We start from the raw sequence: 144,179 nt of genomic DNA on the forward strand, positions 1-144,179 counted from the left end.
ATCAGAACTACTCATGCCATGGGCCTTACAAGAGAAGCATTTCATACAACCTTATTCCATGGGCAGGATACAGGAGAAGAAGCAAAACAAATACATTTAATCCCATTTCAAACATTTGAAGGTGTGACACCTTTAAACCAAAGCCAACCACCATTGACCAATCAAACGATACCAAGTTACAATAAACTGATCACCATTCACAGGATGTCTCAGCATCTAAAGGCTTGTGTGGGTCATGAGACCTAATGCAGATAAGGCAGAATTCCTAAAGACAATAAAATCCCTTTGCATAGAGTAGTTTGGAGTACCACAGAGATCATACAGTACAAGTTTCAGATAGATATCAAACATGAATGTGATAGCATCACCAACACACATTCCAATAGCCAGTCCTCTGGATACTGTAGAGCAGGGGTGTCAAACTCATTCCACGGAGGGCCTAGTGTCTGCAGGTTTTTGATTTTTCCTTTCAATAAAGCCCTAGACAACCAGGTGTGGGGAGTTCCCAACTAATTAGTGATGTTAATTCATCAATCAAGAACAAGGGAGGGGCGAAAAGCCGCAGACACTCGGCCCCCCGTGGAATGAGTTTGACACCTGTGCTGTAGAGAGAGAGATACATTTTGGCCCCTTGACGGGGAAGGGCTGACTGGTACTTGTCTTCTGTGTTTTGTTGAGCCATGAGGTCAGGGCTCTGTGCAGGCAGGCCTGTCAAGTTCTTCCGCAACAATCTCGAAAAAATCATTTCTGTATGGACCTCGCTTTGTGCCTGGGGGCATTGTCATGCTGAAACAGGAAGGGCCTTCCCCAAACGGTTGCCACAAAGTTGGAAGGACAGAATCATCTAGAATTCCTTTCCCTGAAACTAAGGGGCCTAGTCCGAACGATTAAAAACAGCCCCGTACCGCTATTCTTCCTCCACCAAACTTTACAGTTGGCACTATGCATTGGGGCAGGTAACATTCACCTGGCATCCGCCAAACCCAGATTAGTCTGTAGGAACGCCAGATTGTGAAGCGTGATTCATCATTCCAGAGAATGTGTTTCCACTGCTCCAGACACCAAGCTTTACACCACTCCAGTCGACGCTTGGCATGCACATGGTGATCTTAGGCTTGAAAAATCTCAAGCCTAAGATCACCTGACAAAGAGTTATTGTGCTGACGTTGCTTCCAGAGCCAGTTTGGAATTCAGTAGTGACTGTTGCAACCGAGGACAGACGATTTTTACGCGATACGTGCTTCAGCCCTCGGCGGTCCTGTTCTGTGAGCTTGTGTGGCCTACTACTTTACAGCTGTTGCTCCTAGATGTTTCCACTTCACAATAATAGCACTTACAGTTGACTGGGGCAGCTTAAGCAGGGCAGAAATTTCACGAAATGACTTGGCATCCAATGACGGTGCCATGTTGAAAGTCACTGAGCTCTTCAGTAAGACCAGTCTACTGCCAATGTTTGTCTTTGGAGATTGTTTGTCTAAGGTGATTGCATGGCTGTCACGTATACTCCTTCTCCGGCCTCTAGGTCATCAGGCTGCTGATTATCCCGCACACCTGTCACCATTACTCGCACACCTGCGCCTCATGACACTCACCTGGACTCCATCACCTCCTTGATTATCTTCCCTATATCTGTCACTCCCCTTGGTTCTTTCCTCAGGTGTTATTGACTCTGTTTCATGTCGGTGCGTTGTTTGTGTTTCGTGTTTATTTATTAAAACACTTACTCCCTGTACTTGCTTCCCGACTCTCAGCGCAATTGTTACAATGGCTGTGTTTTCGATTTTATACATCTGTCAGCAACGGGTGTGGTTGAAATAGCCAAATCAACCAATTTGAAGAGGTGTCCACATACTTTTGTGTATATAATGTATAATGTTTAAGAGTCGAGAGATGGTGGACTTAACTCCCAGATCAATTATGATTCAATTATGACAAAAAATACACTTTCCTCTAAGGATAGACAAGCTTATCTGGAACATAAATTCATGTTTGAACAGTTGTCGACTGAAGAAGGAAGTTAAACACATGATAATTGATTTTCATTTTTAGTTATTTTTCCACTTATGACTCCCCGTATTTTTCGTGGCAGTCATCATAGGGATAGTCCTAAACTAACTGTTAAGTGGGTGAAAACACTTCAGTGAGTGTGTGCCACACAATCTCTTTCCGTATTTGGTTTGGCAGTGTGCAAAAACATCAGTCAATTGGGACATTTTACATATGGTGATACAAGATGTATTTTAGAGTGCTTCGAAAGCCATTTTCATTATCCAAGTCACCCCAGCCCTTAGATCTTAATTTCTGAGCCTACTGCATTATTATAGGCTTTTGATTTCTTCTATTTGGTCTGAAAATACATTGCAAAATGTCACCCTGTTACTGTCTCTTGCTATGCACATTCATACCACATCAGCTCTAGATGCTTGAGGACTGCTCCTACAATAGATAGCTACAGACTTAAGACTTCCACGCTTGTGGCAAACTGTTCAACTTTTAAGGCCATCACTTCTGATTGAGACAGAATGCTGTAGCTCCCTCAGTCTAATTGACGTATTGGTGAGTAATGACTTACAGTGGAGAGTTTTGCAGACAGGTCCCTGAAGGGAATATCAAGGAAAACAAATCAATATCGATAGCAACTGCCCAAATTAGAGGAGAAGACTAGTGGCTCCCTGCTTAACAGTCTGGAGGCATTAGCCTCTGTGAGTTGGTAGGTAGCAGTGGGATTTTTAATAAAACGGAATAAGCAGTGCCTGCAAACCTTGTCGAGTAAAGTTATTAATTGGGTATGAACAATGCCAAACTGCCATGTGTAGTGTTGTGGGGCACTGGCAATTTAAACAGGGCCCAGCCATTTCCCCTGGCAGAAATCCCTGTCCACACTGTTTTAATGCTCTACAGTACAGTATTTATTCAGTCTATTGTCAGTCTGAACATACTGACTCTGGTTAACACCCATTGCTGGTACAAATATTTGCTGGTACATCAAATGGAACAGTCAGATGGTACTGCACATCGATTCTGTGAATTAGTACTATGAATAGCCAAACCCGGAGCTTAACATCTCGTTTGAGAGCTCAGTATTATGGTGAGTGCAGTCTGGATTGCAGCAATTAGAAGGCTTATTTCAGCTGCTCATTATGTAAGGCCAGGATGTTTCTGATAGCCTTGTTAACTGTTGTCAGAGTCCATCTTTGATCCACCTCATATCCCATCCTATTCAATTGGAACACTGTTTGAATTCTGAAGTCTCTCCCATCTTCAGCATTTCAAAGTGTGTGCACTGCACTGCAAGTCCATCCCTAGAGGGAACGTGGTCTTCTACAAAAAAGCCATTCCGGTTGTTAGTCATTTGGGATTCTCAGTTGAATTCACACACAGGACTTGGTGTTTTGCAGACAGACATGCTGGCTGTGTTAGTGTGTTGGTGTTGGCTGTGTTTTGTTTCCTCCCTGGCTGGCTGCAACACAAGGCAGGCAGGGTGCCTCCCCACAGTTGACCCATTAATCTTCCTGAGGGTGGTAATGATCGCTGTCTAGCTCCCCTCACAGCCTCGCTCTCACACTCAATACTTCCTGTTTGATGTTCAAATAATTAGAGGGGGACTCATCCTAAAGTTCATGAGTCTTGTTAGAGTCATCATATTGAGGGAATGGGGACCAATGCAGATCAGGTCTTTTGAAAGCTGCCGTCTTATACAATCAGTCCTACAATAAGGCCTCAAACCTCAGACAATTTTACTTTGTTGAGGTGAAGAGACTGAGAACCACCAAACCAAGTTATAACTTTGAGTGGGGTTGAGATGTTGCGCGCTGCAGTCGAGGTTTACAATTAAGATCTGGCCAGAATTAATGCTTATGTGCTTGAGGGTTTATTGTTTCTGTAACTGCTCAAAAGGTCACTGCTCAAAAAGCTGGGCTAACAATGGTGAGACATCCTACCAAGTTTTTACTGCGAGGCAGAGGGCACTCAATTCCGCTGAATACTTGAACATACAACTTGCTTCCCAGCTAACAACAAACGTTGCCACAACGTTCCCCTAACACTCAGAAAACTGGACACATGAATGTTCTTGTAACATTGCCATGAAACGTGTCTAGAACATTAACCTCTTACATTCTGAGAACATGGCAACCACATTCTGTATATGTTCGGTGTGGCATTGATTGAATATTCTCCTAACCCTCAGAAAACTGGACAATGTCCCAAGAAACATGTTTCGAACATAAATGTAAGGATATTCTGGTTATGTGGTCACCACGATCTGGTTAAGTTCTGTTCGACTTTAAGGGAATGTTCTAACTCTAATGCCAAAACATGCTAAATAGGTTCTCATACATAGAATGAAAAACTGGACACTCAAACATCAGGGGAACATTACAGGTATCGTTACAAAAACATTCTCTTTCACTAGAATTATTAGCTGGGACTTTTTCTACACTCAGCCAACCTTAATATATTTGACAAAATTTACAAAGACCAAATACCAAAAGACTAGGTTTTACGTCACCATTAATATTAGTCTACATTGTCACAACTACATCTTGCTCTGAGCAATAGTGCAGATACCATTATGTTTTTAAATGTGGAGGCAGAGAGCAGTGGAGCCCAGGAGAGGTAATTGAGGCTAAATCTCAACACCCTAATAAACACGAGGCCTTATTAAGCCCCGTCTTCAGACAAGAAAACAATTTCACACGTTTCCTTTGGGTTACTCAACAATATTATGGCTCAGGACAACGGTTTGCACACGAAAGTATTCTAAAAACTGCTCAAGTACTATTTCCGTTCATCAAAATGGCTTAGCCATGTGTACTATTTGTCATTGCTTCCATAAGAAGATGGGTTTTTTGTATTACTAAAGATGTGTTTCTGTTTTCTAGAGGTATTTTCCCTGTAACAGCCATGGAGAGAACAGCGTCAGAGGTAGGCTGCTACAAAAGCATGGTTTTGTTTGGAACATTATCACCAGTGCAATTTTGTAAGTAATTATGGTACATGATCAGTTCCCTTTTAGACTAAGAGGTAGACAGGACCCCACAACGCCATATTGATTTTGCATGGGACTTATTTGCTGGCTGAATTAATGTGCAGCGTTGCCTTCCTGACTTATGACCTTTTTGTTTTATCTTTTTAATTGCCCGTCAAGGGAGGGATGACAGTTATAGACACAAGGAAAATTGAAATCTATTATTCCCTGGTCTCACACAAATTGTTCATAAGGTCTGAGCTGCAGAATGGTTCACTGTAAATCTTTATTATAACAGTACTACGGGCAACTCACAGAGTTAGCCACAGAGTTTTATTAGTGCAGAGTAACAGTGCATTGTGTAACCCTGACTGTTAATACTACCATATTCTGTATTACTTAACTTTAGAGAGAGTTTTGAATGGACGGATGGAGGCATCTAATGATGATCATATTTGCAAAAGTTCTACAGCTGCACCTTCGAGAGCATCCTGACCAATTGCATCACCGCCTGGTATGGCAACTGCTCGGCATCTGACCGTAAGGCGCTACAGAGTGTAGTGCGTACGGACCAGTACATCACTGGGGCCAAGCTTCCTGCAATCCAGGACCTGTATAATAGGCGGTGTCAGAGGAAAGACCAAAAAATTGCCAGAGACTCCAGTCACCCAAGTCATAGACTGTTTTCTTTGCTACCACACGGCAAGCGGTACCAGAGCGCGGTGTCTAGCACCAAAAAGCTCCTTAACAGCTTCTACACCCAAGCCATAAGACTGCTGAACAATTCATCAAATGGCCATCGGACTATTACATTGACCCCCCCCCATTTGTTTTGTACACTGCTGCTACTCGCTGTTTATTATGCTGAACAATTAATCAAATGGCCATCGGGCTATTACATTGACCCCCCCCCCCCCCCATTTGTTTTGTACACTGCTGCTACTCGCTGTTTATTATCTATGCATAGTCACTTCACCTCTACCTACATGTACAAATTACCTCAACTATCCTGTATCCCCGTACACTGACTCGGTACCGGTACCCCCTGTATATAGCCTCGTTAATGTTATTGTGTTACTTTTTATTATTTTACATTTTTTACTTTAGTTTATTTGGTAAATATTTTCTTAACTCTTCTTGAACTGCACTGTTGGTTAAGGGCTTGTAAGTAAGCATTTCACGGTAAGGTCTACACTTGTTATATTCGGCGCATGTGACAAATACATTTTGATTTGATTTGATCACAATACCTTGTGTTGATTACCAGGGGCGTCATGCACCCATTATTTTAGAGGGGGCACGAAGTAGGTGAGGATGGAGGGGTGGTCAAATCAAGGTTTTCTGGCCGCGTACACAGTTTTGCAGATGTAATCGCAGGTGCAAGCGAAATGCTTATGTTTCTAGCTCCAACATTGCAGCAATATCTAGCAATACATTAACAATACACACATAATCCAAAAGTAAAACCAGAAAAAAATAACAAGATATGAAGACATATCAGAACAAGAAATATCAGAAAGAACAATATCAGAGTCCGGAATATAAATAAATATATACAGTGCCAGTCAAAAGTTTGGACACACCTACTCATTGTGGGGTTTTTCTTAGTTTTTACTATTTTCTACATTGTAGAATAATAGTGAAGACATCAAACTATGATTGTCTCAAACTTTTCAAGGACTGTTTTTTCTCTTTGCTTATTTGAGTTGTTCTTGCCATAATATGGACTTGGTCTTTTACCAAATAGGGCTATCTTCTGTATACCACCCCTACCTTGTCAGAACACAACTGATTGTCTCAAACACATTAAGAAGGAAAGAAATTCCACAAATGAACTTTCAACAAGGCACGCAAAGGGTGGCTACTTTGAAGAATCTCAAATATAAAATATATTGTGATTTGTTTAACACTTTTTTGGTTACTACATGATTCCGTATGTGTTATTTCATAGTTTGAACACACCTACCCGCAATGAGTAGGTGTGTCCAAACTTTTGACTGGTACTGTATATATGTGTGAATGTTGTGTATAGACAGAATTGACAGTATATGAATAGAAAAGGTGTGTACAGCAGTAGTTATATAGGATGAGCCTTGACTAGAATACAGTATATACATATAAAGTGACCAGTCTGTCACTTTAAATTATTAATATGACACGTGTTCAATGACTCTATGTACAAAGGGCAGCCGTCTCTAAGGTACAGGGTATACTGGGTGGTATACTGGGTGGTATACTGGGTGGTATACTGGGTCGTAGCCCGACTGTCACCTTTATTCAGATTTACTGAATCCCCCCAATGACTTTCTCTTGGAGCTCTTGAAATTGGTACTTACAATTAACTATTTCAGGTATGACAAATTCTAACTCGAAACCAAAGGCACAGCAATGGGCACAGCAGTAGCCCCGAAATACGCAAACCTTGTCGTTGGAGAATGGGAGGCAGTTTATGTTCAAAATAAAGACAATAACCCTTTTCTTCCTTACGTTAAGTTTTGGAAGCGTGACATTGATGACATAATTTTATTTTGGAGTTCATATAGAGACAATCTTGATGACTTTGTCTGTTATCTGAACAACACAACGACTTTCTGTCAATTTACTGTTTGTTCTAAATGTTCCATTGCCATACTGTCTGGCAACGTTTTTATCCCTTGCTTGCTACAGTAGTTAGCCAACTATGGCTAACTTACAGTCACTTCAAACTGTCAGAAGGTGGGTGTAGCTGGTGCATGAAGTCAGGCGCAGGAGAGCAGAATGAGTGAGCAATGTACTTTACTCAAAATAAAGGCACAAGGTAAACATACACTTGACCAACAATAAACGGTAATCAATTACGCACGGGTGTAACTAACACCAGTCGAAAACCAGCCATAATGTACCGAATGAACATTGAAACAGTCACTCACAAAAACATGGGGGAAACAGAGGGTTAAATACATGAACATGTAATTGGGGAATGAAACCAGGTGTGTAGAAAACAAAGACAAAACAAATGGAAAATGAAAGGTGGATCGGCGATGGCTAGAAGACCGGTGATGTCGACCGCCCGAACGCCGCCCGAACAAGGAGAGGGGCCGACTTCGGCGGAAGTCGTGACACAAACAGTGCAGCCAGAATAATAACAAAGGTTCGGCATTTGAATTTGTTTAAGCTGTTTTCTAGTGACATTTATTTGGATACATCATAACAATGAGCTAATGATGCGCAATTTCTCTCATCAGAACACTGTTGTTCAGCGGAGCTAGCCAACAACACAGCTAACACAATAACTTCAAATTGAAGCTGGAAAGATCGCAAACCAGCTGCACTTCGTTTAGTTTTACCTTTTTTCTATTGATATTTATTTGTATATATCCATAGAAATTATGATTCATGATTTTGACTGGCTGAGAAAAGCTGCCTGCGTGTCTGTCTGTCTCGTCTCAACTCCCGACATGTTCATTACTATGCGACAGCTGGAGATCGAATTTGAATATTGAAAGTGTCGGAGAGACAGACAGACAGCAAGGTTTATGCAAATCTCCTCTGTTGAAAACAAAAAATTTGTCAAAAAGGAATGTGAGATAATGTCTAGATGTTTTTTATAGTGGAGATCAAGTTTATAAATTGCCTGGCTGGACTGATGAGACAGTGGATTGCACAGTCAGATGGAACAGAGTAAATAGTCATTTTAACCACAAGGTGGTAAATTAATAAATAGGCACTGGCTGGAAGGCGGTTTTAACCAATCAGCATTCAGGATTAGACACACCCGTTGTATAAAGTGGTAATAAAAACATTAGTGAACCAACAATTATTACAATATACATACAAATACATATACAAATACACAGTTCAACAGAATAAACTTGATAAATAGCCTTTAGGTATCATGACATACGAAATTTGAGAAATGTTTGGTGCATTTAGTTACTTCCTATTGCACAGTAACGCCTACAAAAATAGATGTTTGGGGGTATAAAAAAATGACATCTGGATAGAAAGATTGTAATTGAATGTAGGAAAATATACATATACTGTACATAAGCATTCAAAATACAGCGCAGCATATCATCTAGGAAAAAGCTCTGAATGAGAAAGAATACTTTAGACCTAGAGGATGGTTTTTAACCTAGAAATCCAGAACATCTCTCATTGTGAGAGCATTTTAGGGAGGTTACCGCCTCTAATAGATGGGATCTGTTCCAGGCTCACAAAGCGCAAAGAAGACGCTGGGCTGTGTTTGACTTCTAAATAGTGTTTTGCCATAGCATATTCAATATTGCCAATGCGGATCGCTATTTTATGTTCAGATACTTTTATTTTTAAACATATTTTTGTTTGGCCCACATAGGCTTTACCACACGGTCACATAAGCATATACACAACATTGCAGAGTTACAATTGATGAAATGACTCTGGTAGAGCTTTAGGCCTGTAGGATGGTGTGTAAAGTATTTACAGTTTACCGTGTTGTTACATTGAGCACTTCTTCCACACCTAGACGTCCCTTGTAACCAGTATGAATGGTCAGACTTTTGGAAAGAATGAACCAGTGTGTCCCTGATCGTGCGTGCCTGTCTGTATGAGAAAAGAGGGGGATTATCCGCCAGAGACTGGAGAATTTGTTTGTAGAAAAGGCCAGTGTTTTAAGATTGCACTTTTAATATTGTTCAAGCAATGATTGATGTCTGTTACCAAAGCACAGCCTTGGCGTGCTGTCCTTTTAGGGCTTCTGAGTTAGAAGTGACGGTCTGGGCATGTCCCGAGCCCAGACGTGGGCACACTATATAATTGGACCAGAATATCCTCTAGGTAGCAAACCTATGTGTTATGTCTTTTGCCTGAGCATCAAACTCTTTGAGTGTAGAGCAGCTCCGGTGTAAAAACTGTCCAGTAGGTATGTTGGTTTTGTAATGTTGCGGATGATTACTGTTGAAGTGGAGGACAGTAATCCTCTCTGTTGGTTTCCAATAGATGTTAGTTTGTATTTTGTAAGCATCATCCCTGAATATTTTCAGATCCAGCAAGTACGGCAATGGAAAATTTAGAACGAATGACTGGGTCGCGTCCATAGATACAGAACAAAAATACCTAATGACTGGTGTGCGTCTGTGGCAACCGAACCGATAGAACGAATGGTCAGCCGGCTTGGGCAGCAACTCTAGATTTGTGTTCAGGACTATATCCTGTGGAAGGATGAAATAGTATGAATAAATTCATCAAAATAAAGTTTTTATTGAAAATATGCAAATCATTATTTGAATATGCTGGTCAACCGTTGTATAGAAGTGATAATGCCCTCGAAGCCAGTGTTTGGAGGATATATTGGCATGGTTTCCCGGCCCTCAACTTCGTCTCGGGCCTAACAACACCTGTGTAAATATATCCTCTGCTCTGAGGACGTGGCTTGGAATGCTGTCTGGTTGTCTGCTTGAATGTCTCACGTCAGCCATGGAGATTGTGAGCACACAATCCTTGTGAGTGGCGAGGGGCCACATCGGTGGCTCTGTGTTGTTTTCCTCGAAGCAGGGGAAGAAGGTGTTTAGCTTGTCCAGGAGTGAGGCGTCGGTTTCTGCAATGGGGCTGGCTTTCCTTTTATAATCCGTGATTGTCTGGAGTCAGCTGCCACATGCGTCTTGTGTCTGAGCCGTTGAATTGCGACTCCACTTTGTCTCTGCCCTGTCATTTTGCCTCTTTGATTGCCTTACGGTCATAGCTGGTCTGTTTAACTTCTTATGGCTGTTGGGCAGTATTGAGTAGCTTGGATGAATAAGGTGCCCAGAGTAAACTGCCTGCTACTCAGGCCCAGAAGCTAAAATATGCATATTATTAGTAGATTTGGATAGAAAACACTCTGAAGTTTCTAAAACCGTTTGAATGATGTCTGTGAGTATAACATAACTCATATGGGAGGCAAAATCGTGAGAAAAAATCCAACTAGGAAGTGGGAAATCTGAGGTTTGTAGGTTTTCAAGACTTTGCCTATCCAAGATACAGTGTAAAACTTGGTCCGATTGCACTTCCTACGGCTTCCACTAGATGTCAACAGTCTTTAGAACCTTGTTTCAGGCTTCTACTGCGAAGGGGAGAGAATAAGAGCTGTTTGAGTCAGGTGTCTGGCAGAATTCCATGAGCTCCGTCAAGCGTGTGCCCGTGAGAGTTAGCTGCGTTGCTTTTCCTTTCTAAAGACAAAGGAAATGTCTGGTTGGAATATTATTGATAAGATTTATGTTAAAAACATCCTAAAGATTGATTCTATACATCGCTTGACATGTTTCTACAAACTGTAATATAACTTTTTTGACTTTTTGTCTGGACTAAGTGTTTGCGCGTCTTGAAATTGGATTTGTGAACTAAACGCACGAACAAAAAGGAGGTATTTGGACATAAATTATGGACTTTATCGAACAAAACAAACATTTATTGTGGAACTGGGATTACTGGGAGTGCATTGCGATGAAGATCATCAAAGGTAAGTGAATATTTATAATGCTATTTCTAACTTCTGTTGACTCCACAACATGGTGGGTATCTGTATGGCTTGTTTTGGTGCCTGAGCGCTGTACTCAGATTATTGCATGGTGTGCTTTTTCCGTAAAGCTTTTTGAAATCTGACACAGCGGTTGCATTAAGGAGAAGTTTATCTTTTATTCCCTGTATAACACTTGTATTTTCATCAACATTTATGATGAGTATTTCTGTAAATTGATGTGGCTCTCTGCAAAATCACCGGATATTTTGGAGGCAAAACATTACTGAACATAATGCGTCAATGTAAACTGAGATTTTTGGATATAAATATGAACTTTATCGAACAAAACATACATGTATTGTGTAACATGAAGTCCTATGAGTGTCATCTGATGAAGATCATCAAAGGTTAGTGATTAATTTGATCTCTATTTCCGCTTTTTGTGACTCCTCTCTTTGGCTGGAAAAATGGCTTTGTTTTTCAGTGACTAGGTGCTGACCTAATATAATCGCATGGTATGCTTTCGTCGTAAAGCCTTTTTGAAATCGGACACTGTGGTGGGATTAACAACAAGTTTATCTTTAAAAGGGTGTATAATACTTGTATGTTTGAGGAATTTTAATTATGAGATTTCTGTTGTTTGAATTTGGCGCCCTGCACTTTCAGAAGTTTTAAACACATCTATATTCCCAGTCACCTTGCAGTGGTTAAATGCGGTGGTTCATGTTTTAAGTTTTGTGCAAAAGCTGACATCTATCCATGGTTTTTGATTTGTATAAGTTCTAATCATCACAGTAGGAACAAAATCCTCTATGCACTTCCTGATGAATCCATCTCACCGAATCAGTGTATACGTACGTATACACTATTCTCAGAGGCAACCCGGAAAATGTCCCAGTCCATGTGATAAAAACAGTCTTGCAGCATAGATTCCGATCGGTCAGATCAACATTGAACATTCCTTACCACGAATGCTTCCTGCTTAAGTTTCTGTCTATAGGCATTGAGGAGCAGGATGGAGGCGTGGTCTGAAGGGAGGGCGGGGGAGGGCCTTGTAGCTATCCTGGAAAGGAAAGTAACAATGGTTAAGCATGTTCTCTCCGCGTGCAGCACAGGGGACGTGTTGATAGAATTTCGGGAGCGTTTTCCTCAGATTTCCTACATTAAAGTTCCCAGCTACAATGAATGGGTATGCGTCAGGAAATGCGGTTTCCAGTGGAGTTCTTTGAGAGCCGTCGCAATGTAGGCTTGGGGGGAATATACACGGCAGTGACAATACCCAAAGAAAATTCTCTCTGGAGGTAATACGGTCGCCATTTGATGGTGAGGTATTCCAGATTGGGAGAAGAAAACAACTTGAGTTCCTGTTCGTTACCACAATCACACCATGAGTTGTTAATCATGAGACATACTTCTCCACCTCTTTTTTCCCCCAGAGAGTTCTTTCTTCATGTCCGCGTTCTTTCCACTGGCTTTATGGACGGGGACAATATATCCGGAGAGAACCATGATTCCGTAAAACAGAGTATGTTACAGTCTCTTGAGTCTCTCTGAAAGGAGATCCTTGCCCTGAGCTCGTCTACTTTGTTGTCCAGGGACTGAATGTTAGCGAGTAATATACTTGGAAGCGGTGGATGGTTTGTTCGCTGTCTGAGCCTGAATTGGACCCCACTTCTCGGGCGTCAACGTTTTGGTGTGGCACCCGGGATAAAAATACTGCAAAGTTGACTAGGAGCTAGAAACAAGACCACCGTGTCTGTCGGCGCCATTTTGTTGGCCCCGAGGGGGCTGTGGAATTTGAAATGTTTTCAAATCCCTGAAACATATTTTTCTGCAATCTAGAGTCATAATCATTATGCCTGATTCTATGTCTATATATATATAGACTATATATATGTATATTTTTCTGCATAGGGTATCTAAGCATACCTCTTTACCTGTTCAATTGTACTTTTAATGAATGATGCACATTCATTCTTTAAGAACTTTTACGACGCCACTGTTGATTATTGTATATTGGAAGGGGGAGGTGTTTATAGGTATCATTATAGCTCATTGGAAAATTATAATAATGTCACGTTCTGACCTTAGTTACTTTTTTATGTCTTTATTTTCGTTTGGTCGGGGCGTGAGTTGGGGTGGGCATTCTATGTTCTATATTCTATGTTTTGTTCTATGTGTTGTATTTCTGTGTTTGGCCTGGTATGGTTCCCAATCAGAGGCAGCTGTCAATCGAACCATACTTAGGTAGCCTGTTCCCACCTGTGTTTGTGGGTCGTTGTTTCCTGTTTTGTGTTTGTTTCACCATTCAGGACTGTTTCGGTTGTCTTTGTCATTCTTGTATTTTTTCGTGTTCTGTTATATTAAAGTAACATGGACACTTACCACGCTGCATTTTGGTCTGATCCTTCATATTCCTCATCAGAAGAAGAAGAAAATCGTTACAAATAATCAATAGTTTCAATCCCATAAAACATGGATTTGGGTGATCTGCAGTATTTGAATACGCTAAAACTAGCCTCCAAAACACATAACTATCTTCTACACTGTTGCACATTGATTAATGAGGCCTGAAAGATATGGACAAACAGCTGTCCCTGATGACAAATAGTCAAAGATCAGCCCTCACATCACAAATAGGGGCAAGACATCAGAGAAGCTGACAGCTCCAGTACTATCTGTCATCCCTCCCACAACAGCAATCAATTAGATGCCCAGACAGGACCTGGGAAAATGCTGCTTTTTTCGCTTTGTGGAACAAATACGTATATTATGTCAATGGAGAAATGGGCCATTCAGATGGTAAGTACAATAATGGGTACAGTGATTGTGCCAAATTCACACACTGATTTTTTATGTCTGACATATAATAAGGGCTATTACTTGCAGACAATAGGCTATGAACCTGTTGATATCATGGAATCTGTATGTGTTGAGTCAACATCCAATGTGTCATGCCCTGACCATAGAGAGGCTTTTATTCTCTATTTTGGTTAGGCCAGGGTGTGACTAGGGTGGGCATTCTAGTTTCTTTATTTCTATGTTTTGTATTTCTATGTTTTGGCCGGGTATGGTTCTCAATCAGGGACAGCTGTCTATCGTTGTCTCTGATTGGGAATCATACTTAGGCAGCCTTTTTTCCTTTGGTGTTTGTGGGTAGTTATCTTTGTTAGTGGCACCATAGCCCTGTTAAGCGGCACGGTTGTTTCTTTGTTTCTTGTTTTGTTTGCGACATTTACAATAATAAACTAAAATGTACGCTCACCAGGCTGCACCTTGGTCTGCTTTCCGACGACGGCCGTGACACAATGATGTATGATGCTGTCCTAATATGGACAACGTACAACACAGATTTGCTTCCTGATTAAAGCAGAGGGACTGGAATGGGAATGATAACTTATCTTTAAATAGACTACACTCTTAGAAAAAAGGGATCCTCATCTGTCCCAATAGAATAACCTTTTTTAGTTTCAGGTAGAACCCCTTTTGGTTCCAGGTAGAACTCTTTTGGGTTCCATATAGAAACCTCTGGGGAAAGGGTTCTACATGGAACCAAAAGGGTTCTTCAAAGGGTTATCCTATGTGGACAGCTGAAGAACTCTTTTAGATTCTAGATAGGAGTGTACTTGAAGGTGACTGGGGGCAAAATAGGGTTTCATTTACAAGTGTCATACAGAGTGTTTATGTTCCATTAACTGTCTAACTGTTGAGCTCAAAGTGAAAGGGATTTCGGGCTAGATAGTTGATATGCCTGCCTTAGTATGCACATGGAGTGCTCCAGAGAGAATTGCGACTGCCAAATGGCTTGAATAAGGCCCAGTATGTGGGGATTACTAATGATTTGCAAATGAAAATACTATTTAAGGTGGGTTTACATGTCATCCTTCTGTGGATTCATTCTTGTATCCCTTTGCTTTTAGCTTTCGCTCATGTTGTTTTTGATTACATTTTTGTCCCCTGCCTCATAGATGAAAGGTTTACTCAAAATCATAGTTTGCATTTCATATTCATCTAATTCATGCCTAGCTCTCCACAAGAGCACAGCTATTGATTTCAACTGTGAAATTGAGTGAATGCTGCTGTCAGTTTTGGTTCTGATTAAAAGTGAATGTCACCCACTGCTAGCTATACCTTTGCTACTCATTCAATGAGTCAATAAAAATATATTATACCTAAAACTGTGTTCTTTGCTCTGGCTCCTGTATCTCTACAGCTAACAGCTAGAAGTGCCTAGGTAGACTATAGCAACAATGATAAAAGCAAATGCATAAAATGACGACAATGTGATGTGTGTCAATATATAAAAGAAATTTGAAAAACACATCTAAGAAGTGGAAATATTACTCCCTACACGTAAAATAATCAGTACACCGAGACACATTCTAGGGCTTTTCTACAGACGTGATAGTCATGCCTTCAGAACGTACCACCTCTCACCTGTGTGAAAATATGAAGTTAGCATTTTGCCTTGACAATCATTAGAAAGGTTAGATGTAAAGTTGAGCTAAGGTATGTCTAAATCCCCAGTGGATCAGTGGATGACTCTATTCACTTAATTGCAAGCCAACACACATATATAAGCTACTTTGAATTATTTCAACCCCATACAGTATGAAGGCCATACCCCTCATTTGAATATTATTTACGTTCAACCTTTGAGATCCAATTATCAGAGTGGAAGTATATAATTTTCACATTGACCCTATACTTAGTCTGCTGTGGGATATTCTTTAAATGAAGCTTCTTTACCCGGCTGATGGAATAGTAATGATTTGTGTTCTTCGATAAGGACTTTCTGTCGCCAACTTTCCTGCATAATGCTGCTATTGTAATAAGACTTTCACAATGGATAATCCTTTGCTAAATGTAAACTTTAAATTTTCCACAAAGAGCCTAAACATAGCCTTTTGTCATGAGAGGATATTTCCGTTTTAAATGTGTTTGATACAAGCCCACCATTTTATGCCAGAACGCTCATAGGGAATCTCATTAGAGAAGTGAGGAATGAGAAATTGTGCCAATCCATTCACCCTCAATAAATGCCATGGGATCTCAAAAGGGACTAGACAGCACCCTTTGCAGGACATTGTTGTGGAACATTGATTTTCCAAGTACCGAACAGGCCCCGTCGTACTTAGCGTTCAAAGAAAAGTATATGCACGGCTGTACAGTACAGCTGCTGGCCATGTTGTGATTGCAGCTCCTCACAACAGTGGATCTGTGATATTCCCCAGATAGTGGCAGGCTTGTTTCAAGGCAATTACTGTGGAAGAAAAGCTTTCTGTACACACCACATCTGCCCACCAACAGTGAACGAAGCCTTATCTCATCAATCCCTTTCTCTCTACACCAAATTCTACATAAATGTAGCCCTGGTCTTAAAGTATGACACACAGTTGTTGACAGTAGTTGATGTAGTTCCTGTCTCTGTTTTTCAATGAAAAATATAACACATTTTCTATTTTTTGTTGTTGACTGCAACATTTCTGGATTCTGACATAAAAGTGCATGAAAACAAAACACAACAAAACAATGCAATTATTTGTTGTTGTTTTGTTGTGTTTGATTTTCCTGCACTTTTATGTCGATGATGTTGTTACATGTATCAAGGAGGGCTGTTAGTGAGGCAGATAGTCTAATGCCTCCTGACAATTTATCCAACTACTCTTCATTTGCCTTAGTGTTGAGCATATGTCAGCTGTCCAATTAGGCCTGTGGCTAAGAATCCTTGCAAGGGCCTCTTTTCATTTGTTCCAATGTATATGGATGTTAAGAACATCTTAATAAATCCACAATGTACCATTGCACCATAATCTGACAACAAAAACGGGGGGAGTCAAAGGCTATATAAAAGTTCACAAAGTGCAGAGTTATGTGTTTACAGTGACAGAGCGGAATGGTAGAATGGTATATTGAGGGAAAGGATAGGAGTATTGTAGTCAGCAACATATTCTTAAGCAATAAGGCCCGAGGGGGTGTGGTATATTTAAGCAATAAGGCCAGAGGGGGTGTGGTTTATGGCCAATATACCACGGCTAAGGGCTGTTCATAAGCACGACGCAAAGCGGAGTGCTAGGACACAGCCCTTAGCCGTGGTATATTGGTCATATATCACAAACCCCTGAGATGCCTTATCGCTATTATAAACTGGTTACCAACGTAATTAGAGCAGTAAAAATACATGTTTTGTCAATATACCATGTCTAAAGGTTGTATCCAGGCAATCCGCGCTACGTTGTACCTAAGAAAAGCCCTTAGCAGTGGTATATTTGTCATATATCACACCCCTGTGCCTTATTGCTTAATTATATACCGGATAGTTTAGGCACAATGGCTATTATAAACTGGGTGATTTGAGCCTTGAATGCTGATTGGCTCACAGCTGTGGTGACCATATACCACGGATATGACAAAACATTGATTTTTACTGCTCTAATTAGGTCAGTAACCAGTTTATAATAGCAATAAGACACCTTGTATATGGCCATATATCACGGCTTAGGGCTGTATCCAGGCACTCCAAGTTGCTTCGTACTAAAACAGCCCTTAGCCGTGGTATATTGGCCATATAACACAAAACCCCAAGGTGCCTTAGTGCTATTATAGTATAAACTGGTTACCAACATAAATAGAATAGTAAACAAGTACTTTTACATCATACCTGTGGTATAATGTCTGCTATACACACGGGTAAAATGCTGTTTCAGCCAATCAGCATCCGAGGCCCAAACTATTCGGTATATAATTAAGCAATAAGGCACGGGTGGTATATCTAACTTGTTCAGTCAACCCTACCAAATCTGCATAATTCACAAACTTTTTCAAACGCAGTGGCGACTGTATGTTTACAGATGATAGGAATATAAACAAAATTGTGATAATATGGGTTTACTTCAAGGCAACTTACCACATGACACATATAATGTGTATTATTATAAACTGTTCGGTCCCTGAATGCTGATTGGCTGAAAGCCGTGGTATATCAGACCGTATACCATGGATATGACACAAAATTACTTGTTTACTGTTCTAATTACATTGTTAACCAGTTTATAATTGCATCAAGGCACCTTGGGGGTTAGTGATACAGTTGAAGTCAGAAGTTTACATACACCTTAGCAAAATAAATTTAAACTCAGTTTTTCCACAATTTCTGACATGTAATCCTAGTAAAATTCCCTTTCTTAGGTTAGTTAGGATCACCACTTTATTTTAAGAATGTGAAATGTCAATAATAGTAGAGAGAATTATTTATTTCAGCCTTTATTTCTTTCATCACATTCCCAGTGGGTCAGAAGTTTACCTACACTCAATTAGTATTTGGTAGCATTGCCTTGAAATTGTTTAACTTCGGTCAAACGTTTCGGGTAGCCTTCCACAAGCTTTCAACAATAAGTTTGGAGAATTTTGGCCCATTCCTCCTGACAGAGCTGGTGTAACTGAGTCAGGTTTGTAGGCCTTCTTGCTCGCCCACGCTTTTTCAGTTCTGCCCACACATTTTCTATAGGATTGAGGTCAGGGCTTTGCGATGGCCACTCAAACCTTGACTTTGTGTTCCTTAAGCCATTTTTACACAACTTTGGAAGTATGCTTGGGGTCAATGTCCATTTGGAAAACCCATTTGTAACCAAGCTTTAACTTCCTGACTGATGTCTTGAGATGTTGCTTCAATATATCCACATAATTTTCCTCCCTCATGATGCCATCTATTTTGTGAAGTGCACCAGTCCCTCCTGCAGAAAAGCACCCCACAACATTTTTTTATTTATTTTTTATTTCACCTTTATTTAACCAGGTAGGCTAGTTGAGAACAAGTTCTCATTTGCAACTGCGACCTGGCCAAGATAAAGCATAGCAGTGTAAACAGACAACAACACAGAGTTACACATGGAGTAAACAATAAACAAGTCAATAACATGGTAGAAAAAATAGAATCTATATACAATGTGTGCAAAAGGCATGAGGTAGGCAATAAATCGAATAATTACAATTTAGCAGATTAACACTGGAGTGATAAATCATCAGATGATCATGTGCAAGAAGAGATACTGGTGTGCAAAAGAGCAGAAAAGTAAATAAATAAAAGCAGTATGGGGGTGAGGTAGGTAAATTGGGTGGGTAGTTTACAGATGGACTATGTACAGCTGCAGCGATCGGTTAGCTGCTCGGATAGCAGATTTTTAAACATGATGCTGCCACCCCTGTGCTTCATGGTTGGGATGGTTTTCTTCGGCTTGCAAGCCTCCCCCTTTTTCCTCCAAACATAACGATGGTAATTATGGCCAAACAGTTCTATTTTTGTTTCATCAGACCAGAGGACATTTCTCCAAAAAGTACGATCTTTATCCCCATGTGCAGTTGCAAACCGTAGTCTGGCTTTTTTATGGCAGTTTTGGAGCAGTGGCTTCTTCCTTGCTGAGTGGCCTTTCAGGTTATGTCGACAAATTACTCATTTGACTGTGGATATAGATACCTTTGTACCTGTTTTCCCCAGCATATTCACAAGGTCCTTTGCTGATGTTCTGGGATTGGTTTGCACTTTTCGCACCAAAGCACGTTCATCTCTAGGAGACAGAACACATCTCCTTCCAGAGCGGTATGACGGCTGCGTGGTCCCGTGGTGTTTATACTTGCGTACTATTGTTTGTACAGATGAACGTGGTACCTTCAGGCATTTGAAAATTGCCCCCAAGGATGAACCAGACTTGTGGAGGTCTACAATTTTTTTCTGAGGTCTTGGCTGATTTATTTGGATTTTCCCATAATGTCAAGCAAAGAGCGACGGAGTTTGAAGGTAGGCCTTGAAATACATCAACAGGTACACCTCCAATTGACTCAAATGATGTCAATTAGCCTATCAGAAGCTTCTAAAGCCATGACATAATTTTCTGGAATTTTCCAAGCTCTTTAAAGGCCCAGTTAACTTGGTGTATGTACAATTCTGACCCACTGGAATTGTGATACAGTGAATTATAAGTTAAATAATCTGTCTGTAAACATTTGTTGGAAAAATTACTTGTGTCATACACAAAGTAGAAATTTGTGGAGTGGTTGAAAAACGAGTTTTAATGATTCCTACCTAATTGTATGTAAACTTCCGACTTCAACTGTATATGGCCAGTATAACACAGCTAAGGGCTTTCTTAGGCACGACATAACGCGGACTGTCTGGATGCAACCCTTAGCCATGGTATATTGACCATATATCACTAACCCCCAAGGTGCCTTGATGCAATTATAAACTAGTTAACAACGAATTAGAACAGTAAACAAGCAATTTTGTGGTCATATCCGTGGTATAAGGTCTGATATACCACGGCTTTCAGCCAATCAGCATTCAGGGATTGAACAGTTTATAATAATATACATGATACAGTATGTCTCATGTGGTAAGTTGCCTTGAAGTAAACCCATATTATTACAATATTGTTTATATTCCTATCTGTAAACATAACAGTCGCCGTTGCGTTTGAAAAAGTTAGTGAATTATGCAGATATGGTAGGGTTGACTGAACAAGTTAGATTAGCTACTGGGGAAAACTCTTGAAATGCCGCAAGCCGAAGGAGGTCATTGAAGAATTTGCAAACCCTGGGGTAAGACTGATGATCCTCTGTCCTGAGTGCAGCCACTGTGAAGTAGTCTGACAGTGCATTAATATCTACATGGGTCGAATCTGTTCTCACAAGTGCCCAGGAGCACAGTGGTAGGTGATGATGGGGTAGAGCAGCTGGCCCAAACATTCAGTGGTAGAGGTTAGCTATGACAAATATTTAATAGCCAAGAAGTAATGATTGCTCCATCAACACTTTGAAGCACTTAGCGTGTTATTCCCCAGACAGAGCAGATTTGCCCTAAGAGCCACATCCCTTGTTTTTTGAACTCTGAATGACCCCAAAATGACTGGCCACCAGAAGTGAGTTGTGTCTGTCTCTAAGGTAACTGACTAAAATAGCAAACACAAAATAATATAAATGAGCAGTGGGGAAAAACTGTTATTATGTAGGTGTTGGAACTGGTTGCCAAGTATAAACAGACATCTATTTGATTCCTGTATGTTGTCTCCCTAAAGATGGGAAACTCTTGTTCCTTTTAACCACAGACAATATGTGAGTATCTACCTTCTTATTCAGGGAAAGAAAGGAAGCATGACATTCTACAATACAGTATCCTACGAAGATGTGAGGGAAATCACAAAGAGCTGTTTCATCCTTTGTATTCATCACATTTTCTTGCACAGTGTATACTAGGTGAAATTAGAGTGCTTTATGTCAGTAAACCTTCACAGGTAAAAAATAATCTGCTGCAGTAGATGGCCACAGAGAAACACTGGTATTTTACAAGGCAAACCCTGCACTCTGATAAGGAGGTGCATCAGGCTTAAATTTGTCTACACTACTGGTCAAAGGTTTTAGAACACCTACTCATTCAAGGGCTTTTCTTCATTTTGACTATTTTCTACAATGTAGAATAATAGTGAAGACATCGAAACTATGAAATAACACATATGGATTCATGTAGTAACCAAAAAAGTGTTAAACAAATACAAATAATTGTATATTTGAGATTCTTCAAATAGCCACCCTTTGGCTTGATGACAGCTTTGCACACTCTTGGCATTCTCTCAACCAGCTTCACCTGGAATGCTTTTCCAACAGTCTTGAAGGAGTTCCCACATATGCTGAGCACTTGTTAGCTGCTTTTCCTAAACCCTGTGGTCCGACTCATCCCAAACCATCTCAATTTGGTTGAGGTCAGGGGATTGTGGAGGCCAGGTCATCTGATGCAACACTCCATCACTCTCCTTCTTGGTAAAATAGCCCTTACACAGCCTGGAGGTGTGTTGGGTCATTGTCCTGTTGAAAAACAAATGATAGTCCCACTAAGCCAAAACCAGATGGGAAGGCGTACCGCTACAGAATGCTGTGGTAGCAATTCTGTTTAAGTATACCTTGAATTCTAAATAAATCTCAGACAGTGTCACCAGCAAAGCACCCCCACACCATAACACCGTCTCCTCCATGCTTTACAGTGGGAAATACACATGCAGAGATGATCCGTTCACCCACACCGCGTCTCACAAAGACACGGCAGTTGGAACCAAAAATCTCCAATTTGGACTCCAGACAAAAGGACAAACTTACACCGGTCTAATATCCATTGCTTGTGTTTCTTGGCCCAAACAAGTCTCTTCTTATTATTAATGTCCTTTATTAATGGTTTCTTTGTGGAAATTTGACCGTGAAGGCCTGATTCACACAGTCTCCTCTGAACAGTTGATGTTGAGATGTGTCTGTTACTTGAACTTTGTGAAGCATTCATTTTCGGCTGCAATTTCTGAGGCTGGTAACTCTAATGAACTTATCCTCTGCAGCAGAGGTAACTCTGGGTCATTCCTGTGGCAGCCCTCATGAGAGCCAGTTTCATCATAGCGCTTGATGGTTTTTGCGACTGCACTTGAAGAAACTTTCAAAGTTCTTGAATTGTTCCGTATTGACTGACCTTCATGTCTTAAAGTAATGATGGACTGTCGTTTCTCTTTGCTAATTTGAGCTGTTCTCACCATAATATGGACTTACTCTTTTACCAAACAGGGCTATCTTCTGTATACCCCCCTACCTAGTCACAACACAACTGATTGGCTCAAACGCATTAAGAAGGAAAGAAATTCCACAAATTAACTTTTAAGATGGCACACCTGTTAATTGAAATAAATTCCAGGTGACTACCTCATGAAGCTGGTTGAGAAAATGCCAAGAGTGTGCAAAGCTGTCATCCAGGCAAAGGGTGGCTATTTGAAGAATCTCAAATTTTGATTTGTTTAACACTTTTTTGGTTACTACATGGTTCCGTGTTATTTCATAGTTTTGATGTCCTCACCACTATTCTACAAGGTAGAAAATAGTAGAAATAAAGAAAAAGCCTTGAATGAGTAGGGGTTCTAAAACATTTGACTGGTAGTGTAGATGTGACAGGTCACACATATAAGGAAACAAATTAGTCATTTGGGAGAACCATCTCTTTCAACTACTCTGTCCGGTGACAAATAAAACTACATTAGTTATGTGACAATTAACATACTGTAGGCAAATGTTCTATTCATGTCCCTCCGATCCTCCATATCATTCCTACCCCACAGCAGTTCTATTGCCAGACTCTGATGTCGCATTTCCATATAAAAATTAAGGGGAGAACTGAGAGGAAGAGCAACAGTACTTATCGCTATGGAGAGGCAGCTTTATGGTAACATTTATTTGCACAGAGGGAGCTGTGTCACTTAAGAGGATACACCCGTCTCAAAGATGAGAGTTTTAAGCAGTGAAGTGCACAGTATTCTCATTTCCTGAGTGACTCAAACTGCTCTCTTTGTTGACAAGCTCTCTCCATTTTGCTTCTTATTATATGCTGATGGTGTGAGCAGATTTCAGTAGCTAATAGAAATGAGAGAATAGAGAATCAGGGTTGACGTAAAGTAGGCACTGTAGACTAAAGAGGGAAATTTAGAGATGTCCCTCAACTGTACATAAGATCCTGGAGATGGCCTAGGCAGTCATTAGTCTTTATTGTGTGTTGCAATTTCAGCATGGATTGCAATCAACTCAAACCCCAGAGTCTCTTCCTCTTTGCTTGAATCTTTTTCACACCACAAAAAGTGTATTTACTATGTAAATAGCAACAAAATGTATTCAAATTTGGTTTGATATGTTAATTCATGCTTTCGTTCCATACAGAACCATAGATATCTCAGTTGGATATCTACCCCAAGTCACAGTGAATTGCATTCATCATTGCACAAATACAGTATATTATTCAATAGGAAGCCATTTCTGATCTGCAGGATGCTTCAAAGATAGCTAGCTGCCATACAAACCAAAGATCTGTCTGTTCTAAGATGGCAATGTCATCCTCCATTTCCCCTTGCATAAGGAAGAAAATATTGTGACCAACAATGAAGATGGGACATTGCTAGCATTGATGAATGCATAAGTAGTCATGATAGCCATATTATGTATGATTTCCTGGTCCCAAACGGTAGTACTCAAACTAATTCAATTTTGACTACTGGTCTCACGGAAATTCATATTGTTCTGTATGTAAATCTGTGACACTCCATTTGTAGGATATGTTTTGTTACATACATTATGAACGGAATAGCAGTTATACAATATCATACATATTAGAGAACGTATAGTATCATGCGTCTTACCCGGTCATACAAAAGCATAACGAATTGGATGATGTAACGTATCATATGTCTTGAAGGATTTAACAACGAAGGAGAATTACGGAGAGAATTTACTTTGGTGGTTAGGTGAACTAACGACAAAGGTTAGGATAATTTACGTGGAAAGTTAAGGGAACTAAAACGACAAAGATTAGGGGAATTGACTTAGCTGATTAGGTGAATTGGGTTAAGTTTAGATTAAGGGTTAAATAAAATGTTACACTTGTCCCTGACGAGACTCTAACACACAACCTTTGGATTGTTAGATGGTCGCGGATTACGCCCACCCATCCTCCCCGACCAATCTCCCTACTTTTGTTTTTTTCTGAAGTAACTACACCATTAGTAACTATCATACATCTTGGAGGTTCTCAGAAATACACATAGTATGTTTCGTATGGCTCTGAGGCCAGGCTGGTATAGCCAACATACATTCAGAGTGAATTAATAGTTATCTTGATCATCCTCAAAAGGGTATAATTTCTTCCAATCACTACACTGTCTGCGTTGCAATCAGTGACAGCTTCTGGACACTCAGTCGGTGTGTCGGATTGTTGGACGGATTTGAAGAGTAGATTTTGGCATGTGCATCAGAGAGGCTTCAGCCCAGGAAGGAAAGAACAAGAGCCTCAGAAATCACAAATGAACTCCCGTAGGGTCCAAATCAAGTCTATGATTGCAGTGTTTGATATATTATCACTTACACACCACAACAATAAAAGGTCTGTAGTAGCTGTTCCAGGAGGGTGCTCAACAACCCTTTGGTTTAAGCCAAAAATACAATTATGATTATAACAGAGAATGAGAACATTTGCCTTCGGTTTTTATATTTTGACAATGTTTCTGTTTAAGGCATCAAGCACCATCTCAGACTCCTAATTGCAGGGGTATTGATTTATAGTCGATAGAGAGGTTGTCTTGATAGTGGAGAGATTCTGCATTGAGGAAGTGTTTTCAACCTGCCTGCTAGACAGTAGATTGGATAGTTTCCTTGTTATGTTTACCCACGTGTCAGCCATTGCGTTTTTTCTTCCTGGGGACAGTCCTTTACATTCATAGCACTTTAACTGTGAACACTTGCATTTACTGTAATCGCTATCGTTGTAAGTGGGTAAGATATTATACAATCATTTAATTTCCTTATTTCCTAAAGAGAAGTGTCACGTTCCTGACCTGTTTTCTGTTGTTTTTGTATGTGTGTGATGGTCAGGGCGTGAGTTTTGGGTGGGCAGTCTATGTTTTCTGTTTCTATGTTGGTTTTGGGTTGCCTGGTATGGCTCTTAATTAGAGGCAGGTGTTTTGCGTTTTCCTCTAATTGAGAGTCATATTTAGGTAGGGTGTTCTCACTGTTTGTTTGTGGGTGATTGTCTCCTGTGTCGTCCATGTCTGTACCATACGGGACTGTTTGGCTGTTCGTTCGTTTGATGTAGTCTGTTTCCTGTCCGTGAGTTCTACGTATAGTTGTGTAAGTTCATGTTCAGGTTTCGTCTACGTCGTTTTCTTATTTTGTTAGTTTTATAAGTGTTTTGTTTTGTTTTGCCGTCGTATTCAATAAAGAGATGGCTTATTTTCCTACTGCTGCGTATTGGTCCACTGATCCTTCTCTCCTCTCCTCATCCGAGGAGGAGGACAACAGCCCTTACAGAATCACCCACCAAACTAGGACCAAGCGGCAAGGGAAAGCTCAACAGAGCAACCAGGACTCCTGGACTTGGGAGGAGATCCTGGACGGTAAAGGACCCTGGGCTCAGCCAGGGGAATATCGCCGTCCCAAGGCGGAGTTGGAAGCAGCGAAGGCAGAGAGGCGCTGGTATGAGGAGGCAGCGCGGCGACGCGGTTGGGAACCTGTGAGTCAGACCCAAAAATTTCTTGGGGGGGGAGGCACACGAGGAGTGTGGCAAAGCCGGGTAGGATACCTGAGCCAACTCCCCGTGCTTACCGTGGAGTGAGAGGGCGTCGTACTGGGCAGACACCGTGTTATGCGGTAAAGCGCATGGTGTTCCCAGTACGCGTGCTTAGCCCAGTACGGGCTATTCCACCTTGCCGCACTGGGAGGGCTAAGTTGGGCATCGAGCCGGATGTCATGAAGCCGGCCCAACGCATCTGGCCACCAGTGCGTCTCCTCGGGCCGGCATACATGACACCAGCCTTACGATTGGTGTCCCCGGTTCGTCAGTATAGCCCAGTGCGGGCTATTCCACCTCGCCGCACTGGCAGGGCTACGGGCACCATTCAACCTGGTAAGGTTGGGCAGGCTCGGTGCTCAAGAGCACGTGTCCTCCTTCACGGTCCGGTATACCCGGTGCCACCTCCATGTACCAGTCCTCCGGTGGCAGCCCCCCGTACCAGGCTGTCTCTCCGGGTTCTCTCTCCAGCTGTTTCCTCCTCTCCAGCGCAGCCAGTGCCTATACCACGCACCAGGCTGTCTCTCCGTCTCCTCCCTACAGAGCTGCCCGTCGGGCCAGAGCCGTCCAGCCAGGACCAGCCAGAGCCGTCCAGCCAGGACCAGCCAGAGCCGTCCTGCCATGACCAGCCAGAGCCGTCCTGCCATGACCAGCCAGAGCCGTCCTGCCATGACCAGTCAGAGCCGTCCTGCCATGACCAGCCAGAGCCGTCCTGCCATGACCAGCCAGAGCCGTCCTGCCATGACCAGCCAGAGCCGTCCTGCCGGGACCTGCCAGAGCCGTCCAGCCGGGACCTGCCAGAGCCGTCCAGCCGGGACCTGCCAGAGCCGTCCAGCCGGGACCTGCCAGAGCCGTCCAGCCGGGACCTGCCAGAGCCGTCCAGCCGGGACCTGCCAGAGCCGTCCAGCCGGGACCTGCCAGAGCCGTCCAGCCGGGACCTGCCAGAGCCGTCCAGCCGGGACCTGCCAGAGTCCCTCAGCCGGGACCTGCCAGAGTCCCTCAGCCGGGACCTGCCAGAGTCCCTCAGCCGGGACCTGCCAGAGTCCCTCAGCCGGGACCTGCCAGAGTCCCTCAGCCGGGACCTGCCAGAGTCCCTCAGCCGGGACCTGCCAGAGTCCCTCAGCCGGGATCTGCCAGAGTCTCTCAGCCGGGACCTGCCGCCCCTTATCCCGGTGCCGCCCCTTATCCCGGTGCCGCCCCTTGTCCCGGTGCCGCCCCTTGTCCCGGTGCTGCCCCTTATCCCGGTGCTGGCCTTTCATTTAGGGGGTTTTAGTTGGAGGGTGGTCATTGGGAGGGGAATACAGAAGCGGGGAGTGACTATGGTGGTGTGGGGACAGCGTCCGGAGCCTGAGCCACCACCGTGGTCAGATGCCCACCCAGACCCTCCCCTGGACTTTGTGCTGGTGCGCCCGGCGTTCGCACCTTGAGGGGGGGGTTCTGTCACGTTCCTGACCTGTTTTCTGTTGTTTTTGTATGTGTGTGATGGTCAGGGCGTGAGTTTTGGGTGGGCAGTCTATGTTTTCTGTTTCTATGTTGGTTTTGGGTTGCCTGGTATGGCTCTTAATTAGAGGCAGGTGTTTTGCGTTTTCCTCTAATTGAGAGTCATATTTAGGTAGGGTGTTCTCACTGTTTGTTTGTGGGTGATTGTCTCCTGTGTCGTCCATGTCTGTACCATACGGGACTGTTTGGCTGTTCGTTCGTTTGATGTAGTCTGTTTCCTGTCCGTGAGTTCTACGTATAGTTGTGTAAGTTCATGTTCAGGTTTCGTCTACGTCGTTTTCTTATTTTGTTAGTTTTGTAAGTGTTTTGTTTTGTTTTGCCGTCGTATTCAATAAAGAGATGGCTTATTTTCCTACTGCTGCGTATTGGTCCACTGATCCTTCTCTCCTCTCCTCGTCCGAGGAGGAGGAGGACAACAGCCCTTACAAGAAGTGTGATGCTCAGTGTTTTGTTTTTGTGTAGTAGCCTACAGTACATGATCTGTGCATATCTGCGGGCAATGTTGTTAAAACATGTGTACTGACCTGAGTTATCCCTAATATACTGTACTATTTAATATATTTTTTTTAAATGAAAAGCATTTAATCTATCGTAAGTATTTGCAGGGGAGCTCTCACCTCTGCATTGAGTTGTAAGCAAATAATAAAGCTACAAGGGGGACATAATTTAAGCCTATAAGCTGTTTATCTTCCACAAGAATGGAGCCATTGATTTCTTCCCCCAGCTTCCTCTGATCTATGATCAGAAGAGTCTTTGTTTGGTGAAAAAAAAAAAATTAGGATCGAGATGTGGAGAGGAGACAGGCGTGCTCATTATCACCAGAAGCAAAAGTTCCTGGAACAGAAAGTCATGTGACTTGTGTGGGTACTCTTCTTATTTTCTCCTGTCTGCGGTGTGAAGGCTCTTTGATTTGCTCACTCTTTTATATCTTAATGAGCAATACGGTTTAATCCTGCTCTAACATATGGTGCGCTCAGCGATTCCCCTTCTTTCTACCTGCCACTTGGGTTTACTGGCGGTCCCTGTGACCTGCCTTTGCACAGCGCTCATTTGACGGTTGGCTCACTCGCTCTCTCTGCTTGTCATTGGGGCTTCACTCTGGTTGCAGTGTCTTGTATTAATGAGCAGGGCCTGGCTCCTTTTGCAACAGCCATCAACATCCATCTTCTTTAACTAGAGTGGAGGGATTCATCCCAACAAGATCGAGACACTCATACATCACAGGCCAAGACGCCTGTGAAGACGCCTTATTACCTTTGGTAATAATAACCTAATAGACTCGTGGATAGATACCTTTGCATAAGGCAGCAAATGCATCGAGATTGACTAATTTACTTTAGGTTGTGTTTTTTGCATCATAGAAAGTGGAAGGGATTTTCAGATTCATTTAGACCAGATCTTGACTGAAGCACTTCCAATCAAATTAGCTATAAGCAAATCTATGAAGTGCAAACATCAAATCACACAGTGGAATATGCTATTTTCGAAAAGCTTTTTAAGTGAGGCAGTATAGCTAGCTATACTGTATGTAATCTTCTGAATATCATCACATCCTTCATCTGTTAGCTTTTCTTCTTCTCTTAAGAGTTTTATATGGACACGACCTAGTAATTCTACCATCCATTTGAGCTTTGAGCTTTGCCAGTGGAGATCTCATTTGGAAGTGCACCGGAGATCCTGTGTACTCTGTACTTGATCACCCACATCCTATTAAATAATAGCTACATCTCTGAAGAGTGGAGAGGAACTTTTGGTGTTTTCTCTCTTTTTCCACTTTTCATAACTTTTCCTCTCTGAGCCTTAGTCACGCTCTGTCTACAGCTGATTAATGCTCTCTCCACCATGTCCAGGGGAAACTCGTTGGCTTCCATCTCTTAACTTTGGTGGGGGATGACGGAGAGGCTGGCTGGGAGAAAATAACCATATCTTCCCTAGTGGGGAAGGATTTGACGAGACAAAACGTTTGTTTTAGCCCATTGCAGCCTTAATACAACTTATATATTCCAATTAGTTTTTTCCCATTAAAATAACCTTGTGAATTCAAATGAATGATGATCAGACCGGCCTATGATGTACAGCCATTGTGCAGCCTGGTTGGCATATCCCCACTTTGAGACTCACAATTCAAAAGAAGTGACTCAGCTCTGCACCACCAGCTCTTTACTATTTGACAATGGATAATGTGAGGGTTGTAAGTGCTTAAGAGATTTTAAAACAAGTTTGACAGTGTACAGTAGTGCACACACAGTGCTTCTCCTCACACAACTAGCTGTCGACATGTAATAGTAGTTCATTAATAAGACGTTTAGTGCTTAGAGACATAGGCCACATAATTTAAATTACCTTTTGAAATTTTTGCCAGTAAAACCTCATTCCTTTCCCTGGATATGGTATGGTGGAAGAAAGGCATGTGCTGACTAATTATTTCATGTGTGAAGTTTCACTTTATTAATGATTAATTTAGCATAAGGTTAAAAGCAGTAAACACAATTAATAGAAATCTGAATTGGCCATATAGGAACATCTTAGACCAAACTATTTATTTAGACTTCCTTGTTAAATGCTGCAATATCTGTACATATACTACTACTAGCAAGTAAATTACTGCAAAAAAAGACTGAGCTTACTGAATTAATTTGGGCGAACCCTAAGGCTGGGTGTGTGCTCTCTCCCTGACAGTGCACTTTCAAATCTGATATTCCTTTAAAAAACTGGAGCCTGGCTAGATTAAAGGCAGTGTGAATCTGATGCTTGGATGCTTTCAAAGAGGGCCTGGTTTATCTTATTTTCCATAAAGCCCTAAAGCAATGGTTCCATACTTATCAGTTATTTCCAGCATAATCTCTGATGACACTACCCATCCTATTATTTCTGCTGTCAAAAGTACCATACCTTCCTGGAGATATGAGTCTCTAGTTTTAGATAAATTGGATGAAGATTGATATTGACAGGGAATTTACAGAGGAGTAAAAGGTAGTCTATTAACTGTATCACACTGAGGAAATATGTTAACTACTCGTAAGTGTTATTTTTCAAATTCATTCAAAGCCTCCAACAACAAAATGCTTATCAAGTCAACATAATTAGCCCTTGACTGAGCAATCAAATAACACCTTGATGTTAGACTCAGATTGCTGATACAAATTGCCTCTAATAACATTGGCTAATCGCAACCATTAGGAGCAGGTCGAAGCACCGGAATGATACATTCCAATAATTACCTTCTTATGAAAACATTTACAGTGCCTTCAGAAAGTATTCATACCCCTTGACTTATTCCACATTTTGTTGTGTTACAGCCTGAATTCAAAATTGATTACATTAATTCTTTTTGTAACCCATCTATACACAATACTCCATAATGACATAGTGAAAACATATTTTGCACATTTATTGAAAATTAAATACATAAATATCTCATTTACACATGTATTCACACCTGAGACAATATTTTGTAGAAGCACCTTTGGCAGGAATTACAGCGGTGACTCTTTGTAGGTATGTCTCTAAAAGCGTCCCACGCCTGGATTGTGCAACATTTGCCTTTTGTTCTTTAAAAAATTCTTCAAGCTCTGTCAAATTGGTTGTTGATCATTGCTAGACAAACATTTTCAGGTCTTGCCATAGATTTTCAAGTAGATTTAAGTCAAAACTGTAACTCGGCCTCGCATGAACATTCACTGTAGGTTTTTCACTGTAATAGCTACTGTAAATTGGACAGTGCAGTTAGATTAACAAGAATTTAAGCTGTCTGCCAATATCAGATATGTCTACGTCCTGGGAAATGTTCTTGTTACTTACAACCTCATGCTAATCACATTAGCCTACGTTAGCTCAACAGTCCCATGGAAGGGACACCGATCCCGAAGAAGTAATAAACAAATTAGGCACATTTGGGCAGTCTTGATACAAAATTTTGAATAGAAATGCAATGGTTTATTGGATCAGTCTAAAACTTTGCACATACACTGATGCCATCTAGTGGCCAAAAAGTAAATTGCACTTTGGCTGGAATAATACATTATAGCCTTTCTCTTGCATTTCAAAGATGATGGTACAAAAAAATACAAAAGAATGGTTGTTTTTTTCTTTGTATTATCTTTTACCAGATCTATTGTGTTATATTCTACTACATTGCTTTCACATTTCCATAAACTTCAAAGTTTTTTCTTTGAAATGGTACCAAGAATATGCATATCCTTGCTTCAGGGCCTGAGCTACAGGCAGTTAGATTTGGGTGTCAATTTAGTTTGAAAATTGAAAAAAAGGGGTTAATCCTTAAGAGGTTTTAAGCACATTTTTACTTCTGACTTTATTTAGGCTTGCCACAACAAAGGAGTTGAATACTTATTGACTCAAGACAGTTCAGCTTTTCATTTTAAATGTATAAAAATTCCTAAAAACATAATTCCACTTTGACATGATGGATTATTGTGTGTAGGCCACTGCCAAAAAGTCTTAATTTAATCCATTTTAAATTCAGGCTGTAACACAACAAAATGGGAAACAAGTCAAGAGGTGTGAATACTTTCTGAAAGTACTATACGCAGGGTAATATAAATATTATTCTAAGTTGAATCTGAATATTTTTCATGAGTCTGATAAGCCATATAGGCTAATACATTTATTAATACATTTAAACATAGTCTAATCTAGAAGTCTTTGCAGCCCACATACAACCTATTTTAAATTGCATTATCTATCATTATTCCTTTTTTTAAACCAGAGGAGCCGAGACAATTTTTTTAAACATTTTCAATGAGCATACGGAGTTGAATTTGAACAGAGTAGACATTACTTTATTGTTTTAATTAACAAAAATTTGCAAATGTACATGTGTTTTTAGTTTTACCTAAGAAACTGTTGTCTAGTGTACACCGAGTTTCATTTCAACACTTATAAGAGGCCTCTCACTCCATCACAATAGTAACAGGAGATGGCAGGTGTGTAGTACAGATAAATTATTCAAGGATTTTAGCTTTCCTTTTGTGTATAGTATTATCTGTATAGCTGCTGAAGCGTGCAAGGGCTAGCATTTCAGTTTTAATTTCTGAAATAGAGAACATGATATCACATGCCGAAGTCAGTGTGATATATACAATGCATTTGGAAAGTATTCAGACCCCTTGTCTGTCTTCACATTTTCTTACATTACAGCCTTATTCTAAAATTGATTAAATTGTTTTTCCCCCCTCATCAATCTACACACAATAACCCATAATGACAACGCAAAAACAGGTTTAGAAAGTTTTGCAAATGTATTAAAGTAAAAAACTGAAATATCACATTTAGATAAGTATTTCGAACCTTTACTCAGTACTTTGTTGAAGCACCTTTGGCAGTGATTACAGCCTTGAGTCTTCTTGGGTATGATGCTACAAGCTTGGCACACCTGTATTTGGGGAGTTTCTCCCATTCTTCTCTGCAGATCCTCTCAAGCTCTGTCAGGTTGGATGGGGAGCATTGCTGAACAGTTATTTTGAGGTCTCTCCAGAGATGTTTGATCGAGTTCACGTCCAAGCTCTGGATGGGCCACTCAAGGACATTCAGAGACTTGTCCCAAAGCCACTCCTCCGTTGTCTTGGCTGTGTGCTTAGGGTCATTGTCCAGTTTGAAGGTGAGCCTTCGCCCCAGTGTGATGTTCTGAGAGCTCGGGAGTAGGTTTTCATCAAGGATCTCCCTGTACTTTACTCCGTTCATCTTTGCCTCGATTCTGACTAGTCTCCCAGTCCATGCCGCTGAAAAACATCCCCACGGCATGAGGCTGCCACCACCATGCTTCATCTTAGGGATAGTGCCAGGTTTCCTCCAGACGTGACACTTGGCATTCAGGCCAAAGAGTTCAACATTGTTTTCATCAGACCAGAGAATCTTGCTTCTCATGGTCTGAGAGTTTTAGGGTGCCTTTTGGAAAAATCCAAGCTGGCTGTCATGTGCCTTTTACTGAGGAGTGGCTTTTGTCTGGCCACTACCATAAAGGCCTGATTGGTGGAGTGCTGCAGAGATGGTTGTCCTTATGGAAGGTTCTCTGATTTCCACAGAGGAACTCTAGAGCTCTGTCAGAGTGACCGTCTGGGCTCCCGAGTGGTGCAGCGGTCCAAGGCACTGCATCTCAGTGCAAGAGGGGTCACTGCAGTCCCTGGTTTGAATTCAGGCTGCATCACATCCGGCCGTGACTGGGAGTCCCATAGGGCGGTGCACAATTGGCCCAGCATCGTCCGGGTTTGGCCGGGGTAGGCCGTCATTGTAAATAATAATTTGTTCTTAACTGACTTGCCTAGTTAAATAAAGGTTAAATAAAAAAATCTGGTTCTTGGTCACCTCCCTGACCAAGGCCCTTCTCCCCCGATTGCTCAGTTTGGCCCGGCGGCTAGCTCTGGGAAGAGTCTTGGTGGTTCCAAACTTATTCCATTTAAGAATGATGGAGGCCACTGTGTTCTTGGGGACCTTTAATGCGGCAGACATTTTTTGGTACCCTTCCCCAGATCTGTGCCTTTACACAATCTTGTCTCGGAGCTCTACGGACAATTCCTTCGACCTCATGGCTTGGTTTTTGCTCTGACATGCACTGTCAACTGTGGGACCTTAAATATACCCTGTCCAATCATTGGAATTTACCACAAGTGGACTCCAATCCAGTTGTAGGAACATCTCAAGGATGTTTGGATCAATGGAAACAGCATGCACCTAAGCTCAATTTCGAGTCTCATAGCAAAATGTCTGAATACTTATTTTTTTATTATAAAAAGCTGTTTGGTGGTGTATTGTCTATAGATTGCTGAGGAGAAACATTTATTCAATAAATTTTTGAATAAGACTGTAACATAACAAAATGTGTAAAAAGTCAAGGGGTCTGAATACTTTCCGGAGGCACTGTAGACAGGTGTGTGCCTTTCCAAATCATGTCCAATCAATTGGATTTACAACAGGTGGACTCCAATCAAGTTGTAGAAACATCTCAAGGATGATCAATGGAATCAGGATGTACAATTTCAAGTCTCATAGCAAAGGGACTGAATACTTGGGTAAAAAAATGTCTACGAACTTTGTCGTTATGTGGTATTGTGTGTAGATTGATGATATTTTACATTTATTTAATCCATTTTAGAATAAGGCTGTAACGTAACAAAATGTGAATAAAGTCAAGGGGTCTGAATATTTTCAGAATGCTCCGTAATCTGTTAACACTTGAGATTCTCTGGAGACAGTTACATCATGTCTGAGAGAAAATGAAATAGCTTTTTTCAAATGGTATCACAATTGCTAACAATCTCCCGACTCCTTATCTATTGGATGCTTTCCAGTCAGTTTCAGATGCTGAAATCTTATCTGAGATATGAAGATACATTTTCATAACAAGTACCTGTGTTATTTCCCATCATTCCTCACACATTTCAAATAGAATTGCTGTTTCAACCTACAAACAAATCGAATAGATATATGTATCAGGTGACCCTTACATTTTGTGAAATTATAGTGATTTTTCAAGAAAAGCAATAACTGTGTTCCCTGCTTGTTTGTGATGTGCTGAATATTACCTCTTCACTTTTGCTGAAATATTGGCATAACCTCAAAAGGTAAATTAAAATATCACTTTCTAAGCCAAATACACTTAAAGGGAAAGTTCACCCAAATTAGAAATTACACATTGGTTTCCTTTCCCTGTAAGCAGTCTATGGACAAAGTATAACAGCAATGCATGCTTTAGATTTTGCTTTGCAGATTGGCATTTATTGTCATGAATCTTGCCCTGGAGGCAGCTCTGCAGAGTGGTCACTAGCTGGCACAGCGACAAAGTCATAAAATCAGATTTTAAACCTTACCCTAACCTTAACTACACTGCTAACCCTAATGCCTAACCTTATATTTTGTTTTCATGAATTTTTATGATATAGGCAATTTTGACTTAGCAGCTTGCCCATATAGCGGAAAATTGCTCAGTTCTTTCTTCAGGGCAAGATTCATGACAATAAATGCCAACCTGCTTTTGCTTTGAAAGTTTTGGAAGCGTATTGGTTTCCTTACCCAGTCCACGGTCCTGTGTAGATTGTCAGACAAGCGTGATTGACTCTAAGAGCATTGCTTATAGAAGCGACACAGTATGTGCAGTCAGTATGAGGTTTCAGGTTTTTAAGTTCAGTGTTCCACAGTTGGCACTTTTAAGGTTAAGATATCTGACAACCATTGGGGACAAGACAAATTGATGTTTGTTTTTCAAAGGAAAGGCAGTCCTAGAGCTCGATTCAATCCATGCAGCTGAAGATAAGCGCTGTAGTGCGATTGAAATGTAAAGGTAATTTCCTATTGAGACGACATGTAGCATTTATCGTGAATGCAGTCTCCGTGAACGCAGGAACATTCAATTAAATGTATATCGCGCTTCAGCGTAGGTCTTCAGCGCTACGTATTGAATCGAGCCCTCAGCATTTTGTGAACGTAATAAATATCTTCAACTCCCAAGATAAATGCATGCGGTCACTTCTTCATAAGCACTTGCTTGGATATGTTCAGCAGAGAATTGGAAATACTGCCAATACTCCGATGGAAAACGTGTTGTATTACAGGGTAGCCTGCATTTGAATATTTAGCTATGCATGAAGAATGGTACAAGTTGCTGAAATTCCTGAACTACAGAATATTATGAACATTTCATAGTTTGGTAGAACCACTAAACTATCCTAAAAACATGATAATGATGTGTGTGATACAAATAAGCACGTTTTCACATACATTCAGGATTCCAAACATTCAGGATTCATATCTTGATTCCGATTTCAAAAACAAGAAAAGAACATCATGAGGATACTGATGGGTGCACCCTTCTCTTTATTTCACAGTACTTTGTCTGAAAGCAGGTAACATAGTATTAAGAAATGAAATAGAAACACTTTATTGTGCTCTTGTTTGTTTCCACCGGTTTCCCAACAATTCTAACTTTTATGAGCCACAGAAGTGCTACAATATGCAGTATAAAAACATGTAGCTTACTTGCTAATTTATCTATAAATCTGACAGCTCTTGGAATCTATTGAAATGCATTTAGAAAAATTACATCAAATAAGGACTTGTTAACAATATCAACACTGAAAGAAAAAGAAATAAAATGACAGTCCCAGAAGTTTAAGGCGGTTAAAATAAGAACTCAGACAGCCAAGTTACCTCTTGTATCCACTCAAATATAGTGTATAGATAATATACAAATCCAGCGGCAGAAGTTTAGTTCAGGCATTCATGGGATATTTTTTAATAGTTAACCATGGCATGTTGATAAACCTCTGATTGGTGACGTCTAATTTACAAAAGTGTCATAACAGCCACACAATATAGGAAAATATCCCTTCAACAAGAGCCTTCAGTGAAACCAACAACTTTACTGTTTTTTCCTTTGTTGGCTGAGAATTGCAGACAAATATAAAATATGGTAAGTTATGGGAAATATATTAATTGATAAACCAAGTAGAGACAAAGGAAACTGGAGATGTAAATAGCAAATAAAAAGAATCTCTGAAATAAAATTAAAAAGCTGCCATATACAGATTTCATCATCTATATTGTACATTCATCCATCGGGCTATAGGACAGATATTCCAGTAAAGAATGTGAACTGCATTCTTAACATTCTGCCTAAAAAACAGGTGGGAAACTAAAGGTGCCTTCTGTGGAAAATATTGGTTATATAAAGGTGAATGGTCAATTACACTTTCAACAAAAGTAACTCTTAAAATGTTTTGGCTCTTTGAAACACAGTAGAACAAATTCAAATTAAATGCATATGGAACCTGATTTACTATGTTCACACATATCTAAGACCAGTGTTTCCCAACCCCCAACTGTACATACTTTTGTTGTAGCCCCGGACAACCACACCTGATTCTACTTATCAACTAATCATCAAGCCCTTGACAAGTTGAATCAGGGGTTTTTGAGCTGGGCTACAACTAAAATGTGTGCTGTTGGGGGTACTTGAGGACGGGAGTTGGGAAACACTTTCTTAGACCATGCAGAAAGAAAATGTAAACACTTCAGCCTTTTCTACTTTGGTTCTAAAGATATGACTAATGGCTCACAATGCCGATGCCTAAGACAGATCATCAGCATCAGAATAATACAATGAACTGTCTTATGTGGAATATTACATTTAGAAAATTCCAGCCTTTTAATATTGTGCAGTTTGTTTAGTGGCCTCTAAAATGTATTATGTGATAGTGCTGTAAATAGGGGAAGGGAAAGTGAAGTGGTCTGGGTAATATAATACCAATTATCTGACCAGTGTAACGTTTATCAGTTAGGACACGGAAATCATTAGAAAACAAATAAAGTAGCTGTCTTTGAAATCCATGGGCTAAATCTGAATCAAACATAATTTAAAAAATCTTATTAACAGCAAACATTGCAGATATAGAAACTGTATCAATACATAGTTCCATTGTAGAATTAAATATATGTGGGGAGAAAAAATGTTATTTTTCGTATGATTGTTCAGTAGTTCTTCAAGAAAAATATTGAGGTTTCAGTAGACGTGTTTTTCAATATTTGTTACAGTAATTTTCTCAAAGTACACAACAGCAAATCCACTGTCACAGGACTTGGCCATGCGATACCCAAATACCTATAATCCATTGCAACATATAATATGTATATTCTTAATTTGCAATATGTTTTCTTCTTGAAACGTTAGATTACAGTTTATTCCCATAAATTCCATACATAATGTGACAAATTTAAGATGGTCATTTCCAAGATGGTCATTTCCAAGGTTCTTTTCCTATTTTACTCACAGTCAAAATATGTTGCTATATATACGTTTAAGTAGTTGATCGCAATATGGACGTATCCATCCAATCAATAGTGAGTTTCACATATAAGGTTTCTGTGTCATTTCTGAAAGTTGTGGTCCAGTAGAAAATACTTGGAGAGATTAAGATTTCTGTTGAGCAGATACACCTTTCCAGTAGTCTAAAATGTCATGCAGGTCCTCATCCTTGGCAAACTGCACTTTTTTACGTAGCGCATGCCCTGCAGCCATGTACTCGTCCTCGTCTTTGTGCCGTTTGCCACGGAGTTTGAAGCGCTCCCAGATAGTGTGATGTGGTTTGCAGTAGTACTCAGGACTGGAGGAGTAGCTGAGGTTATGGTACTGAGGTGAGAGCGGAGAGTACGCCATGTCTCTGGGGCGGGGCCGAGTTAGGGGCTCCAGGATGGAGGGCTTGTGGCTTCCGGGCCCTTCCAGCTCCTCGATCTGCAGCTGGTGGCTGTCGGGATAGGAGTGCCGGTGATCATTGTACTGCCTGATCTTCTCCGCCTCTGCCCTAAGGATGGCAGCGGCTGGCGTTACAGTGAGGATGGTCTCACCCGTTGGCGAGGTCTTCTCTATGTACTTGGACTCTGAGCGGTAAGGCCTTGGGCTCCGCATTGGACCTCCAGTGGCAGTGCTGGGCCGCTTTGGCGGGACATCCGAGGTGTGGTGCCTCTGTAACGAGTGGTGGTAGCTGTCCTTATACACCGGGGACAGGAAGCCAGACTTGCTCTGCGGCTGCTCTGATATTAGGACCAGCTGGGGTTCCTGGGTAGACACAGCTCCTGATTTCACCCCTTGAAAAGATGTCGATTCTGATTTCAGAGCATCGATACAGTTGTTAATGATCTGATTGACCTTATCCACCTCTTTAGCAATGGTTGAAATCTCAGCCACTGACCCTTGGCTGTTCCCAGGCATGGACATCCCAGGCATGGACATCTCGCACTCTCTGCGTTCATGGTGGTCCCCGGTTCCTCGCACCTCTATGTAACTTCCCTTGGCCATTTTAGGCGTGTCATCTCTTATCTCCTGCAGTTTGTACTGCTCCATTTCACTACCAGATGGTAGGTATGGCATGCGGGACATACTCTCCCCAGCCATCATTTGCTTCTGTGACATCCTTGAAATGGTTCCCCCTTCGAGCTCTTGTCCATATTTTAGTTCAATTATACTTTTCTTTAGGCTGCCTGCCTTTTTGTGCTTCTCACCTTGCTGACGTTTTTTACGCAAGCAATAGTAGACCACCCCTAGGACAATCACCATACTAAAGAGACAACCTAGGATGGTCATAATGTAGTGGGTAGCTGTTGCATGGTTTTGTGATGTCTCTTTCCCATTCCAGGGTCCTGTGGAGACTGCCAGACAAGTATGATTGAATCTAAGATTATTCTTTATAGAAGCGACACAGTACGTGTATTCAGTATGGGGTTTCAGGTTTTTAAGTTCAATGTCCTCATTCTGAATTTTCAGGTTTTGAATGTCGGTGAAAAAACTGTTATTGTAGAGAACCAGGCTGTACATCTTCTTGAAGGGATGGGGGATCTGAACAGTAATGGTGGCGCTTGTTTTAGAGACTTGCTTGAGCTTCATACTGGGTTTTACATCCACATTAATCACCGTTGGGTTGATACTCATACTCTCATCTGGCTCAGTTCCGGAGGGACAGTCCTCCAGCCCACAGGGAGTGTAGTCTGGTGGGAGTGTGGTGGTCTCAGGAGGCACAGGTATGTACGGCGTCACATAGTCGTCTGTACACACAGTGGAGAGCATATGGAGGGCATTCCGAAAAGTCGGGTTGTTAGGGTTCTGGCTGAGCAGACTGTAGCCAGAGACACCTGATGGGGAGTCACAGACCATCCGTTCATTTGTCCTGTTGGGGAATGCAGAGAGCCACTTCACAAAGCCAAGTAGTTCACAGGAACAGTTGAAAGGGTTGGTGTACAGCTCACAGGTAGTCAGTTTAGTCAGGCTGGTAAACGTGGTCCCATCTAGCTGCTGGATACGGTTCATGGAGAGGTCGATGTTTTCCAGGCTATAGCACTCCAAAAAGGCATTGGGTGTCACAGTCTCAATCAGGTTGGCCTGGAGGTAGAGGTACTGCAGCTTGCCCAAACCCCTGAGGATGCCCTCAGTAAGGTTACGGAGTTTGTTGAAGCCTAACTGAAGGACCTGTAAGTTGAACTGGGCAGAAAAGGCCCCGTCATCTATGTAGTTGATCTCATTCTTGGTCAGGTTTAGGTAGGTCAGGTTGGCGAAGCGGCTGAGGGCAGAGAAATGGACACTTTTGATCTTGTTTTCATTGAGCCGAAGGTCCACGATGGTGCTGTTGATATGCGTGGGGATGGCCTCGTATGGAGGCTGGTTTTGGCTGCAGATGGCCAGCCACACAAAACCCTTCTCGCCTTCGATGAGCCAGCAGTCCCCATTGACTCTGCCTATATGGGTCAAATATACTATGGCCACAGACCAGAAAAAGGCACTCATTACCATAGCTCCACCGCAGGCCATTGGTGCTCCTCTTGATGTCACGGGCAGGGCCCAAAAGCTCTGAGACGGGAACACCACTGTGGCTTCTAAAGATGCTGAACTGAACTCTTTGTAATCTAGCTGGACTTTCAAGTGTTCTCCTTAGCGAAGACAATCAATATATTGGTCTTCTGTCCAGGGAAGGATAATTCGGTCTCAATGTTCCAGCCATTTACAAAAAGATGTTGGGCATGTGCATTTAGACCAGCATCCATCCAATGACTTTAACCTGGAGTGAAGTTTTAGAGATGGTTCGCTGAGATTCAGTATTTCACCACCTCAGATTGTCTTGTGCTTATTTCCCCAGGGATAACATCGTTGATCGGTCTCATCCTATTGTTTCTCCCTCTGTCTTTCTTGCTGGGTCGCATTCATGGGCTCAGAGGAACTCCCTGTGAAGAAAAAAAGAAGCAGGCACACGTCAGGGGAATCAATAACTGCTTGAATGTGATGTTTGCAATTGAATATAACCACATTTGCACCACTACGTTTAAAAAAGTATATCTTTTTTGGGCCAGAAATATTCAGAATGCATACCATGCTGCACAAGTAGAATGATATTTCTCCTCTATAGACCATTTGTAGCAGTCAAATAACATGTTACCCAATCTGTATTTTATATTCTACATTCTAATCATCTGTCATGTATACTGCACAAATGGATACAAATAATCAAGACACATTTTTGTTTTACACGTTAAGTAAAAATAGTAAATGTCATTTTAAAAGCAAATTAGGATAAATGTGTATGCTTCCTCTTTCATTGCCATCCAATTATTTTGTACTCAATTTCAGAGGTGCTTTGCGTTCCCTGTGGCATATTGCTATTAAAGGAAACCTTTGGCCAATTACCACTTGACAGGTTGGGGAAAGCAGGGTCCCTATTTTCACACCATTAACCTGGGGACTGTCAAACACAACTGAGTCCAACTAATGTTTAGATGCAGCGTTCAATTAATGAATTACTTTGCACCATACTAAAATGTCTTCTCAAGAACCGTATAGATGTTTTCATTTGACAACAGAAATAGAACTTAATGGCTTTCAGTGCAATGGATGTGTCTCTTAAACATCTTACGGTAACTACTGAGGATACAAACCGTGAACCAAAAATAGCAAACTGTTCATTGTCAATTTAACCCTGTCAGATAGCTCCCCCGGGAAATTGCAGTGTTCCATTTGGTCTGGTTACATAATTGGACCCAATCAATTTTATCAACAGCCCAAGGTTTGCGAAAAAAGATGATAGCTGCAGGAGAAACCTTGGAGCTGGGTGTGTAGCCTATAGATCCTGGTTTTATGGAAAGGTATTAATGAATTATTAGTCATAAACAGCAGGTGACCTCAGCATGGGAGGTGCTGAGAGGAATGAAAGTTAAATGTTGAAGAATATGAGTCATTCTCATAATAGTCTTAGGTAATAAGTTGCACCACAGTCAACCAGCACAGCCGTGGTCATAATCAGCAGCAGTGGCCAGCGAGGAACACTGAGACACTTCGTCTTAATGGAACAATAGTGTTTGGACAATGAATTGCATACACTAGTTCCATTCAAAGAACTACCTTTTAACTTTGATATTCCCACCATACTAAATCATGATGCTTTTTCCATTTCTTAACAGATTTCATTGTGCTGAAAATAAATAAAAATATGGCGTAGGCTACTGCACGTGCCAATTACGATATTGATTTATATGTTATGACTGCATGCCAAACATAAAAGTGTTTGTTCTCCTTTTTGATAATAAGAACTGAGGCTACAAAATGCCTATGGAGGAATGAAAATGATTTACTGCATGCCAGACATTTCTAAGTGAGAGGGGAAACATTTAATCTGCATTCACTAATGTGTAGTCAATACATCTTGCTGACCCAAGGGCTACAGTATACTTCATTGTCAGTGGCACCTAGTATTGCTTTTTTATCCAAACCTGAGCCACTTAACTAGCTTTCAAATCAGATTGGACTCAGTCAGTTATTCATTTTTCATTGTTAAAATTCAATATGATGGCAAACATAGCCACAGAAGGAATGCTCACCGCCAAGGCAGGGGTCTCGGCTCAGAGCGATGAATTACATGTTCTCTTCTCCGGTCCTCTTAAAGCAGCCCAGACATCTCAGAGGGAGATATTTGTTTAGACCTCACAGAGATGTGTAGGCTACTGTACAGAACAACATCCGGTACCTCGTCTGCCATGCTTACTGCTCTCACACTTGAACATTTCTAAGAACAATGAGAGTCAAGAAGACAACCAACCTCTAACCTGCAAAGACAGAGAGGGATTTGTATATATTCATAATTTAACAAAGCCAATGAGAGATGTTTCAATTATGACAATCATGTTTATGAGGATAAGTAATTTCTTTTTCATATTATACATATTATTCATATTAAGACCTGGGAGGATTCCTGCTGTAGATAACGCTTTAAAAAAAAATGAAAACAAATCAAATTTTAATCCAATCTAATCCAATATATTAGAAATGCAAGTCACTGTTCGAGAAATGGTACTTGTGGACTTCCCTTAAGTAACATCACATATTCAACTCTTCTAGATCCGGTGACTGTGTTATTACAGCCATTAATTCATTGCGAATGGTGTGGGAGTGACTGACCATGAAAGTGGGCTGGAAACTCAAGTGATGGATAGGTTAATCATAGAGGACAGCAGTTGAATACTTTAAACCCAGAGGTATGTGGTGTGCGCCCTCATCACTAGCCTCGCTTAGCCCTCTGATGCATCTGCTGACACAGGCCAGTGGATGCGTTGCCTCGTGGGAGGCCACAGAGGGTGAGAAGAAAGGTGTCCCTAGGTGGTAGAGGACATAGGCCTTTACATAAAGGGGACAATCATGTTGCTACAACAGGATAATTGTGACAGTTTATTGCAGAGGGAATACACCTCAAATTGGAACCGTGGACCTAAGGTCATTCCAGCAGTCTGTTGACCTTTTGTGTAGTCTGCCCACAGCGCTCCAATTAGGCCTAAACAAATGTTGTGTTGCCATCTACCATTGCTATCATAAATGAGGAAGTGAGTATATGTTTTCAGGAAGTCAAAATAACTAACAGCCATACCATGATCTCTAGGGCACAATACTGAGCTGTTCATATTCAAAAACAAAACTGTCCACATTCCACAACTAAAGGACAATATGAATACAATTTCCATTGTTTAGTATTCTCTTACCGCACAGTGTACATGATGCTGGCTTGATTCTAATGGGAATCACTGATAATAGAGGAAGTATGTCCATTGTTCAACATAAACCTATTCAGGACTACACTGGTCAGCGTGTTTGCACATAAGTGCTGATTGGGACAGAAACAGGGTTGTTGAGGCTAAGATTCATCACTACGTATTACTGACACAGTCATCAGTCAGTGGAAATGTTCCAGTGTTTTCATTTTCTAAATATGCTCTACCTTGAAAAGAACATTTGTTATATCCGTGCAATGATTAATTATACTCTTAGCACCTTTCATTCAAATCCCTGCTGTAACTGAGTCAAGCTACTTCTACAAATAATATGCATTTTCCATTTCAATTGAGGTGTTTAAGCCTAACTAAAACAGAAGAGTGGAGCCATTCGTAGCGCTGTCTTGTATGGGGGGGAAAGCATACTGTGGCTGTGGATGAGTTCTGACAGTAGATATGCACCATTGGATCGGAGGGAGCAGTGCTGAAGTAACCTACTGAGGGACTGTTTGTTTTGCTTGGATTTGTATGAGCCCTGAGGGAGAGATTACACATACATCTAAAGCCCAGCTTTGTCTACTCGTGCCTGTGTTATGTGTGAATCGTTAACCCGATACATTTGAATACTAAATCAGGAAGCACAGTAGCAAACTGGGTTGTCTCCCCTTCTCACATTTCTGCAAACTCACCATTCCCATACACAGTCTGTCCCCACACATACCAAAGATTTTGTGGGGGACTTCGAAGCAGTGTTACAGTAATTTACTTAGTTTCCATTGAGCTTGGGGATGTCTTGAGCCAGTAATATGCTGTGAGCTGCTCAACATAAAATGTTAGGTGGATGTTTGGGTTTGACAGGTTTCTATAAGGCTTGTGCCGTGCCGGCCCCCTCACATCACTGAGTTCTACTGCTGTATGACATGGTCACCAGAGGAGGCTGGTAGGAGGAGCTATAGGAGGATGGTCTCGTTGTAAAGACTGGAATGGAATAAATCAAAGTTTATCTGTCGCATGCGCCGAATACAACAGGTGTAGACCTTACAGTGAAATGCTTACTTACAGGCCCTAACCAACAGTGCGATTTTTAAGTAAAAAATATGTATTAGGTGAATAATAGATAAGTAAAGAAATAAAAACAACAGTAAAAAGACATTGAAAAATAACAGTAGCGAGGCTATCTATATACAGTAGTGGAACTGTATCAACACATTAAACGTGGAAACCGTTCCATTGATTCAATTCCAGGCATTACAATGAGCCCGTCCTCCTGTACCTCCTCCCACCAGGCACCACTGATGGCCACACTTATGTGGAGCACTCTTTTAATGTCTGTCCGTTGAAACTGGAGGATTTTGTTCGCACTGAAGAGGACTGTGCCCTGCCCGTTGGCTGAAAAATGCATGTGGCCCAGATTTTAATCAAAAACACATTAAGACGGCCTTTTTTGAGTACATGGATGGCATCTGACATTTAGTTTAGTATACCTATTTCCCACTACATCATGGGCATGGTAAAGTGGGTGGAGTTACTCTGTCACCTGCTAACCTAGATAGAGAACAAGGAAGTACATTGTGCACCTCCATGCACTGTGTGGAACGCTCTGCAAGGAAATGCCAAAGGCTACCACTACAAAACCACCTACCACAAAAGTGCATTTACCAAGGGGCATTCAAATGTAATCACTTTTTAAACCCTCTGAAAGAAAGAAGGTTCCTGTTTGGAAACCCAAACCAAATGTTCCATGAAATTAATATGAAGTATGGCTCTGGGAAATATCTGGCGAGGCAAAACTTTTAAAGAGAAAATTGTCCCTATCATTGTCCCCTCATTCTCTAACCTTTATCGTAAATACCGGCTGGCAGTGTCTGAGAGCCGTCCTCAGCTCTCTCTTAGCATGGTGTTGTTGAAGGACCCCTTTAGGTGTTAAATGGAAGTTGAAGTTAAACCTGAAAAGACTTTCTCTCATTAATAATGCATAGAGGGGTTTGTTTGTCCGCTGTGACTCACTCCAGTGGGCTCCGCATCAATTCCACCACCGCTACTGTGGTCCACAGCATAAATTACAACCCTGCTAGTTCGCCTTGTTACAGTAACCCGCTGTTGCATATGCATGTTAGTGATTTAGGTAACTACCTTTTGCATAAACAAACCTCTCATCATACATTCAGGTTTAGTGTCTCCGAGTGCTTTAATGCCACCCTGGTGCCTATATGCTTATCCAACAGTGCTAACTGGCAAGACATGACAGAATCTCCCATAAGCCTCGTGGATGAAACAGCTTGGAGATGGTGGGAAAAGAACAACAAACGTTGGAAACCATGTGTATGCATTAGTTTCACCTAAATAAAATCAAATGTTATTATTTGTCACATACACGTGTTCAGCAGATGTTATTGCTGGTGTAGCGAAATGCTTGTAAAACGTGTCACATACTGCAAATGAGCTTAAGGCAGTTAGGGCAGCATGGCATGTACGTCCTCCGAAGAGCCTATAGGTCTATTTGCAGCCCTGGACTCTTTCTCCATTGGCAGCAATCCCCATTGGCAGCAATCTCTATGGTCCAATGGTAGTGTAGCCCTGAGGGCAGTAGGCCAGAACACCAAGGGCATCAGAGCCAAGCTCCTCTCCCAGTGGACCCCCAGGCAGCCCAGGCAGCCATTCCCCAGTCTTCTTGTTTCCATTGGGGCCCTGCTGCATACAGGGTAATGATGTATTTTCTTGTCATCCCCTGTGAACAACTAATGACGCCCTGATTCAATGGTCGTACATTCGGTTGTTGTAAATTCCCACTGTTTTGCTTGCTCAGGGCACTTTCATACACTTACATAGCTACACTTTTTGCATTGAATATTTTATTGGTGGATTTTATTTGAGAGAGCTACTGTATTCTCCATAAGCAGTCAGCGTTGAGGAAAGATACTTCTTTCGAATGATGTTCAATTGAGAGTGTAGATGCTATTTGATCTTCGTTGTAAGTAGTTGCCTTCAAAGTGCCAACAATTAACATATTGGGGCAATACATAGACCCAATGTTTACCATTTGACAACTGACATAACACAGCGTAACTGTGAGGCCAACTAGTATTACTGTTTCATAGGAGGGGGCAGACGAGGGTGCTTCGGGAGCTGAGAGCTCATGTTACCTTGAAGGGAGTCTTTCAATGCACTGAATTCAAGTCTGTGATTGCGAGACAGGCTTCTGCTCTCATATGCGGAGCCTCTGGGGTGCTCTCCTCCGCAGCGGAGAGCCAGGGCTTCAAGGCAAAGACATGACAGAATCTCCCATAAGCCTCGTGGATGAAACAGATACAGTAACTAGTGCAACTGTCGCCCAATGAGGTACACTGAATGTAAAGTTGTCATACTGTATCCTATCTAACGGCTCTCAGACACCTAATACCTTTTTTTGCACTATTGGTTAGATCCTGTAAGTAAGCATTTCACTGTAAGGTCTACACCTGTTGTATTCGGCGCACGTGACAAATAAACTTTGATTTGTTTTGATTTGATATCTCACTCTCTCTCTCTCACTGACTCTCACTGTCTCTCTGTCTCTCACTGTCTCTGTCTCTCACTGTCTCTCTGTCTCTCACTGTCTCTCTCTCTGTATCTCTCTCTCTCTCTCTCTCGGTCTCTGTCTCTCCCTCTCTCTCGGAGGAAAACACACATTTGCAAATTGTATTAGACAGCCTGTATTGGTCAGAAGGACACAGCGAGACTGGATTCTCAGATTAATCTGGTCATATCTGTCCTGCTATATATAGTCATGTTATCTCCCTCATGTCTGTGTCCAAGGCCCCAACCCCCCCCCCCCCCCCCCCCCCCCCCCGTCTCTGCGGTTCGTCTTTAAATCTTGCTCCATCTTTCTCTGTTGGACGGTGAAGGTGCCTCAGTCCCCTGATCCCTCCCAATGACTGCCCTTTATTTGATGTCATTGAAAATGCATGTGCTTCTTGCTGGGAAAGAATGATAAAGGTAAAGATGGGCGACCAGAAGTGGAGAATCAATTGAGCTGAAATGGAACTGCTTCTCTTGGGAAAGGAAAACATTGTGCTTACTGAGGTACTGAATTGCTTTGGAGAGGAAGGGAGGAGGTGGATTCATGCTTCAGCTATATCCAAAGATATTAAAGCCATGCATTAATTACTAAAAGGAATATTGCCTAGAATTGAATGGAATGTTCTCTATAGCCCCCAATCCTGTTTGTTTGGAAATGTGCTTGCTTCCTTTGTGGCATCAATGGCATACTTTGTGGACATGCCAGGCTTCTTCAGAAAAGGGGCCTCGTACAGGAGCACAGACAGCTGCAAGGCACTGCACACTAATGAGTTCATATCTAACTTTACTTCCCTGATAAGTGAGGGGTATTGTGCCGCAGCTCTGTGCATTGAATTGTTTTTCAGACAAAGCCCTTTTCTTTCCCCATGACAGTTGGAATCGCCTCATATAAATTCAGCCAGGAAAAGCTTTCACAATGGTATTTATCTCAATGCAGGCGAATGTATGTCACCGCAGTGATCAGAAACGTGACGAAAACTAACAAAGGAAAGACGTAATGATAAAGTACTGTATGTGGAGATGCACACAATTTCCACAGTTTGTGCTCTCAACGTGCTCTTCAGACATTCTACAGACATCATGACCTTCTACAGCAGAGGCAGAAAAGGAGGTGTAGCAAGAACTATACCAGTTTTCTTAATGTTTTGCTAGATTGCTTTTCAGTGTTGTCACATACGGTATATCCTGTGGTGGTGTTGAGGGATGGTGGTTGTGGTGGAATGACACGCTTGCACTATGTATGGACAGTGCACTACAAACCAGCTAACAACTTCAGCACGATGGACAGCAGCAAGGGAAAAAAGGTCAACCAATGCATAAAGTTGTAGGATCTAAATTTGAGTCAGTTTTCTACAGCAGGAACATAATCCTGCAGTAACAGGAAATGTGGATTATTATGTGGATTATAATTCATCTATATTTTTGTAGGGGTTGATACATTTTTCGTAAGGGAAAATCAAGTCTGAAATTACAATCCTCAGAAGCCTTTTTAAACCTCAAATACACTACAAGTTTGACATTTTCTGAACGTTCTCCTGCAACTGGGTGATCAAATTAAGATCTTGCATCTTTATGAAGTGCTGGTAGAAGGAAGTAAGGCTGTGTTTACACAGGCAGCCCAATGCTGATCTTTTGCCCAATTGTTGGCAAAGAGCTGACCTGATTGGTCAAAAGACCAATTAGTGGAACAAGATCAGAATTGCGCTTCCTGTATAAACGCAGCATTACACAACTCTTCCCCACAGGGGGAATCCTAAAGAGCAACAGTTATCCTTTCGCCAGGATGAACTCTAATATATGTAAATGTTGACCATTTGTGCGGAATCTATTTCAAATGCATATCTGCTGGGAGAGCACTTTTTAAGTTGCTGAAAGGCATTCTGAAAAACAGCTCCACTTGCCCACCCAAATGAGGGTGAAACTGTGCTCACCCTTTTGCATGCCTGTTTCCATCTCCCCCAGCTAATTACTCTAAATAGCCAATTAGCCACATATATTAGCATTTCATACATCCACCTCCGTCATAAATCTAGCTTAAGTGTAGTGTATTTGGTCATTTTGAAGGTAGAAAATTGCTTAAATAGTGAATGATTGGGCTAATTAAGAGCTTGAGGGCCAAGGGTTGAGGCCAACTATGCAAGTCCAGATCTCCAGAATTAGAATTTGACACAAATGTTCTATTCTACAACAGGCTATTTGGTATTCCTGACGGTGTGATGCTTTGTAAAACTTTAAATGACTTACTGCTCTGGCATCTCTTGTAAATTCCCAATACCACACTCAATTGTTCTTCAGTGGATCGAGTCCTTCAACAGGCTGATGACCTAGTACGATTCTCACCTTTCCAGGGAGCAAGAAATCTCATTACAAAGCACAAACTCCATTCTGGATGGCCCTTTAAAAAAAGATGATAAGCCATGGAGAATGGCTTAGAATTACAGTGTGCACTGATGGAAACAGTAGCCTTAATGGATAGAGCTTTTAGAGCTAAAGTCATATCCAAGGTGGAGTTATGGGGAACTGTGGTATGAAAGCACTTCGGACAGTTTGCTCAGTTGGTACAATGAGCAAAAAAAGAAAATATAATCGTCTGAAACTGTAGATCTAATATACAAAACCTTCCTTTAACAACATTCATTGATTTGCAACATAAACAAACTAAAAGGTTAGGGATTTGTCCCAACAATAATTGTGCATTATGCCACAGACTTGTATTGAGTAAACTTGTAGACAATTCAATTATACTAAGGCCTATTACAAACCGACAAACCAATTGAGGTATTGTCAGAATTGTCTTAACCAACAACAGTAGAACAAATCCAATGAGAAAACAATTAGGTTGTAGACAGCCTGTATTTGTCATAAAAACAGGGAGAGCATAACCAACACTTACAGTTTAATTTAATTCCGTTCATGTAAGAGTAAGATACAACTTGGGATAATACCTGCAGGTTTTATTGCAATTTTCCAGACCATCAACTCAGCACTCACTTCTCTGGCCTTTGAGCCCACCAGCTGCCGGTGGGCAGGAGGATGTATGCCGACACCTCTCCTGCTGCTGACTCAAGACATGGCAGACTAAAGTGGGATCTACTGTACAGTCTTACATGGATAGTTCACCCAAATTACGAAATTACATATTGGTTTCCTTACGCTGTAAGCAGTCTTTGGACAAGGTTTGGCAGCAACCCATGCTTTGGTTTAGTTTCCCTGGCACTCTTTCCAACGTTTTAGCATTTGTGGCACAAATCCCATTCAAGTCACGGTACTGATATTAGCATTTTTCACACATTGTATTCAAATAATCACTGTGACTTTGTTAAGCTTCACAATCAATTTCGATACTTTCGGGGGATTTGGACATGATGCGCGAATAATGCTAATATCGGTACCATGACTTGAATGGGATTTGTGCTAAAAATGCTAAAAGGTTAGCATTTAGAAAAGGTACCAGGGAAATATAACCAAAGCATGGATTACTGTCATACCTTGTCCATAGACTGCTTACAGGGTAAGAAAACCAATGTGTCATTTTGTATTTTAAGTGAACTATCCCTTTAAGTGTGACTCTAGACGGAGCACATATTGTAAAGCCTGAGTGTTTGTATTGCCTGCTGCACCGTCCTGCTGCTGTTGTCAGTACATGTTGTGTCATACTGTATATGTGAGGTAAAATCAGTGCCTAAAGTTCAAGTATGCTAACTATGCACGTACAGGAACAACGGCACTAATTTCCTCTTTTTGTCAATTACTTTGCTCTGCCAACGCAGCTTTCTACCCCACCAATTAACCTTCTGAAACCGAGTGGAGTTCCTCAATCAAATTATGCTGTGGGAGAGAACCAGGGTTCTGAGTGACAGCGAACCCTGCCTCAGCACTCTCATTAAGAGGATATGAGCAGAATGATTCACTGTCTCCTCCTTTTTCTCCACTCAAGTTCATCAAATTACACATTAACATTTTTATCTGCCCAGGAACCTGTGAGGTTACATGGCGTGTTTAGGGACAGAACACTGACGCTGTGTGATATCCAGCTAGGCCAAAAACAAATGTCAGCGTGGCCAAAAACAGATTGGTGGGAGACAGAGAACACCTGGGGGCCTGAGCTTAAAGGTCATGAACAGTCAAAATCATGTTTTTCTTGAAATTGGATGATATTTGAAGGAAACCAGATCAAAATATGATGACCGAAGTAGGAAAAATGACAGTTGCTTTTACATTGACAAAGTTTGATCATAAAGTTACTGGTCCCCTCCCACATGTCAAACACTTTGATTCATTATTAAGGGGACAAGGTGACATCACCTTAACTCTCATTTTAATACACCAATGGTAACTTGATATTCTCTTACCTAATTGAAATAAGTACTTGTACTTGCTTGTAACCAACATCGGTGTGTTTGCAGAGGGGCGTGGTTTATAGAGCTTGACTAGGGTGTCAGCAAATATAATTAAGAGTTTACCCTATTCATCTATGGCAAAGATACTTATATGTTTCACCTGTCATATGTATCTGGTGTTAGCTAGTTACTGACTAAATAGGTCTTCAGCAAACATGGAACAAAAAGGTGGGGGTTATCGTTCAAAACTCAGACACAGTTGTCAAGTCAACACATCTGTCAGTGTTGCTGTGAACGGCATCAAAAGAAACATTCCAAATGGGAGATGTATAAATAAAGATACATATCATTTATGCAATTTCAATGTTGTTTGAGTTGCTTTGTGTATCACCAAATTAGCTTGAGGAGATTGTAGTGCAACACTGCTCACTGCATCCACGTTGTTTGACATAGATGTTTCAAAGAGCTGTCAGTCAAGGTGAGCTCATGAATATAAGCTCTCCGCCCACTCAGCCCGTCTTCTCAAACTTCCTGGTAGTTAGCCATAAGTACTTTTCAGAACTTTTCAGAATGACTGTTCGGGACCTTTAACCTAGCGAAGAGATTCTCTCTGTTGAAATCCCAACAGCACCTGGAACCACTACAGCAGAGTACACTGTATGTCTGTGACACTGTGACTCACCTGCCCAAGGACCAAGTACCTACATCAACATAACATTGCAGAATGTGGGGAGAAGCTATTTCACAGCCAACACGTGCGGCTTATTTCAGAGATGTATTTGTTGTTTCCTTGAATCATTCCTCTGCCAAAATCTTACGCACACAGTCTGTACTCCCTGTGCCAAGCATTTTACATGATCAGCACTCGGTGGAGTTACTGTATATAATGTACATATTAAGTTGTGGTATTTTAGCTATTGATTAATACATGGAATGTTGGGAGATAAGGAAGGTACTTCGGCAATCTATGGTCGATGATTTGTAGACGTTAAAAAAACAGTACATAATGCTCAAGGCAAAAGCACTGTTGGTTTGGGAAAAAATACAAACTTTTTTTTTATATGAATACACCAGCAAATTGCTTTTCTTTATCTTTTTAAATACTAATCACAATTCCCTGACAGAATATTTCATGCAGAATGTCTTTTGATAATGGCTTTGTGTGGTTGTTTACATTTTATATGTCCGCCAATAATGGAACTGCAGTCTAGACTCTTAGGCTAATTGTTGCAAGTCACTATTCAGCTTTAAAAGCTCCAGAGAACCAGAGAACTGCATTACACATATCAACCCCCAATGCTCTCCCAGACTCTGGTGACAAGGAACTATGCCAATAATAGACATGGCACATCTGATTCACTCTGACCTTGGCAGCCCTCAGAGGTCACCGTCCCTCTCCATTACATCACCCATAAAGAAACCCTAGCCTGCCTGATAATAGTGCTATGGCAGCTGTGTCATAAACACATATGGTCCTGCAGCCGCCACCATGATGTGCAATGCATCTTTATTAAAGTTGGCTTGGGAGTTAAGACGTGGAACATAGAAGCGTTAGCATAAGACTACAGGTAGTGAGCCTTTATGTGCATTTCTTTGTTTTATTTTAGTTTCATACAGTATTCTGCAGTGCTCGTATTTTCTACTTTGTGTCTATTTCAACTTCTCTTCAATAATTATCTGAGCTTTTCCTTTCAGCTTGTAGTATGACTCCTCAGTACTTGGCGATGCAGACATCTGATTCAGTAGAGTTGAAGATGGAAATACCTGTAGTGCTTACTGAATATACTGTATTCTCTGACTTAGCGACAGATATGGAAATACAATCTACTTAGTCATTCTGCTAGGGTACTGTAGTCATTTCAGTACGAGAAGCATGTTCAGAATAATCTATGTTTGTGACTGTACATGATAGGCTACACCTCCTTGTCACTATGGAGATACTGTACAATATCTCTACCTCCATTCCCAAACATAGAAGATATGAGTAGCAGATGATAGCAGTCAGCAACGAAATGAAGGAAAGCTTCAGGATTGGATGAGATAGTAAGGAATGGAATCAATCATTGAGAGGCACAGTGGCAGCAAGGACATTGGGCTTGTCAGACGATTCCACTGTCCACATTTGATCTATACAGAAAGCCTCCGACTCTTGGCTGGAGAAAGCGATGGAAATAGGAAGGTTGGAGGCAAAATGGAAATATTGAAAGCTGTCTAGTGAGATGGCTATGTTTGGGAATAAAATTGTTTTCGTCTTTTGAAATGAAAGAATTTGACATGACATATATTCCAGAGAGGACAATACGGAAGGGAAAAAATGTTTTAGTTAAGGTTAAGCTATACTGAACTGACGGGTAGGATGTCTGGCATACAGTATCACAAAAAATGAATAGTAAAGTTATACTCTGAGAGGGGAGGTAGGCAAGAACATGCTGGTGGTAAGGATAATATCTCAGTTAAGGTGGGAGTGATGCAACAGTTTGAAAAGCATTTAAATGCTGACTGCTGGTAGAATTGATCTGGCACAAAATGTTCTGATAAAACTTGTCAGCATTTGCATTTTTATTGCTATTGTCCATTTGAATGTTCTCTCAAAAACTCACCGATAATGGGATGAGCATTTTGCGAGGCTGTGTATGAGCAGATGCTACCTCACCTAAAAGGCAGAACAGACATCAAATGCGATGCTACATTCCCTGTGAAATGAAAGAATCAAGTGCTTAAGTTACAGCCCTCCCAAGTAATGTCACAGCTATCCCGGCACCCTTCTGCTTCGATATACAGCAGTTCCCTTTCCTGGCAGCATGTCTTCTTCCACAGCAGCAGCCTGGCTGTGGAAGCTGCACCCTCCATCCGCCCACCCACAGTGATCCACAGGTTCCCTCACAAACAAGGATGGTGGAGTCACCAATACCCAACCAACCAACAGCAAGTGTTCCACTGGCAGGTGTCATATCCTAGTATATTCCCAGTGGCTGGTGCCTTCATGGCCTGACAGCTTCACAGCTACTCACACTAACAATTATACATACAGTAGTGCCATGTATTACTATTTCTGAAATGTTCATGCACTTACTGGAGTTACTTCACATCACGATATGAAGCTAGGAGGGCTACTTTTGTGGAATAGAGTAAAATGGAATATTTTGAGTTATGTAAAGCAAAAAGAATTTGTCTCCATGATACTGAACTTTATCTAAACCAACTTCACAAAAGATTCAATCAAACGCTTGTTCTGTAATTTTGAGACTCACTCTTTAATAATTGCCTCAACAACATTAATAATAAAGTGTATTCGGGAGCTGCGTCCATTGTAAAATATGAATACTGTAGGAAGTGTACAAAGGGTACATGTGCTATAATGATCCCTCGATTCATAATGTTCTGAATTTAATTTGCTATCGAGTATCTTTGTTGAGTTCCCTTTAACCGAGTTATAATACGTTTCACTGCAGAGGCATGTTGCACAATGAGGTCCCATAGCTGTTTTGTTCACGCAGTGACACATTCAAGGTCTTTGCCTGTTACATAAATAGTTGAGAGACAAGAAGGTGCAGATACAGAAAGAGACAGCCGAATAGAAAAGACAGGTTATTTCATTGAATACTCCCTCCACACTCGCTGGAATAATCACAGAATGTTAGGATTGATGGCTCCATGGCGGGGGCCACTTTAAAAAAAAATCCACATGTATGTCGACACACTCCTGGATGGTCTGACAGCAGTTTATTTTGTCGGCTGACGTGATGATCCGATTAGAATTGATAGTCATGACATGTATCTGTAGTGCATGTCTGATGAAGTATAAACCAGCTTACAGTGCAGAATGAGTTGTAGGGAGGCTCCAGCGGGGAGAATGCTGGCTTATAGTCAGCAACTATAATCTAATCTATTCTGAAGGAGAGGCTCAGGTATAGATGTAAAGATCAAGACTAGATTGGATGCCATTCTCTAATTACTTTTGACACAATTACCCGTATAGAGCAATATGGGAGTCCTCTCTAAGGTCCTCTTAACTCAGTCAGAGTGCTCTCCTCTGAACTTTGTCCCAGACCCAATCCTTTGAGCAGACTGGGCACTCGCCCAAATTAATTAAGGTTTCAATTAGTCACGCCTAATGGAGCCTCATCCAATACGGATTGGATGGGATACAGAGACTGGTGCCTTTAGGCTACTTTGAAAAGAAGTCATCCTCACCCATTCAAGATGCAGGTTTGATACCTGCAGGGAAATGAGAAGCCTGAACTGTAGCTTTCTTCCATTGATCATCAGTATTATTCCAAATAAGAGTCTCCCTTGGGGGTAAGCATCTGCTATACAGCACAGTGTGTGGTGGGATTTAGGCTGAATTGAATTTAGACATGGAATGACTGTACTCATCCGTTCATATTACATTGATGAGCTAACTACAGTATGTAAAGATTGGAAAGTAGAAATGTAGTCTTTCATACCAGTGAGAACTCTGAAAAGGCATATTACAGTGAAGTGTTTGCCAAAATAGTAAGCTATTGTTGGAGCCAAGGGTTGACTAAGCCCTGGTGTGAGGAAAAACGGAGTAGGATAACCAGTATTCAAACAAAGTTAAAAAGGATTCTTCTGCCAGTAGATGGCACTTTTCCCACTTCACACGGTCTACTATCTCACCTCCCACAATCCGGTTATCACTGAGATCACTGCAAACATCTCAAAAGCATTACTACGGCAGCCTAGACATGTAAAATGAAGCCTGTAAAAGGGAGACAGTCTATGATATGTTCTTTCTTCAAGTACTGTACATTCAGCACAAACAGTTTCCATTTTTTTTTTAAAGCCTGTCAAGCAATTTCAAGGAAATTCTCAACACAAGATGACATTACATTAGAAAACACCAACACGCATCTCTCCGTCTGGCCAATAGCCTGTTCTCAGGCAGTTAAGGAGAATAATGTTCTCCTTCAGAGAACCGTGCATTCTGAGTCATGTTCAGTGTTGCCATACATTATTTACAGAACAGACTTATTTAACAGTGGTTTATGTTTGAGACAATAGTAACAAGTCACCAGCAGCAGCTATGACCAATAGGGTCTCACAAAATAGTATTAATGGTTTTAAGTACAGGTATGCCCAATTGTTCCTTCAATGTATTTTCAGAGGTGAGTGGCCTCAGGTCTAAGCTTTCAGTTGTGAGCTGTAAAAGATCAACCAAAGCCTGTACCGTTCCTTTCCTCGCCTGAGTATGCTACAAAGTGAAGTGAAGGCAATTCTTCAATCTCATGTACTATGCGAGTAAATAAAACATTCCTTGTGCAATCCGTCACTCATTATGTGAATCCGAGCATCAGATATTCATACGTTAAATGGATTTCCAATTGTCACAATATTACAAAGCCCCACCCCCAACCAACCGTTCAATCTCTATCTTGGAGCTTGACATGGCTTGAAGGTCACCTGAGGTGTCTAGCTGGCTTCAACGTGAATGTGATGTGATGGAACAGAGAAGCACAAATGAAGTTTCACGCAGGGAAACATAGTCACAGCTTACTGTCAGCAGTGAGGAGAGAATCGTCAGGGGTGTCTGTAAGAAATGGGTGACAGCTGTCTCTCAACACGGCATCCATCTCCCTGTTTTAACTTACATTTATTTTGCCTCTCTCAATGCTAATTCGCTGCGGAGCAGGCTCTCTATTAGCAGGCTACTTTGCGCCGCGACACTAACCACGCTCATTATTTGTCACGTTCCTGACCTGTTTTCCTTTGTTTTGTATTCATTTTAGTTGGTCAGGGCGTGAGTTGGGTGGGTTTGTCTATGTTTGTATTTCTATGTGGGGTTTTGTGTTCGGCCTGGTATGATTCTCAATTAGAGACAGGTGTGCATTGTTTGTCTCTAATTGAGAGTCATACAAAGGCAGCCAGGGTTTCACTGGTGTTTTGTGGGTGTTTGTTTCCTGTGTTAGTGTTTGGGCCACACTGGACGGTTTCGGTTTTGTCACGTTGGTTGTTTCTGTATTTTGTATTGTTTTGTTCACTTTCATTAAAAGAATGAACACTAACCACTCTGCGTTTTGGTCCACACCTTCTGTCAGCGAGGACAGCCGTAACAGAAACACCCACCACAACAGGACCAAGCGGATTGGAGCCGGAGGAAAGGAACTAAAGCAATGGAGAGAAGAGGAATGGAGTTGGGAACAAATATTCAATGGAGAAGGACCCTGGGCTAAGGTTGGTGTGAATCGCCGCTCTCGGGAGGAGAAGGAGGCAGCCACAGCCCAGGAGCGCTGGTATGAGGAGGCAGCACGTATGAGAGGCTGGAAGCCCGAGAGGCTCACCCAAAAATTTCTTGGGGGTGGGCTAAAGGGGAGTGTGGCGAAGCCAGGTAGGATACCTGAGCCAACTCCCCGGGCTTGCCGTGGAGTGAGAGGGCGTCGTACTGGTCAGACACCGTGTTATGCGGTAAAGCGCACGGTGTCCCCAGTACGCGTGCTTAACCCAGTGCGGGCTATTCCACCTTGCCGCACTGGGAGGGCTAGGTTGGGCATCGAGCCGGATGCCATGAAGCCGGCCCAACGTATCTGGCCTCCAGTACGTCTCCTCGGGCCGGCGTACATGGCACCAGCCTTACAGGTGGTGTCCCCGGTTCGCCTGCATAGCCCAGTGCGGGCTATTCCACCTCGCCGCACTGGCAGGGCTACGGGGTCCATTCAACCTGGTAAGGTTGGGGAGGCTCGGTGCTCAAGAGCACGTGTCCTCCTTCACGGTCCGGTATATCCGGCGCCACCTTCCCACCCCAGCTCAGTACCACCAGTGCCTACACCACGCACCAGGCTTCCAGTGCATCTCCAGAGCCCTGTTCCTCTTCCACGTACTCTCCCTATGGTGCGTGTCTCCAGCCCGGTGCCTCCAGTTCCGGCACCACGCACCAAGCCTCCTGTGCGTCTCCAGAGCCCTGGACGCACTGTTCCTTCTCCCCGCACTCGCCCTGAGGTGCGTGCCCTCAGCCCGGTACCTCCAGTTCCGGTACCACGCACCAGGCCTAGAGTGCGCCACGAGAGTCCAGTGTGCCCTGTTCCTGTTCCCCGCACTCGCCCTGAGGTGCGTGCCCTCAGCCCGGTACCTCCAGTTCCGGTACCACGCACCAGGCCTATAGTGCGTCTCAGCCGGCCAGAGTCTGCCGTCTGCCCAGCGGTGCCTGAACGGCCCGTCTGCCCAGCTCCGTCTGAGCCATCTGTCTGCCCAGCGCCGTCTGAGCCATCTGTCTGCCCAGCGCCGTCTGAGCCATCTGTCTGCCCAGCGCCGTCTGAGCCATCTGTCTGCCCAGCGCCGTCTGAGCCATCTGTCTGCCCAGCGCCGTCTGAGCCATCTGTCTGCCCAGCGCCGTCTGAGCCATCTGTCTGCCCAGCGCCATCTGAGTCAGCCGTCTGCCACGAGCCATTAGAGCCGCCCGTCTGTCCCGAGCCAGTAGAGCCGTCCGTCAGTCAGGAGCCGCTAGAGCCGTCCGCCAGTCAGGAGCTGCCAGAGACGCCCGCCAGTCAGGAGCTGCCAGAGACGCCCGCCAGTCAGGAGCTGCCAGAGACGCCCGCCAGTCAGGAGCTGCCAGAGACGCCCGCCAGTCAGGAGCTGCCAGAGACGCCCGCCAGTCAGGAGCTGCCAGAGACGCCCGCCAGTCAGGAGCTGCCAGAGACGCCCGCCAGTCAGGAGCTGCCAGAGACGCCCGCCAGTCAGGAGCTGCCAGAGACGCCCACCAGTCAGGAGCTGCCCGCCAGTCAGGAGCTGCCCTACAGTCAGGAGCTGCCCTACAGTCCAGAGCTGCCACTCAGCCCGGACCTGCCGGAGTCCCTCAGCCAGGACCTGCCGGAGTCCCTCAGCCAGGACCTGCCGCCCCTTATCCCGGTGCTGCCCCTTGTCCCGGTGCTGCCCCTTGTCCCGGTGCTGCCCCTTGTCCCGGTGCTGCCCCTTGTCCCGGTGCTGCCCCTTGTCCCGGTGCTGCCCCTTGTCCCGGTGCTGCCCCTTGTCCCGGTGCTGCCCCTTCATTTAGGTGGGGTTAGTGGGAGGGTGGTCATTGGGAGGGGGATAAAGAAGCGGGGATTGATTATGGTGGGGTGGGGACCTCGTCCACCGCCAGAGCCGCCACCGTGGACAGACGCCCACCCAGACCCTCCCCTAGACTTTGTGCTGGTGCGCCCGGAGTTCGCACCTTAAGGGGGGGGTTCTGTCACGTTCCTGACCTGTTTTCCTTTGTTTTGTATTCATTTTAGTTGGTCAGGGCGTGAGTTGGGTGGGTTTGTCTATGTTTGTATTTCTATGTGGGGTTTTGTGTTCGGCCTGGTATGATTCTCAATTAGAGACAGGTGTGCATTGTTTGTCTCTAATTGAGAGTCATACAAAGGCAGCCAGGGTTTCACTGGTGTTTTGTGGGTGTTTGTTTCCTGTGTTAGTGTTTGGGCCACACAGGACTGTTTGAGGTTAGTCACGTTTGTTGTTTTGTATTTTGTAGTGTTTTCTTGTGTTTTTACATTAAACATGTACAATTACCAATCCGCATCTTGGTCCGATCCATGCTCCTCCTCGTCTGAGGAGGAGAACAACATTGACTGCCTTAACATTATTAATCATGAAGTGCAAACAAATCATTTACCATTTTCAATATGGACAATCCCCTCATGAGGAATACAGCATGCTTCATCCATCTTGTGGCAAGGTCACAGTAAAATAGTAAGCAACGATATCCCACTTTGGTTTTATGATGTCACACTGCATTTAAGACATTACCATGGTGATATGGCGCTAACGTAATCATTAATAGTGCCTGCGGAGCACATAAGCAGGTCTGATCACTGCTCTTGGGGCTGAATGAAATAGGATGACTGAGAAATAAACAGGCATTCTATTTCGTTCCGCCCTTGAGAGCACTGATCATTTCTACCTTCGCATTACTGGAACGCAGGGACGGAAAAATCACCACAGGAACAAGGCCTATATATGTTTCAGTTTGCAAAGTCACAACAGCAGCTTGCATGAGAGTATGCCTTTGCAGAATGGGAAAGAAAGGGTTAAATCCCCTCTCTGCTGAGTTTGAGAAGCATCAATGGCTGACTCTATGATGCTGTTTTATGATCACTTTATGTGTCCACCTAAAGGCTCCCTCTAGAACTCCATCTTTCATAGGCTAATCATAGATGGTATTCAAATGACTCTTCAATTCAATTAATTACTGGTCCAGGTGGACTAGAACCGGGCACTTAAAGCTAGAATCCTTAATTGAAGCAATAACAAAGCGACACCCCGCCTGTGTTTTGGTAAAAAGCTGAGGGAGGACCTGGAGAAATGTAACCACTCTCAAATTCATAGACAGAGATGTGGATGCAAGGACTGACCATCCATGATATCAACATTATAGTTTTAACAATTTTCTAAAGGCTATACAGTGTTGGTTTACATTTACTTTGTTTACGAACATTGGGGTAAAACAAGCTTGTATTCTGGGTTCTGATGGGGTATGACTGTTGAACTAAGCTCATGAGGCATTTACAGTATAAGTTATATTCTTCAAGAATCAATGGGTATACACTGAGTATACCAAACATTAGGAACACCTTCCTAATATAGAGTTCCACCGCCCTTTTGCCCTAAGAACAGCCTCAATTCGTCGGGGCATGGACTCTACGAGGTGTCGAAAGCTTTTCACAGGAATGCTGGCCCATGTTGACTTTAATGCTTCCCACAGTTGTGCCAAGTTAGCTGGATGTCCTTTGGGTGGTGGACCATTCAAATCAGAACAAATTATATTTGTCACATGCGCCGAATACAACAGGTGTAGACTTTGAATGTAAATGTTTACTTACAAACCCTTAACCAACAATGCAGTTTTAAGAAAAATAAGTAAGTAAAAAAATAAAGAAAAACATTTTAATCAAAAATAATTAAAGGGCAGCAGTAAAATAAGCAAGGCTATATACAGGGGGTATCGGTACAGAGTCAATGTGCGGCGGCACAGGTTAGTCGAGGTCATTGAGGTAATATGTACATGTAGGTAGAATTAAAGTGACTATGCATAGATAATTAACAGAGAGTGGCAGCAGCGTAAAAGAGGGGGTGGGGGGGGCTTCCTCTGATACCGCCTGGTATAGAGGTCCTGGATGGCAGGAAGCTTGGCTCAAGTGATGTACTGGGCCGTACGCACTATCCTCTGTAGTGCCTTGTGGTCGGAGGCCGAGCAGTTGCCATACCAGGCAGTAATGCAACCAGTCAGGATGCTGTCGATGGTGCAGCTGTACAACTTCAGGATCTGAGAACCCATGATAAATCTTTTTCGTTTCCTGAGGGGGAATAGGCTTTGTCGTGCCCTCTTCACGACTGTCTTGGTGTGTTTGTACCATTCTAGTTTGTTGTTGATGTGGACACCAAGGAACTTGAAGCTCTCAACCTGCTCCACTACAGCCCCGTCGATGAGAATGGGGGCGTGCTCGGTCCTCCTTTTCCTGTAGTCCACAATCATCTCCTTTGTCTTGATCCCAATGAGGGAGAGGTTGTTATCCTGGCACCACACGTCCAGGTCTCTGACCTTCTCCCTATAGGCTGTCTCATCGTTGTCGTTGATCAGACCTACCACTGTTGTCGGCAAACTTAATGATGGTGTTGGAGTCGTGCCTGGCCATGCAGTCATGGGTGAACAGGGAGTAAACGAGGGGACATTGATACATGATACATGATACACACAGGAAACTGTTGAGTGTGAAAAACCCAGCAGTGTTGCAGTTATTGACACAAATCGGTGAGCCTGGCACCTTTCTACCATACCCCATTCAAAGGCACTTAAATCTTTTGTCTTGCCCATTCACCTTCAATGGCACACATACACAATCCATGTCTCAATTGTCTAAAGGCTTAAAAATCCTTCTTTAACCTGTCTCACCCCCTTCATCTCCACTGATTGAAGTGGATTTAACAAGTGACATCAATAAGGGATCATAGCTTTCACGTGGATTCACCTGGTCAGTTTATGTCATGGAAAGAGCAGGTGTCCTTAATGTTTTGTATACTCATTAGGACTGGAGCCGGCTAGACCACCATCTCCTAGTGGCTAGTAATGGGTAGTGTATGGTGTTGTAGGTCCATTGCTGCTTTACATTCAACCTCAGCTGTTACGTTCAAGGATATTTGACGTCTGTTTCTTGTAGACTAAATATAGAACATGGAAAATCAATTGTGTTGATTGAGCACCACTGGGCCCTGGCCTTTTCACAGGTGTTTGTGGATGTTTTCATTTGAATTCTCATAACTGTGTTTTTATATGAATCGCAACGCATCACATTTAGCAGGCTGCAGGGAAATAACATTGGCAGAATGCATCATCAAGCCTGTTTGTTGATTAAAATGTTGTTCTCTCAATCCAGGCTCTGTCAGGTGGATAGGATTGCACTGGGGAAATGTTACATATGTTTGCTTCATTGAAAGTGATAAAAGTACCTCAAATAAATCACAAGGTCACTCCTATGCCTCCAACCCTTAACCTGTCTCAACACTGAATACATTGCCCCCACAGTATCAATTTAGTATTGATACCTGTATCAGTTATGTATGAATCTTACAAAAAAAATAGGTGCCATTTGTCTTTCTCTGGGTGCCAACATATATACAGTACCAGTCAAAAGTTTGGACACACCTACTTATTCAAGGGGTTTTCTTTATTTTGACAATTTTCTACATTGTAGAATAATAGTGAAGTCATCAAAACCATGAAGTAACATATATGGACATATGTAGTAACCCAAAATATATTTTATATTTGAGATTCTTCAAAGTAGCCACCCTTTGCCTTGATGAGAGCTTTGCACACTCTTGGTATTCTCTCAACCAGCTTCAAGAGGTAGTCACCTGGAATGCATTTCAATTAACAGGTGTGCCTTGTTAATTTGTGTAATTTATTTCCTTCTTAATGTGTTTGAGCCAATCAGTTGTGTTGTGACTAGGTAGGAGGGGTATACAGAAGATATCCCTATTTGGTAAAAGACCAAGTCAATAGTATTGCAAGAACAGGTCAAATAAGCAAAGAGAAATTACAGTCTATCATTACTCTAAGACATGAAGGTCAGTCAATACGGTACATTTCAATAACTTTGAAAGTTTCTTCAAGTGCAGTCGCTAAAAACCATGACAGCCAATGAAACTGTCTCTTATAAGGACCGCCACAGGAATGGAAGACCCAGAGTTACCTCCACTGCAGAGGATAAGTTTTTTAGAGTTACCAGCCTCAGAAATTGCAGCCCAAATAAATGCATCACAGAGTTCAAGTACAGACACATCTCAACCTCAACTGTTCAGAGGAGACTGGGTGAATCAGGCCTTCATGATTGAATTGCTGAAAAGATATATTTATGTATTTATTAAAGGACACCAATACGAAGAAGAGACTTGCTTGGGCCAAGAAACACAAGCAATGGACATTAGACGTTGGAAAGTCCAAATTGGAGATTTTTGGTTCCAACCGCCGTGTCTGTGAGATGCAGAGTAGGTGAACGGATGATCTCTGCATGTGTGTTTCCCACTGTGAAGCATGGAGGAGGAGGTGGGATGGTGTGGGGATGCTTTGTTGGTGACACTGTCAGTGATTCATTTAGAATTCAAGGGACACTTAACCAGCATGGCCACCACAGCATTCTGCAGCAATATGCCATCCCATATGGTTTGCGCTTCGTGGGATTATCATGTGTTTTTCAACAGGAAAATGACCCAAAACACATCTCCAGGCTGTGTAAGGGCTATTTGACCAAATAGAATGAGGGAGTGCTGCATCAGATGACCTGGCCTCCCCAATCACCTGACCTCAACCCAATTGAGATGGTTTATTATGAGTTGGACCGCAGATTAAAGAAAAAGCAGCCAACAAGTGCTCAGCATTTGTGGGAACTCCTTCAAGACTGTTGGAAAAGCATACCTCATGAAGCTGCTGGAGAGAATGCCAAGAGTGTGCAAAGCTGTCACCAAGGCAAAGGGTGGCTCCTTTGAAGAATCTCAAATAAAATAAAAATATATGTATTTGTTTTTACTTTTTTGGTTACTACATGATTCCATATGTGTTATTTCATAGTTGTGATGTCTTCACTATTATTCTACATTGTAGAAAAATCTAAAAATAAAGAAAAACCCTTGAATGAGTAGGTTTGTCAAAACCTTTGACTGGTACTGTATATATTGTTTTAAATCTACTCAGAAGACTGGTATCTGATAGTTCCGACCTGGTCTCAGAGCATTTCGTATTATTCTGTATGTAAATCCAATTCTCTCCATTTAGTATGATATGTTATGCTTTGTATGGCATGTGTTCCTTTTTTTTAAAGCTTTAATATTGAGTATAGATTGTTGCTTCCATCAATGTAATTGTCTGCATCATTTCCAATCCCCCATATATATTTTGGGGTAAATATATATATCTATATACATACATACACATACCTACATATACTGTATATATATATATATATATATATATATATATATATATATATATATATATATATATATATATATATATATATATAAACATCCATACATATACATATATATACATATATACACATAGATGTATACATATATACACATACACACTTTGTTTTAGAATATACCTTCCTTTATTATTCCCCACAAACCCTACCACTCCTCCCCCAATTAAAGTAAACTAATGAACAATAACACTTAGGCTTCTACTGCCGGCTTAAACATACTATACACATTTCACAGACACAATCTATTTTACAATAGTTATATTTTGTTTGTTTTTAGTCCTGGCCTTCCTCTATTTCTGATGTTCATGCAGTTTGATTTCTATTTGCCATATATTTGTAACTGTGCTATTTCACAAAAGTTCTGATCCTTTATTCATTTTACAGACCCAGTATGTTTTACATTTGTTATCTTGTTGTTATTAGTCCCACTGTTCAGCTCCATTCAACCCCTCCCATCTATCTCTTAACACCATCCATATTGGATTCTATTTGCCATATATTTTTCAACTGTGCTGTGGTGCATCACAAAAGTACTGAACCTTTCTATTCTCATAGTTTCTACAGATTGTAAATTAAAGATACATTTTTTTTGCTAAAATAATTATTCAATTATTGATCGATTGACTATGACTTTTCAAATTAGTTTTAGGTAAATGTTGCAATTCTTCAGCCATTCCTGGACCTGTGACCAAAAAACGAGCTACATACAGTATGGACAGTACCAAATTAAATGATCTAATGACTCTGCCTCCTCGCAGCAAAATCAGCAGAGCTGGGAAGATTGTATCCCTCATATATGGCATGTATTAGTTTGTGGATGTCCATCCCCGATTTTGTATGATATGTTATGAATTCCAATTCGTATTAAATGTTACGAATTTTCTTAACTTACAATACGTTACGAATTTGCTAAATGTACTATATGTTACGAATTTGCAAAACTTATGGCGTGTTACAAATTCTACAAATTCTAGCTAGGCTAGGGGTTAGTGGTAAGGGTTATGGTTAGGGTTAAGATTAGGAGTTAGGTAAAAGGGTTAAGGTTAGGGGAAGGGTTAGCTAACATGCTAAGAAGTTGCAAAGTACCTACAAAGTAGGTTGTTCATGATGAGATTCAAACTCTCAACCTCTGGGTTGCTAGACATTTGTGTTATACACCCACTTATCCACCTCGGCCAGCCTTAAGTAACCAACCGTCTGCTCTAACCATACCAAACGTAACATATCATACTCATTTGAGTGTCCCAGATTTACATTTACTATGTTACGTCTAGTCTATGAGACCAGGCTGATAGTTCTTGTTCCCCTCACCATTAGAGGTTAACATAGAGATAAGCTTTCACAAACTAAACCTTATCAGAGGTGTGATTGGCGTTTCTTCATATTCTCACCATCCAGTGTGCAGTGGCACTACGGTGCTAAATGTCAGTCAGTAGAGATGAGAAGCAGTTTAAAGCTGATGCTGCACAGACCTACTCTACTCTTTTTAAATGAGTCATACAGATAAAATGATTGTGCAGGGGAGTTAATGGCCATGGGAGGGAAAAGCACCAGGGATCCCCTTGATGATTGAAATTGTGATATTTGGCATATGCATATGTGCAGATTTTTGCTGCAGAACAGCATTCATGACACAGTAGGAAACATATTTACAACAAAAAGTATGTTGTTGTGTGAGACATACTGCATGTGACTTGAAAAATAACAGCCCTACAGCGACGGATCTCATCATTTCAATTCTCGCTTGAGGTATTTTGCAATAAGTTCACCTATACAGTAGCCTTCACAGAGTATGATATTCTTATAATACGTTTTTTTTTGTTTTCAGATAAATGCAATTTTGAGGAAGAATGACCTTACTGCACAGTATATGTGTGAGGGATAGTATATTAGCAGCACAAACATATGAGACAAACAATAAATAGGAAGCCTCTGTGACTCAAGGCCATAGGTGAAGGGAGCATGAAGGTTAGCAGTGGAAATCTATTCCGAGTCTATGTCAGTCAACGTTCTCTGATGTCATGAGCATGTCTTCCAGGGGGGGTTCTCTGTCCTCTAGTCTCACTACTAGTGGAATATTTACTGTCCCCATTGGGGCTGTACAGAATAAAGAAAAACAAATAAAACCTCCCCTGTCTCTATAACTTAGAGGGTAAAGGTTTTAAACACTGCCATACTGGTTTCTTACTACTCTCCATTTTGTGTCATATTGCACATAATGCCACAGTGAATCTTGATCTCAATCTCCTCTACAGTACCATGGGAACAATAGGCGATGTTCCATAGTTTTACCACAGCATTCTTTCTGGACAGGCTCTGTCCCTTGTGACACGTGTCAAAGAAAGCAGCTTGGCACAGAGGGCCCTCACCTCTTTTCAACTGTTTAACATCCAGACGTCCGAAACTTCCTCCAAAGCAAAGTGTCAATCACAGGTTCAAAGTGGTCATTAAAAACCATACTCACAGTCTTTGTATTGTCTCCTCAATTCCAAGGCTCAGTTAGAGGGGCTAAATAGAATGAGTGCATGGACTTGAAGTTGACCCTTTGGATCATCCTCAGATGAGAAGTGAACATGTTGCTTTTTGCTCAAGTAGGGCTCCCGAGGGCAGTACATCACCACTGTCTATACTGGAGAGATTAAATCAACGCCAGTCAATTGATCTAGCTATCCAGGCGTTCACATTGATGTGTTCAACTGTGATAACATTTTGAAGTCCTTCCAAATGTGCCACCCTCGCTCGTGATTGACAAAGACACATCAAAAGCCAATTTGGCTCACATTGAAATCTAGTTGCCATGGACACTGACATTGTTTGAAATCAAAAGGAAACAGTGTCAATATTAGCTCCAGTTTTAAATTATAATAAAAAATTGTAACAGGTAAAAATCATTAAAACATGAAAGACTAATAGATTTAAGAGTTCTAATCCTGCTCCGGATGTGCAGAATGAATATCATATTTTAGTGACCCTTGCATTGGTGAGCATATTATAACTATTGATGGTTTGACCTTATGGACTCAGGAAAGATTGCTCTTCATAGTATCTACAATTCAGTCTATACACAATTGTGTACGTTCTTAGATGCCTTCTTCGAAGATTGACAGAGAGCAGCATACCACCATGTGTTTGTCACCGTGATCTATTTCACCTGTCTTTGTGCTTGTCTCCACCCCCCTCCAGGTGTCGCCTATCTTCCTCGTTATCCACAGTGTATTTATACCTGTGTTCTCTGTTTGTCTGTTGCCAGTTCGTCTTCTCTTGTCAGGTCTTACCAGTGTGGTTTCCTGTCTAGCTGCTTTCTCAAGGTCTGTTTCCCTGGTTCTGACAATTCTGCCTGTCGTGACCCTGAGCCTGCCTGCTGTTCTGGACCTTATCTGCCCTGGATTACGGACCTTGACCTGTCTTTTGCATGCCCCCTGTTTGGGTCAGTAAACATCTGTGACTCTAGCTGTCTGGGTCTTATCCTGAGTTCTGATAGTGTTGTATTGTGTTAAAAAACGACAGATTTGAGCCTTTACCTTAGCAGCAGACAACATGGCTATCTGTGGTTCTACCAACAGATTCCATCCCTTTAGGGTTTAACAATGAGAGTTTGAGGCTTTCTAGCAGTAAACCTTGGTTAAATTCCTGTTGCCATGCTGTTTATTCTCCACTGCCCTTGGATTCTCCACAATGTGAAAAACATGACAATTGAGGTACTGTCTACAAGTTCTAAGAGAATATGTTCATAGTAGTGGTATGTATTTTAGTGAAATTCCACCAAATAATTTCAAGATTGACACGTTTGAATCACTTTACCATTCAGTCTCTAGAGCTGGTACTCAAGCATAGGGAGGTTTGTGTTTTTTATATTGGGCACATGGGCGGGTAGTGTGTTTCTTCCTTGGTTTACATTCACTCTTTTGCAGGTTTTACTAAATATTTTCTGCCATCCTAGACACATTTCCTCATCTGCTTGGTACTTCCCTTATGCACTACGCTTTCCGTACACTAACTATATGACAGGTTAATATTTAAGTCATAATGCCCTCAGACAGTGTTAGGAGGATATATTGGCACGGGTGTTAGGCCTGAGACGAAGTGGAGGGCCGGCAAACTGTGCCAATATATCCTCAAAACACCGGTTTTGAGTGCATTATCACTTTTATACAACTGGTTACCAACATATTCAAATAATATTTCCATTAAAATAAATGTTTTAATGAATTGAATCATTCTATTTAATCCTTCCACCAGATAGTCCCGACAAAAATCTAGGGTTGCTACCCAAGCCGGCTGGTCGTTCGTTCTATTGGTTTGGTTGCCAGAGACGTGACCCTGTCATTCAGTCTTTTTGTTCTGTATCTATGGACGCGGTCCAGTCGTTCTTTCTAAATGTTACATTGCCATACTGGCTGGCAACGTTCTTATCCCTTGCTTGCTAGCTAGCCAACTATAGCTAATTTACAGTCATGTCAAACAGTGCAGCCAGAATAACAACAGTAGCTGCATTTGCATTTGTTTAAGCTGTTTTCTTGTGACATTTATTTGGATATATCCATAACAATGAGCTAATGAGGCACGATTTTGCCTGGCATAGAAAATGTGCTCTCTCATCAGGACACTGTTGTTCAGAGGAGCTAGCCAACAACACAGCTAACAATTTCACTTCAAACTGAAGCTGGAAAGACAGCAAACTACCTGCACTTCGTTTTGTTTTACCTTCAATTGACATTTCTTTGTATATATCAATAAAAATTATGCCAGCTGATTCATGATTTAGAATGGCTGAGAATCGCTGTCTGCCTGTCTGTCTCGTCCCGACTCCCGACCCCTACACCTTCTTTACTATGGGAGAGCTGGAGATCGAAATGTAATATGGAAATAACGTTGCAAATGTTGGAGACACAGCAAGGTTTATACAAATCTCCGCTAAATGTTAGGCTCAAAGAAATGTAAGAACATGTCTAGATGCTTTTTATAGTGGAAAACAAGTTTATAAATTGCCTGGTTGGGCTGATGAGACACTGGATAGCACAGTAAGATGGAACAGAGTAAATAGTCATTTTAACGTCATAGATTTAGCTGGTGGAATAGACACCGGCTGGAATGCTTTTCTAACCAATCAGCATTCAGGATTAGACCCATCCGTTGTATAAAGTCTACCAGACTAACTGTCTATCCTGTACTCTATCCACCATTCATAGTGACAATAGTGGTAGGTGGATCGTTTGTCCAGATCTGCATTAGGCTAACTAGCAATCATACCACACATAAAAGCATTCAAAGCTTCATAAATGTTCCATATGAATCCACAAGAACAAATAGGTATAGCTGATAGGCAGCGGAGAAACCAGGTGCATAATTGTGCATGAAAGGACAGTGAAGACATGAGACATGCAGCTCAAAAAGCTTTCCTATTGATCTTGTTTAGGGACATTTCTAGTATCCTACCTATAGTAGTCTACAACACCACAATACAATGAATAATTGCATTATTATACTCTAGGCTGCAGGGAAAATGTAATTTGAATAACGGAAAAGCCCTGTAATTTGAATGTTTCATTCAATTTGTATTTTTTAATTTTTAATTTAACCTTTATTTAACAAGGCAAGTCAGTTAAGAACAAATTCTTATTTACAATGACGGCCTACCCTGGCCAAACCCGGACGACGCTGGGCCAGTTCTGCGCCGCCCTATGGGATCGGTGGATCAGTTGTGGGTCTTCTCTCTACAGTTTATAAGGTCTAGAAAGGAACAGTAGCCAGTCTGGGTGTATTTTTACTTCTGTTTTATTTTCTATTTTACTAAGCTGGGCTGTCTGTTGCAGATCATCATTCTCCCAAGTCCTATAATAGTGTGACCACATGCTCCTGGCAGTCCCAGTTATTCAGGAAAGCTTAACACATGCTCTGCGTCCTCTCCAACCCGAGCCTAAATATTTGTAATTTAACTATTAAAATGTATTACTTTTTATATGTGGCAGAAACACAACCAGTCACAATGTTTGAATCGGATTAGGCTACTTCAAACGTCTCTTGTAGGCATGCTCACGTTCATCCAAAATATTCAGCATCCTCAAAATGAGCACACAAGAATCGAGGCCTTTCCCAGTCATGAAGGATGAAGCTAGGCCTCTCTTGGTTCTCATTAGCAAAGACTGAACTCAAATTAGGGGTAATATGTCAGACTCTTTTATACTACTTTGCCCAACATGTTATACCCCAGAGGTTGCAAATAAACCCTTTTTAAGGTGAAATAACTTGTATCATTATTATAGGGCTGCAAAACCCAAACTGAGCATTTCTCACTTGAAATTACTGCTGACATTGAACATAGTTTAGGTTAAGGATATTCAATTCATTTCAGACTCTCCTATACCACATTTCCAAATATCTTATACCCCATAGGTTGTGAATAAACCCTTTTTAAGCTGATACAACTTGCTTCATTATTATAGGGCTGTGAAACCCACCCGAATTGCTTCATTTATTTATGGAGAGCAATTTCCATTTTATAACAGGTAGTGTCCATTTATTTACAGTAGCGTGTTGATTTATTATTGCTTTCTTCAGTGGAAATACAGAATATGTATAAAAATGCCAAATATACCAAAAACTAAATCAGGTAGAGATTTAGGGCTATTTAACCATGTTAATCATTACTGAAACATTCAAACTACAAACACTTAACCAGCTAAAGATAATGAACACATGACAACTAGATACAAATATTTTATTAAAAATTATGAATACAAAAGTCAAGAGTTGGCTACAACATAAGTTTTAAAAAAAGGGAGGGTGTGTATATGTGTGTTGGTGTGTAAGTGTATAATGGTGTGTATTATATAATTATATAATTTCCCAACATAAAATTGTATCCATATTCCCCAGTCAAATATTTTCATCGATACCACAAAAAAAAAGAAATCTGTATTTTTCTGCTATCTGGCAACCCTCATAAAATTCGACATACAGCGCAATCGGAAGGTATTCAGACCCCTTGACTTTTTCCACATTTTATTACGTTACAGCCTTATTCTAAAATGAAATAAATAGTTATTTTGCCTAATCAATCTACACACAATACCTCACAATCACAAAGCAAAAACAGGTTTTTAGAAATTTTTGCAAATGTATTAAATAAAAAACAGATATCACATTTACATAAATATTCAGACCCTTTACTCAGTACTTTGTTGAAGCACCTTTGGCAGTGTTTACAGCCTCGAGTCTTCTTAGGTATGACGCTACAAGCTTGGCACACCTGTATTTGACGAGTTTATCCCATTCTTCTCTGCAGGTCCTCTCAAGCTGTGTCAGGTTGGATGGGAAGCGTTGCTGCACAGCTATTTTCAAGTCTCTCCAGAGATGTTCGATCGGGTTCAAGTCCGGGCTCTGGCTGGGCCACTCAAGGACATTCAGAGACTTGTCCCGAAGCCACTCCTGCGCTGTCTTGGCTGTGTGCTTAGGGTCGTTGTCCTGTTGGAAGGTGAGGTCAGGTTTTCATCAAGGATCTCTCTGTACTTTGTTCAGTTAATCTTTGCCTCGATCAAAGTCTCTCAGTACCTGCCGCTGAAAATGCTACCACCACCATGCGTCACCGTAGGGATGGTGCCAGGTTTCTTCCAGATGTGACACTTGACATTTAGGCCAAAGAGTTCAATCCTGGTTTCATCAGACCAGAGAATCTTGTTTTTCATGGTCTGAGAGTCTTTAGGTGCCTTTTTGGCAAAGTACAAGCAGGCTGTCATCTGCCTTTTACTGAGGATTGGCTTCCGTCTGGAAGGTTCTCTCATCTCCACAGAGGAACTCTAGAGCTCTCTCAGAGTGACCATCAGGTTCTTAGTCACCTCCCTGACCAAGGCCCTTCTCCCCTGGTGCTCAGTTTGGCTGGGCGGCCAGCTCCAGGAAGAGTCTTGGTGGTGATGGAGGCCACTGTATTCTTGGGGATCTTCAATGCTGCAGAAATGTTTTGGTACCCTTCCCCAGATCTGTGCCTTTACACAATCCTGTCTCAGAGCTCTATGGACAATTCCTTCCTTCCTATTTCTGTTTTAGATTTTTATACATTTGTAAACATTTCTAAAAACTTGTTTTCGCTTTGTCATTATGGGGTATTGTGTGCAGATTTCTGAGTATTTTTTTATTTTTATCCATTTTGAATAAGGCTGTAACGTACCGAAATGTGGAAAAAGTCAAGGGATCTGAATACTTTCCGAAGGCACTGTATATATATATATAAATAAAAGTGGGAAACAAAAAAAGGTAGTGTAGAACACCATTGCCCATCGTGCATTGCTCTAATGACTTTCAAAACATTGTTCCGAAGTTTGCCTCCCCAAAATGTATTTTCCTCTGAATGAAGTCACATATAAATGTGTGTCTTTTCACACGAATTAAGACACAAAAATGCACGGAATCTGCTGGAATACTTTTTGTACATATTGCACAAGTTGAATGTGAGATTGTGTTGGTGGGGAATGGGGAAAATATTGTTTTATGCAAATGTTTGAACATTTGAATGAAAATCTTTTGCCAATTGGATGGAAACCTAGCTATAAACACCATAAAGACTCTGGCAAGTGCTCTAATCCAGTGTCACTTTGATTATGCCTGCACATCACGGTTCAACAGCAGCCCCAAACGTCTAAAGAATAAGCTACAGACCAGCCAAAACAAGCTTGTAAGAATTGTGCTTGAACTACCCTCTCATACTCATCTGGAGGTCAATCATTTAAGCAGCTAGGATGGCTATCTGTGGAAAAACAATTGTAGTATTAATTCAACTTGGTCTGGTCCACAGAATTATCCCAGATTCAGCCCCCAGGTACCTATCCAACTATTTGTTATTGGTTAGAGCTGTCCACCAGAAAAATACCAGAGCCACAGACTGTAATATTAACTTTTTTAAATATAACAGTCTACCTGGTAAGAACAGTTAAGCAATAAGACACGAGGGGGTGTGGTATATGGCCAATATACCACATTAAGAGCTGTTCTTAGCACCCAAAGTCAGTATGCTTTGTTAATTGGCTGTGTGGCGCATTGGCACAGAATTCTGTTAATGGAAAATGTGTTGCATATATTTTATATAACTATAAATATGGCATCAAAATGTAGAAAATCTGATTTCTCCCTAGCTTATCATGGTCTGCAGCCAGCTCTGGTCGTAGTGTAGGCCTAGTGAAACAAGTAGGGAGAGCAAGCTCGTACGTGGTGGTCTGGGAACCCTCAACCTTCTGGCCCGTAGCCCTGCGTGGCATCGACTATGTCACAAAAACATGCCAGTATGGCAAAGTTGATGTTTATCCACATTTATAAACACAGGGTTGCTACAGTTGCTGTTACTTGTGATCATAAACATCATTTATTATCAATTCTATGAGGGTGGGCGGTGTGCATTTGTATTTTTACAGTTTTTATGACCCCCACCCAGTGAATTTAGAACTGACCCTTCGAATTGATTTTCTTTTGTTGGAGAATGCCATGTCCTGTGAGGGCTTGTCTTGTCTCATGTAGTTATCCATGCGTATTGTGACCGGGAGATTAGAGATAGATTCCCCGGGATCCTCTTAGGGACACACATTACAGGGCAGCGTATCACCTGGAGGGAGTCATGCTAAGGTTGAATCCATGCCAGTCACTGGACTTACCTCTGCTATCTGGGTTAATGTCTCCGATAAGTAAAAGCATCTCTGGGATCCTCCAGCAGCATCAGTCCAGTCCTCATGGATCCTTCTTCTGGTCCTCTGGGGAAACACACAGATAATCGAAGGTTAAATCAAACAGCTCCTTTTTGCTCTACGCACAGGAAAACATATGGCAGAGTGCAATGTGTGAAGGAATCTCTCAATAACTTTTGAGTGGTTTTAAAACATTTCTGTCCAAACAAAGATAGAAATCCATGTAGAAATCAATATTTTAGTATCTATCCAGATCACACTGCTGTTTTGGTTCAGGACAGGGTCGTTGGTTTTCGTAGTGCTCATAAAGGAGTGGTTCCTAACTCCGGTCCTCCAGTACCCCCAACAGTATACATTTCTGTCATCAAGGATTGATTAGGGGAATTCATCTTAGGTGGGTGACCCGTATTACCTATAATGACCTATCATTGCTGGGGCTCTCTGCAATAGCAATTCATGAGCACGTCCAATAGCACAACCCTTTTTTTAAAGGACTGATTTGATTCACTCTATAAACCTCAATTAACAGGAACAAGCTAATGAAATCCTGTATACCATATTCTGGCCATGCAATTTCCTGTGATCAGCAAACTGCTCGTACTAATTAAACAAAACTCAATTTGCTTTCCTCCCTCTAAATGGCTTCCCGTATAAACCCAATGACTATTTTCCATACTCACTGCCCAAGGGGAACATGGGTGCTCTCTCTGTTCATATTACGGAAAGGCAAGACAATGATGAGAAACGGATGCTTTGTACCCAGTATATGTCATTTGTTAGCTAAATAGAATATGATGTATAGCCCTGCTGTTGTCTTTACTCATGTTGGTATGATCTTGTTTATGAAGTCTCTATGCAACACTGCACTAATGAAAAGTTCCTATATAGAGACACCTACATACATATTAACTCAAGCTTCAGATGAGTGCGCTATCAGTATTCATATTAGTACTCTTGTCGAAATGAAATGATTCTCTAGTCCCCTCTCCTGTGATACACTGTTTGCGTGACATGCAGTATCTTGGGAAAAACACAGACAGAAATGCAATGTTGAACAGTAGCTAATGGAAATCTGAAACACTGCTAGAATTTCAATAAATCCGAGGACGATAGATAACACCATTCAATTAGTTGGTAAGGATGCAATTTGCATTCTGTTGAAAGAGGTGATAGTTTGAGTGCCCCGAGGCAGCTGCCATATAGTGCAGGCAGGCCTCTGAAAAAAAACAAAAAAAAACGGCGGAAACAAGAACCAAAAGAAGAGTTTGGGGAGTCTTGGGCGCTATTCTTTTAATTACTCATCATAATGACTCCATTTAGCTGTTCAATGACCCATTTTATGGCATTGAACAGGCCTGGGAAGCCCTGTGTCTTTGGCAGGATTGATCCTGCAGCTGCCCCAGTTAGTTGCCCCAGCTAGCCTACACTGCAGAACTGAAAACCCTTCCCTCGACTCAGACCCCTGGGGGAATACAAGGGTCTCTCCAATATTGACATAAAAAACATCACGTCTACATTGGTTTTCACTGTTATTAAACACAACCGTAACTCAATACATTATTTTCCAGAGAAAAAATGTAAACAGAGAAAAAAATATAAACGGACGAGAAGTGCAAAACCCCAGGGGGACTTCAAATGTAAGTAAATGTTGTTTCCTGCACATATTTGTAAAAAATCAATGTAGTAACTAAATGAAGGAAACAAAATGACAAGTAAACAGGAATCACATCACATCTCCTATTAGAGCAGAATCATCCCCTCCCCCCCATGTTATCTCAGTGGCTGATGCTCTTCTCTACTCAGACAGTACATGTCGTTTTGACAGGATTCTGACCTATTTGTGATGTAAGTGTTTCTGAGGTGGGGTGGGGGGTGGGGGTGGGGAGCAGGCCGCAGGGGGGAGCAGGAGCCCAGGAGGAGGTGCAGGCCCCATATGGCCTTGGAGAGAGACAGAGCAGGAGTTTATGGCACATCACCGGCACACTGACCCTGAGCACTGGAAGGCTGGGCATCAACTCAGTCCGATCTGACTGACTGACTCTGCTCAGCTGCTGACAAGTGCAGAGGGGCACACAGGGGTATGTGGACCAAAATAGCCCTGCTGTGGTCCACTTCAGTTTGAAGCAATTGCTCACAAATCACTGGCATGCATTTTCCTCCAAGATAGCGTTCCATAAAAGAAGCTATGTTGCACTGGAAATGCATTCCCGTTGTGTCTGAAATAATATACTCATGTTTTCATTATTGAGGACACCCTGGATACCCTGTATCAATTTGTGATAATGATAGCAATATTACAAGACATTGCTACACGCGATTAGTGAAGTTCTTAGGTATTACTGTCTCAAGTTAATGATGTTCCCCATGAGTATGGGGTTGAATTTCCTAGACCATTAATAAATTATTGCTATGAAGATAGAATGTTCTACGTGCAGTGTCTGCCAAGATACACCGATTGGATTATAATCTGTTCAATGTCAAATATCACACAAATTATAAAGGGAAGCACAGAAAGTAACGGTAATGTCATGGCATTGGTTATCCATGGTACTGGAATTAAGTTAAAGCCGGGATTCAAGCCACACAGATTACATGCATCACATCGATTTTACATCTTGGATGGAATGTCAACAATATGGATTCCCAGTACATTGTTTTGTCTGGCTCGGTTGTTCTTGTACTAGATTCACTGTGGAAGATGTGTAGTAGAACGATGTTGCCAGTTAGTTGTGAGATAACCATCTGTCCATTCCACTCTCTCGGTCTGTCGACAAGTAAATACAATTAATTTTGTACTAAAGAAGAACATGACAAGGCTGAACAATAGAAAATTAAACTGGGGCTGTTAATGTGGGAATCCAACATTTCCCAATTACACATTTTGTTGTGTATTCCCCTCTATTTTTAATACTTCAAAGCAGTGCGGCACAAAATAGTGATGGTAATTACATTGTTAACTTAGTGTTGCATTGCAACCCTTCTCTGAGGGACCTCAATGTGCTTGGTTAAAGCTGAGACTTTAACGAATGTACAAAGAAAACAACAGAGACGGGATGAGAGATTCCAGAATGGAATGGATGGACTCATCTGAAAACAAAAAGAGCACTGGACGTCCCCAAGAATTCAATCAGTAATAAAAGAACCCCTGGCCAATTAATTTAAAGATCATTTTGAACAGAAAGAAAATATGGGTTAGTTTGTGTATCTTTGCTCTGAAAATATCCTATATTTAATCATGTGTGATCTGCAGAAAATACAAATACAAAAATGAGATTAAAACTCAAATAATCTTCCAGGTATGAAAAAATGCCATCGGCTCACAAAAGCTTTGTAGAAGAAGAAAGTGAATTGCTAAGTGCAGTGGCTTTTTTGTACAAGAGCATAATTCCAATGGAATATTCCCAAAAGGTGGAGTTGGAGACAGATGCAGCACTACACAGCACAGTAACATACAGTGAAACCATAAGAATGATGTAAGGTTTTACTGCATTTTTAGGACCTAGTCACATAAGCATTTCGCTGCACCTGCTATAACACCTGCTAAACTGTGTACGCGACCAATAAACGTTGATTTGATTTGAGGTGTCTTAAAAGACGGCCATAAGAGAGGGTGGCTGGCCGTCTTGGAGGTCTTTTTAAGAGGAGAAGTATGCAGTCGTGCATTCATGAGTACCCCTATAATTATTCTCTGTGATGGGCTGAGATGCACACACTGGGATTATGCTTAGACAATCATAGAGGGGACACCCTAAGACAAAGAACAGCCTCCACATGATGAAACAGAAGCCCCGTTTACACCTGGTTCTAACATGCGTCCTTGGTCCTGATCTTGTCGACATTGTGATTGTGCACACGTTTTTTAAAACAGGTGTAGATGATTAAAAGACGCATTAGTGATCTGATTGTGATCAGATCTTCCTGACTACCTCTGGAGGGATCCATTGTATCTGGATATCAATCAAGTGTAAACAGATCTGGATAGTCAAACCATTTAAATCATCATTATACTGGTTTCTAAAATGGAAATATTTAGATCACACAATTAATCATTAGTTGGATTGAAAAGTGACTATATCTGTGGTGGTGCAATGCAACCAACCTTTCTAAATACAGGGCAACCAAGCTAATCTAAAAACAATGGATTCAGGCGATTAAGTTAAGTTTGGGTGGAAAAGACTGATTCCAGGAAGACCATATGGATCGTTTTCCGAGGCAACAATTTGTTTTCGTATTTGTTGAATTCTCACTTTGTTGGGCTATGCACAAGATCCAGTAGGAAAACAGACCCTGTTTTTGTAAACTTCATTTCACATCTGAGTGAGTCAGTCTCTCCGTTAGTTAGACCTGAAGGCATGGAGGCGAGGAGCCACACTGTTAGTTCCCTCTAGGGAGACTGAGAGAGTAGGACTTTTCTGATGCACCTGCAAACAGTAAGCCACTAGGAAAACAAAACACACCGAAATCCTTGAAATGAACATGCCAAAAATAGATTATACAGTATTATTGTCTACCATCAGGCAATGTAAATATTCTCTGGCCCTTCCAAACACATTTCAAACAAAATTGGTTTCCAGATACTTTTACTACAAGTTTACTGTTTCAATATTGAAGGTATATGGCATTATTGTACAAGCATGTGCATGTTAAGATGAGTTGTTATACTGAAAGAAGTGTGAGACCAACACAACACGTGTGAGATACATTTCTTTAGTCCACGGGGAGCTGGAATCTTCAGGCGATCTCATTTTACCAACCACCAAAATGCTAGTAAGCTAAAAACGAATCATAACAACATGCTTATTAACGCACTACCTTAGTTAAAGGAAGGACCTCAGGACACAAGGGAGGAGCACTGTTCAAAGTTTTTTATTTTGAGATTTTTGTCAGAAATTTTTGTCAGCTTGACTAACTCATTTTTTAGCTTAATGCTCATGACCAGCTGTAATAGTGAGGTTGACTGACTACTCTAGAAAGGGTTGCATGAATTGATAGCAGCAGCGAATGTTGGCATCATGCACACTATGTCTTAACTGGACTCTGGAGGTCAAGTGGCGCATTTGTGTAATGTGTACTGTACTGTTACGCCTACATGTTTGCTAATGTTAATCCTCTGACAAACGCTACAATTACAAAAAGAGTGAAACTCTTCCAGTACACTGTTTTACAATAACATCCCATCATTACTTGATGGCTTTCACCTTTTACGACCTGTCCGTTGAAATGCTAACGTTCATATAACATTCATGAGCCATCTAAAAATGTAATCGCGTCATGAATACATCAAGATGACATTGTCATGACTGTATGAACCCCCCCCCCCACCCACTGTCCTATTAGAAGCTCGTCATGTCCAAATATGATGTCTGCTCACTATTCCATTATGGAGAGTTAATGCTTCCAACTATCAATGTAACACATGTCGCGCTCAATGTTATAACACCTGAAAGCTGTACACTTAACTCTTGCCCTGTAAAAGAGGACTATGCAGATCTGTGCAAGGCTGAATTTCAACATCTTTTGTTACATCGACTTTCAAATGGAGTATAAGGACTGGTGGTTGTGAACATGGCTGTTCTGCTCTAACGTATAGAAGGACTGAATGGTACACCGAGGAATGCTAGGGGAAGCTATTACATGACATGCACTCAGGGGGTTTCTTTGTACTTCGCCGGGGGAATTATTCATTTAGTAGCTGATCTCTGCCTCTTTGCGAAGGCTTTGTGTCTGAATAGTACTGTGCTCCTACAAATGTCCTCATACACACAGATGTGACAAAGATATTAATGTACTCCCTTGCCTGTTTTTGCTCTCAAGAATCATTCACCAAGAGCATCTTCATAGAGATTTCTAAAAGGCCATAATGACTTTTATACTTAATCAAAGCAGGATCTCTTAAGTGACACAGGCAATAATGTGGTATTATACTGGATATGTAGGGTGGAAAGATTAGCATGACAGTATAACAGGCTCACTGCATGTGTTTTTTACTCTGGGACTATTATTGCTTTGAGCAGTTTTTCTCCGGGGCCTCAAAAGCTACGGAGAGTTGCATGGAAATCCAGTGTATAACGGTAATCTAGGATTGCTTCTGAGGCACAAAAAGGAAAGTGTGGGAGCCCTTAAGACACTAATGAATAGGGGTTATTTTCAGGAATAGAAAGGATTCTTCCAACATTGTGTGCTTTCAATACAACAAAGACCAAGCTACATGAAGACACCAAGTGACTGATGGATTGGGTATTGTTCGAACATGAACGGCACACTATAAGGTGACACTTTATTTGGATAGATCAGTGACATTTCAGCTAACTATCTACTAACCCTGACCCTAGTTCTAACAATAACCTTGACCCTTATCCTAACCCTAAACTTAACCCTTACACTAACACTAACCTTAATCCGTATCCTAACCCTGATTATCAACCTAACCCTAAACGTAAACGTAACCTTAACACACAGTTGCTTTTCAACAGATATTTTCTTCATAGTATAGTTTGCTATAAGTGTGACCCGCTATAATTAACAGAAGAGATCAGTGATGAGATGAGCTTTAGAATAGTTGTCATTAAATCTCTTAACCCATCTGTAAACCTCTGAAACACTAAAAGTCACCATGCTGACACAAACAACTGACCTCCTTGTGTGAAGTCTTTTTCAAGTCGGGTTGAAATAATTATTAGATAATCAATTGAAACTAGAACACAACACCATGAAACGAGTAGCCTGCTCAATGATGCCTGGTGCATTTTTCATCACAATATAGCAGCCTGAAGAACATCTATTTTTAACCAGCTCTTGGTATTCAGTCATTAATGAAACATATCAAGTAACACATCATATTTATGTATTTGTTTCCATGTGGAAGATTTCATTTCCTTTGTAACCCCTGCTACAGGGCTGGAGTACTGTAGCGGGCTAATCAGGAAACGCAAAACAAAAGTGAGGCTAATTAACAGTCCTCGCGGGGTACACTTTCGTTGAGGGATACAGCTAAGCCTGCTACCTGGATCATAACCAAGAACGTCGATAACCGGCACTTCTCACTGAAATGTACATTCAAGTAAATGTTATAAGGAAGTCAGGTGGGAAGAAATTTGTTAACACAAATCTGGAGGCACAACAGAACTATGTCCAAGAAGAAGATCTCATCCAGAGAATATCAGCAAAACATCAAACAGTTAGGGGTAGATCCTCTCCTGATATGGCCCAAACTTGAAATTAGAATGAGAAGGCCTGCAGTGCCTCCTGGTCTCTCAACAACTCTCCCTGACAGAAAAAGATGGCGATAACTATTGTCATCAGTGCCATTAGTGGGTTTGGACTCAGTGGAATTCTGGGGACATTGAGCAGGATCACTGGAGCACTGCAGAGCATCACAGTGCTGAGTCATAAAGTTCCTCTCTCTGTCTGAGAAGAATATTAATCAAAGTAAGTTGGACATATTCAAAATGTACTATTCTAGACTTGGAGAACAACTAGCGAATCCAAAATGAACTCCTGGTGACATTGGCCTGCAGATGTGTCGTGTCAGACCGCACAACGCCACAGAATAATGAGCTACAGCACCATGGAAACAAATATCTTCTCATTTACACATGTATAATAAATGCCTCCCTTATGTGAGGAATTAAGTTCTGCATGTAGATCTGAATGAAGGATGTAAATGGCCTGTAAACAGGAATGATTTTCCATGAGTATATTGTATAGTGAGCCCCCCATTAAGGCCAGTTGCACACTAATTGATGGAAGTCCTTTGTGCTGTGCTGTAAGTCCTCTGCACTCTGTGTTGCATGTTGATGTCCTTCACATTTTCAGCAAGCTTGAGGCATGATGCCGGAACGAATAACATTGTCCTCTCCAAATGCATAAACAAAACAATTGCAGATTGCAAATGACTTGAAGAGCTTTAACTAGTGGTGTGCCTGTGGCTTGACTGAATTGTATTGTAGTGAACGATGCGAAAGGCTTGTACATTCCTTGTGGACAATCCACAATGAAGAAATGACCCAGGCTGTCTTTCCCCTATTTCACCTAACTCCTTTAAAGTATCGAGTTGAAGGTAAGGACGTGCAATGTTGAGGGTGGCTGACTGTAGGGTTGCACCAATCATTAGGGCTGTGTTGAACAAGCCCAGTGCACACATACAGTACTCTCTACAGGAGTGACGGTAGCGGGCCAAGTGTTCTGCTCCTGCTTCAGGAGTTTGTTTAACAAGCTTATGTTATGAGACACCATCTCCTAGCTGCTTTACGGAACAGAGAGAAGTGCCCTGTACTTTAAACACATCCTTGTCCAATGCTCCAAAGCAATGAGTGAAAGTGAACAGTCATCCAGCCATCCGGCCAAGCCCTCCCACACTGTTAATGTATGCCCATTCAAATATTCAACATTGATAAAACTGAAAGTGGAAAATCAATTTCCTGCTTCTGATTCCGTTATGAGCATGTTATCATTCAGAGCACACTGGGCTTCTGCTGCAATGTGGCCCACTGAAGCTTCTGGAAATCACTCACCACCACGACATCCTACTTGCCAGGTTAGGGCACTTTGTTCTGGCTGCAGTATAAGCTCAATAAATCACCACACAATAACCTGGATCCTTCACAAGAGCTGGGTGGCCCTTCTGAATATAGACACCCATGTCAATAGCCTTGCACATATTGCTGGACCAATTCTTGACACTATTTTAGCCTTGAGAGCATTCGTTTTTGCAGAAAATCACACACTAGGTTCTCTAAAACGATGAGCCTCTTGGATTCTCTAAGTGATCAAACACAAATGGATTCTTAAATCAAGAAACGGACAGATTGTAATAAAATTGTGCCGCAGCTGATTTTTTTCAGTTTACTTCAAGAGTGCTCAGTAGTGGAAACAGTAATGAATAGCTATAGATAGATTCAGTAGCTAAGTGTTTGCACTCTAAGCATTACACAACGTCTTCATATTAATGACTGTTGCCACACTTGATTCATAAAAGGGCCTGAGAGAGCTGGTAATGTGCCTTTGGGTCTGATAAAGCCACAGTGTTGACGTCTGCTGTAACTTAGAATCCAGAGCAACTCAGTGCCACAACATGTTCCAAACACAGCTGTGGTCTAGCATTCTATAGCTCACACCATACAGGTTTGATACAATAATTAGAAAATATCAAGACTGTCTTCTCTAAGATTTTTGGACCTCTTTAAACGGTTGCTTGACATGTTAACCATCCTTCATAACCCTAGCCTATTTAATTATGCTTTGATACAAGGGGTAGATGCCATTCAACTATTAAGATGCAGAAATTAATTGTCTTACATTTAATTGATAATTATGCCAAATTAAAGTAAAATTGCACATTCTCGGCTATTTTAGAGGACACAAAACAAAATGGGACACGAAACAATCTTCATATATCTTTTGGGTCAATGTCATGTATCTAGAATGATTCTGAAGCATGATGGAACTTGCACAGAAGTGCTTACAAAGGAAAACATTATGCATTAAATTATTAGGGTCAAATAATAATATTGGCTCACTCAAAGTGTTCTCTTTCTAGGAGGCAAAGTTTGAGCCCAAGATCCAGTCTTGATTTTGTAATAATGTTTTAAAACACTGCTCCAAGACACTCCACAAGTGACTTGTGACTCGGCAAATTCACGCAATTCGTTGTTTGCTTGTTGTTGCCACACCTCCCTGCCCCCTGCCTGCTCCAGGGCTCTGTGTTGTATTGTGTTCGTGTGCCTGAAGCGTGAGGTCTTCATTAGAGAGACACTCTGAGAGCCTGCTGAGGCTTAGCCCAGACTGGGACTCCTGCCATGTCAATCAAACAGCAGCACAAGGGGACAGAGCCGTTTACAATCTCAAAGCAAAGAAACGCCAGTCAATGCGCCCCAAAATAGATTGATGAGCTCACCTTTCAACGGTGCAACATGTATTGCACCTGGAGCGCAGACAAGGAGTAGCTACAGATTGGAGTAATTGGCAAAAACATGTCCACAAGCTGTACTCTGTACCAGCATCTCCAGCCTCCTTAATTTTCAGTGGACTGCTGTTTGTTAGCCCGTAGTAACAGAAAGGTTTTGACTAATTACCGAAGACAAGTAAACGACTACAATTTACAAGAGGTGAAGCTAAACCCTCAAGCCCAAATGCTTTGTTTCCTATGCACCACTACCATTACTGTAGCTGCCTCTGGGGTACAGTAGTGTTACTGCCTCTGGTGTAGAGTACATTAGCTTTACTACCTCTGGTGTGGAGTACAGTAGCTTTACTGCCTCTGGTGTGGCGTACATTAGCTTTACTGCCTCTGGTGTAGAGTACAGTAGTGTTACTGAATCTGGTGTACGTAGCGTTACTGCCTCTGGTGTACAGTACAGTAGTGTTTCTGAATCTGGTGTACAGTAGCGTTACTGGCAACTTTGCTTAACTTTCTTAAGTCTATAGTTAAGGAAAAAACCTTCTTAAGGTTTTGTGAATCTGGCCTCAGGAATGCATTTCAATTAACAGGTGTGCCTTATTAAAGATTAATTTGTGGAATTTCTTTCCTTCTTAATGCATTTGAGCTAATCAGTTGTGTTGTGACAAGGTACAGTAGAGTTGGTATACAGAAGATAGCCTTATTTGGTAGAAGATCAATCCATATTATGGCAAGAACAGCTCAAATAAGCAAAGAGAAACGACAGTCCATTATTACTTGAAGACATGAACGTCAGTCAATTCGGAAAATGTCAAGAACTTTGAAAGTTTCTTCAAGTGCAGTTGCAAAAACCATCAAGGCTATGATGAAACTGGCTCTCATGAGGACCGCCACAGGAAAGGAAGACCCAGAGTTACCTCTGCTGCAGAGGATAAGTTCACAGAGAACTGAACCTCAGATTGCAGCCCAAATAAATGCATCACAGAGTTCAAGTAACAGACACATCTCAACATCAACTGTTCAGTGTGAATCAGGCCTTCATTGTCGAATTGCTGCAAAGAAACCACTAATAAAGGACACCAATAATAAGAAGAGACTAGCTTGGGCCAAGAAACAGAAGCAATGAACATTAGACCAGTGGAAATCTGTCTTTTGGTCTGATGAGTCCAAATGTGAGATTTTTGGTTACAACCGCCGAGTCTTTGTGAGACGCAGAGTAGGTGAACGGATTATCTCCGCATGTGTGGTTCCCACAGTGAAGCATGGAGGAGGAGGTGGGATGGTGTGGGGTGCTTTGCTGGTGACACTGTCTATTATTTGATTAGAATTCAAGGCACACAACCAGCTTGGCTACCACAGCATTCTTCAGCGATACGCCATCCCATCTTGTTTGCGCTTAGTGGGACTATCATTTGTTTTTCAAAAGGACAATGACCCAAAACATACCTCCAGGCTGTGTAAGGGCTATTTGACCAAGTATGAGAGTGATGGAGTGCTGCATCAGATGACCTGGCCTCCACAATCACCCAACATTAACCCAATTGAGGCGGTTTGGGATGAGTTGGACCGCAGAGTGAAGGAAAAGCAGCCAACAAGTGCTCAGCATATGTGGGAACTCCTTCAAGACTGTTGGAAAATCATTCCTCATGAAGCAGGTTGAGAGAATGCCAAGAGTGTGCAAATATTTCATTAAGGCAAAGGGTGGCTCCTTTGAAGAATCTCAAATATAAAATATATTTTGATTTGTTTAACACTTTTTTGGTTACTACATGATTCCATATGTGTTATTTTATAGTTTTGATGTCTTCACTATTACTCTACATTGTAGAAAATAGTAAAAATAAAGAAAAACCCTTGAATGAGTAGCTGTGTCCAAACTTTTGACTGGTACTGTATATATCTTTCTCTTTTCTATTATTTCAGTGCTAATGGACTGGAAACACTATTAGCACTAGTGCACACTACTCTACCAGCTAAACATTCTAACAGTACATGCCTGAGTGACATGGTGCTTAATATGGTTATATAAGCACTTAGTAGTAGTAATACTGTTTCTATGCTGATAACCAAAAGAGCAGTCCATTAACACCCCATTAACAAACCAAATCTCCTCACCACCATTCAACAGCTATGGGCTATATTAAAGAACCAAGATGTGCTGCCTAAGGCAATCACACATACTCGACATAATGCCATTTCCCTCAGTATTAACTGAGGTTTTAAGGTTCTAGCTTTAAAGGACACGCCCACATTATCTAGGGAGTCTTGACCACGCCTTTCTTTGCCATAAAGGTATCATACCTTCTGAACCGAGAGGTGGATTCATCGAAATGTAATAAGTGCCTGAGTATAAAGTATACTCAGATTCACAGTTCACATGGTTACCACGCAAGCCTAGGTCAGAAAATGAATAATTCACCAAAGTAAGTAATATGAAATGGAACTTAAAAGGTATTTGTCTTTGCTCTTGGGTAATTCAAATGTTTTCCTTTGAAACAATTGCAGTATTCATGGAAACCTTTGAAAGTCATGGCAGAAATTGTGTGCACCTGAGAGAGTAACGTGTAGCATATGTAGCACTGTTCTGAGGATAGGAGGTGAGAGATTTGCCTCCAACACCTTTACCTAGACAACCATCAGGGGACTGATGGGACATTGGTACGTTGGTACAAAGGATGACTTTCCTTTCTGCAAACGACTGTGTGCAATACAGGCCTACCGTAGCTTCCAGGGACACACTCTAGAGGACCATGGTGGCACCGTGTTCATTATGGACCATTGTAACGGCAAGTAGCCTAGCGGTAAGAGAGGCGAGCCAGCAGCCAGAGGGTTTGCAGTTCGAATCCCGGGTCTGCCCTTTACGTGTAAGTGGAGATGTGGTTCTGCTAATATGACTATAAATCAGGCTTATGAACCGTACAATGGCCATTGGGGCAAAACAACCATAGTGTTACACTAGCAGGACTGTACATGTAGCCCCCCCTGCACTGCTCCTACACGATGCTGCTGTTAGGAGGCTTTCATACACATGAGACAGATCTTGCACAGTCAGAGAAAACTGTGTACTGTAAGGTTTAAGTTGGAAGTTTACATACACCTTAGCCAAATACATTTAAACTAAATGTTTCACAGTTCCTGGCATTTAATCCTAGTAAAAAGTCCCTGTCTTAGGTCAGTAAGCATCACCACTTTATTTTAACAATGTGAAATGTCAGAATAATAGTAGAGAGAATGATTAATTTCAGCTTTTATTTCTTTCATCTCATTCCCAGTGGGTCAGAAGTTTACATACACTCAATTAGTGTTTGGTAGCATTGCCTTTAAATTGTTTAACTTGGGTCAAACGTTTCGGGTAGCCTTCCACAAGCTTCCCACAATAAGTTGGGTGAATTTTGGCCCATTCCTCCTGACAGAGCTGGTGTAACTGAGTCAGGTTTGTAGGCCTCCTTGCTCGCACACGCTTTTTCAGTTCTGCCCACAAATGTTCTATATGATTGAGGTCAGGGCTTTGTGATGGCCACTCCAATACCTTGACTTTGTTGTCCTTAAGTCATTTTGCAACAACTTTGGAGTATGCTTGGGGTCATTGTCCATTTGGAAGACCCATTTGCGACCAAGCTTTAACTTCCTGACTGATGTCTTGAGATGTTGCTTCAATATATCCACATTTTTCCTCCCTCATGATGCCAACTATTTTGTGAAGTGCACCAGTCCCTCCTGCAGCAAAGCACCTCCACAACCTGATGCTGCCACCCGTGCTTCATCGTTGGGATGGTGTTCTTCGGCTTGCAAGCCTCCCCCTTTTTCCTCCAAACATAACGATGGTGATTATGGCCAAACAGTTCTATTTTTGTTTCATCAGACCAGAGGACATTTCTCCAAAAAGTATGATCTTTGTCCCCATGTGCAGTTGCAAACCGTTGTCTGGCTTTTTTATGGCGGTGTTGGAGCAGTGGCTTCTTCCTTGCTGAGCGGCTTTTCAGGTTATGTCGATATAGGACTCGTTTTACTGTGGATATAGATGCTTTTGTACCTGTTTCCTCCAGCATCTTCACAAGGTCCTTTGCTGTTGTTCTGGGATTGATTAGCACTTTTCACACCAAAGTATGTTCATCTCTAGGAGAACACGTCTCCTTCCTGAGCGGTATGACGGCTGCGTGGTCCCATGGTGTTTATACTTGCGTACTATTGTGTTTACAGATGAATGTGGTACCTTCAGGCATTTGGAAATTGCTCCCAAGGATGAACCAGACTTGTGAAGGTCTACAATTTTTTTTCTGAGGTCTTGGCTGATTTCTTTTGATTTTCACATGATGTCAAGCAAAGAGGCACTGAGTTTGAAGGTAGGCCTTGAAATACATCCACAGGTACACCTCCAATTGACTCAAATTATGTCAATTAGCATATCAGAAGCTTCTAAAGCCATGACATAATTTTCTGGTATTTTCCAAGCTGTTTAAAGGCACAGTCAACTTAGTGTATGTAAACTTCTGACCCACTGGAATTGTGATACAGTGAATTATAAGTGAAATAATCTGTCCGTAAACAATTGTTGGAAAAATTACTTGTGTCATATACAAAGTAGATGTCCTAACCGACTTGCCAAAACTATAGTTTGTTAACAAGAATTTTGTGGAGTGGTTGAAAAACAAGTTTGAATGACTCCAACCTAAGTATATGTAAACTTCCGACTTCAACTGTAGATAAATTTTTGCAAATTCAATCAACTTTCTATAATATCGAGAGTTTCGGTCTATAAGGTTCTATCTGCATTTTTGTTAAAAATGTGTAATGGACATAGCCTTGTTCTGTTCATTGTTCTCTGCCTATATAGCACGGTAAATACTGTACCCCCAATTCATGTGAAGTTCAAAAGAGTACTAGATCAAAATTGCTGACACCTTTCAAACCAATGAGGGTTCGAAAATGTTAAAGCCAATTACCTACGAATTCTCTTTTAAGAACATTACAGTCCCAAGCTCTCAAAATGTTAATGCAACGTGAATATTTTGATGAAACTCAAATAACAAGGGAGCTATTTTGATTCAAAGGGCGTAACCTTTAATGGATTAGAGAAGTTCAGTTAGAGAAGAGATGTCTACTTCCCTTTCCACTAGACAGAAAACAAGAGTGCACCATTCCCCGACACACACATCTATCTGTAATGTAATGCATATGGTGGGCATTTTACTGTTTGTCTTTAAAATGCCTCATTTAGTGGAAGCTTGACAGTGATTTGTCACTGTGCTGGCACGGGGTAACATAGTGCCAACCTCATTAGAACAATGATTCCACGAGGATGCTCCGTCCTGTAGGAGCCAGCAGAATGCACCATCCACAGGCCCACAATTGGCTTGCTTCCCTAATGAGTGCCCATTTTGTGTCTTTCATTGAATTATTTCTCCCATGCCTGCAATCAGTAAGTAAGCTTGAAATGTACCCAACCCAGATAATAATGGGAACTAAATATCCCCTTGAAGATATCTTTATTGGTTGTTTGCTTTAACTCCGAGCCCCCGAGAGTAAACTTCAGGGAATGGAATGTTTGACCTTTTCCAAGCTGGAACAATAAAGGCCTGACGACTTGTTCCAGATTGTTCTTATTTCAGCTATCCCACAGCACAGCTTATTAACAATAGACAGAGAATGAGCTTCCACTGCGCTTTTATAATCTCTCTGTAAACACGGTCCAGTCACAACACTTTTAATACTCTCCTTTGATGTTCCGACGCGTGCCACTGATCTGTATTATGACGCAGCCTGTAAAGACAATTTACATGAGGGAAAAGGGACACAACGTGAGACGCAATGTGGGAAAGGCAAGTCTGAACAAATTGTTGAGGGAAGAGGACAGCCTTTTGGTTTCACAAACAACTACAAAGCAGATCTTTCCTTTCTGTCTGGAGAGAAATACATCCTCACTACCCAAGCTGGTATTACTTTTTTAATTGTTTTATTATTATTCAGAATTATGCTATGCTACAATTTAATCACAGGCAAAACGGTATTGAATGCTATAGTCATGTAAATTTACTAGTACTTTGTCTTTTATTGAAATGTTTTACACATCTCTAAAGTCGTGTGGAAACTGTTACTGTAAATTGACCTTGTACATGGTGTTTTAACCGAACCCTTGTTTCTACACACAGGTGAGAAGTGTTTGACAGGTGAGCTTTAGGAAGAGGTGAGTAGCACAGCTTGTCCTGGTGAACTGTATCCCCACACCCTCCGTGCCTCTCCTTCAGCTCTCCTGCCACTGGGTTCCATTAAGCAGCTGAGACGTAAGACAGCAAATTATCCCCGTACGTCACCTCCCTGATCCACGCTGGCTGACACACGTCCATCACTCTAATGTGTTAAAGGAGCACCGCGGAGAAAGAGGGCCCGGAGATGGACGTCGTCCTCTCTCCCCTCTTCCCTCTCCCCTCTCCCCTCTGCCTTGAGTTATGATTGACTGAGCCTTCTTTTGGAAAGGTACTATACCAGTCTGTCAGTAGAGCAGTAGAGTCTGTTTTTGTTCTCTCTCTCCCACGCCTTCTCTTTCTTACGCTGCCTTAGCTCTTCCTCTGTGCAAAATACAATGTGGATCCAAAGTTGCCCCAAACCAGCACAAGTTTCTTGTTATCTCTGCATGCAGGTCAAAGTTTCACCTCTGGAACTTACAAATCCGATCAAATTCTCAGTGTGACAAATGTACCTTTCAGTCTGAGAGTAGGTTTTCTCTAGGCCTCGGGGAAGAGGGATCTGCTTAACACATTATCCCCAGATGAAAATGTCATCTTGTTTGACTGATAACCACGAGTCTCTCACAAATGAGTCCGACTCCTGAACATGAGTAGCTAGTGGTTTTGTACCTCACTGTTGAGGTGCTGCTAGTGACACGGCTACGCCTAGATGTCTTCGTCTGGCTGACTGAATTCACGTAATGTAACAGGAATTCAGATCTTGAATTCTCGAGCAGTATGCATGAAAACTGGTGTTAAAAAGGAAGTGATCCGGTAAAGGTGAGATGAAATGTCGTAGCGAAAGTACAGTATATGAAGATGTTTAACATGCATTTGAGCAGAGCAGATGACCATTTTCATTCTAATATACTGTGAAGAATCTCTGAGGGCTGTGGGAAAGGCATGTTGTGTTTGTGCCCTAATGTTGAATGGAGACCCCAAGTTAACAACTAAAATAGTTAAAGGAACCACGCAAATGTGTTTATATTGAACATTGAAATATAAAATACAATATAATTTAGTAGACCAATCTATATATATATATTGGATTACCTGACAATTTCCAGGAAAAGAATGGAGAGGAAAGAAATACCATTGAAAGCAATCCCAGTGTGATTTGAATACTGCTCACTTGGTTTGAACAGTCTTGCCCTTAATCCAACTCTGTGCCAACATGACATGCTGAGAACATAATTGACGATGCTCTGTAGGAAATGGAGAGGCATTAGCCAATGCAGCCTCTTGACCACTTCAAGGAGCCAAAGTGAAGGTTAGATGCAGGGCGGTGGCCGCTTGAGGGAAATGTGTCCTGCATAACATTACTTCTGTGTACTACTCCCTAAATTCCTGGACAGTTGGTTGAGGCACCAGCCTTCAGAGGGATCTTGGGAAATCTAAGATCAATGGACAGTACTGGGGGGAGGGATCTGCTCAAGGCACTGTAGACTGTGATAATGTCAGCTAGCAGTAGAGAGGGCCCCAAGTCCTGTTCTCCAGTCCCACCATGATCTCCTTTTCCTCCTGAACTTTAATACTTACAGCACACTCTAAGCATGACAAATAAGGGATTCGAGTGGATTAGAGTCAGACAAACATGAAAAGAGACATATGTGTTAAACCTCCTTCTGACCTAGATGTATGTGCATGCAAAGGGGAGATAAACCTAGTGTGCGTGTGTCGTGTGTGTGTTCTGTCCGGAGCAGTTTTATGTGGGAATGTGTGAGTTGTTACAACTCTGCATGTGGCAGAAATCAATTTAAAAAAGATAATTGTATATTTCCGGAGGGAGGAGAGGCAATAAAAGGATGAGTCTACATCATTGTGCAGAAATGGTGTTAATGAGGACGATGATCATCTGTAAATGAATCCAATTAAGGGAGTGTTATTCTCAGACCTCATGAATCTACAGAGTTATTCATTTGGGGACAGTTCGTCACCCAGGGAATGACAATGGAAAGTTGTTGACCATCACCATCCAGTGCTAATGAACTCATATCTGAGCCAGACAGTTAAATGGAGAGAGAGTGAGAGGGAGTGAGAGGGAGTTAGCTGTCCAGCAATGTTCATTCCCCCTGGAAGGTATAGGCCGTGTGGGCATAATGGAGTCAGTCGATGGGATTACCTGGGGGATTAGGAATGATAAACACAATAACAAAATGGCTTGACGAGGACACTATCTTTCGACTGTGCTGTATTTGAATCCAGCTGATAAAGGCTCTAAGAGTCCGTCTGCAGAATGTTAAGGGGCTGAGTTACTCACACCCACCCACCCAGACAGACAGACAGACAGACAGACAGACAGACAGACAAGAAGTCGTGGCAAAGCAAGAGGCCACTTGAGTCTGCTGATTTGAAAGGAGAAGACGGCAGAATAGGATGTAACATCGAATCAACCTTTGCACACCATTTTAACTTGACACTCAATTCAGGTTAGATACAAGACCTGTGTTTCATATAGAGCTAAAATGACTGTTTCCTGAAAAATGACCATGAACTGTGATATTTTGCTACCGGCTAAACACTTACATTTACTTTGCACTCAATGCTAATTGACCATTTTCAATTGAGCTATTTGACCCTTTTCAAACCAATATCATGTACTAAACGAGTTAGACGTCTGCCTCTGCATGGTAAAAAGGTACACTTTAGAATTCTCTGCCAACATATTGTATTAGAATTCTCTACGGTGTTCCTCGGTGTTCTACGGTGTTTCTCATTTAGAAACATTTCAGAAGCAACACAGACTGAGTTGGCCGAGAGAGAGAGAGAGAGAGAGAGAGAGAGAGAGGAGAGAGAGAGAGAGAGAGAGAGAGAGAGAGGGAGGAGAGAGAGAGAGAGAGAGGAGAGAGAGAGAGAGAGAGAGAGAGAGAGAGAGAGAGAGAGAGAGAGAGAGAGAGAGAGAGAGAGAGAGAGAGAGAGAGAGAGAGAGAGAGAGGAGAGAGAGAGAGAGAAGAGAGAGAGAGAGGGAGAGAGAGAGAGAGAGAGAGAGAGAGAGAGAGAGAGAGGAGAGAGAGAGAGAGAGAGAGAGAGAGAGAGAGAGAGAGAGAGAGAGAGAGAGAGAGAGAGAGAGAGAGAGAGAGAGAGAGAGAGAGACGAATGAAATGTGACAAGTGAGGTAAAAGAGAGGAGGGGAGATAAGAATAACTGAAAATAAGAAGTGAAAGATAAGATAAGGTGAGAGGAGATGAGGATTGGGGGCAGAGTGGAGACATGAACAGACGAGAGTGTGTGCGGTGGAGAGATTGACTGTGTGTGGCTGCAGGATATTAGCGCTGGGAGACCAACAGCAGAGCAAACAGACCTCACATCACATTCTCAAGGAGGGTCAACAAGGGGCATCACAAACAGAACGGTGGGAGATTATCTTAATTCTGAAGGCAAGAAAATCCAAGATACCGTCCATGCTGACTCCCTCTAATCGATGCTGACAGGTAATTCAGACGAGTGCATGGGAGAGCTTACAGCTTGCAGCTAGCCTCAGCAGAGCATTCGTAGACGTAGAGCCCCCTCTCACACTGATTCAGGTTCCGCCACGGCAATTCATTCAGGAGCACTTTGCTCCTCTATTATAGACCACAATAGGTAGCATTATGTAATATATAATAACCACATGAGTGGATGTTAAGGGTACTAACAATATGGGAGAATAAAATCTCCACCACTAAACTCTGAACATTCACAGGAAGTCGTTTGTCTATAACAGGAGGATTCCTACTCTTACCCTATAAGGTCTGGAGCTTGCTGGTTTTCTGTTCTACCTGATAATGAATTACCCATACCTGGTGTCCCAGGTCTAAATCAGTGCCTGATTAGAGGGAAACAACGAAAAAACACAGTGGAACAGGCTTCGAGGTCCAGAGTTAGGTTTGAGGGGTATATAACAATTGACTCTGCCAAAGCTCTGCAGGGTTCTCAGCTGCGTTCCAAATGTTCCAACGTAATGTTGTGACCGTCACTGTAGCGTCTATCATGCTGTCTACTGACAATAGGCCCTAGAACTCCTTAGTTTCTCCTATGGACGGTATAAATGTTACATTCACGGTGTAGAATCAAACGCAACGCCAGCTGTATTAAATCATTGCAAATAACACAGTGTACAGAATGAGTCAAGGCCAGAATTGTACACTAACAGCTTAACCGTTTGAAATGAGCACATCTCTAAATAGGGGCCAAAACAAATGGGGGAAAATGGAGGACGGGTTACTAGGGGAGGTTGTTGCCGGAGTATATCCTGAGGGCATTAGAGAGAGAAAAGAGGCCCAGCCTAGCTGGTGTTTCATGGCTGTCAGTGGCACTGCTCCAGGGTTGTGAGAGAGGCACTGTTATGTAATTCCACAAGAGCCTCTTTCTCTGATACTTGGCTATTGCTTTTCAGTACAGTCCTATGTACCTGTGCTGCCAATTCACCTAAACTGCCTGCATCAAAAAAAAAATCAGGCCAGAGACGATCGTTTTGTTAATGTGTTTGAGAAGCCGGATGAAGCCAAGTGTGTCAGGATTTTAACATTCACATCACAGGTAGAGCAATAGACAGACTAGGGCTCCATATGTGGAAGTCAAACCCCAAAATACTCAAGGACGTACATTGTTGAACACCAAAAAAAAAACGCTTCATAGATTGTCTTTGTTCTAAACACACAGGTATTCAAAACAAATATCCTCAAAAAGAAAAGACTGTTGTCTCAAAAGGCTGAGATTCTGACGCTGTCAGACAGTAAATGAAACATCCCAGGAGATTTGGATAAGTTAGCATTTTGGCACGCAAGAAAAATGTCTGCTGATCATGAAAATAACATATGTATGTTGGATGCAGCACGACTTTGTCTCCCCAACAACAACAAAAACACATATTTTCATCCTCATATCTCACAGAATTAGAAATGAGATAGGATCTCTATGGACTACCCCATGCAATTTTAAGGACATGAATATCTCTGTTTGTGAATGTGCAGCGAGAGTGACACATTTCACCCCCTCTGGCTGTGTATCTAAAGAGATTGGATTCATTCATATCTTTCAAAGTAATATTTTCAAGCTCTTACGTGGCAATACATAATGAAATGAACACAGGTGGACATGAAATGACACAAACCATTGTCAAACCATGCAAATCTAGGATAGTGTCACCTGCAACCAGACAAACAAAACACGGATGTTGTGTATGGTATGAACGCAAACGGTCTGCTAGGTGGAGAAATAACAAAGAAACAGACAGCGGCCCCCATGGCTGTAGTAGTTCCATTACAGCCCCAGGGCTCACAGCCTGGACGTCTCACCTACACTCTTAGAAGAAAAAAATGCTGTCTAGAACCTAAGAGGGTTCTTTGGCTGTCCCCATAGGAGAACCCATTGAAGAACCCTTTTTGGTTTAGGCTAGAATTATTTTGAGTTCCATGTAGAACATTTCACACAGAGGGTTCTACATGGAACACAAAATAGTTCTACCTGGAACCAAAAAGGGTTATCCTATGGAGAGAGCCCGAAGAACCCTTTTGGAACCCTTTTTTCTCAACCCGGCACAGCCAGAAGAGGACTGGCCACCCATCAGAGCCTGGTTCCTCTCTAGGTTTCTTCCTCGGCTCCTGCCTTTCTAGGGAGTTTTTCCTAGCCACCGTGCTTCTACACCTGCATTGCTTGCTGTTTGGGGTTTTAGGCTGGGTTACTGTATAGCACTTTGTGACATCGGCTGATGTAAAAAGAGCTTTATAAATACATTTGATTGATTGACTGCTAGATTTTTTCTACGAGTGTAGTCCACACACACTTAAACCCACTGACTTTGCCACTTCTACCCGGAGAGACCATGACGCACAAATACGCATGAAAAGCTTTTAAGTCCCACTATTCTTCTGCCGAAGTAAAAAGACTGACGCACTCATGTTTCATTTTGAATGAAAGAGAAGCAGTGCCACATTCCTCTGCACACTTCACACTGTGTGTGAGGAAAAGCACAGCGCCATCCCTCTTTAACAGTGATTAAATAAAAGATGAATGTCAGGTGACACGCCTTTGCTATTTTCTGTTGGACAGGTTCACGGAGTTGACATGAGGAGTAATCGAAGTGGAAAGGTAGGTATGCTCAAAGCGATGTGTGTCTACAGTATGTCTCCACACAGTAGAGGGACTGCAGGTGAAGGCCTATAGGTTCTTGATCCTGTGGAAACGAGTTGGAGAGCAGAGCCTGTTGCATATTTAACCACCATAGTTGCTCCTCCATTGGTCATGCGGTTCACTATTCGGCATGCCTTCAGGCTTCAGATGTGCTCTTAGCAAGCTGAGACCAGCAGTATACTATAAATACTGAGACATTGCTATCTCTCCCTGGTAGACCCAGCCATGTCTCAGCACAGCTGATAACGCTGGAGCTCCATTAACAGGCAGGGTAATGAGAAGCGAAAGCCCAAAACCGGCCTAATTAAAAGTAAACGGACATGGGCACGTAACACCCAGGATAAGCATTTAGCCGTGAACATCAGATTAGACAGTATGTAAGGATACAGTTGTTGAGCTTAAATCTCAGAAATAACAGGGGCCAAAGCCGAGCATCGGCCGTGGTTTACTTTCTTCTGCCCCTGCAGGATGAAACAGGTTCCTGTGTTTGGGGTGTGGGTAATGTGGCTTTCCATGGTGGTCAGAAGGGATTACAGTTGATAATCAGCTCCAGATCTTATAGGAGTATCAAAGATAATTAATTGGATTTTCAGCCTTTTTCTATGGTGTGATTAATGTGCCAACTTAATTTATGCATTACAGACCACTTTAGATGCCCTTATTTACTTCTGTGTTTCTAGGGATGTGTTAACACTCTTATTACAGGAAAGAAGTAATGTAATTAATACTGTTGGTGGATAAATAAATAATACTAGTTGATGATTAATTCAAAGATCAAACATCCTTTAATCTGGTAACATTTAAGTGAATTAAATTAGAAAATGCAATCAGACATGGTTAATTATGATCCAGGAATGTGATTATGGTGTGCAGTTGTTAACATACAACATGGCCATTGGGTTACTGGCCGTGGGTACAAAGAGTAAAGGTTCAGTCCAGTCACTGCAATAATACTAATAAGGAAACAGAAAACTGCAGTTAAATTTAAGAAGGCTGATTCTAACACAGATGTGGATTCCAAATGGATTTGGTTTCATAAATGTAACTTTTAACTTGCATTCTCATTCTCAATCGTGCCCTGAGAACAAACAATTCACAAATCAACATGATAATTCAATAAAACAGGGGGGAAAAGAAGAAGCTACAAAATACAACAGATACACTACATTTCAACAACTCAAATAAATGATTCCAATCAACCAAAATGCTCGCAAACCACAGTGAATTCATTCCTCGTTCTAAACTACACTATTGGCACCAGGCATTCAAGATGTAATGAGGATTGTCATTTTTCCAAACATCTGGTGCGTTAAACCTAAAGGCTGATTTGCCTGGGTTGGTGGAGACACGAGGGACCTCAAGAGTTAACCAACCCTGTGAGCGGGTTCGGTGCCTCGTATTATTCTACTTTAACAGAGAAGTGAGATTTTTTAGAAGCGTGTGCAGCAGAGCTTTGTAAACAAAATGGGAGAAATGAAGGGATCTACAGGAATTTAGAGAGGTCCAGCTGACCATTTGATAAAGGATGCAGTGATGAGTATTTAACCTGTCACCTGTGATATGCACGCTATGGTACACTGTATCCAAGGGTTAGAGTAGTGGCTGCTGCTCTCTGATAAATGGTGTCACCGTAATCAAGAGCTGGTAGGAAGGTTGCCCGTACAACCTGCTTCCTGCTGTTTAGACAGAGGCGTGATCTATTTCTATAAATTGCAGCTTCTTAACTAGCTCATCCGTATGTTTTTAAATGTCCAAAAACATAGATATTTATAGGCATAAATGTGTAAACCATCTGAAATATTTCTCTGAGAATTAGAAGACATCATACATTCAGTTTTCACCGCATTAAGTGCCCATTTTAAATCAGCAAGGACTTTGCCAGGCAACAAAATCAGATTGCAGGTCTAACATAGGCTGGTCAGCAGTAGGGGCAATAACGTACATAACAGTGCCATCTGCATACAGATGAATATTGCAGGTTTTTGCAGATAGACCAATAATATGTATATACAGTAGAGGACAGGTCCCAAAATCAACACCTGCAGGACACCTTTATTACTATTGAGGTAACTTGACACCATCAGAAAGCACACATTGTGTACTGTCTGACAGATAGTTCCCAAACCACTTGCAAGACACATGGTCGAGGCCCATTTCAGACAACCTTTGAATGAGTAGGGGATGGTCAACAGTATCAAAGGCCTTAGATAGGTCTATAAATGTGGCAGCATAGTGATTCCTATGAAATAAGAAATGTAACACAGAGTCTAAGACAGACAGAGCTGCTTCAATGGTGCTTTGTCCGGGTCTGAAACCAGACTGGTGCACATTAATTAAGAATATAATTTGAAGTTCTTAGCTGAGAGTTTGCGAGTGAATTCTAATATTTTTGCAAGGCAAAATAGTTTAGAAATCTATCTCCATGTCCCCTTGATATGGACATATCCTTCTATATTTCTCTTCCCCATCTCACACTGGCTCAGCACATAGACTCACGTGGTCTTGCTAAAAAGGTAGGGTGGCATAATTGACATGCAGGATTTACACAGATCTCCACATTTATCTCAGGGATAACACCTCACAGGCTCAGCAATCTGGCACCTCAGATCCCTCTCTGTCTCCTTTCTCCCTCTCCTCTCCCTCTCTCTCAGTGCTCTGGTCTCACAGTGGGTGATCACCAGGCTGAGCTGATGCGGCCTGAAAGGCAGCACTGTTTAACGAGCAGTGCAGGGCGTGTGAGTGAGGAGACAACAGGTGGACCGTCAGATTGATGCGCCGCAGCTGTGGAAGCACCACTATTCTTGCCAGCTGTCGGCCTGAATAATAATCATTAAAAAAGGGATCTTTGCAAAGAACCTAGCATGCTGCCAAGATGTTTGTCTATTCCTGCATCACATGGGCGGGAAGGAAAATTAGTTATATACATAGAGATGTTGTTCCTTCCTCTGGTTAAGTGACACTGCATGGCTTCGCTCATGGCGGTTGCATCATGTAAATATTGAAATGTGTGTGGCTCCTGTCTACAGAACATGCACCAGTTACAGTGCCTAGTGAAAGTCTACACACCGATTGCACACTCTTCAGTCTTTTGCTGCCTTAGAATTTCATCTAAAATGGAATTACATTTAGATGTTTTTTTCTAAAGATCTACATAACCTACTCCACAATTTCAAAGTGAAAGATTTGTTTTTATACATTTTTTACAAAAACGAAGATGTCTTGATTGCATATGTCTTCACACCCCCTTGGTGGAAGCACCTTTGGCAGCCATTACAGCTGTGAATCATTTTGAATTCTAATATCTAATATTAGATATTAATATTATTATAATATTATATTATTATAATGTCTTTGCACTCTTAGGGCAACGTGTGTTTATTGTTTTTGCCACGATAGCTCAAGCTCAGTAAATTTGGTTAGGAATCATTGATGGACAGCAATATTCAATCTAATTTAAGTCAGGACTGAGACTGGACCACTCAGGAACACTCAACAGCTCTTGGAAAGCCATTCTGGTGTGTCTTTGGCATTAACATTTGGGTAATTGTCCCGCTGATATTTTGAATTTTTATCTCAGAGTTATCTTTTCAGAAGACTAAGACAGGTTTTCCTCTAACTTTTTACCTTGGCTTTGCTGCTATCATATTTCTTTAAATCCTGAAAAACTCCCATCCTGCCACTGACATGATGCTGCCACCACAATTATTTCACTCTGTGTTGTGTTGTTTTGGGTTTGTCCCAAACCTGTAGTTTTAATTTAGGCCCAAAAATGTATTTATTTGCCAAATTGCCTTGCAGTATTACGTAACGGCCGTGTTGCAAACAGAACAGATGATTTGGAGTGGATTCATTATTTTGACATTGTCACGGAGGCCAGTAATGTGGAGTGAATGCAACGTGGTTGATACTCTGTATTTTCAAGTATTGTGGTGGCAGCATTATGTTTTCGTACAGTATGCCCGTCACTGGCAGGGGCTGGGAAGTTTGTCAGAATCAAAATAAATATGAAAGTAACAAAGCCCAGGTAAAAAGAGGAAAACACGCCCTGGTCTTGTGAAAACCCTGGGATAGAGTTGTACAGCTACATCTGGACAACTACACAGAGTGTAATGAGGAAGAGGTGTTGAGTGTTCCTGAATGGTCCAGTCCCAGTCTTGACTTGAAAACCAGAGACAATGTTTGAATATTGCTGTCCGTCAATGATTCCCAACCAAATGTACTGAGCTTGGGCAATTTTGACAAAAACAATGGTTATATGTTGCCCTGAGAGTTGTGCAAGGTTGGTAGGGTCTTCATCAAAATGAATCACAGCAAAATGTATTTCACCAAGTACTAATATAATTAATCAATACATGTTTATTATTTGTATTCATTTGGACAATTTTCTATAATAGTTATTTCACTTGGGGAGTAGGTTGTGTACATCGGTAGGAAATAAATGTAATTCCTAATGTAACATTTCACGGCAGCAAAATGTGAAGACTGTGCAATGGGTGGGTAGGCTTTCACTAGGCACTGCAACTGCTGAGCGGAATCAGGAGTCTGATCTGAATCATGATGCGTGGCTCTGTCCAACGCCACTCTCCAAACTTGGCACGGCAAGGAATCGACTTCATTGCTCAGGGCACACAACATATAGTGAGCTAAATGTATTTAATTCATTTGGTGTTGCTGTGAAGTTGTTGCCCTGAAAGCCCAATGCTGTGTCCACCTTCATTACTCTGCAATCGATCATCATCTGGGCGGCCACTTCTTTGGAAATGACTAGGCTGTGGTCTACATGCTCTTAAAGACCTCAGCCAAAACAGTGACAACAGAAACTGTTTCTAAACTGGGACAAAAAAGGATTTCTTTATTCCAAAGTTAAGTTTTATTTACATTTTTTTCAAGGGTTTCAACACACACAATCAATCAATCAATTAATCAAGTTTATTTTATATAGCCCTTCGTACATCAGCTAATATCTCGAAGTACTGTACAGAAACCCAGCCTAAAACCCCAAACAGCAAGCAATGCAGGTGTAGAAGCACGGTGGCTAGGAAAAACTCCCTAGAAAGGCCAAAACCTAGGAAGAAACCTAGAGAGGAACCAGGCTATGAGGGGTGGCCAGTCCTCTTCTGGCTGTGCCGGGTGGAGATTATAACAGAACTATGCCAAGATGTTCAAAATGTTCATAAGTGACAAGCATGGTCAAATAATAATCATGAATAATTTTCAGTTGGATTTTTATAGCCGATCATTAAGAGTTGAAAACAGCAGGTCTGTGAAAAGCCAACTGAAAATTACAATACTTGACAGTACTGCAAATCATGAAAGCACTACTGTTCTACAAACAAATCAATATGCAAATCATGTTTTATTTCATATGCGCTACCAATGGCAAAAGCAGTTGAAAGACCACTACGTTATAATGTAATGACATGTTTTCCATACATACAGTCTAAGGAAGAAGGAGGACAAGTAAGTAAAGCATGCTCTCCAACATAATTGTTATCATACACCGTGGCCGGAAAACGGTGTGAATACTGGCACATTTTAATAAGTAGATGCTAGTATGTTTAGAGGCAGTTTCTATGGTAACAATGCTATCTCTTCACTCTCTTGTTGACAATCCATTAGATTCCTCCAGTAATACTGATGGAAATCCTGAGTTTAGGTTAGATTAGATTAGTTCAATAGTCGCATGTATATAGTTGCAGATGTAATTCTTGAGCGCCAAACTGGAACAATGCATTGAAATAAAAGAATTACAAATATATAATAAAGACATGGATAATAATACAAATAAATGTAAATAGAAATGTCCATAAAGGAAGGGGGGGGGGGGTCTGGGTGGGCAGGGGGAGGAGGAGGAGAACAGTGATTATCTTAACTCCAAATGCGGACATTGCATGAATGATTTTAAAACTCAAAGTCTTTACTTATGAATCGATACTTGAGCTTAGGTAATTGCGAAGCCTCAGCGGGCCAGAATTTTGATTTATGGTGCATCTTGACAGAAGTGCTTAGAGACCCTTAAAAATTGAGAGACGCATTAAAGCTACAGCTGATTACCAGTCTGCAGTCAATAGAATTTCAAATATATTTTGCTTAATAATCTCACTGGTCCTAAATGGTGCCCCTAAAAATGGGGCTGAATTGGGAACATGGATATTGCACATGAAAACGTAGCTCCCTGTCCATGGCTTTGTAAGCTATCAACAACCTTTCTTCAAATGACGTAGGCATTGATGTCAAGTGTCATCCCCCTTCTCTGGTCTGGTGTGACACTGTGGTTACTGATGCTATGTCTGAGGTCAAAGGTCGCTCATAGAGGCTTAACATAGAGGTCATGCTTCACGAACCTTGCTCACATTACCTATGACTGATGATGGCATGGCTCTAGCGGCGCTGTCACCACTGTTCACTGCCATGCCTCCTACCTCACCTCATCCATCAGAGGGGTGCTCATCCAGCCACATGCCCATCCAAACACCTCACTGGACCAGGACAGACACTATTGATGGTGCTCCAAATGAATATTCATGAATCATAGTTTTGTTTTGTTTGGAGATCCATTTTTAAGAGAGAGGGAAAAAGCACTTAGACCTTCTACACCAGAGGGCTCCCAGTAGTTGAACCGATGCTGGGCTTAACCCTCGCACAGCAGATGCTGATGATTTCTTCACTTTTCTGCCAGATTAAAGCACTCTGCCTCGACAGCCACACTGTGGCCTATCGGAGGAATCAAGCTTTTGCCATTGGATGAAATGGTTCATCACCAACAGCCACCTGTGTAGCATTACTCTTCATTAGGAAAACGCATCACACTAATCCAGTTAAATGCTTAACTCATAATAAAACACTATGATACAAAGGGATGTGTTCCATCTATGGTCAACAAACTGCAACTCTTTAAATATAGCAATCACACAGTTCATATTAAGACGTTAGAGACTTTGATATGGCACAGCTTCATGAAAGAAGGAAAAAGAACATTGTTTTGTGACCACTGTCCCGAAGGAACCAACATCTTTGAAATCTCCTGACTTTTAATGTCCCTAATCCAGGAGTTATCCTTGAATTTCTCTGTTGGTACTTAAATGTGCAGGGCAATGAACTAAGTCAATCTTCTGACTAAGATCCCTTATGGGTAAAGCATTACCTTTCATTCCCTGACGACGGGCGAGATAAGAAATCTTCTGAAATCAAAGGGAGAGTATTTTCTTCATAGCCACAGGCGCCAGATTACCCATCAGCGATGGCCGTGCAAAGATGCAAAATGGAGCTTGCAAGAATAACCCGTTGTGATTTGTCAGATGGGGCGGAAGTATAATTTGTACTGATAAACAAGCCAGGCTCAACGGGTGTAAATGAGCCTGCACTCCCACCCGTAAATGGGTGGGAGTGCAGCTACATGCTATCAAAAGGGGGAAAACATTACCGCGTCTGTCTGCTGCTGTGCCACCAATTTGGACTTTTCTCTAAGGCAATGAGTTCCTTTCAATTCGGTTTCTCCTTCACTCTCTTGAATTCCCACAGTAGAATAGACAGAATTACAGTGTGTAACGTTCATATTTTGTCAACTTTTCCTTGTCTGTTTAGCAGACAAGCACATTATTAATTAGATAAGCAGGGTATTAGACAATCCATTCCAGAGGCAGGAAGTATTTCATTGCAGATGGCAGTCTGGCTGTCTCCATCAAATCACACTTGTTCCATTGACTTCACTTCTTCCCTTTTTAAAACATAGCTGTTGTCTCAGCTGTTTGGCTGTACATACCAATGGGAGTAATGCTCTTCATCATAAAAAACAGATACCAATTGCTTTACAGGGTGTGTATCATCAAAAGCCCACACATATAGATCCATACTAAAAAACACAAAGGCATATACTATTGCATGGATTTCACATTGCATTTCATCTCTTAATAATTCACTTAAAAATTGAAAGCACTGTCAATCTGATCCATCATAGAATCTCTCTCAGGCAAAGACAAGCATCTATCCACAGCATTAGCATGCACAGGGGCAGATTTGAGGCAATGTGATCACTTGACATTCAAAGAGAGAGAGAGATAATTATTGATTATGGTGAGGAGGGTTTGGCACTTCCACGGCTTGAAGCGGCTACAGTAAAAACATGCAGCACAGGGTTTGGCAGTGCACACTCACCTCTCCGCTGGAACCTCAGCCATTACTGCAAAGTGATTCACCCACCTACACTATTATGGAACTCTGTATGGAAAATCCATCTAGGTAGGCAAGTGTTTATCTTAATGATCTATTATTACATGATCTTGCTGAGAGACTGCTGATTTGTAAAGACAATAGACTATATTAAATAATATATTTGCAGTTCTGATTCGCACACCTCATACCATACATGCATTTCCTGTAATTATCAAACTATTATGAAACCAATCTCATCTAAAGGGGATATTTTCCTGAAGTAAGACATAGCAAATTCACTGCATTTCTAAATGTAATTTTTTTTAAGACTTGCTGATAGTTCACCTTTTTTTGTTATTGCTAAAATTCGCTTAATTTCAGTTTATGTGACAAAACAAGCACGTATAGTATAGAGAATCATTGTACAATCTAAACCGTTGTGAAATATATTTTCCATAACCAAAAATATACAGTTTTCAGCTTTTCGAAGCTTGTGTACAAAATCTAAAGTAAAAGACTCAAAAACGAAATAGCGCACATAGAACAGATATCGCTTCTTAGATTTGCTTTCAATGAGAATGACAGATCTATAACACACATTTCTATGTGAAAAAGTCACATATTGCAGCTTTAATACATTCATGCAATTTATTTCCTAGCTATAGAGGAACCAGAATTATTTGGACTTTGCGGGTCTTACTCCTGAGGTTTTGTATTTCACACAGGTTCTAATTAAAGTGATTGGTATCCAGTCTTTTCATTGAACAGGATGTTGCTGGTGTGTGTGTGTGTGTGTGTGTGTGTGTGTGTGTGTGTGTGTGTGTGTGTGTGTGTGTGTGTGTGTGTGTGTGTGTGTGTGTGTGTGTGTGTGTGTGTGTGTGTGTGTGTGTGTGTGTGTGTGTGTGTGTGTGTGTGTGTGTGTGTGTGTGTGTGTGTGTGTGTGTGTGTGTTGGTCCCACCTTCACTTAAGGGTGAATGATAGACTCAAGCATCATACCTAGTGGAACACATATTTTGCTATACAACTGAACAATTTGAACAACATCAATATATTTGGCTTCAACTTCTTTAGCTTTTCCTATCATCTGATATGCATAAGGCATTGACACAAACAATGTTTTCAGGCAGAGACTTCACAGACAGTGTGCTGTTTCAAAACGGCAATGTTCATGTCATTTGTAAATGTATGCATAGGACTACTGTATAATGTGTTGAAGAAAATATGTTTGACAGGTTTTTAAAACAAGTAAACAAAAAAGATTGTCGTGTTGTTATGCCTGATTGAATATGTTTTTAAAATAATGCATCTGCTATTATTGTTACTATTTCTGACAGTTTCTTGGCATGTACATACATTGCTTTATCTTTCCTCTGTATGATGCGGTTGACCTTTTCACCCTGAATTTCTGCAGTGTGCCTCATATGCACATTCCGTCATCCAAGAGTACGTCATTCAGTGAAGGAAGGAAATACTTTTTCTTGTACACTCACTCAAAAAAGCCAGATCAATAAGAAAGCCTCTGAAGTGAGCACATTGACAAACCCGTTATGTATCGCCAGTTTTAATGGGTTCTCATGCACAGGATATTCATCAACCCATGCGGTGCTTCAGCCTGCAGGTATACAGCCCCCGTGGTATTTTGTAGCCCTGCCCTGTAATTACTTGCAGAGAAGATGGCAAGGGAGAGGGGGACGGGGGGAGGGGGAGAGGGACGTTCAATATGCCTCGCTGCCGTGCCACTTGTGTGATGCTTGTTTGCTAAAGGTTTTCTTCCATCATAAAGCAGTCAGCATGAGGCTGAGGAACTACATGCCTGGCACACCAGAACGATTTTCATCTTTGTGCACTCGTATATGAGTTGTGACTGATTAAAATTACCCCCCGAGCCAACCCCTGCGAAGGAAATCTTCTCAACAATTAGACTCTTATTAGAATTTATCTGTCTCCTTTTCACATGGACACTCTTCTTCAGCAGGGTTGTACAGCATGATCAGGGGCTCGACTGCTTTTAAACAACAGTGATCTTGAGGAAATTAGACCTTTGTGAACTGGAGACAGCACTTAATCGTAAACCGAACAACACTCTGAAACTGACACTGGAAGCAAAATATGTTTTGCATCATCTGGTCCCATTTGTTTCTAAATGTATCAGGGATCTAAATGGCCATCTCTGCCACCTTCAATAAAGTCTCCTAAGTAAACGCCAACACATTTCTTCTTGAGACGGGTCCAGGTCACGGCTCAGTAAACGCCATACACAGTTAATGAGTCAAACAAGCTGCTGATTCAAGGTGAAGTCTGCAAATGACATTTTGTATGCTTCCTAAAAGATACTATCTCGGCAATTGTGCCATCTTTGTTTTGCAGGATTGAAATACAACAGCACCCAAGGGCAACCATGCAGCTTTAGGACATCAGCTTTGTATTTCCAGCTTATCTGCAACTTCCAGGCTCCATTAGATACAGAAAGTCCTCAACCTTTAGTCATTGTTTCTTGCCACTGAATGCTCAGGGACTGTCAATAGACTTCATTTGGATTTCAATTGTCCAGAGATACAATGCAGACAATGCCTATATGACAAACATGTCCTTCAAATCAGAGGCATTTATAGACCCTCCATGTTTCAATGAAATATTGAACTTGTGTTTTATATTATGGAACTACGCAGTTTCTTCAGTTGGGATTTGCAAACTGGAATCTCACCTTTAATTTAAACGGATGCAGTTTGACTACAGAACTGTGGCTCAATCTAGCATATGCCACCACAGTGTGGTACAATGCCTGTGTCACAGTGTTCATTGTCTTTAAATGACAAGAGACCGGGTGTGATGTTGACTATAATTGAGAGGTTTTAAACACTGTCAACATTTACAATTTAATTCAGCAATAATTCTTATCCATTTCAAACAAACAGATTACAGTCTGCGTATGATAATGAAAGACATTTATCAAAGGCACATCCCACTGGGCACAAACTGGTTGAATCAACGTTGTTTCGACGGAATTTGTCAATGAATTGTGACGTGGAATCTATGTGGAAAATACATTGGATTTGAAAAAGTCATCAAAGCGGTTGTTTTGAGGGTGAAACTTGTTTTGAGGGTGAAACTTGTTTTGAGAGTGAAACTTGTTTTGAGGGTGATTATGTCATCATGGTAACCAGCGTTTCAGCATAGACCAACCTTTGATAAAATATATTCAATGTTTACCTTTCAAATATATGTCACGTTCACCTTTCAAACAACGTCAGATCTTCAACATTATATCCACTATCAGAAGAAAAAAAAGTCCTACAAGAGAATTGATATATCAACAGTGACTCTTTGGTCTCCCATCCAGGTTGTTAACCAAGCCCAGCCCTGTTAAGCTAAGATATGTGTCACTGACCATTGCCAATGTGCTATTGTGAGAATAATTGTTGAGAGCTCTAACATTTAAAACGAAATAGATTCACTGTTGCTGTCAAAGTCATTCTATAGGGTAGGTTTTAACAGAGAAAATGAAACGTGACCATACTTTATCACTTACAGTATATCATCAATGATGCTATTTAGGCCTATATAGCATTTGCAAAGTCATCAACAGCAATTGTTTCATTTCAACCCAGAATTCAACCAAAAATAGACAATACAATTGGCCTAGGGTTTCAGGCCCTAGTTGATTTCAAATGTAATGATTGGTTTAAATAATGGTTGAAAGCACAGGGATAGACATTGGGGTGACAACTAAACCACAAACCCGACATTGTGTTCCATTTGTATTTGGTTGGGCTTGTAGATGGTTGAAAGGATAGTGATGACACATTGGACATTCAACTAACTTTTGGCTGTCTTTTTGAATGGGTGAATATAGGTTGTAATTTCATTGATCAACGTCTCAGCTAAATATGACCCAATTACCCACGTTGGAATGGCATAGTGTGCCCAGTGGGATGCTTGTTATCCCAAAGGAGAGGGAGGAACTGCAGCACATATGCTACTTCAAGCTGATATCCTATTAGCACCACAGACACTTCCCTCACATGTGCCATTTAATTATCTTGTCTGAATTTTAAAGATGATTATTTCACAATTACACACAACTCTTCTCATAATCCTGCCATGTAACATGTTTGACATGATAGCATCTCAGATATCTATTTTCCATAGCAGGCCTAATCCCATTCCTCACCCGTATGAGGTGAGATGAAATATGCAAAGTAAAGCACATAATGTATTATGCTCACTGCATTAATATGGAAAAAACTAATCTGATTCTTATAGATTCCAGCTGCATAATTTACCAAGACACCTCTTGGTGATGAGGTTGACTTGGGTTATGCTGGTCTCACTCAAAAGCTCTTGGTTTGTCCACATACTAGTCAACACTCAATGCAAACAGCTATTCATGACATCGCATTGTAGCCATAACTGGACTCAAAGTCATCAGTACTATAAACTATAATATCAACAGGTCTTAACCTCTTGACAAGATCGTTGGTGTTGTATTGAGTCTGTGATCGCTGCAGGTCCTATGCTTCTCTGCGTGATGGTCCCTCAGGCCAAGGCCCCGTACTGATGCTCTCACAGCAGCACCAACCCACTTCTGGGTTAGACCAAATGGGACTCCATGACCTCGCAGCTGCCAATCCAACACCTAAAGGTTACTACAAGCTTCACTTCGTTGGTCTACGTGCATACACGTGGGTGGAGTGGGATATTTGGAGTAGCGAAAACCTTTTGCTAACATGAAATCCTTGCCGTTCCCACTCACAAGGGAGCGATAGCAAAGTTTTTTATTTTTGTCTTTTCATTTTGTGAAAGCAAGGAAGAGTCGCCTTCCCTTGCTAGTAGTAGTTGGCTAGCTGACTTTAGCCTGGCTAAAAACATAGCAAGCTAGCTAGCCTTTTTAGCTTCCCACCTCTCCATGTCAAATAAGGCATGTCTCACTCTCAATTTTCAGGTATTACAAGGAGCTTCCCCTTTTGCAATGAAAAACGGCATTACAATACTGAATCTTGCATCTGCGTAGAGCGTGTAGAAGTTTAAGACATTCCACTAAGAGGCCCTATTGAGGAGGATACTGATGTCGTACTGATGCTGGGGTATTGTGGTATTGTAACTGCAGATTTTGGCATGCTGTTTTACCATATGTTTCCTAGCTCTGTCTACAAAGCATGACTGGTCTCTTTGATTACACTTTACACATTGTTAACCATATACCCAGAGCATCTGGGTTTGAGCACGCCAGTATGTCATGCTTAGGTAACTTCTCTACAACATGCAGCGCATCTACTGCAATCAATTCTGAAACAAAGCATAGATGCCTTCTACAAGACAGTCATGTTTTATTTTATCTTCAGTATGATTCCTTATTGTGTAGTACTTTATATCACTTTTTTTCAACAAGAGAATAATGCTTTGTTGCCTTGTCCAGGAAATCACCAGTTACCATGCCGGAATAAAGGTACTATGTCCTCACAAAGTTATGCATGAGTTTACTTTAGTTCTACAACTGAATTGACAACCTATCACCACCAGTAGACACATCATCATCATCATCCTCATCATCATCATCACTACTTACATTGGCTTCAGAAAATATTCATACCCCCTAAATTATTTCACATTTTGTTGTGTTCAGTCTGAATACATAAGTATTCACACCCCTAAGTCAATACTTTGTAGAAGCACCTTTGGCGGTGATTACAGCTGTAAGTCTTTTTGGGTAAGTCTCTAAGTGCGTTGCACGCCTGGTTTGTAAAATATTTGCCCATAATTATTTGTACAATTTTTCATGCTCTGTCAAGATGAATGTTGATCATTGCTAGACAGGCATTTTCAAGTCTTGCCATAGATTTAATGCCGATTTAAGTAAAAATTGTATCTACGCCACTCAGGAATGTTCAATTATGTGTTGGTAAGCAACTCCAGTGTAGATTTGGCCTGGTATTTTAGGTTATTGCCCTGCTGAAAGGTAAATTTGTCTCACAATGTCTGTTGGAAAGCAGACTGAACCAGATTTTCCTCTAGGATTTTGCCTGTGCTTGTAGCTGTATTCTGTTTATTTTTATCCTAAATAACTCCTTAGTCCTTGGCGATCACAAGCATACCCATAACATGATGCAGCCACCACCATGCTTGAAAATATGAAGAGTGGTACTCAGTGAATTTCTTGTGTTATTTTTGCCCCAAACATAACACTTTGTATTCAGGACAAAAAGTGTATTTATTTGCCACATTTTGTTGCAGTTTTACTTGAGTGCCTTGTTGCAAACACAATGCATGTTTTGGAGTATTTTATTCTGTACAGGCTTCCTTCTTTTAACTCTGTCATTTATGTTAGTGTTGTGAACTAACTACATTGTTGTTGATCCATCCTCAGTTTTGTCCTATCACAGCCATTAAACTCTGTAACTGTTTTAAAATCACCATTGGCCTCATGGTGAAATCCCTGAGCGGTCTCCTTCCTCTCCGGCAACTGAGTTAAGAAGGACACCTGTATCTTTGTAGTGGCTGGGTGTATTGATACACCATCCAACGTGTAATTAATAATTTCATCATGATCAAAGGGATATTCACTGTCTGCTTTTTTTTCTACCAATAGGTGCCTTCTTTGTGAGGCATTGGAAAACCTCCCTGGTAGTTGTGGTTGTGTCTGTGTTTGAAATTCACAAACACAGATTCAGGGACCTGACAGATAATTGTATGTGTGGGGTACAAAATCATGTTAAACACTATTATTGCACACAGAAGGAGTCCATGCAACTCATTATGTGACTTGTTAAGCAAATGTTTACTCCTGAACGTATTTAGCCTTGCCATAACTAAGGGGTTGAATACTTGTTGACTCAAGATTTTCATTTTTATTACTTTGTAAACATTTCAAAAAACCTAATTCCAGTTTGATATGATGGGTTATTGTGTGTAGACCTGTGACACAAAATCAAAATGTAATACATTTTTAATTCAGGCTGTAACACAACTAAATGTGGAAAATGTCAAGGGGTGTGAAGACTTTTTGAAGGTACTGTATGTCTTTTTCCAATGGCAATATCGAACAGGACAGCTCCGTCTCCTCCATTCCTTACCGTCATGAGAAGCTGTACTTCTTTTCAGTATCCGCAGCACGATCTAACTCTCGTCCACAAATAACCAAGCTAAGGCAACGTGCATACAAAATAGCTGACTCAATCTTCAAGCTGCATAATCAAGATAAGAAAGACAGGGACAGGAAAAGGGAGATGCGGGATGCTAATGTGAGGCAAAGCTCCAGCGACAGCAGCTATGAAACTGTGTGAGGATGTTTTAAAATCGTCAAAACTCTCCCGGTTTAGCTGCAAATATCAAGCTAGGTTGCTCATCCCAACACCATTTACAAAGACGTGGAAAGTAAACGGTGTCATGAAAATGAGGGGTAAACAAAAGGAAGGAAAAAAAACATAGATTTGTTTTAATTATTGTCTTCGTAGCCTACTGTCTTTATGCATACATGTTTCGTTCAACATATTGATATAGCACTTGTGCCAAGTGTCAGGTGCACGCGTAATAGATGAGTATACCTTTTATTTTACTTGTCAACTGTGTAAGCCGAGGGTTTACGCTCCACTATACACAACAGCTCAAGCTGTTGTCGTAATATGTTTGGCTGAGTATCAGCTGAGCATTAGGCTCTTGTCATGGCAACCTTTGTAAGCGAACCACCACTTTCTCAGCCCTCATGCAAATAAGGCCAACTCAATATTGTGAATCAATTTAGAATTTCATTATCAATGTCACACATTCATCAAAGTGGTGCAGTTGATCCACAAAAATAATAAAATATACAATATTTGCATATTGGTTTAAAAAAAGAAGATTTGCACACAAAAAAAGACGGATAGACAGATATTGCAACAAGTTTTGCAAACAATATTTACAAACACCTAGGCTATACAATATACATTTGCATACAAGACAAATATGAAAGACGCCTTATATTCAACCAAGTAGATGTAGGCTGTACCCCCTGTCCCATGCACTAGCTCTGCCTATATCCATAGAGGGTCATATTGTTGTTTGTGTAGGTCTGACTTCAACCATATGAATTTGTGACATTGGATATGAATCACAGGATATAAACAAATATTTGTCTTTGAATAAAATCAACTGCATTCCAAAATCTCTGAGATAATTCAAGCATCTGATGTTACTTTTATGGGAATAAATCCATACCCTAACTTTGCCTGCCTGGGTGTTTATATACGTCACAAACCCTTATTTCACATGAATTACAAAATGTATTACCATGCTCAGAGGCATGCAACCAAGAGTCTACATAGTCACCGATAAATTATACCTGCGATATTTAACTGCACATGGTGCAGCAATATGTTACAGTAGGCTAAGTATTTCTGCGTACTGTAGGGTATGTCATGTAGACTCACCGGTACAGATTAGCCCTGTTGACTGGGTCAGTTCCTCGTGTCCTCACGGACCTGGCGCGCCTAGCACATCGGGCTGTACTCTGGATGTAATACAGTATGTTGCTTATTCTGTAACCTACCATCCTGCATGCAAACTCAAATTCTGAACGTTTAAAACCTCTGAGAAATTATCCGATAAGGTGTCGCCTTGACGTCAGCAAGGATCTGCGCACTAGTGTACATTAAGCACATTTTTCATAATTTAATTCAAATAAGAAAGTAACACAGTTGTCATATAATTCTCAGAAAACGCATGAAGCGAAGCCATGAGAGAAATATCTTCTATGGTTCAAGGCGAACTCTAGCGGTAAAGAGTGTCCGTTCGCTGTCCATGGTGCTGAAATGCATTTCAGGCAATAGTGGCTACTTCAATGTTGGCGTCCCTTTTACTTTTGCATTCCAATTGCATAGTACATGCAGTGAACATGAAATGAGATAAGATAAAGATGCTTGGGGGATGGCAACGCTGATTTTCTATTTAGTCAACATGGTTGTGTATTTCTCTATACGGGACAGATTATTTTAAAGCTAGCTATATCCAATAACTTGGAAATCACTCTACGTGAATATTATTTTTAACGTGCTACAGTTTAAATGCCTAGATTTGATCGTTCACTGATCAAATAAACACATTCCAAACAACTTAAACTATGCATGTCCCCATAAAGGCATGTGCAACATTTGTTTAAGTTTTACGCATGCATATGCAACTTCAAACCAGTTCTACATTTTCTACAGTTAACTCAAGGATAAGTGATATGCTACAATGTGTTGCTAACACACATAACCTTTGGAATGTGGCTCAAGTGTGAAAACTATTCTTGCTAATAAAATGCAATCACTTTTACATCGTTGACTTTCAATGTACTGTGCCGATATTGAAAGACACGACTAAAACGTGTACATTGAATATGTTAGAGAATTAAGTCGTATTGTGTTTACTGCGGCATCGAAGCGTATTAGAGTACAGCATTCCTCCACTAACCAGAAACATTTAAGCGCTTACCTGCTTACAACAGCGGAGCAGAATCCCTCTAGCCTTTCCCGATCAAAAACTGGAACCCTATGTCACCATGAACCCCAAGACATTTTCAAGGAGGCAGCAGGTTTCTGATGAAAAATCCAGGGTTCTGTTGGTCTCGGGAATAAAATAAATGCAGCTCCTCACTGCGTCAAGCACAAGCCTCAAAGATCCATTAAACAGTGAGTGATTAATTCAAGCCAGAGAGCCCTGATCGAAATCTCTTTCACTCCTTCCCTTTATGTATTCCCGAACAGGAGTCGGGAGTTTCCATTATGCCGCGACGGGGCTCTTTTTTCAATCATATCGGGGCTGACACCACGTTTTAACCATAATCGTCGGGTTATTATTTCAGTTGGGAAGCGCAGGAGAAGGAGAAGAAGCATGTTGATCCTCAAGCCCAGTCGGGGTGAAGATAAATCTCATAATAAGATTGTTTGTCACCGCAAGGCTATAAATGGTGGAGTTCAACACAGTCTGGAGGGTAATTGTAAATCCTTTTGTTGAAGTGTGCCATTGCACCTCTGAATATAGTATAGATCAGCCATATACAGTATACTATAGGCCCTATATACTTAACCTGGCCTCACAACATGTTAATGTAGACAAATGTTATCACCCTATTTGTTCTATGGTGGAACTTCAAGATAATGTTGCTAGGCATGGTTCATTTGTATGCAAACATGGAGCTTATTCATACCGAGGTATATTATTTTACTAAATACTTAAAGGGACAATGTTTTGTAATAAGTATATATTTTTTGTAAATCAATTACATCATATTTTCCCTTAGTTTTGTGTTTGTCAACTTGTCAGAAAGATAAGCTGGTATAGCTTTCCAAAATGCAAACATAAAATGTATTGAAATTGATATAAAGACGTTGAAATGAACTGTACATTAAGACCATCCAGTACTACTTGGGCCATGCCATAACAACCACAGGTTGTTCAACTCCTGAAGCTGGATATTGTTAGCCGTTGATTCCCATTCGAGCTCTTACATTTGATTTATAGAGAGTGCAGCCTGATGTCCTCTATGGTGACGTAGGCTGGATGGGGGATGACCAGTGTGGCCGGCTGGCCAGGCTGCAGATGCTTGTCTGTCAGAGTGAGGGAGTGGACTTGTGAGGAGCTGGCGCAGGAGGCTGCATTGCCCCTGTCTCATTGCAGCACTCAGGCTCTGGACATAGGCAGGCGGACGGCCAGGCAGCATGGTTCTGCTTCTGCAGCACTGGGGTTGGCAGGAGCGCTGTGTCACTCTCACTAATATCTTTATGATACTGGGGGAAGCCTGCTGCTGGGCTGGGCTGGGTTTCCCTGGCCCTGGCTGTTGCAATGCTACCTAGCTGCCTGGATGTCTTTGGGCCTGGTGCAGCAGCTGCACATGCCCCACTCCTCAGTCAGGCATCAGGGGCTACAGCTCTCTCTCTCTGAGACATTTTGGTTATTCCTCTATCCTCCCTTGGCTTCCAGTAAAAACGATTTAGTCTGTTTCAGCAGGCAGAACTAATTAATTTAGGTTGTAACCTGCCTAGGTTGAACCTGTGATGACCTCTGCCCCCCAATAGAAAATTAATACACAAACCACAAACCACATACCCAATTCTGTTTGTTATCTCTGCACAGACCATCAAAACCAACAGTTCAGGACATTGACACCAATGTGCATTGTGGAATAGAGTACAGGTTCTAGGAATAACTGCTTATTAAGCATGTAAAGCCAACATTAAATATTTTAAGTAGCTTTCAATGCGAAAGAGAATATTTTAATGTCAGTAAATGGAGTTTTGGGGAAAGAAGGCGAAGCAGGCCAATAGGTGGGAATGTCGGGTGTTATGTATTCAAATCCTCCATTTACTGGCTAAGCCTGTTTGAGGCTGAGGAGAAGAGACGACAGGGCTAGTTATAATTCAGGGCAGGACATGGTGAGTCGAAGTTGGTATCCATCAGATAATTCCTGGGCTTCAATACCTCTTCTGCCAATTGGCCTGGACCCTTTGCTGCCGACACGGAGCCCCGCCGATCCATCACGACTGGTCTACCGACGTAACCGTCAAAGGGGGTTTCAACAGACTCTCCCGTTGCGACGTCCCCCTGAGGCCATCTGCTAGCCTGCTGCTAGCCTCGGCCTGCTAGCTGTCTGAATCGCCATGCCTCCAGCTCGCCTAGCTACTCACTGGACCCTATGATCACTCGGCTACACATGCCTATCCTTAATGTCAATATGCCTTGTCTAATGCTGTTTTGGTTATTTTTGCCTTATTTCACTTATTTCACAGCCTTGCTCAATATGCCTTAGCTAGTCCTTATGTTCCACCCCACACACATGCGGTGACCGCACCTGGCTTAAATGGTGCCTCTAGAGACAAAACCTCTCCCATCGTCACTCAATGCCTAGGCTTACCTCCACTGTACTCACATCCTACCATACCCTTGTCTATACATTATGCCTTGAATCTATTCTTCCTCGCCCAGAAACCTGCTCCTTGGACTCTCTGTTCCGTACGCACTAGACGACCAGTTCTTTCAGCCTTTAGCCATACTCCTATCCAACTCCTCCTTTGCTCCTCTGGTGATGTAGAGGTTAACCCGGGCCCTGCAGCCCCCAGCATATCTCCCATTCCCCAGGCGCTCTCATTTGTTGACTTCTATAACCGTAAATGCATTGGTTTCATGCATGTTAACATTAGAAGCCTCCTCCCTAAGTTTGTTTTATTCACTGCTTTAGCACACTCCGCCAACCCGGATGTCCTAGCCGTGTCTGAATCCTGGCTTAATTAAGAAGGCCACCAAAAATCCTGAAATTTCCATCCCTAACTATAACATTTTCCGACAAGATAGAACTACCAAAGTTCTGTCATACTATCCAGGTCTGTGCCCAAACAATTCGAGCTTCTACTTGTAAAAATCCACCTTCCCAGAAACAAGTCTCTCACCGTTGCCGCTTGTTATAGACCCCCCTCGGCTCCCAGTCGTGCCCTGGACACCATATGTGAATTGATCGTCCCCCATCTATCTTCAGAGTTCGTACTGTTAGGTAACCTAAACTGGGACATGCTTAACACCCTGGCCGTTATCATCTTGACCAACCTGCCCTCTAAATACACCACTGCTGTCTTCAACCAGGATCTCAGCAATCACTGCCTCATTGCCTGTGTGCGTACTGGGTCCGTGGTCAAATGACCACCCCTCATCACTGTCAAACGCTCCCTAAAACACTTCAGCGAGCAGGCCTTTCTAATCGACCAGGCCCGGGCATCCTGGAAGCATATTGACCTCATCCCGTCAGTAGAGGATGCCTGGTTGCTCTTCAAAAGTGCTTTCCTCTCCATCTTAAATAAGCATGCCCCATTCAAAAAATGTAGAACTAAGAACAGATATATCCCTTGGTTCACCCCAGACCTGACTGCCCTTGAACAGCACAAAAACATCCGGGATATGCAACTTTTCAGGGAAGTCAGGAACCAATATACTCAGTCAGTTAGGAAAGCTAAGGCTAGCTTTTTCAAACAGAAATTTACTTCCTGTAGCACTATTTCCAAAAAGTTTTGGAACACTGTGAAGTCCATGGAGAATAAGAGCACCTCCTCCCAGCTGCCCACTGCACTGAGGATAGGAAACACCGTCACCACCGATAAATCTACGATAATCGATCATTTCAATAAGCAGTTTTCCATGGCTGGCCATGCTTTCCACCTGACTACCCCTACCCTGGCCAACATCTCAGCTCCCCCTGCAGTAAATTGCCCCCCCCCCCCCCCCCCCTCTGAAAGAACTGCAAAATCTGGATCCCTACAAATCAGCTAGGCTAGACAATCTGCACCCTCTCTTTCTAAAATTATCAGCCGAAATTGTTGCAAGCCCTATTACTAGCCTATTCAACCTCTCATTCGTATCGTCTGAGATTCATAAAGATTGTAATGCTGATCGCGGGATCATCCCCCTCTTCAAAGGGGGTGTAACGATCGTCGTATAGAGGAGAAGGAGAAGACCAAGGTGCAGCGTGGTAAGTATTCATAATTCCTTTTAATGAATATGAATACTACAACAAAACAACAAAAACGATAAACAAATAGTTCTATAAAGTGACATACACTAAACAGAAAACAACCACCCACAAACACAGGTGGGAACAGGCTACCTAAGTATGATTCTCAATCAGAGACAACGATAGACAGCTGCCTCTGATTGAGAACCATACCAGGCCAAACACACAGAAATACAAAACAAGGACAACATAGAACACCAGACATAGATTGCCCACCCAAACTCACACCCTGACCAACCAAAATAGAGACATAAAAAGGATCTCTAAGGTCAGGGCATGACACCTCCAAACGAGCTTCAACGCCATACAACACTCCTTCCGTGGCCGCCAACTTCTTTTAAATGCTAGTAAAACTAAGTGCATGCTCTTCAACCGATTGCTGCCCGCACCCTCCCGCCCGACTAGCATCACTACTCTGGACAGTTCTGACCTAGAATATGTGGACAACTACAATACCTAGGTGTCTGGTTAGACTGTAAACTCTCCTTCCAGACTCTCATTAAGCATCTCCAATCCAAAATTCAATCTATAATCAGCTTCCTATTTCACAACAAAGGCTCCTTCACTCATGCTGCAAAACATACCCTCGTAAAACTGACTATCCTACCAATCCTTGACTTCGGTTATGTAATTTACAAAATAGCCCCCAACACTCTACTCAGCAAACTGGATGTAGTCTACCACAGTGCCATCCGTTTTATCACCAAAGGCCCATATACTACCCACCACTGCGACCTGTATGCCCTCGTCGGCTGGCCCTCACTACATATCCGTCGCCAAACCCACTGACTCCAGGTCATCTATAAGTCTTTGCTAGGTAAAGCCCCGCCTTATCTCAGCTCACTGGTCACCATAGCAACACCCATCCACAGCACGCACTCCAGCAGGTATATTGCACTGGTCGTCCCCAAAGCCAACACTTCCTTTGGCTGCCTTTCCTTCCAGTTCTCTGCTGCCAATGACTGGAACGAATTGCAAAAATCTCTGAAGCTGGAGTCTTATATCTCCCTCTCTAATTTTAGCATCTTAGCATCTTACCGATCACTGTACCTGTACACAGCCAATCTGTAAATAGCACACCTGACTACCTCATCCCCATATTATTACTTACCCTCTTGCTCTTTTGCACCCCAGTATCTCTACTTGCACATCATCGTCTGCACATTTATCACTCCACTATTAATGCTGCATTTTAATTATTTTTGCCTCTAGGGCCTATTGTTTGCCTACCTCCCAAATCTTCTACATTTGCACACACTGTACATAGATTTTCTATTTTTCTTTACTTTTGTGTTATTGACTGTACGTTTGTTGATGTGTAACTCTGTGCTGCTGTTTTTGTCGCACTGCTTTGCTTTATCTTGGCCAGGTCGCAGTTGTAAATGAGAACTTGTTCTCAACTGGCCTACCTGGTTAAATAAAGGTGAAATAAAATAAAAATATATAATGGAGCATCTGCTGACACTGAATGCTCCAGATCCATCTTAATATCTGGGCGGTGGGACAGACGAACAGCAGCTCTCCTATTGATGGTGTTGCGTCAAGGTAAATGAGATCCCATCAACTCGGAGGTTGTTTGAAATTGTCTCCGCCTTAAAGCATTAATCCGGTGTAACAGATGAAGTGCTACGACGTTTTTGATATAGCCCAGTGGAGAATGTATTGATTCAGGTTTTGAAGTGGATGGGATTGTCTCGTCGTAAAAGCAACCAAAAATGATATTTGCCCTTTTCTAAATGTTAAATGAGTGATATTTGATTTCATTGCCCCACAGTATTGCGTATTGTCTAAACTGGATTGAGTAAATCCATGTTTAGAGGATTAGAGGGTTTGAGCCCTGTGACCAAAAGGCCTCTTTTTAGGAATGGAAATCTCACTGGATAAAAAAATGAAAATGCAACAGATTAAATGAGGGTCTTTCTATACAAAGGGGTATAACCATTGACATTTTCAAACTTGTATTTCACTTAAAGGACCAACACAAATAATCCATCTGATCCAAACCTAAATCATAATTGCTCAGTAAAGTCAGTGAGGATAAAGTGTTACTCTGCTGTCCTGACATTCCCTTCTTCTTCTTATGAAAATCACATGAATTATGCACTGCCTAGTATGACAGTATTGATAAGCAGAAAATAATGTTTGCCTTTGTTAATATGTAAATCTGAATGGAAGTGTAGATAAAGCTAGATAAAGCTATTAATCCAGATACGTAAAGAAATAATATAACCAAAGCATATCTTTGTTTGACACTGACAGTGCTTTTAATTGAAAATGAATGTGTACTCTAACATGAAAAAAATATTGCAGATTCCAAACCATCTAACAAGTACAATGGAAATCATTATGTGATAGTTCCCAAAACATTCGTCACGGTGCGGCAAATGTTCTCCTGACACAAAAACTGTCCAGTTGTGCTGATGATTATACAATACTTGTATAAAACATTCGCCTGATGTTGTGTTTTCAGAACACATTTTTTCGTTAAATTACCTGTTAACCTAATGAGAACTTTTGCCGAATATTCAGTGGTGGTTGTTACATATGTTGTGCACAACGTTTTAGTGAATGTTAGGAGACCGTTCCAAGGATATATAAAAAAAAAAATAATAATAACAAAAAAACATTGGTTATATCCTTGGGATGTGCTCCTAACATTCACTGAAACGTCGTGCACAACGTCTGTAACAACCACTACAGGGCATTCCCATCACTCAATATGTCACGCTCATCGTCCTCCTCCTCTGAGGAGGAGAAGTTTGAAGGATCGGAGGGCCAATATGCAGCGTGGTAAGTGTTCATCATGAATTTAATAAACAGAGAACACTTAACGAAACTATACAAAAATAACAAACGAACAACGAACGTGACGCTATACAAGAAATGTGCTGACACAAGCAACTAACATAGACAATCACCCACAACCCACAATGACAAAACAGGCTACCTAAATATGGTTCCCTATCAGAGACAACGACTAACGCCTGCCTCTGATTGAGAACCATATCAGGCCAAACACAGAAACAGACAAACTAGACATACAACCTAGAATGCCCACTCAGATCACACCCTGACCAAACAAGACATATAAACATACAAACCAAACTATGGTCAGGGCCGTGACACAATATGATACTTTGAGGTTAAAGTGCACACTGTCAGCTTTAATGTACGTGTATTTTCAACCATATCAGGTGAACCGCTTAGAAATTACAGCACTTTTTGTACATAGTCCCCCATTAGGGGACCAAAAGTATTGGGACAAATTCACTTACAGTACCAGTCAAAAGTTTGGACACACCTACTCATTCAAGGGTTTTGCTTTATTTTTACTATTTTCTACATTGTAGAATAATAGTGAAGACATAAAAACGATGACATAACACATATGGAATCATGTAGTTGCCAAAAATGTGTTCAATCATAATACAATTTATATTTGAGATTCTTCAAAGTAGCCACCCTTTGCCTTGATGACAGCTTTGCACAATCTTGGCATTCTCTCAACCAGCTTCATGAGGTAGTCATCTGGAATGCATTTCAATTAACAGGTAATGCCTTGTTAAAAGTTTATTTGTGGAATTTATTTCCTTCTTAATGTGTTTGTGCCAATCAGTTGTCTAGTGACAAGGTAGGGGGGTATACAGAAGATAGCCCTGTTTGGACCAAGTCCATATTATGGCAAGAACAGCTCAAATAAGCAATGAGAAATGACAGTCCATCTTTACTTTAAGACATTATTTTTGCCTCTAGGGCCTATTTATTGCCTACCTCCCTACTCTTCCACATTTGCAGACACTGTACATAGATTTTTCTATTTTTCTTTTCTTTTGTGTTATTGACTTTAAGTTTGTTGATGTGTAACTCTGTGCTGCTGTTTTTGTCGCACTGCTTTGCTTTATCTTGGCCAGGTCGCAGTTGTAAATGAGAACTTGTTCTCAACTGGCCTACCTGGTTAAATAAAGGTGAAAAAAATAAATAATAATATTAATAAAAAATGAAGGTCAGTCAATACGGAAAATTTCAAGAACTTTGAAAGTTTCTTCAATTGCAGTTGCAAAAACCATCAAGCGCTATGATGAAACTGGCTCTCATGAGGACCGCCACAGGAATGGAAGATCCAGAATTACCTCTGCTGCAGAGGATAAGTTCATAAAAATTACCAGCCTCAGAAATTGCAGCTCAAATGAATGTGTCACAGAGTTCAAGTAACATACACATCTCAACATCAACTGTTCAGAGGAGACTGTGAATCAGGCCTTCATGGTCGAATTGCTGCAATGAAACCACTACTAAAGGACACCAATAAGAAGAAGAGACTTGCTTCGGCCAAGAAACACGAGCAATGGACATTAGACTGGTTGAAATTTGTCCTTTGGTCTGGAGTCCAAATTTTAGATTTTTGGTTCCAACCGCTGTGCCTTTGTGAGACGCAGGGGGGGTGAACGGATGATCTCTGCATGTGTGGTTCACCCCATTAAGCATGGAGGAGGAGGAGGTGTTAAGGTGTGGTGGTGCTTTGCTGTTGACACTGTCTGTGATTTATTTAGGATTCAAGGCACACTTAACCAGCATAGCCACCACAGCATTCTGCAGCGATACGCCATCCCATCTGGTTTGGGCTTAGTGGGACTATCATTTGTTTTTCAACAGGACAATGACCCAACACACGTCCGGGCTGTGTAAAGGTTATTTGACCAATAATTCGAATGACGCAGTGCTGCATCAGATGGCCTGGCCTCCACAATCCCCCGACCTCAACAAAATTGAGATGGTTTGGGATAAGTCGGACCGCAGAGTTAAGGAAAAGCAGCCAACAAGTGCTCAGCATATGTGGGAAATCCTTCAAGACTGTTGGAAAAGCATTCCAGGTGAAGCAGGTTGAGAGAATGCCAAGAGTGTGCAAGCTGTCATCAAGGTAAAGGGTGGCTATTTGAAAACTCTCAAATATAAAATCTATCTTGATTTGTTTAACACTTTTTTGGTTACTACTTGATTCCATATGTGTTATTTCATAGTTTTGTTGTCTTCACTATTATTCTACAATGTAATAGTGTAGTAGTACATATATTGTTTTATACCTAAAGGGGTCCTAAAATTCCAAATCAAATAGCTAAATGTTCCATAGTATGACCATCTTAAAACATTTCCTTATGTTAGCTTATCACCCCCCCCCCCCCAACTCTAAATAATAATATTTTGTTATTTTACCCGCTTTTTCTCCCCAATTTCGATCTTGTCTCATCACTGCAACTCCCCAATGAGCTCGGGATGCGAAGGTCAAGTCATGCATCCTCTGAAATATGACCCGCCAAAGCACGCGACTTAATACCCGCACGCTTAACCCGGAAGCCAGCCGTTCAATTAACGACCGAGGTCAGCCTGCAAGTGCCCGGCACGCCAAAATGTTTATTTGATTTATTTAACCAGGTAGGCCAGTTGAGAAAAAGTTCTCATTTACAACTGCGACCTGGCCAAGATGAAGCAAAGCAGTGCGACATAAACAACAACACAGAGTTACACGTAGGATAAACAGACATACAGTCAATAACACAATAGAAAAAACTGTATATGTGTGCAAATGAAGTAAGGAGGTAAGGCAATAAATCAGCCATCATGGTGAAGTAATTACAATTTAGCAATTAACACTGGAGTGATAGATGTGCAGATGAGGATGTGCAAGTAGAAATACTGGTGTGCAAAAGAGCAGAAAAACTAAAGCAAATATGGGGATGAGGTAGGTAGTTGGTTGGATGGGCTATTTACAGATGGGCTGTGTACAGCTGCAGCGATCGGTAAGCTGCTCTGACAGCTGATGCTTAAAGTTAGTGAGGGGGATATAAGTCTCCAACTTCAGTGATTTTTGCAATTCGTTCCAGTCGTTGGCAGCAGAGAACTGGAAGGAAAGGCAGCCAAAGGAAGTGTTGGCTTTGGGGATGACCAGTGAAATATACCTGCTGGAGTGCGTGCTGCGGATGGGTGTTGCTATGGTGACCAGTGAGCTGAGATATGGCGGGGCTTTACCTAGCAAAGAGTTATAGATGACCTGGAGCCAGTGGGTTTGGCGATGAATATGTAGCGAGGACCAGCCAACGAGTGCATACAGGTCGCAGTGGTGGGTAGTATATGGGACTTTGGTGACAAAACGGATGGCACTTTGATAGACTGCATCCAATTTGCTGAGTAGAGTGTTGGAGGCTATTTTGTAAATGACATCGAAGTAAAGGATCGGTAGGATAGTCAGTTTTATGAGGGTATGTTTGGCAGCATGAGTGATGGAGGCTTTGTTGCGAAATAAGAAGCCGATTATTGATTGAATATTGGATTGGAGATGCTTAATATGAGTCTGGAAGGAGAGTTTACATTCTAGCCAGACACCTAGGTATTTATAGTTGTCCACATACTCTAGGTCAGAACCGTCCAGAGTAGTGATGCTAGTCGGGCGGGAGAGTGCGGGCAGAAATCGGTTGAAGAGCATGCACTTCGTTTTACTAGCATTTAAAAGCAGTTGGAGGCCACGGAAGGAGTGTTGTACAGCATTGAAGCTCGTTTGGAGGTTTGTTAACACAGTGTCCAAAGAAGGGCCAGATGTATACAGAATGATATCGTCTGCGTAGAGGGGGATCAGGGAATCGTCCGCAGCAAGAGCGACATCATTGATATATACAGAGAAAAGAGTCGGCCAGAGAATTGAACCCTGTGGCACCCCCATAGAGACTGCCAGAGGTCCGGACAACAGGCCCTACGATTTGACACACTGAACTCTGTCTGAGAAGTAATTAGTGAACCAGGAGAGGCAGTCATTAGAGAAACCAAGGCTGTTAATGTCTGCCGACAAGAATACGGTGATTGACAGAGTCGAAAGCCTTGGCCAAGTCGATGAAGACGGCTGCACAGTACTGTCTTTTATCGATGGTGGTTATGATATCATTTAGGACCTTAAGCGTGGCTGACGTGCACCCATTACCAGCTCGGAAACCAGATTGCATAGTGGAGAAGGTACGGTGGGATTCGAAATGGTCGGTGATCTGTTTATTAACTTGGCTTTCGAAGATTTTAGAAAGGCAGGGCAGGATGGATATAGGTCTATAACAGTTTGGGTCTAGAGCGTCTCCCCCTTTGAAGAGGGGGATGACCGCGGCTGCTTTCCAATCTATAGGAACCTCAGACGAAAGAGAGGTTGAACAGACTAGTAATAGAGGTTGCAACAATGGCAGCAGATAATTTTAGGAAGAGAGGGTCCAGATTGTCTAGCCCAGCTGATTTGTAGGTATCCAGATTTTGCAGCTCTATCAGAACATCAGCTGCCTGAATTTGGGTGAAGGAGAAGCAGGGGGGCCTTGGGCCAGTTGCTGCGGGAGGACAAGGAGTCGTTAGAGCGCGATATGCCAAGTAAAGCTCCCCCCAGCCAAACCCTCCCCTAACCTGGATGACGCTGGGCCAATTGTGCGCCGCCCTATGGGACTGCCAATCACGGCCGGTTGTGAAACAGCCCAGGATCGAACCTGGGTCTGTAGTGATGCATCTAGCACTATGATGCAGTTCCTTAGACCGCTGCACCACTCGGGAGGCCTCTAAAGAATTATTAACGAGAAACACAGATGTGTGAGACACAGACAGGCTAACATAGGTACTCTAAAAGCTACAAGTAAAAAGTGAGACAACCAGAGTTATTTCAAGTGTCTGCATTGAACGTTCTAGACCACAAAGTAGTCTACAAAGTGCACAACGAAACAGTAACGAGAAAGAGACAGACGTAGGAATCTCTAACTAAAAGATTTATGCAGCAACTAATGGAACCTTTACCGTGCCGACCAAAGAATTGAAATGAGCCAACTAACTTTGGGGTCGTTAGATGAGGTGCAAGGAATGATTTAGATAAACACTAGGTATTACAATGAGTGGGGCTGGGTTCAGACACAGAGCCAAAACAGTTTATTTCGTGGGAGTTCCCTTTGAATTCATTTAAATATGCTCTCTGAAGTGATATGAAAAACAGTGTCTCTGTTCAGATTTAACCTCACATTTCACTCTCTAGAAGTTTATAAAAGTTTCTAAATGAAATTAGTCAAGGAATTTATTCACTGAGGAGAATATCCAGCATCCATTCACCGACTAAAACACAAGAGATGATACATGGTTCTGTTACAAGGAAAACCTGTCATGCAAAATGCAAACCCAAGAAGACAACACCAAATCGGATACAATCACACCATGGGTTTATCCCTACTGTTTAACATGTAGCCAATACAATCCATCATTGATATCGAAGATACAGCAGAGTCAAAAGCGTTCTAGAGACTTGCCTTATACAGTGCATTGTCCTTAATAGCTTCCTGGATTATACTTTACATTTATTTTAATGGTTTATGTCTATGCTAAGCATCAAACAGTGGAGGTGTCTGGTTTTTTCATCATCATTCATCAACCCTGAGTGAATCAGCAGGGGTCAAACTCACTCTATTATTTAGTGCAAATAATGTTTTCCCCTGTAAATTTACAGTACAGGCTTTTGAAGGCTTCAGCACAGCATGAGTAGATGGCTCAGAGGAGAGGAGTGGAGAGCTGAGCGTGGGCTTACTCAGTCAGACTTCACTCAGTAAGGAACAGTGGGGCCCTATGGTGGTTCCCTCGGCCTGGCCGTTGGGATAAACACACCACCTACACTAGAAGCCCTGCAAAAGACACATGGCTTTTCAAACAGCTGTGACATGCTGCCTCTACCCCCATGACTCTGGAATGAACAAGGGTTATTTGTGGCTTAAATGGAGAGGGGAAAACCGTCAGAAACGGCCTGACGTCTGTGCTTTCTGCTCTCTGGGTCTGAAGCTCCTCTGGGCTGCAGCTTGGAGAAGGAGCTGGGGCTAGGCTCCCAGTGGGGGCAGTGCTCCATGTCTGGAAATAGTGCCAGCTTCAGATTGATACACTTATAAGGAACAAGCAGAATGGTTATTTTGACAGCGGATGCAGACCATACATAGTTAAAATTGGCTAAGTGCCTGGGCGCACTGCCTTGGTCATTTTTACCTTCCAGTTGCTCCCTCTCTCCATTAGCCGTGGAGCAAAGGGGGGGGGGGTATGGCATATGCTACGGCTAAATTTCACGCATCCCCTGATAATGCAGCTGAGAATTTCCTGTCCTGCATGGTTCAGAGATTTACAGGGTCTATATTTGACTTGTCCAGGCTTGAGATGTACTGTTTTTGACAGAGACATATGAGTCTCTGGCAGGAAGGGGTTAAACGGAATATATAGGTAGCTGTTTTGTGAACAGTAACAATTGAGGGGGGAAATGCTTGCTAGTGCAGGTTCCTTTACATTAATTGACACCCTTGTAAAGGTGTAACATTTCCAAAGACAAGTGTGAAATACAGTACCCAAGAAAGTTGAGGCAGTGTATGAGGAGGTGTTTCAGATCATTCCCCTGACTGTGTCGTTGCATGGATAATGATGTTGTATACACTGATCAAGAGACGAGAAGGAAGACGGAGCCTTCACATGTTGGGGGTTTAGATCATAGAAATCTGAAAGCAGCAGGCAGCATTTAAACGTGGTATACGCCTAGAAAGAAGCAAATCATTAATTAGCTAGCTTGGCTGAGGCCTGTGAAACCATGGGACCTTCTGACTCCCTGCCAGTGCAGTCGTTTATGCAGTCCACAATCCTCTCACCTGTCTGCACACCATTCATGCCCAAGAGAGTTAAAGAAACTGGATTAAGTATTCAGGCCTAGGAAATGTCATTATTGATATACAGTATAGTGAATGCTTCACATGTGATACTGTGAACACTTACCAAAGATCTCTCAAACATGTTCTCTTACATCGCCATGATGCACCTGGTTATGAAATTGTGATTTTACTTATCAGAAATCACAGTCCACATTGATGTTCTCTTCAATAAAGTCCTGTTCAAGTACTGTTAGACTCATCGTCCACTGCGAACACCCACTGCTAAGGAATCTATCTAGCGACACAGTGCAGGCTACTCATTCAAAGTTTTTTTTAAAGATGAAACATTAATGTGCACTCTCTCTCATCTCATGTAATTCTTCTACTCCCACAGACATTGTAGACAAATACCAGACCTGAAGCGTATACCGTTAGCTACTACTAGGGGTCAGGGGACAAAAGGCAAGCAAAGCTTGAGTTAGAAAGATCCACATGCATATTTATATCCATTTCCAGGGCTTCTTGACATCCCTCTACATTGGCATGGACTGTGGTTCTGTCTGTCTCTGACTGCAGGCGGTTAGTTCCCTTCGGGGCGCCCACCAGTATGCATCTGTCTGTGAGAAGTAGCAGAAGCAGCAGCCTGGGATTGTGTGGTTCTCTGTGGCCCATCCATGAGAGAGCCCAGCCCAGCAGGCCTCCCACGCAGACGTTCAGCGCACAAACAAAAGGGACATCCGCCTACGCTTTGTTGGCCAAGTGATTCCCAGCTCACGAAGCAGTGGAGAGAAAAAAATCAAATAGATTGAGTGCCGCATGATAATAGGGAGGGGGTGGTGATTTTGAAAAATACCTGACTCATTTTCTCGACAACTTTTTTATGTTTTTGCACAATGTCTCTCGGGAAGTTGGAAGCAATGTTGTTGAATATCCAAGGGTTACTCATATACTCCCACGACTTTAGGTCTACAAAAGTGATATGCTGTTTCCTAATAAATGCCTATACGTTGTTGGTAAAAGAAGATTCTGAATCAACTTAGTTGAAAGGCCTTTCTTGCCTGTGGAGGAAAAGGTCTCTGACCCTGTGCCCTGGGAGCACTTACTTCTCAACAGCTAAGACAGGTTCAAAGTGGATTAATGCACAGGTTATTACACACACACACATGCACGCACACAGTCACACACACACTCACACACAAACACTTCTTGTTGTGGTTTGGTAATCCTCTGAAGGTGATCCAACTGTGCTGAAAGTTTAATCAGGATTTGATGTGTCCATTAACCACAATCTCTAAATTCCGCATGAGCATTAGCTTGCCTTGATAATCACTGTTCATTAAGACATGAATTCATTTATGAAGTCCTGTTGGGCTGTAACTTTTCAGAATAATTACATTCTTTCTTCATTTAAAAATTGCAGTTTGAAATGTTAATATTTCAAAGCTGTTCAGTCTAAGCTGTAATAATTACTTTTTGTCACAATTTGCTGCTCGGTTGAGTTGTTGGGAGCAAAACATCTGACTAAAGTGTATTAAAATTAATGGACTGTGCTTTCTGTTACATAATGAGGGTACTAAAACACAATTGTTATATTTAATATACCCATTTATAAACTGTTGGTTTAATTTTCTATAATTCCTTGTAATTGACAAGCCTTACCATCGGATTTGAAATGGAGTTTCAATTTCTGTCTGGGTTTCTTCTATGTAACAGATGCTCGAGGGTAGACTGACACACTCGAAGAAGATTGCTCTCTAATTTAACACTTTCCTTTAAATCAAGACAAAAATAACCTTGAGCTGTTTAGATCTGTAGAAAATTGAAGGGAAATGTCTGCACTTGACTGTTAGCACATAGAGGTTATGAAGGTGCCTTAAAAGGATACTTTGGGATTTGGGGAATTCATTTTTCCTACTTACCCAGAGTCAGACGAACTTATGGATACCAGTTCCATGTCTCTGAGTGCAGTTTTAAGGAAGTTGAAGGTAGCATATTATTAGCTTAGCCCAATTGCTGGAACTCTCCAGGAACTACAAGCCAGCTCCTCTCAAAGGCAGGGAAATAGACCTTGTACCTACTACAGAGCTGGGTGGTTGTTAATTTATAGTCTTACAAAGCTATACCTAGTAATTGATATTTAATAAATGTATAATTTTACTGATAATCGTACGAAACAAGATTCTATCCACTTCCTCATATTCTGTCCCGTTGTCGCATAAAGATGTATAGAGACCTGGGGAGGCTGCTGAGGGGAGGACGGCTTATAATAATGTCTGGAATGGAGTCAATGGAATGGTATCATCCACATGGAAACCATGTGTTTGATGTGTATGGGCAGCGCCATTGAGACAGATATAATGTTGCGATCTCTATATCTTTATGCAACAACTTGACAGAATATGAAGAAGTGGATAGAATCTTGTTTCTTACGACTATTAGTAAAATTAACACATATATTAAATATTGATTACTATGTATAACTTTGTAAGATTATAAATGACCAACCACCCAGCTTTGTTGTAGTTAGAATATATATTTCCCTGCTTTTGAGAGGAGCTGGCTAGTAGTTCCTAGAGAATTCCAGCAATTCCGCTGCTAACAATATGCTACCTCCAATTCACAAAATCCCGAAGAGTCCCTTTAAGCTTCTCAAGATAGGAAGATAGTTCCTCACATCAGATCTGAGCTGAGAAACCCTCCTGTCCTGGTACATGGTCCTCAGGGCAGACAGCAGTCAGTACAATGGCCTCTCCTCTCCTGAACTGAACCCTCATCTCCCTCCTTCACCGCCAGAGAGTCTCCTTGCATTTCATCCAGAGCCACGCTGACTAACACTCCAACTCAAAACCACCACACATACTTCCATTCCCATCTGAAATTGAAATTCCAGAGTTGTATCAATGAGATTCTGTCTGAGGCTTGATATCTAAGAGAGATGTGAAGTGACATGAGCGCTTCCTTTTCGCATTCTCGGCAGAGGTCTCGCAAGGATGCATGACCTATTTCCCACCTCAGTCCTTCACAACTTAACACATCTTCAAACCGCTGTGTTCCCGTATACACAGCTTTAATAATAGGTGATGCTTTATGCAGGTAAAAATTCCTGGGCTCCTCCTGGCGTTTTGTATTCATGTGCCATGTCAACATGAAGCCTGATATTAAATCTCTAAATTGCATTGATCCCATCTTCTGCAGTCTGTTGATGTGCTTTCAAGGGTCGTTTGCTTTGGATCAGAGTAAAACGGTTGTGCAAAAGCTCTATCTTAAAGGCTAGTGGTGATGTTCCTGGTGGATAAGGAAACTCACTGATGATTTGACATAGAAACAATGTTTTTAGGCTACCTGCTGTGAAATCATATGATATTAATAGCTTCACAGCTGCTCAAGCCTGAGGGAGCTATGTGTCAGTGTAGAATGTTGCAGACAACATTAATGTCATGTGTCTACAGTTGTAATCAACTTACCACAACTTACTGTTTTCTATTTTCTTTACAATACTTCTGAGACTTACTGTTTTCTCTTTTCTTTACAATACTTCTGAGACTTACTGTTTTCTCTTTTCTTTACAATACTTCTGAGACGTACTGTTCTCTCTTTTCTTTACAATACTTCTGAGACTTACTGTTTTCTCTTTTCTTTACAATACTTCTGAGACTTACTGTTTTCTCTTTTCTTTATAATACTTCTGAGACTTACTGTTTTCTCTTTTCTTTACAATACTTCTGAGACTTACTGTTTTCTATTTTCTTTATAATACTTCTGAGACGTACTGTTCTCTCTTTTCTTTACAATACTTCTGAGACTTACTGTTTTCTCTTTTCTTTACAATACTTCTGAGACTTACTGTTTTCTCTTTTCTTTACAATACTTCTGAGACTTACTGTTTTCTCTTTTCTTTACAATACTTCTGAGACCTCGGTGTTTCTTCACACCATCTGCGCTAGAGTATGTTAGAAATTAATTTGGTATACGTTAAACGGGGATAAAATGTTAGCAATGGATATTATGCAACATAAAAACATGCTGAAGGTCGATGCAAAATTATTCATTTGGCGAGCAGATTTAAGATTGACATTAAGACAGGGCCTTTTTTTTATCAAACCAAAATGTTTTAGTAAGGCATGACCTAGAAATACATTTTAGTGTGCTGAACCGTACTTAAAATATTACCCAGTTAAATGCAATATTTACAACAAAGCTTTCAAAGGGCAGAGTGACTGGACTGTAGTGAATGTGTCATGGCATAACCGTGTATATTCATAGTATACCATTCTGAGTCACAGCCACACAAAAAAAAGATTGATAAATATGTAGTATCCAAAAATAAATGGTCAGGGGTAAAATAGCATGTTAGTCAAACGTTTACATTCTCAATTACGTAAAGATATGCATGCTTAAGATGTGCTTTATACTGTGCACTTTACCATATACAGTGCACAAAACGGAGTGAAAGAGTCCAGAATATCGACTTTGACAGTCAATTTATGTCCATAGTTTCAGTATTTTTATTACATGAAGAATAATAACAAATCCAACCGTCACTCCTGCAGTTTGTGGCGGTATCAAGTCTCGTCCATTTCAAGGTAGGCTGGGAAACCGCTTGCAGGGGTTCTGCTGACGGAGCACTCCAGTTAAGTTTAAGGCTTGGTCCATCGTTTCCTCACAAAAGCCTCACTGCCTGCCTTTATATACAGTCTGCTTTTCATGATCTCCTGTTTAGGAGAAATCATTCCCATCCCTAGAAGAGAATGACAATTGAATTCACCATGTCCATTATTTCCTAAGACTCCCATTACTTTTAATCTGTCAACTAATGGGCTCATCTTTGTTTTAGAACTAGATACGTTTCTTTACATATATGTGGTCGTAGAGTTCCCTGCACATTCCTACTTCAGTCAATATAAACTGTACACGCTGGGTTCCCCTCAATATGAAGACTCAGACTTTTCATTCAAAATGTTGCTGCCATGTTTTGACAGCCATCTTTTATCGCTTAAGGGAAATTTGACAATTTATATTCCCCAAAAAATTGAATCTATGCTGTTCTAAATTCAACGATGGATGAACTCCCAGTGACTGTTAATAGGCTCCAGGAGATCTCTTTTCACTTTCAGCTCACTGCAATTGAGAAGCTAATGTGTCCTAAAATGACTTCCTCATGAAGTCCTTAGCCTAAAGCTTCCAATAAGTTGCCTCATATCTAGCCCGTGTTGCTCAGTTGGTAGAGCATGGTGCTTGCACACCCAGGGTTGTGGGTACAAATCCCATGGTTCAGTAAGTTCTTTCAATACCAGACAGTCAGTGTCTACAGTTCTTTAATATCTTTCTTTTCTCGGTATAAAAAAAAATGGGGGTGTCTTGTCTTTGGCTATGCCGGATTAAGTGATATGACATGCTATTCTATAAAATAATTTCTCTGTAATTAATATTACCTGATTAAGCTAATCAGGTAAATGTAACTAACTAGAAAGTCGGGGTGTCACGTTCCTGACCTGTTTTCCTTTGTTATGTATTTGTTTTAGTTGGTCAGGGCGTGAGTTGGGTGGGTTAGTCTAGGTTTTCTATTTCTATGTGGGGTTTTGTGTTCGGCCTGGTATGATTCTCAATTAGAGGCAGGTGTGTATCGTTTGTCTCTGATTGAGAGTCATACTAAGGCAGCCAGGGTTTCACTGGTGTTTTGTGGGTGTTTGTTTCCTGTGTCAGTGTTTGGGCCACACAGGACTGTTTGAGGTTAGTCACGTTTGTTGTTTTGTATTTTGTAGTGTTTTCTTGTTATTTACATTAAACATGTACAATTACCAATCCGCATCTTGGTCCGATCCATGCTCCTCCTCGTCTGAGGAGGAGAACGACATTGACAACCTTAACACGGGGCACCATGAAAGAATGTTTATAGAGGTGTTATCTTCCAAATAAACTCTTAAAGACCTAGTAATCTTTTACATCAGTAGCAGTCAATATTTAATCGTCACCTTATTTAGTCTCATCTGAAAGTTGTAAATTCTTGGTTATGTTCACGAACCCTGGCTAACAAGTTGAATCAGCAATACAAATTTTGGTTTAATTATTTACTAAATACCTAAATAATCACACAGAATTACATCTAAACAGAATGGATCATACATTGATTACAAATTATGTCATAAAGGAAAACGTCCCTAGCGAAAGGAACAGATATGACGGCTGGTTACACAAAGAAAGGGGGTTGAGTTTTGAATGAAAGAGCGGGAAGACTGAGTAACAAAGGGAGAAACTATGCTATCGTAAATACAGTATCTTCTGCATTCTAAATTACCGCCCATTTGAAAAAGGAAAATGCAATAAATATTTACACTGAGCTGCGCTTCAGTAGATTGGTTGTAGATAGTAGGCCGGGTTGCCCAGCAGGGATCTCTTGTCCTTCGAAGAATGTCTCTGGTGGTAAACTGGATACTTGGTAGTACTGTCGTCATTTGGTAGGACAGATATTCTGTCCGTCCTCTCCTAGCCCACGTCTACAGTTTCTGCGCTAACGCAACGGCTAGGAGGTATCACTTCTTTAGTGAATAAGGGTTCAAAGTTCATACCAAGTTGCCATGCTATATGCTCATGCTATATTCTGGTTGGTATAGTCGAAATTCATCCATACGGCGTGTAGGTCGTCACCTTCATGTTGAAATTCAATGATAATTTCGTTAGGTTCTTGCTGAGGTTGGCTTAGTTCGGAAGGTGGTCTTTGTCCTTTCAATGTGGGGACCGCAAGTCCTCACGTCCTTGGAACCGGAAGTTACATTTTCGTAACACGGCTTACATAGTGGTGAAAGAAGGGTGTGTTTCATAGTTTACAACCCATGTATGTTCACTTGGGCGGGGCCTCTGAGTGAGCAGAGTGGTGTTATTATGAAAAACCGTTCTCTCATTAAGAAACTAAAAATTACATTTAATCTTTTCACAAATAGTTTCATATTTAAACATTTAAATTGCACAACAATTCCATGTGAATCTGATCATTAGAATGTGTCGGCCTTCCAAGATAGTTTGTCGTCCTATCATCAGTAATCATGTCTCAGATGCCAACTGAACTGACATCATATTCATTAAATCCCAACGCATATTTTCAACTGGTTGGATTACCGAAATATGGTTCCGTTTCCCACCTTTTGATGTCCCCAGAATCTCTATGTTAACAAAGTGCTTTTCCAGAGTCAACTCTATAGAGAAGAGAGAGAGAAATGGGGGGGGAAGGTATTTATGCGGGTCATAAACCTCCACCATCAGACCAAGGTCATGACAAGGGTTACAGAATAAAAGCAACACAGAACAAAACACAAGGACAGGCCCCAGGCACACTCACTCCACATACACACTAGTCCATTGTTGTTTATCATGGTGGTTTGTCGCATCGTAGTTGGCATCATGGGGTTCTGATGCGGTAGTCTAGCAGGCTACGTCTGGAGAGAGTTGAGAAAGCTTCATCAGTAATGTGAACATACTGGGAACCACTGGTACACACTCACACGTCGTTCCACTCTTCATCCTGAGCAGGGTCACACTCATCCGGTCCCCTCTCCCCAGACGCCAACGCCACTGTATACAGCCTGTGGCACCTGTCTTCTCCCGCTGCTAGCTTGACTCTGCTGAACAATGTCTGAGAGCGACCTTTGTGCAGAGACAGCTCGTTAGCCCCAAAGCTCCTCAGGTGTGGGGGGCGTGGCTCAGGTCCCTTATTAAGACACAAATTCACACAAGGAGACAAACACTCAAGGAGGTTAACCAATTCAAAGTAAAGGAAGTGACTTAATTAGTAAATACAAAATAAACCAAAACGCAGCACATGATAGGATAAATATTTAAAGCACTTCAAGGTTAATATTTTCAAAATTAAGCACATTATGTAATAAATAAAAATGACTAAATAGAGCCGCAGGCACTAGTGACATATGTGCCCATTACTGTAAAAGACACATGCCATATGCACCCATTACTGTAAAAGACACTGACATATGCACCCATTACTGTAAAAGACATTGACATGTTCACCCATTGCTGTAAAAGACACGTGCCAATTGCACCCATTGCTGTAAAAGACACTGTCATATGCACCCATTACTGTAAAAACCACGTGACATATGCACCCATTACTGTAAAAAACACGTGACATATGCACCCATTACTGTAAAAAAACACGTGACATATGCACCCATTACTGTAAATGGCACCGCATGGTCAATCCGACGTCTGCATTGGGCGTGCAGCACTTACGGTGATATGGCCTCTGCTGAAGTACATAGCTGTTGTGAAGGAAGTTGTCAAGGAAGCGAGTTTGTGTTTCTACAGGACCTCCCGCCCCCATCTACCGTCAACCAATCATGCCAATGCGAAGCTATACGGAGCCCTCGGCATTGTTAAAGAATTTGGGAGGCGCACGGTGATGTGGTATGGAGCTCGATTTGGCCTCTGCATTTAGAAATTGCGTCACACCCTCCATATGGAGCCTCCAATCACATTTTTGGATCAAGCATAAATTTAAGTCACACTGGATAAGTGCATCTGCTAAATGTAAATGCTATATCGCATTTCATATATTGTTGAGTTGGGAAACATTTGCCCTGAATTCACAATATCATAAGGTCCCAGATGTACCCAACATCTGCAACAAATAACAACCTTATCTTGAAATATCTCCCTCGAGCATTCTCCACTAACTCAAAAATGGAATATGACTTCGAAGACATGCACAGTGTGTTCCTTCACATTCCACATCATCGCTTAACTTTAAACTTTTTAACTTGTTTCTAAAAAGGTCCTGCTTTTGAACATGTCCAAATATAGCCATTGATTGGCTTCTAGCAATCTACCAGCTCCACTAGTATGAGCGCCCATGGGCAGGCAGGCAGGCAGGCAGGCAGGCAAGCAGGCAGGCAGGCAGGCAGGCAGGCAGGCAGGCAGGCAGGCAGGCAGGCAGGCAGGCAGACAAAAGATTAATGACACTGAAGAGATTTGCACTAATTACATGCATATATCTGTGGGCTCAGCTGAACTTGTTAACTAGTCTTGAGGAAACATATTGAAATCCACTCTTTTCATAAGAACTATTCAATGCTAGAGAACTATTCAATGCTAGAGAACTATTCAATGCTTGAGAAAATTCAATGCTAGAAAGAACTAGTGCAGTTGTATGTGTCTGCTGTGTTATTATTATGTAGTTCCCCTCTCTCCTGGTAACTGGATTATAATCTGTGATTTCCCTGCATTCATTTGCAAAGTAATGCGCCCCGGTGCTTTGACACAAATCGGGTTTGTGTGGTATCTAAGGGATTAATTCCACTCTGGCCTCCTACAAACATTTGCATTATGAGACAATGGCACTGATTAGCATTAGCAAGCAAGTGAAGGCTAAAAGAGCACGATACTATATATTTTAAAGCAGTTTAGATTATTGAAATTACATTTGGGGACATATCTATGTCTAGTAATTTGCATTTTAAAACGATCTTATGCCTTTGGTTCTCATGCAAATGATCAGAGAGTGATTTAATTGGAGAATTATGGTCTCATAGAAGACATTCATAACCTTCATATAAACGATATGTAGCCTTTTCCTGTAGTCAAATGTCTTAGTGGCCTCATGGGTGAAATACACATTTAAAAAATGTATAATTTCATAATTAATAAACATTATTTTTGAAAAGACGCCGAAAAGCCGGTGTTTCTATGTCAAAAAGTTTTGTTATATTTCAGTCTTTAGGGATGTATATAAAGTGTAATATTGGGATGAAAACTCAAAATGTAATACATTTTAACTCTTTATTTGACATGGTGCAGGTGTCTTCTTTTAATAAAATCCATAACCATATGTGTGAGGTGGGTACTTTTGTTTCAAAGTAGAGTTGTTTAAGACTACCAAGAAACACTCTGTGTGGCCCTGATTTAGCCCAAAAGGTTAAGACATTTGGAAATGTTGTGAATACTTAACCATTTTCAAAAATCTCACATTATAAAAATGACAGGTAATTGAACATCTTAGTGCATTGTATTCATGATGATGTTGAGGAGGATGGGTGATGATGAATGCTATTCAACATGGAGACTTTTACATAACACAACAAGTCAACATAGTTAGATTAGCCTATATTTTAACACATCCACAGCTGCCATGTTACAACCCAGCCCACTGTCTAGTAAGGAGATTGGATTGGGGGATCAGGAGTCCAAACAGCTGACACTTAACACATCTCCCATCGATGATAATCCTTACCACTTCTTACCTGCTCCTTGTAACTCATTGTCTGCAGCTATTGTGAAACGCCACTTTAATGTGTCTTTCAAATACCCTCTCACTCTTTGTTGCAGTCTCTCTCTCGTTCTCCACAGCTGGCTTTGTGCATTTCATGGCCTGTGGCAAATGCCAATTTTCCTGAGAGACTTAATCTACCATTCTGAATGATGAATACTTGAATGCTGAAGTAAAAGCACAAAGCTGCTTACAAGGCAACAGTATATAGGGTCTGCACCTTTAAGAGAGTCTTTTCCTGACAGCTTTACAATAGGGTGCTCCGATATAAAATAAGCAAAAAAAGAAATGTCCTCTCACTGTCAACTGTGTTAATTTTCAGCAAACTTAACATGTGTATATACTTGAATGAACATAACAAGATTCAACAACTGAGACATAAACTGAACAAGTTCCACAGACATGTGACTAACAGAAATGGAATAATGCGTGTCCCTGAACAAAGGGGGGGGTCAAAAGCAAATGTAAGAGTCAGTATCTGGTGTGGCCACCAGCTGCATTAAGTACTACAGTGCATCTCCTCCTCATGGACTGCACCAGATTTGCCAGTTCTTGCTGTGAGATGTTACCCCACTCTTCCACCAAGGCACCTGCAAGTTCCCGGACATTTCTGGGGGGAATGGCCCTAGCCCTCACCCTCCGATCCAACAGGTGCCAGACGTGTTCAATGGGATTGAGATCCGGGCTCTTCGCTGACCATGGCAGAACACTGACATTCGTCTTGCAGGAAATCATGCACAGAACGAGCAGTATGGCTGGTGGCATTGTCATGCTGGAGGGTCATGTCAGGATGAGCCACAGGAAGGGTACCACATGAGGGAGGAGGATGTCTTCCCTGTAACGCACAGCGTTGAGATTGCCTGCAATGACAACAAGCTCAGTCCGACGATGTTGTGACACACCGCCCCAGACCATGACGGACCCTCCACCTCCAAGTCGATCTCACTCCAGAGTACAGGCCTCGGTCTTACGCTTATTCCTTCGACGGTAAACGCGAATCCGACCATCACGCCTGGTGAGACAAAACTGCGACTCGTCAAAGAGCACTTTTTGCCAGTCCTGTCTGGTCTAACGACGGTGGGTTTGTGCCCATAGGCGACGTTGTTGCCAGTGATGTCTGGTAAGGATCTGCCGTACAACAAGCCCTCAGTCCAGCCTCTCTCAGTCTATTGCGGACAGTCTGAGCACTGATGGAGGGATTGTGATTTCCTGGTGTAACTCGGGCAGTTGTTGTTGCTATCCTGTACCTGTCCCGCAGGTGTGATGTTCGGATGTACCGATCCTGTGCAGGTGTTGTTACACGTGGTCTGCCACTGCGAGGACGATCAGCTGTCCGTCCTGTCTCCCTGTAGCGATGTCTTAGGCGTCTCACGGTATGGACATTGCAATTCATTGCCTTGACCACATCTGCAGTCCTCATGCCTCCTTGCAGTATGCCTAAGGCACGTTCATGCAGATGAGCAGGGACCATGGGCATCTTTCTTTCGGTGTTTTTCAGAGTCAATAGAAAGGCCTCCTTATTATCCTAAGTTTTCATAGCTGTGAACTTCATTGCCTACCGTCTGTAAGCTGTTAGTGTCTTAACGACCGTTCCACAGGTGCATGTTCATTAATTGTTTATGGTTCATAGAACAAGCATGGGAAACAGTGTTTAAACCCTTTACAATGAAGATCTGTGAAGTTATTTGGATTTTTACGAATTATCTTTGAAAGACAGGGTCCTGAAAAAGGGACGTTTCTTTTTTTTGCTGATTTATAAAGAGAAACAGACAGAGCTTGGGCCCTGTCCAGTACACACACGCACACACAGTGTGCATGCACACACACACGCACACACACACAACAACCTATTCTTTGCCTTGTACTGCCAGTTGTATGATGATGTGAGGCAGAAGTTTCCAGTGCTCTGAATGGATTAGCCCTCACATATGTGCATGGTGGAGCCCCAGAGACAGAGGAGGCAGCATGGCACCAATCCCGCTGAGAGCAGCTCCTGTCCTGTCTCAGGCCCGCAGCTCTCATGTGTGAAAAATACAACGTATGGAGGCAGTCGACTGAAAAGCCTACCAGGTGCTTGAGCAAAGATGACACAGATCTCTGTTTCCGTCCCAGACATATGGAACTGAACTAGGCTACTTACAGGGATTCTTCATTGTAATGACATCACATCAAACTTAATTGTAAGAAATATAAACCAAAAATACTCGTGTTTGTTGTTATGCATTTAATTGAATCGTATCGAGCCAGTGCAGTACATCACTATTCTGCAGACTCAAGAGTTTCAGTTTTCAGATCACATCTCCAAGTACCCAAGCAGTGCTGTGAGTTCTGCAGACTGAATCAGGTTGAAACGAGACATATGCAAAGTATGTATTGATCCATGTATACCTGTGATACTGCTCCTATAACATTGGCTGCGTTGGCTGTGTTTTCTTCAGGGCTGCTACTGTAATTGGTAAGTGCATTAGTACAATTGTACATATCAATGGCTAATATCTGCACTTCGAGAAAGCTGAATAACAGAGGGCTTTAGCATCTAAATGAACTGTAAGACCATACACACTGTAGTGTTGATTGTGTTCTTTCATAATGGAAAAGCATTAGGTGTAGGTTACAGGTGCTTTGCTCATAGTGGCACAAGCTTGGATACTGGATACTGGACAGCGGACACACCACTGCAATATGACCTCACTAGCCAGACACATATCACTGTCCAGTGACAGAGCAAATCTCAGTCCTTTCTCTAATGTTTCTGAGACAGAATGTGTGAATGAGACCATTCATATGATTCAGAGCTGTCTGTGTGCAGCTTGGAAGAGTTCAGAGTCGGACAACGGTGACCCTGTGACCTCAGCACTGTCAGCACGAGATGAATGTGTCCGATAGTTACCGTCTAAAAGTAGGGCCAGGCGTGCCTGTACTTCTCAATAAAGAGGGATGGCTGAATGTGTGTGGCCTTTCATTGAATATTTCATTGAGGTCAAGGGCAAACCGCAGTCATTCCTGAATACATTGAGCAACAGGAGAAGGCACTGAGGCTGCAGACTGGACAGTTGATCAGCTTTGTTGTGTAACTAGAAATTAAGTTATCTAAATGCACAATTTAAAATGTAAATCTAAAGTTATCTAAATGCGAGACTTTACAAACTGGGATTTATTTTTAGCAGTGATAAATCTGAAACTCAGTTCTCACACACTTAAATACATTTTGTCTGATTCAACACTCCAATATTGTTACAATGGTTCCGTTGACAATAGAAGTGCAGAGGGAGAATATATGCCTGTCCTAGTTTTACTTCTGTGTAAATTGTATTGGATATTTTCAACTGTGAATGGATTTTATTCCTCCCAGTTAACGAGCGTTGCACCCACGTAGTGTTCCACAGCTGCCATCAGCTGTGACACTCCAAAGGAGCAGAGGGAGAGACATGTTCAAATGAATTAATGGGAAGTTCTGCATTGGAGAGAGAGTGGTTTTCATTATTTTTCTGTCACTCTGGTCACCGCAAAGTCATTCTCTATGATTAACAGCCAAATGGCAGAGGGACAAGGCACCGGAACTATCCATTTCAAAGACAGTTCAAATAGTGTTACCACACAATAAAACATAAGCATTCATTAATATGCAAATGAAGAAGTTCTCTGTAGGAACCACAGTAGCCCGTTTGTTGCCGGTGGTTGTTTGTCTCTAGTCTTACTGTTGACATGACAAAAATGTTTTACTTCATATTCATCATCTCCAGCACCACCCCAACATCACCATACGTGGAAATGGTGTGTTTCTATGTTTTGTAGTACAAAAGATAGAGAAAGATAAGTGTTTTCAATGACATCATCAATCAATTAGTAGGCAATGCCTACTCACAATTAGCCAAAATCACACGATTGCACCCCGATGATGTCATTGGAAACCCTTATCTTCCTCTATTCTTTTGACTACAAAACATAGAAACGAACCATTTCCACATATGTTGATGTTGGGGTGGTGCTGGAGACGATGACTATGAAGTAGAACATTTTGAAGTTTCCCTTTAAGTGACATCATGTACTTCTTTGGATCATCCCTGTAATGTCGGTCTTTCACTTATGTAAATGGTAACACTTTAAAAGAAGGTTATTTTATAAACTCTTCATACTGTACACCTTACTTTTTAGTGTTACCATGTAAGTTAAAAACAAAACTGTAGGTCTTAGTACGTTTTGGCATGTATTTTTTTTAAGTCAGCCTAAATTTCAAATGCACTTTTTCAATCAAATCAGTAGTGCAATGAGCAGGCTGTGTACTTGGCATCTCTTACTTATTGTTTTGCTCAGTGGGTTACTTGAGGTATTCATATTTGTATTTAGCCCCGGAGAGTACCTAGTAGGCATTGTTCAAGTGCCTTCCTTGACATTGTGTAAAGTCTGCTAATTAGGTGCAAAAAAAGGAACTTAATTAGAAGCTACATATCTACAGATGTAACCTTAATAATGAACAAAAACATATTACATTGCTGATGGTTATCCAAAAACTCGAAACATTTAAAAACGCTGATAACATCCCTGACACTCAACATAGATTTTAGTCTAACCACCAGTTCCTGCGTTCCTTCCCTGCATCGATTACTTTCCCTCCGAAAGAAAGGCAGTCTATTAAGCTCAGTATTGCTCCGTGCATAGATAGGTAAGTATTCATCTCCCACAGATCATTAATAAGTGGGACTCAAGTGGCAGAGCTGA

At 41.6% G+C, this 144,179-nt stretch overlaps 1 protein-coding gene across 2 annotated transcripts; it reads right to left on the reverse strand.

Annotated features, from left to right (window-relative positions):
- Window positions 1–36,856: 36,856 nt before the first annotated feature.
- Window positions 36,857–115,934, reverse strand: LOC129830137 (protein ELFN1-like). Of its 2 annotated transcripts, none has more exons than XM_055892426.1 (3): window positions 115,454–115,934; window positions 75,589–75,684; window positions 36,857–41,769 (listed from the first exon to the last, which is right to left on the reverse strand). In XM_055892426.1, exon 3 carries the CDS (start codon window positions 41,357–41,359, stop codon window positions 38,972–38,974), a length of 2,388 nt encoding a protein of 795 aa, XP_055748401.1. In that variant the 5' UTR covers window positions 41,360–41,769; window positions 75,589–75,684; window positions 115,454–115,934; the 3' UTR covers window positions 36,857–38,971. The 2 variants fall into 2 exon arrangements, with proteins under 2 accessions (XP_055748401.1, XP_055748411.1); XM_055892436.1 differs by lacking the exon at window positions 115,454–115,934 and adding an exon at window positions 114,409–114,820.
- Window positions 115,935–144,179: the final 28,245 nt, after the last annotated feature.

This window comes from Salvelinus fontinalis, chromosome 2 (genome assembly GCF_029448725.1).
Source record: "Salvelinus fontinalis isolate EN_2023a chromosome 2, ASM2944872v1, whole genome shotgun sequence".
In the NCBI taxonomy this organism is placed as follows: domain Eukaryota; kingdom Metazoa; phylum Chordata; class Actinopteri; order Salmoniformes; family Salmonidae; genus Salvelinus; species Salvelinus fontinalis.

Coding starts and splice junctions, on each gene's coding strand:
- LOC129830137 (XM_055892426.1), bottom strand. CDS start 41,359: ATGGCCTGCGGTGGAGCTATGGTAATGAGTGCCTTTTTCTGGTCTGTG.